Source organism: Malus domestica, chromosome 08, assembly GCF_042453785.1.
Source record: "Malus domestica chromosome 08, GDT2T_hap1".
Taxonomy (NCBI): Eukaryota; Viridiplantae; Streptophyta; class Magnoliopsida; order Rosales; family Rosaceae; genus Malus; species Malus domestica.
Window position 1 is genome coordinate 28,083,946 of NC_091668.1, and position 138,428 is coordinate 28,222,373.

Sequence of the window (138,428 nt, forward strand, 5' to 3'; positions counted from 1 at the left end):
GACCAAAATTAAATTAAAAAAAAAATCAAGCATTGATCCTAAGATGGTCAAGGACAGTAACTTTACCAAATAGCACATAAGATAAAGCCAAACTTCAAAACCACATAAATAGCATTGCTATACACCCATAAAAAGTAAATTTATCTGTGATCCATAATTCACTGCATAAGCATACAAACAAAAGAATCATAAAATGTAAACAAGTAAACATGCCAAATATACTGGAATTCGTAATTATGTTAAGAATTAAGAGTAATCAAATTTATTTTTTTGGTTAGCTAAGAGTAATCAAATATTATCACAACCTTCAACTGATTTTTTTTTGCTACATAACAAAAGTTGGTTTAATTAAGACCAGATGATCAAACATTATATTAATTATTAGCAGAAGTACTTTATTAAATTGAAAACATAGAAATTTGAAACTATGAGCCTCGTGTATTTTTCAAAACATTTTCTGCAAAAAATAGGACACCAATTTGTAGGAAAAGAATACAAGACACACAATTACAGACAAAGAAATTCACATGTTAAGTAGGTAAAATACGAGATCTGCAATTAACTGAAACAATTAGGATACACTTTAACCCTCTCAAACACATGCTTTACAGAATTTACTGCATGTGCCAAGATCTGTTCAACATCGAGAGCAAAGAATTACATAAAAGTAAAAATGGCCACCAAAAGATCATTTTGAAATATTAGACAGTCTACCTGAACAATTTGGGGATACCATTCACGGAGTTTACCAAGAGCAAAGTCGATCTCCCCATTCCTAATGAGCTTCATTAGCAAATAAAAGTGGTCAGCCAGGTGCAACTCTTATACTAAAAAAAACATATGGGCTCAGAGACTGAGTACATACAACAAAGGAAAAACAAACCAAATAAGAAAACCATATATTGAACTGATTCTGCAATGCTCCCCGAACTCCCGAGCAGACAGTTTCATAAGACATCACTACAAACATTTCTTTACTATCACATCAAAGCCTTTAGAATTATTTGATTAAATTAATTTTCTATCAAAAATGTCATCCAATCAAGAGACTCAAGGTAAAAGTAAAAAAAAAGGAAAGAAGCAACATGTGAGTGATTGGCATACTTTACACCCCTATAATAAGCAGATTGGCTATGAAAAACAAAAGCAGGTAAATACATCTTCAAAATGAATTGGGGAAAAAAAAGAAGATACGTTTAGGCTGATTTCAAGCGAACCCTAACGAACACATGAACATTTCACATGAAACCATTGTATACAGAAAAGTTGTTTTAACCATGTAATAATGCAACATCTTCAATTACTTAAACAGGAAAGCACTAAAAGCACCCAAAAAAGACCTATGGCATATCTCATCCATATCATCATTTTGTGTCAGTGTAATATATCAAAAAAAGAGAAATAAATCTTTTGCAACTCAGAGATATCATGAATGTTGCAGTCATAAGAAACTGCATCTAGCTTATAACACTCAGTCAGGTAAGCATCAATTCTTTGCTCATCAAGTCCAATGGAGTTGTATTAATTATTACACATCACCAAAATATAATACGTACACATTTTTTTTCTGGTTCCTTGTAACCTTTAAGTTTATCCAAACAACTGGGATTCCAAAACTTTCATGCAAATATTAAAGAACCTCAGGACTTCGTCCCAAACAAGAAAAGAAAGCAGAACCCTATAGCAGTCAATCATTTAACTTTAAAGTGATTGTAACTGAAATAAATCAATACCTGTCTAAGAGTCTTTCTCTCATTTAGTGCAAACAGAATGTCCTGCTCATCAAAACCATTTTCTTGAGCTATATGTACTGGAGGAACAGTACTTTTACTAGCCATGTCAAATGAATTGAGCGTATCTTCATATCCATAATGTAGTAAGTAGGAGCGAACAATTCTGGTCAATAAAGCATAAATAAATTAACAATTGACACATAAAATTTTAAGGAAACCAAATTTTTAAAAATAAATACACAGTAAAATCATGACAATATCGATTCCCAGGTAAACCTTCATACTCGTTACGTTGCTAGAATTATATGTAACTTACCAGATCATAAACCTAGCATCCATCAAGTTCAACTTAAAATAGTGAATTCATATTGATTAGCAGAATAGACATGCCTATGACACCAAGTATTCTTACTTGCAGCCCATGTAGAATGCAGGAAATGCAACTTAAGTATTAAAGAAACTTATTGACTCAAATTTCAAGTTACAACCTCAGTAAACACTACAAGGAGCTTGAACTGTTTTTCTACCAGATGTACCCCATCCAGCAAAGTTCAAGATCTCCGGGAAACCTATTGCTCCTTGATCCAGCACAAGCTAGAGTTGTTGGGCATTCCCGGCCCACCAACCCAGTGCTTTCTTGTCCACAACCAGCTAAAGCTAGAGTTCCATTAAAGAACGTTTTCATGGGGCTCCTCAGGGAATTTCAATATTAACTGGGGAGGCAGATCTGACTTTACAAATTGTCAAGGTTATCAATGCTACATTTTATCTCAGGGAATTTCAATATTAACTGGGGAGGCAGGTCTGACTTCTACAAATTGTCAAGGTTATCAATGCTACATTTTATCTTACCAACCCTCAGAACACAACCACCTAAAACAATCTGAATTGTCTAAATTCCAAATTTATTTAAAATCTGGTTGAAAATTCAGTATCAGGGACTCAGGACAAGGAGCAGAATGATGACCTAAAAGAAATATATAAAAAAGATTTGGGTTGTGTTAATCTAGCTACAACTATCACTGAACTGTGTCTAATCCCTCAGCTACAATAGTACAATTTTAAAAAAAAATCTAAATCTAAAACTAAATCAACAAATCATATATTACACGAGAGAACACAAAATTCAAATTTTAAAATCAATTACAGCGTCTATTTATCAGGTGACATCAGATCATTCCACCTTAAGGTATATCATATATGACTAAGACATAATAAATTAGATGCCTTCATTCGAGATATCAAGAAATAATGTGTACTTACTGATGACTAACATTAGTCGGCAAAGAAATTTTTTCAATTGACATTTGTTGTTTCATCCTCTCTTGCGCTTCAAATTCCTAAGTGGATGTTAAAATTAATTTCGATTAGACAACATGATATACAAAATATTGAGCAAGTTATACTACTTCAAAGTAATCGAATCTTCACAATTATTACCTGTACAATCCTTTATGAAATAGGACTTCAGGAAAAGAATTATATATAACAGAAATGAATGAGAGAAGCAACAAATCAGTGCAGAGTATAAATGTTACTCATTCAGGAACCCATAATCCAACATAAGTATTCTGTTATTTTTCCACTTAAGAAGCCCTTTTCCTTGGCCTATGCTTTCATTCATAATTTATTTTCCACTTAAGAATTACAATGAATCAACATCATTACGAGTCCCCTATCCACTACATGCAATCAATGAACCAAATGATCCCTCATATTTTATTTTTTTCGGAATGATCCCTCATACTTAAACCGTTAAAAAAATAATACAAAATGGTTTTTTATACCCTTTCTTCTCACATACTTGCCCCTTAACTTGATCAAACAACAAAGTTCTTAAAAATCTCAAAATAAAGGGCCAAAAGTTAAAGAAAAGAAAATGAATTCAATAGTCAAACATCAGTTGCCACAACCTTAAGGTCCTGTTATCTCGCATAACTGACTCTTATGAATCCTAAGCTCATGTTGTGGAATAAATATCATAGGACTATGTGGTTATGGATTGCAACTATTTCCTTCTGTGTCTTTGGACATGCTGGCAAACCAAAATCAACAGCGCAGTTTTTCTTATTCCAGTTGATTGATTTTTCCATGAACAAGAATCAAAAGTTGCTTGCTTTAGTTAATTGCAAGAAGGGACGCCAGTGGCATTTTTACTCATTCCATATATCTGAAGACAGTATGAAAATTCACTCCTAAGAGAAGGAAAGCAACACCGCCAAAGCTTCTAGGTTTAAAAATCCACATCTTGTGGGTTTGGTAACCTATGAGAAAGCAAAACCCAAAATTTATTCTTAAAAGTTATAAAGCACGCCATTGGGAAGCTATTCCCTGGGCTAGCGTATGATGGACAGCTAAAGAACACAAAAGGGTAAAAAGGCTTTTGCCTCTTTACTACGGTAAAAAGGTTTATGCCTATTTGCTATAAGACAAACTGGACCTTACAAAAAAAAAATGATTATCATTTATCTAAATCAGAATTTACGGTTGAATTTTTTTATAGAGGTACGACAACCGATGGATAACTGATTTAGTGAAGACCAAAGACACAAGGCATATTAAATGAATCATATTTCTTTGAAATAAAAGATAAGCAATGAAAAGTATATCTTGCCTTAAGATCAAACGCAAATGGTTGCTGCCCAAAGTTAACGTGTACCCTGCAGATTAAAATTAAGCACACATCTGATAGCATGAAAACATGAATCTGAACCATCTGAAGCTGCTGCGTACATGCACAAGCAGTTGGCCAATTACAAAAGATGAACATCTAGTAGAGCTAAAATAATAGAAAAAGATACCACATACTCCTCATTTTGGCTGTGTACAGCAATGGTAGGAAATAAGGGGCCCTTGATATCCTTGGGCACTGTTCCCACCACAGCACCATTTTTACTGGAACCAACATGAACGAAACAAGATCACATTAAACACCACTCTAGTCTCAAGAGAAGAAACACCAAACGAAGTAGACAAGTCTTACGTGAAAAAGAATTCCTGTGAATCATAATTGATACCACCTCCAACTATATCCCCAGAGGTGTAGGTTGGGCCAAACGCTTCTCCTTTTCCATGTCCCCGATAAAGTAGTCCATCATCGCCATGATAGCCACAACTATTTGCCTCCCATCTGCTTCATGAAGGAAATAATTAACACAAATATCATGACTAGAATAACAGAAGTTACAGAACTTGCCAATTAAAATCGCAGTTTTCAAATCTCACAAACAGTGGAAAACACAATGCAACATGCAGAAAACAAAATGTTTTCCTCCTTTGGTTTTTCCTTCATTTCCTCCCTTGGGTCCTCCCCAGAAAAAATAAAAATATGGCAGTGGAGAAACAAACTCCCCAATTCATATCTCAACTTTTTACGGTGAGGGTTTGTATCGTTTTCCTCCAATTGATCACAAAGTACACTATTATTATCCAATTAGGAACACACAGTTCACACAATCAAAGGTCAAAAACAAATGTGCAACATAAAACTCATCAACGATCACTTATCTGCTAATAAACCCTATGTACATTGACCTTCTACTAGCTCACCTAATTAAACATAATCAGCAAAACCGAAATTAAACTTCTCTCCCATAACATCATAAGAAGATCTCTAGCTTGCAAAGTCCCAGTTGAAGATTAACACAAAATACCACTTTAAATTCCTATTTCGGTTCTTTCTGAACCTATCAGGTTTCCGAAACACCAAGAAATCCACCAACTTGAATCCACAACTAAAACCTCCAAAAAAAAAAAACCACTAATAACTGTGACAGTTAACTTTCAATCATTTTCTCAGAAACCAAACAGACCCAATCAACCAAGAACCCTCACCCGGGCTGCCTCCGCATCTTGAAGCTCTCAGAAGTAAATCCAATGGCAATATGGCCCTTGGTCCCAGCATCCTTGACATAAATCTCGAAGTAGTAGACGAGCCGCTTGACCGGAGCCGGCTTGTTAGCCTGAACTACGCCGACGTCGTGGCCGTGAAGATTGACGTTGGGGTACTTGGCGGAGAGCTTGTCAGGGGACACGACGAGGAAGCCGCCGGAGCTGTTGATGGTGTTGAGCTCCGTGGGGGCGTCCTCGTCCTCGTCCATGTCGGTCAGCCCCCGAGCAGAGGCGAGCCGCGATTGCTCGAGGAACCAAAAGCCGAGATCTCGGTCGCCGTGGTGGTGGTTGGTACTGTTATTGGAGTTGGCGGTGCTCATTGTTTGAATCTGAAACCCTACAATTCAACTACCATTTGGTGGAAAATCAGAGTGGAAGGAAGAAAGCTAAACCCTTTTCGTCGATTTGGGGGACTCAAGGAGGGAGGAGAGCAAGAGAATTGGGAATGATCTGTTACTGCCCGTAGAAGGAAAGAATCGAGAATCTTAATTTTTTTGGGTAAATTGCCAAAATGGTACATGAGATTTGCATAACTCAGTTTGGTACTTGAGATTCCAAATCGACACAAGGAGGGAGGGAGGAGAGCAAGAGAATTGGGAATGATCTGTTACTGCCCGTAGAAGGAAAGAATCAAGAATCTTTATGTTTTGGGTAAATTGTCAAAATGGTAACGTAGATTTGCATAACTCAGTTTGGTATCCGAGATTCCAAATCGATAAAAGTGATCTATGAGATTGTCCACACTTGGCCGGAAGTTTGAACAATTTTCAAAGTTTCGTAACTCAATCGTTTTTTAACCAAATTCGACACATAATATATCAAAATAAATATAGGAAAGTGTAGAATAAGATTATAACTATTTCAAAGTCCAATGGTTGCCGGAGATGGCCGGAAAATAGCCTCAAAGTTGACTGGTCCGAGTGAAAACTTGAAAACTCGCCGAAAACTAGGTAAACTTTAAACGTTCATAACTTCTTCAATACTCAACGAAATCAAGTGATTCAAAAACGAAAATTATATTTCTTGACGAGACAAAGAGAATGGTACCTTTTTAAATGGCTAACTCGCTGTGGTTTGACCGGAAAATGGCTTGAAAGTGGCTAACTCGAGACCAAGATAGCAACTTTCGAACCATTTTTTGGCCAAACCACGGTGAGTTAGCCATAAAAAAGATATCATTCTCTTCGTATCATCAAGAAATATGATTTTCATTTTTGAATCACTTGATTTCGTTGCGTATTGAAGAAGTTATGAACGTTTAAAGTTTACCCAGTTTCCGGTGAGTTTTCAAGTTTTCACGACCAGTCAACTTTGAGGCTATTTTCCAGCAATCTCCGGCAACCACTGGGCTTCGAAATATGTAAAATCTTATTCTACACTTTCCTATCTTCATTTTGATATATTATGGGTCGAATTTGGTTAAGAAACGATTGAGTTACAAAACTTTGAAAATTGTCCAAACTTCCGGCCAAGAGTTTCGGGACACTTAACAGAGTTTTTAATGAAATGACCAAAATGATGGATGGTGGACAATCTCAGGGACCACTTTTATCGATTTGGAATCTCAGGGACCAAACTGATGAGTTATGCAAATCTCATAGACCATTTTAGCGATTTACCCTTATTTTTTTATTTTTAACAAACAATAAGTTTAACCTCACAAAAGACTAATATTAATACAATTCAAATTCGTTTTTTATCAGAATTGAACCTAAGAACTCTCACTTACAAGTGAAAAAGAATATCAGTAGACCATAGTACTAATTGATTTCTTCTTTTTTATTCATTTTTGTTCGTTTTTTTTTTCTTTCAAATTTTAATTTTTCCCTTTTTTCAATAAACTAGAGTCCTACAAACTCATTATTCTAAACAATTCCCTCAACAGGCTAGGTGGGTGGCCAATGGTCTGATTGATCTCTAGGCGTCTAAGTGTTAGGCGCATAGGTCAAGACTCTCAAATACATAATTATTATTTTGCATTTTTTTAATAAATTATAATTATTTACTTGTTTATCGTGTTTTCAATATGTTCTAATATTTTATAATGTATATGTCATTTTATTTTGAAAGTATGTTTCCAATAGTAATTAGGTAATTTTTCAAGTATAAGTTAATATTTATTTATATGTTATATAATAACTTTAATTATAATTAAAAAACTGCCTAGGCCTTGCTAGACGCCTGAGTGTTTACGCCAGTGCCCGCCATCCGACTAGAGCTAGACGTTTAGAGAACATAAACTTACGTTTTTTTATCCATAAACAATTAATGAACTTTCTTCAATCATAAGGACATGAAGTGGTGTCAATATCATAATGAATTTGAAGTTTGGACACAATGAAAGTATCGTAATTAAATTGAAGTATGGTGTCACTAGCAATTGTTTCTTCACAACCGAAAATAACGAAAAAATTGTTGATGGTTTTAGGATGAAATACTTGTCACTGTCACCAATCTTCAACTTAATTATGACATAGCCACATCCAAACTTCAGTTCATGTACGATAATGTCACCACTCCATTACTTATCTTCAAATTATAACAAAAATTTAAAAGAAATTCCGGTTACAAATGGGACAGTCGAACCTAAAAAGGACTATTAAGTGTTTTTCATTAAAAATTTGCTGTGTGAAGCTCATTCCATTACTTTTTTTTTCATGACAAGCATGTAATCTCATTTCCCTAAAACTTCTTAGGATGAAATGGATCAAATTATATATTACATGCATGAAATAATCTACGTCTACACAATCTTCAAAATAAGTTGAGTTTACAAAAACGTTTTTAGTTTCAGTCGTTTAAAAACATTTCTAAACAAACTCCATTGTCATACTACCTTTTTTTATACTGCACGAAAACTTTACATTAGCAGGAATCATCATATCACAAAACTCAAAATACATATCGAGAACACTAAATTCTCTAATCCACCAGGCGCTAGCTAGCAACTTTTTGTTCGTTTTGTGATCTCTGATAGGAGCTCGTGAGGGAATTGTTAAATAACGAGGGAAAAATTGATTTAGCCTTTAAGGCAGCGTGACTTACTGTCAACAAACCAAGCAGTACCAATTCGAATAGAAGATACAACCTGTTGATGCACAAAATCAGCGAAGACTTTGGTACAACAGAAAGTGTCAGGTTTTGTGACCTTCGCTTGGTTGCTTCGGTCACTAGTGAGGATAAGTACGTAAATGAATAGAGACAGAGAAGTAAACACAGGATGTACGTGGTTCACCCAGATTGGCTACGTCTACGGAGTAGAGGAGTTCTTATTAGTAGTGAAGGGCTTACACAAGTACAAAGGATCAAGCTCTCAATTTAGTGAGTTCTTGTGAATGATTTAACACAAATGGCATTAGGCAATATTGTGGGGGAATGACCCCTATTTATAGAAAAACTTGTAGCTTTGTCACATTGACATGTGTCATGTTATGATCGGTTCTTGATGTCGACACGTGCTGCGCTCTGATTGGCTTCTAATCTTGACATGTGTCGAGTAGTGATTGGCCTCCTGGTCGGAGGGGAACTCTTCTGGGTCCTTGACAGTATAGCGTTGGCCGGTGCGCGGTAGTTTCGGGATTGGTCAAGTATGGTACAAACAGTGCTCCCCTAAGTTCCCGAGTGAGGGAAACTCCTCGGTTGGGGACTTGCAAGATCCAATCCCTTGAGTAATCACGAAACTTCTAAGTACCGAAGTGTGGTCTGATCTTCATCTGCCCTTCTCTGGAAGTACCTTTCCTCCATCCGGGAATGGTGTATTTAGCTGATGTTGACGCACAAGGTAATGTATCAATTTCACTTGAAGCTTAGTTGTAGTTTCGGGCTTAGTCAAGTGTGATACAAACCCTATAGTAGGAGTCCCCCAAGTCGCCGAGCTAGGAGATCTGCCGAAAGAGGTGACAGACAAGGTAAGCAGTCAAACTACAAGTAAGCAACCCAGGATCAGAGGTTTGACTTCGGCTTCCGGTTGATTGTTCTCCTTCTCCTTGTCTCTCATTCAACTGCCAGGATAAGGAGAAGCAAATGGATAAGAGATGATATGAGATACTTTTGCTTTTGAAGAAGTAACTTTCCACAGGCTTATTCTTGAACTGTGCTGGAGGGTTTTCTGGTGCCCTTCAGAGTATAAGGCCGACTCAAAAATTTGAGGGTCAAAACAAGTCCATCAAATCTAGAGTACGTTCGACCTTGATGATATGGGATACTTTTGCTGTTGACGGAATAATGAATGTGGTATGGAAAGGTGTCGTGCTGTAGTGATCTGTTTCAGCTCACCGTTGAACCTTTTGCTTCAATCTTTTGCATGGCAGAAGTGGTGTGCAACCTTTGCATTTAAATGGTCCTTCAGAACATTCCTTCATAGTGACTCATTCACGCTTGGCAGCTTCAGTGTAAAGAGCCAATATCTGATCAACTGTCATGAGGTATTTGCCGGTGGAATTCGTGACCTTGACAGCAGTTGAGGATGAGTACTCGAGAGCAATGCTAAGTAAGCAACCAGGCAAAGGCTCCAGGCAGTCAGTTCCAAATTGGAGGTTTGATTTCAGGTTCCGACTGACTGCTCTCTTTCTCCTTGTCCTGCAGGTGTGGACAAGGACAAAGACAAAGATAGGGAGAAAGCATGATATGGGATACTCTTGCTTTCGACCCTGATGATATGAGATACTCTTGTTCTTGGTGTGGCTTATTTGCTGAGGTATTATCGGGGGGAAATAAAGCTGAGTATTTCGAGAGGTTATGTTGAGGGTGCCTTTTCGAATGCGAGAAAAGGTTGAGCATTTTTGCAGTTTTGCCTGTCCGTTGAGGAGGGAGGTCAATGTATATAGGGATTTCCCAATAACAAGTAGTAATGCTATTCCTTTACCCTTCTTGGTCACAGCAATGTAGTGGGAGTTGCCAGCTTCACGTGTTTTAATTTTGTCAGAGCACTTTGAAAAAGTGGTATGTGGTATCTGGAAAGCTGATATTACGTGTGAAGATTACAGACAAGCTTTATCTAAGGAAATCTGGCTCTCGAAGTTCTGAGAGTTGTGCCTCTTCGGTTTTCGAACAAGCAATCCCGTCGAGGATCTGACTCTCGAGATTCGGAAAGCGGTGCTACTCCGGTTTTTGAGAAAGTAATTATGTTGGGAGTCTTTTCTCGAATGTGAGTAAAGGTTGGACGTTCTTGCCAACCTGTCTTGCCGCAAAACACGGAGGTCGACACACATAGGGACTTTCCAGTTGTCAAGCAGTGGTGTTGTTCCTTTACCCTTATGGGTAATAGTAGGGTAGCTGGAACTTCGAAATTCTCATGCCTAAACTTTGTCAGAGATCTTTGACAAAGTTATATGTGGTACCCGAGGAGTTGATGGTGCATATGGAGAGCGGTGATTGAACAGTAAGATTCACGTGCTTTTTACTTCACCAGAAATCTTCGACAGATTGCCCGTAATTTCCGCAAAGCTGATTGTGCATGTGACAGGTGCTGACGAGGCTGAAAAAGCAGGTGCTTCTTCGATTTCTGAGATCGGCCCTCGTGGTCTCTGAGCAGCCCAGCTTTTGAGAAAGCAAACGCCTCTTCGATTTCTGAGATCGGCCCTCGTGGTCTCTGAGCAGCCCAGCTTTTGAGAAAGCAAACGCCTCTTCGATTTCTGAAGCTCCGTCGAGTGCAGATTTTTATAGAGGCTGGCATTAAGTTCCACAGCACACCTGAATCTCTACCAGTAGAAGCTCATTTCTTGCACTTCTAAGATCTTGATTTGTCTGACCTTTTCCTTCTTCAACACATTTGAAAATGTCTGGACCCTCCGACCGTCGTTTTGACCTGAACCTTGGAGAAGAGACAGCCACGCCTTCTCCAGACAACATATGGCGCCCATCCTTCATATCCCCTACTGGTCCTCTTACCGTTGGGGATTCTGTGATGAAGAATGATATGACCGCTGCAGTGGTGGCCAGGAACCTTCTCACTCCCAAAGATAACAGACTACTTTCCAAACGGTCTGATGAGTTGGCTGTTAAGGACTCTCTGGCTCTTAGTGTTCAGTGTGCAGGTTCTGTGTCTAATATGGCCCAACGCCTATTTGCTAGAACCCGCCAAGTTGAATCATTGGCTGCTGAAGTGATGAGTCTCAAACAGGAGATTAGAGGGCTCAAGCATGAGAATAAGCAGTTGCACCGGCTCGCCCATGACTATGCTACAAACATGAAGAGGAAGCTTGACCAGATGAAGGAATCTGATGGTAAGGTTTTACTTGATCATCAGCGGTTTGTGGGTTTGTTCCAAAGGCATTTATTGCCTTCGTCCTCTGGGGCTGTACCTGGTAATGAAGCTTCAAATGATGAACCTCCAATGCCTCCTCCTTTTGGGGTTTTGTCAAGTACTGAGGCTCCGGATAACCACCCTCCGGTGCTTTCTCTTTCTGGGGCTCTACCGACTGCTGAGACTTCCCCTAAGCAACCTTTGTGAAGGCTCCCTTTTGTTTGTTTATTTTGACTCATGTATATGTACATATTTGTGGCTTATCGAAAATATTAATAAATAAGCTTTGCTTCATTTCAATATATTGTGTTAAATACACCAAAGCCTTCTTCATAAAGTTCTTTGAATTTTTGCTTTTGTTGAAACCTGTATTGTTGAAGCTTTGTGAGTGAAGCATGTAGTTTGAGGTAGTGTTCCCTTAATTTCCCGAGTGAGGAAAACTTCTCGGTTGGAGACTTGAAAAATCCAAGTCACTGAGTGGTTGTGAGACTGCCGAGTATTAAGGTGCAGTAGCATATGGTGGGAGTCCCCCAAGTCTTCAGGCGAAGAGAGTTGCCGAATGAGGTGTCTCGCTTGTTACTAATTTGTCAAAGTAACGAATCCTTGTTTCGATGTCACACATTCGCATATGCCTTGTCTAAAAATATTTCCAACTTTTGTGTGTTTGATGCTGCATGCTATTGACTAGACAAGATCAAGTGCAATTAGTAGCTTTTCTCTCTTTTTCATCTTTTCTTTGGTGGAATTGCTTTTCGTTTCCACTAATCAGCCTGAGTGGATGCAAGATAACACCATTCTCTATAGCTCAGATCGCAAAGTCGTCTTCATGAAAGTTGTTCCTTATCTTGTGAACTACAACATCTCCAAATTTGAGATCCATCGGAGTAGTACAACTCCAGAAATTCAGGTATGATGAGTAACTGTTCATCAATTTTCTGTTAACCCGTCAGACTTGTTGTGAGCTTCTAAACTCCATTTTTTCTTGTTCATCTCAACATACTTTCTTCATCGAAGTTGTTCCTTAACTTGTGAACTACAACATATCCAAATTTGAGGTCCCTAGGAGCAGTATAACTCCAGAAATCCAGGTATGATGAGTGACTGGTTATTATTTTTCTGTCAACCCGTCAGATTTGTTGTGAGCTTCGAAACTCCATTTTCTATTGTTCAGATCAGCATGCTTTCTTCATTGAAGTTGTGCCTCATCGTCTCTTTCATAACATATCAAAAATTCAGAATGAACTAATGGTTAAATATTTCCAGATCTTCGAAACATCATAGCAGCTTCGAAATCTGCAAGAATCCGACTGTCATGTTTGGAGCTTCAACACTTTAATTTCCGTCGCTCAAACAGAAATGGTTCCTTCTTGAAAGTTGTTCATATGCTCAAAAACTATAGGGTGTCCAAAATTCAGCTCCATTGGAGAAGAGCAGAGGTTGCAGAAATTTGATAGATGAAAGGAGGCGGAAGAGGGAGAGAGAGAAAAAGTCTCTTGGGTTGGATTTCTATTTTGGGGCAGATTCCAAGTTTTGTAGCACCTTCATTATTGATGAATTGCTTGTACTTTTGTCCATTATGAAACTTGGGACTTTGGCTTGTTGTTGGATCTATTATAATATGTTTGGGAACATATATAAGTGAATAAATAAGAAGGAAAATTTTGGGCCCTTGTGGATGTAAAACAAAAAATGTTTATGTTTACCCAAGTGTTTTTGTACAAGTTCAAGGGCATCTTGGGTTTTGTGAACAAAATTTGTTTATTTGGAGCAAGGTTTTGTGTTGAAGCTTTGTAGGTGAAGCTTTGGAGGTGAAGCTTTGATGGTGAAGCTTTGTAGATGAAGCTTTCTGGGTGAAGCTATGTAGGTGAAGCTTTCTAGGTGAAGCTTTTTTAGGTGAAGCTTTGTAGGTGAAGCTTTTTTAAGTGAAGCTTTTCGGGTGAAGTTTTTTGGGTGAAGCTTTGTGGGTGAAGCTTTTTAGGTGAAGCTTTGTGGGTGAAGCTTTTTGGAGGTGAAGTTTTTTTTTGGGTGAAGCTTTTTTAGGTGAAGCTTTTTGGGTGAAGCTTTGATGGTGAAGCTTTGTAGATAAAGCTTTGTAGATGAAGCTTTCGAGGTGAAGCTTTGATGGTGAAGCTTTGTAGGTGAAAGTATGTAGAGGGAGCTTTCTAGGTGAAGTTTTTTTAGGTGAAGCTGTGTAGGTGAAGCTTTTTTAAGTGAAGCTTTTCGGGTGAAGTTTTTTGGGTGAAGCTTTGTGGGTGAAGCTTTTTAGGTGAAGCTTTGTGGGTGAAGCTTTTTTAGGTGAAGCTGTTTGGGTGAAGCTTTTTGGAGGTGAAGTTTTTTTTTTTTTTTTTTTTTTTGGGTGAAGCTTTTTTAGGTGAAGCTTTTTGGGTGAAACTTTTTGGATGAAGCTTTTTGGGTGAAGCTGTTTTTTTTTTTTTTTTTTTTTTTTTTTTGGCGCTTGACACGGTCTTCATTTGCTTGTTTTGTAGTGACTGTGGAAGACGAATTGCTTTCTGATTGAGAAGGGTTCCGGCATCGCTTTGCACCATCTTCATGTGGGTAATATAGGAACTTCCTTATGTTTTGATCATGCATGTAGTGATAGAATTTGTTTCTTCTTATTGTAGATGTCAGAGCCTGGAAGTTCTAGTGATGAGGGCTCTTCTAGCTTTAGCTCTAAGTCTGAGTCTGCAATGTCGGAGTCTTCAGGGTCTTTGTTAGAGTCCTGTACTAGAGAAACATTGGATGATCTTCCCAACCGTCAAACTTTAGCTATTGCTAGTTCTTCCTCCATGGCGTTGGGTGAGGGGGTTTCTCCTGATATGTCTTTGCCTCGGCGGAGGCATGGTTATAAGCCTGCGCCATCACCTCAGAGTAAGTCTTCCAAGTATTGGCATTGATCATGTATTTAAAGAAACAATCACGTAGGCCTGCCGTGAAGGCTTTGAGGGCAGTCTTGTCGTCTGCCTCGGCACACCGGGAGTATTCATGGCTGAAGCGGCCAGCATACATACGTAATGACTCGTCTGGCCTCTGGCGGATAGTGTACAGGTCATCTGCAGAGTGCAAGCGATCGGTTTGGAAAATGTGTTGGGAAACAAATAGTTTCCTCAATTCCTCAAATGAGTCTACCGTCTCAGGTGTAAGACGACAATACCAATTTAGAGCTCCGCCAGAGAAGGTGGAGGGGAAGAGAAGACATCGCTCTTCGTCGGTGTGCATCCGGTATGCCATGGTGGACTCAAAGAGGTTAAGGTGCTCAATCGGGTCCTCTTTTCCAGTATAAAGTTGCAAGCCAAGCTTCTGCTTTGTCTTTGCTTGAAGGGGGGTGTTGAGGATCCTCCTTGTAAGAGGGCCAGGCTTGGGTTGGTTCCAGTCAGGTATTTCAGCCTGACGTTCAGCCTTCAACTTGTTTACTTCCTCAAGAAGTTGTAGGACAAGGGGGTCCTGAGCGGAGTTATGTGCCACTGGAGCTTTCTTTCGTAAATCTCCATCTCCTCTTGGAATTAGGAAGGTTTGATCAAGGGCATGTGATTTTTCCCTGGACTCGCTGTACTGGCTTCCAGGGTATGTCTGTCGGAACACCTCTGAGTCCCCTGTACCCTCATGTCTCTCTAGGACTTGTTGCACCTTCCCCAAGTTGGTGGCCGGCTCGGGCCGTGGCAGGGGACCGAGTCTCTCAGAAATCCTTGGGTCATTGATCTTTGAGCTTATATGGATGGAATTCTCTCGACGTTGCTTCAGGAAATCCCGACAATCGCGAAAGACGGCTTTCGATCCTTCTGCCCCTTCAGCAAAGAGGTGTCTCCCTCCGCTTCTCATGGTTCGGGTCGAAGCAACTGGGTTAAGAGAAGCCTCATGTTGATTATCAAATCGAGGGGTAATTTGTTCCCTATCAGGGATATCTATGTCGAATGCATGTGACCCTCCATGTTGGAGGGCACCCAGTTGATGGTTGACTTCCACGGGGGCAACAAGCTCGCGTGTCTGAGCTTGCCTAGCTTCGTGAAGTGTCTCGAAGAGTTTCTCATATTGCTCCTGGAGGACCTCATTCCTCATTGCTATCTTGTTGTTCTGAGCTTCCAACTCATCGACTTTAGCTTGAAGAAGAACTCGTTTTCCTTCCTTCTTTCGTTGTTTCGCACTATGTGCAAGGGGGGTGTCATTCTGTGTGCTGTGGCTTCCTTCGCTTCCCATGCTGGAGAGGGATGCCTGATCAAAAGAAAGTGTACGAATGATAGAAACCAGCTTGACACAGCTGAAGAGAGTAGGAATAAGTGTCGTTTCCCACAGACGGCGCCAAATGTTGATGCACAAAATCAGCGAAGACTTTGGTACAACAGAAAGTGTCAGGTTTTGTGACCTTCGCTTGGTTGCTTCGGTCACTAGTGAGGATAAGTACGTAAATGAATAGAGACAGAGAAGTAAACACAGGATGTACGTGGTTCACCCAGATTGGCTACGTCCACGGAGTAGAGGAGTTCTTATTAGTAGTGAAGGGCTTACACAAGTACAAAGGATCAAGCTCTCAATTTAGTGAGTTCTTGTGAATGATTTAACACAAATGGCATTAGGCAATATTGTGGGGGAATGACCCCTATTTATAGAAAAACTTGTAGCTTTGTCACATTGACATGTGTCATGTTATGATTGGTTCTTGATGTCGACACGTGCTGCGCTCTGATTGGCTTCTAATCTTGACACGTGTCGAGTAGTGATTGGCCTCCTGGTCGGAGGGGAACTCTTCTGGGTCCTTGACAGTATAGCGTTGGCCGGTGCTCGGTAGTTTCGGGATTGGTCAAGTATGGTACAAACACAACCAACATCGATTGAATTGATTTATTCAAGTGATAGCAAGAAGTCTTCCAATATATAAAAAAAGAGGACCCAAGCCAATATATAAGCTCCCGTTTTGCGAGGATCAGAAGAGAAAAGTCTATCGTACGCAATCTTACTCTTTACAAAGAGACTGATTTCACAACTCCAACTCGTAACTTTTTTATCACAAAGGAGCAACAAAATATTTTGTCACATGTATTAACAAAGAACTTAATACGAAACTATTCTATATGGTGCACAATAATATTTTGTACCTCAAGTGATGTGTTTGAATTTTATGGAATTTCGATGCAACTCCTATGATATATATATCTTTTTCAACAGGGCCTGCAAAGTGTAACACGTGTAATTTGTTTAAATGTACATCCTCGGAGAAAGCAAAAAAATCCAACAGTTCAAAATTGCTTTATATTATTTCCGGGAAATTTTATAAATTTGAGGTGAATAAGATTATTATTATTTATTTATTTCTAAAAGAATAATATAATAAAAAGATTCTAATTAGAAATCACTATAAAGTAGCTTTAGTAGTTGGAAATGAATTCCTGGTCTAATTTTGGGTTCAATTCCTACCGTTGGTGAATCGTACTACGGTGGCTAGGAAAGGCTTAACTGCCTCTGTAGTCTTTCCAACCCCTAGAATGGTGGACTGTCGTGGCGAAACTACTAACTATTCTCATTTTCTAAATGAATTTATAAAAAATAAAAAGAAGAAGAAGAAGATTTTAATTAGGTTTTAAAAGGGTAAACTTGTCATGTGAGTAGGAAATAACAGCATCCAATGCAAATAACAGCAGCAAGAGCAGAACCAGGGTTTTAGGCTGTTTGGCGGCTCTATTCAATCTTGTCTTAGGGTTTTAGCTTCAACTCCTCACTCTGGTTTCTCCCTCCCCAATTGATACAAAATTAGGGTTTCCAATTCTGCAAATATCATAGCAGATCTTGATTACGATGAAGGTGAAAGTAATATCTCGATCCGCAGATGAATTCACTAAAGAACGAAGCCAAGACCTCCAGGTGAGTTTTTTCCCCCACTCTCTCTCTACTCAGTGTTCTTCGTCGCTCTTTCTCTCCCTAAATTCTGAGGCTAGGGTTTCTGGTTGGATTTCCACAGAGGGTATTCCGTAACTTCGACCCCAGCATCCGAACCCAAGAGAAAGCCGTCGAGTATGTCCGGGCACAAAACGCTGCAAAATTAGATAAGGTGTGATTTGGGATTGATTTCAATTTGGTTTTGATTTTGATTTTTGGACTTTGAATGCCTTGAATAATTGTGCATCTAAATTTGTTTGAATGTTGTTTGTATTTTATGTGGGTAATTTAGATATTCGCGAGGCCGTTTGTTGGAGCAATGGAGGGACATATAGATTCCATTTCCTGCATGGCAAAGAATCCAAACCACTTGATAGGAATATTTTCTGGTTCAATGGATGGAGGTGCTTTGTTTCCTCTAAAATTTTCGAATTCCTTTTGTCTCTAATTTATTTCATGTTAATCTTATACTCCTGCAAAGTCTTAGGAAAAACAGGTATCACCATATAATTTTGATATTTATGGATTTACTTACCTTATTCTTTATATTAATTTTGGTATTTGCAAAATATAATATGGTACTAAGCTTTTAGAGTTTAAATATGTTTGAATTTCTTGACCCATAATAGTATTCACGTGCATTTTTTGGCAGAAATTCGGCTTTGGGATCTAGCTTCCAGGTGAGTTATGATTTTTTCATGTGAAGTATTATATGGATTGATTGAGACTTGGACCAGATGTCCCTGCTTTTGAATCATTATAGATATATTCCCTTCAGTTGAAAGATCCCTCAAATAAGCTTACTTGAAGGGAAGACCTAAAAAGGATTGCTCAAGTAAACTTATTTGAGGGATCCCTTGGCGGAAGGAGACTGTAGATATATATATATATATATATATAGATCATTTTGTCATTTCCATACATAAATACTTGGAATTTACTGTATTTGCTATAATTATTGAACCCAACATAGGCGAACAGTTTGTCGGTTTCCTGGTCATAAAGGTGCTGTCCAAGGTTTAACAGTATCTACAGATGGGCGTGTTCTTGTGTCTTGTGGAACTGATAGCACGTAAGGCATAACCTCCTTTGTTTATTCCCTTGTTCCCTCTACAAACTTAAGTTCTTGTACTGTTAATGAAGATTTGTCCATGATGAAGTCACTATCTTCCCTTTTCAGTGTTAGGCTTTGGAGTGTACCTGTTTCTAATCTCCTGGAGGAAGATGCCTCATCCGATAAGTCTGCTCAGGTATTTGCCTTCCTAATACTGTCACATGTCTTTTGAATGAATGTGTAGTCCACATTATACCTACCTAACTGTTATAAATGATTTGCAGCCACGGGAAACTTATGTTTGGAAGAATGCGTTCCGGTAAATTTCTAACTGAATTTTTAGAGATGACACTTTCTAGTTGATCTTACAAATTGATTGATATGTCCTATGATTGTCAAAGTTCCTAAGATTTAGGTTTACTTTCTCATTTGAAGGTCTGTTGATCACCAGTGGAATTCTGATCGGTTTGCTACGGGGGGAGCTGGAGTAGATATATGGAACCACAACAGGTTTTGATCTGGCGTAGTTATTCTTTTATTAACTAAAGAAAATGATAATTTTTTTATCCCTCATAAGTGGACAATTCTTTTTTATTGTTTATTGTTCTTATGTATAGGTCTGCACCAGAGCAGAGTTACCAATGGGGCACAGACACAGTTGTATCTGTTCGATTTAATCCTGGGGAGCCCGATATCTTGGCAACATCTGCAAGGTATGTATTGATGCTTGTAATTAAGATATGTATAATAATACTAGTAATAAAAACTTGTACGGTAAACAGATTAGATACCATGTGCCTACTCATTCTGGTGTTTGGTTTTGGATACGTTGCTTTCTAATTTTAGTATTCCGTTACATGTGGTTTTGGATACCTTGCTTTCTAATTTTAGTATTCCGTTACATGTGTTTTATTTAATAAGAATGGAACTAATAAAATACTCTTGGAAAACAAATGCTTTCGTGTAAAAGAAGGTTAAGCTGTAATGATTGTCTGTTGCAACATAATTTTTTGTTTTTTTATTTGTTCACACTGCAACGTTTTTATTTCATCTTTCCATATTTGTTTGCTTCTTTTCTAACAAGTTATATAATATCGTATTTTCGGAGAGAAAAGTAATATGTGATTTCTGTTGCAGTGACCGCAGCATAGCACTATATGACTTGCGCATGGGAAAACCAACATCAAAGTTTATAATGAGGGTATTGATACCAAATCATCGATGTTCAGTTCATCCCTTCAATTGTTTACAGTTTTGGTTTTAAAGTTTTGAGAGCTAAGAAAATAGCAATATTTGTTGGTCTCTTAATGGTATTTCTAACTTGCATTTTATTTTGACAGACAAGAACCAATTCCATTTGTTGGAACCCAATGGAGCCAATCAACTTCACTGCTGTAAGGATGTAAATTCAGAATTTTTTATTTGCTATCTCTGTAGTACACAAGGGATTTGCTCCAGATTATCTTTGTGCATCCTTTTCATTGTTTTAGGATGTTTAATCATCACATATGAGCCTGAGAGTTGAATTCTGGAATAAAACTTTAGCTCTACCAATGCAACTTGGTAATATGATTTGGAGCAAATTCCTCATTGTAAAAAAATCTTGTGATCATTTGTTTGCAAAAAATATTTTACTTTTGATTGGTACCCTTATTAGTAGTTTTGGAGAACAAGCCCATTAGCACACCAATGCTCAAATATTTGGGCTTTCTTCTTCCTCGTGTAGCATTTTCTTATTCTATTCCGTGGCGGGGCTAATCTGATTCCTCAATTATAGGCAAACGAAGACTCCAACTGCTATAGCTTTGATTGTAGAAAGTTTGGTGAAGCTACGTGTGTTCACATGGATCATGTTTCTGCTGTGTAAGTTTAAAATTTTGCAATTGGAATATTTGGATTTTTTCCCCACACCTCAAATCCATTTTTCCTATAGTATATTTTAGTATGGAAATTTTGTATACCAAACTTCCATTTTTTTCCCCTCAGGATGGATATTGATTATTCTCCAACTGGTCGAGAATTTGTCACTGGGTCTTATGATAGAACTGTGAGTTCCCTTTTACATACAATTAAATTCCATTTCATCAATGTTTGTGTAAATATGGCCTTAGTCCTTTTTAAAAAAAAATCCTTTGCAGATCATGATTTTCCCGTATAATGCTGGTCACAAACGGGAGATTTATCATACGAAGAGAATGCAAAGGTTTGGCTTTCATGCATTCCTTCTCTTATTTGATTGCTCATATTTATTGAACCTATGCTGTTAGCTTTCATATGTCAATCACGTCACTATAGCTTGTTGAGTCACTAACTTCGATATTCTGACTCTTGTTTCCCTCGTCCTGCTTTTTATGTAGGGTGTTTTGTGTCAAGTACAGCTGCGATGGTAGTTATGTTATTTCTGGGAGTGATGATACTAATCTTAGGCTTTGGAAGTCTAAAGCATCAGAACAATTGGGAGTTGTAAGAAATCTCTTTTTTACCTCGTCCTTTTGTTGCCTTCGGGTTACAGCATGACTTTCACCTTGGGACTTGGGAGTTATTCTTCCATTACCTATTTCTGATATTCACTCATTACATCCTTGTATATTACTTTTTTAGGATGGTTTTTTATTTCGTTGGGTAATTATTTTTGTTTTCGAAAAGAAAGAATGCATAAATTGGTTTGACTACAGAATTTTGTTCTTCCATGCACGCTATCACCAATATAGGCTTGAAACTCACAGATATAAACTTATAATTATTGTCATCTGCAGCTTCTTCCAAGGGAACAGAAAAAGCACGAGTATCATGAGGCGGTCAAAAACCGCTACAAGCACCTTCCTGAAATCAAGCGTATTGTGAGGTACAAAAGGATGAGGCCTGCTGTTATTTGTTTGTTTCAGCGAACATGGAATTATAATCATTATTTCTTGTTAAAATAATGAATTGTATTTTGACATGTAAAATGGCCAACCATTTTTAGTCTGTATTTCTCACCTATCTGTTGTTGTGAATGGTGATTGTGCAGGCATAGGCACCTACCGAAACCAATATACAAGGCAGGTAAGCAAATTCGTGAACAAAATGAATCTCAGAGAAAGAAGCAAGAGAAGAGGAAGGCGCACAGTGCCCCAGGAAGCATAGTTGAAGAGCCATTACGGAAAAGAAAAATCATCAAAGTCGAGTGAACAGTACGTGCAGGTTAATGTTGGCAATCCGCTTCTGCATATTCATGTTACGCGAGGCTGTGAGCTCTATACCGGTGCCTTCACAGAGCGATTTCCCAATCAGCAATCCTCACCATGGACGTGGTGCGGTGTCTATAGAGGCTTTACCGGACTTTAGTTTATAGAGGTTGGTTCTAGTAACTCTTTAAGTCAATGTAGTCCAATTCAAATTCAAAGAGGAATTTTTGGTTCGTGGCCCTTTGAAATCTTCCGTGTTTCGGAATATTTTGTATCAACAGTTATATTTTGAACTGAAATGAAATGGAGTCATATAGTTTGGTTAGTTGAAGAATTGGTGATGGCCCTGGGCTGGCAGAAGTTGTTGACTAATTACCAATTACCAGAGCAAGTGTATCTTGCTTTTTTATCTCCATGAGTTCTCATTTACGGATCCTCGGTGCAAAAAATCAACTAAATCTGTTTAATCATGTATGAGACTATTTTCAATCTTTATTGAAAAATAAAGACTACATCGGTTCTGGAAACGATTTTTTATTTTTATTTTTACTTTTTATCTATAAAAAATAATGATTTAGGTTATATAATTGAGGAAATTGTAGCAGTAGGCCTTTAACATTAATTCAATTGGAGTAATGGTCTCTCAACTTTATTTTCATGACCATTGGTCCCTCAATTCGTCAAAATGTGCAGCTATGGTCCTTTTCCTTAACACCATCAATAAATTCGTTAAATTCAGTCATGTGCGTGGCACATGAGACTAACTGTAGGGGCAATTAAGGAAACATATTATTTCCAAGTTGAAGTCGATACCCATCCCCAATTGAAACTTCCTCCATGCCCAATTCTCAAATTCCCAACATCAGTAATCAGCTTTTAATGAAGGAAACCAACCACAGAAACTCAGTTTCGAAGCAGTTATGGACGATGTGGTGTGGAAGAGCTTTACTGCACTAGTATAGAGGAGAAGGGATAAGGGATAAGGCTTTACTGCACTGGTATAGAGGAGAAGGCAATTCACTGAACCCGAGAGCAACATGAATAATTTGGAAGCAGCATGCATGGAGGAAAAGCATGGATGTGTTATGTGTTACAGTAATACCAAGAAGACAAAGATGAGCAGGAAGTATGAGGAGGATTGTAATTCCATCATTGGCAATCTCATGACATCCGACAACTTCATCATCCTCTGCTAAACTAACCTTGAAATTGAACCTTAAAACACCCAAATTTCCGATTGCAAACCCAAGTACACTGAGTATTATCAGTTTTGGAGGGATTGAACACTCAAACAACTCAAATAACCCTTCTCGCAAAACCCTATCCAACCCCGCTTTGTTGTGTTCGATCGACTCCAACCCAAGGAAAATAATAGGTTTCCTTAATTGCCCATACAGTCAATATCATGTGCCCCGCACGTGACTGATTTTAACAGAACCATTGACGGTGTTAACTGACACACTCCGATCTAAATCAAGGCATGCTGGCCGTCATGTGAAGGTAACGTAGCTATGTGCGCAGTGCGGAAGTGATAAGGATATAAAAATGTGAGTAAATAAAAACCAAGCTAACTAATTTACACTAGACGAATAAATAGGTGCGAGTGATGAGATTTAAGTGTAAACACACATAATCAGAGCATATGTAGCCTAAGTACAGTCCAACAGGACAGATACTAATTATACAATACCAGAAGAATGGTCCTACATTGGTTACAGTCTGTCAGAATCGCCCAGCCTCCTCCCAAGCCACCAACAAGCACGCCTACCTAAAACCTGGAATGGCGTAAAACAGAAAGTGTGAGTGGGCAAAAATAAAGCTTTTAAAAAAAAACACTTCTATTTCCAAAAGTAATAACCCCTTGCCTGACTGCGCTCGTCCTCAAGAAACATCTCACCTATATGTGAAATAATTATTTTAATGTTATTTTAAGCACATAACCAAACTATGTAATAACTTCTCATACGTTGCTCATTGGGGTATTTGAATATATCATCGTGGCCTACTTGACACCATGAACATTCCCATATTTTTAGAAAAAATTTCTATGTTCCCACGCGCCGCCTACGCGCAGGCACTTGCTTGGCACATTGATGAATTCCCTAACGGCGTTAAGGAATATTTCGTTAAATAACAGCATATTCCGTTTAATTTATCTGACGCTGTTAGCATATTTCGTCAAAGTTGATAGAATATTCTCCTTCTCCTTCCTTGGTTTGCCAAAGTTCGGTTCTAGTCACCACTGCACTCGTCGGAAACTGGAAAACTGAAAAAACTTCAATATCTCTTCCATTTCAACACCAAAATTCATGCAATTTGTACCAAAATGAAGCTCTCAACAAGGAGAACATGATCTTACCACTTTGGAGTCCTAAATTCAACGGAAATTGGTTGGAAAAATTTCGTGAAAACCGGCTAAGTCTGCAACTTGATGAACTCGAGTGTCCCGACGTCCAAAACCTTCCAAAATTCCTCTAACAACTTCATAAAGTCGTTTTAAAACTCTCTTGTACCTTAAAACCCCTCAAAACACTCGCGATCAAGCTCAAGCAACAGGACACCTTGTCGGAGCTCACAGGTTCTCGAGTTCCCGAAGTCCTCATGTCAAACTAATGGTATGGTTAGACCCCTAAGCTTGCAAGGAACTCGAAGGTAACTTCCACTAGCTCGATTTGCAACGGTTTAAAGAGATTTGGGATGGTTTCAGGTGTACGGAAAGATAGAGGTTCGAGAATGAGAGAGAGAAAACGAGAAAGGTTGCACGTGTGAGTGTGTGTGTGTGGTGATTCGGATTGGGCACACACCTAAAATCCCTAAGTTCTAATTGGGCTATCCAAACTTGGTCCTAACAACCCTACAATTTCGATTGAATCCCAAAACTTAGGAAATAAAATAATTGGTCCATTCTTTTAGCCTTAGTCCATTTGTACATTCACAACCCAACGCTTAAGGGTAAAATCGATATTTCCACGTTGTCGAGGACAAAATATATTATAATTCTGGACGGGTTGTCACATTAACGAAAAGGACCACAGCTACACATTTTGACAAGTTGAGGGACCAATGGTCATAGAAATAAAATTGAGGGACCATTGCTCCAATTGAATTAAAGTTAAGGAATTATTGCTACAATTTCCTCTATATAATTACAAAAAATTATAAGTATATATAATTACAATGTGGAGTTACCTACCCCAAAGAGCCGTTACACTAAAGAATGAGAAATCGAGTTAGCGACATAATAAGCTTTTTATTATGTATTGCAGTAATTAGCTTTTAATGACGGAAACCAATCACATAAACTTAGTTTCGAAGCAGTTATGGACGATGTGGTGTGGAAGAGCTTTATTGCACTAGTATAGAGAAGGGAGAAGGCTTTATTGCACTGGTATAGAGGATAACACATGGAGAAGAAGGCAGTTCATTGAACTCGAGAGCAACATGAATAATTTGGAAGCCACTGCCAATAAGGAAAAGGCATGGAGGAAAAGCATGGATGTGTTACAGTAGTACCAAGAAGACAAGATGAGTACGAATGTAATTCCATCGTTGGCAATCTCAAGACATCCCACAACTTCATCATCCTCTGCTAAACTAACCTTGAAATCGAACCTTAAAAAACCCAAATTTCCAATTGCAAACCCAAGTGCACTGAGTATTATCAGTTTTGGAGGGATTGAACACTCAAACAACTCATATAACCCTTATCGCAAAACCCTATCCAACCCCCATTTGTTGCGTTTGATCGACTCCAACCCAAGGGAAATAATATGTTTCCTTGATTGCCCCTACAGTCAGTATCATGTGCCCCTCATGTGACTGATTTTAACAGAACTATTGACGGTGTTAATGAAAAGGACTATAGCTACATATTTTGACGAGTTGAGGGACCAATAGTCATGGAAATAAAATTGAGGGACCATTCCTCTAATTGTATTAAAGTTGAAAACCTTTGCTACAATTTCCTCTATATAATTACAAAAAAATTATAAGTATATATAATTACAATGTGGAGTTATCTACCCCAAAGAGCCGTTTCACTAGGTATCGTTTGATATGCAGATGGGACGGGACAGGACGAGAAGGAACGGAGATGGAGCAAAGATGCCCTCGGATGGAAACAAGGAGGAAGAAGAAGGAGAGAGATGTTATAATTTTGTGTTCCACAGACGTGGAACGAGTCGTTCTAGGGGGTGAGGTGGAATGAAAATTCACCCAAAACTCGTTCCATGAAACAACGCGTTCCATCTGTTTTAGACGCACCAAACGTGAGACGGAACGCTTCGTTCCACTCCGTTCCTTCTTGTCTCACGTACCAAACGGTATCCTAAAAAATGAGAAATCAGATTAGCCACATAATAAGCTTTTTTTTTAAATAAAAAAATTAGTAATTTTGACACGACAGTTCATACTTTCAAAAACAAAAACAACTCAAGAGTCCATCAAGTCACATCGTCAAGGGCCCACCTGAAACCACACCCACTCACATCTTCATCAAGTCAGAGCTGGCATCTCCAGCTCCCGTGATTGCAGCCAGCCGACGCCCCTCCCACGCGCTCTCCTTTATTATCTTCTCTCTCTCTTCCCCAATAAATAAACCACACCTCCCACGCACACTCTCTCATGTTACGTCATTTTTCAGTTCGCCGGCGAAACGTACCCGTCTTCCCGGTCGACTGAAAAATCTCTCATCCTCGCCTCTCGCAATCAGATCTCGACTCCCCTCTGCCCCCCGATCTCTAGAACCCTGAGTCTCCCCTACTCCTCAATGCACGGCTACAGCCGGCTCGGCAATTCCCGACCCGTCTGCTCCCCGCCGTCCTCCCCCCGCTGCCGCCACGGCCGAAACAAGAACGCGGGCGCCGGCCTAGGGCCCAAGCAGAGCATTGTGGAGAAGGTTGTGGTGTTGCTCATCTCAGTCGTTTTTAAGCGCCGAGGCGTGCTTTTGTTCGCTCCATTGTTGTACATTTCGGGGATGCTGTTGTATATGGGCTCGGTGAACTTCGATGTAGTTAGCTTGAAGAATGCGGTTGTTGTGGTCAGTAAGCGGTCGCCGCCGGGCTCGGTGTATAGGAGCCCTCAGGTTTTTCACAGGCTTTGGCCTTATATGCAGGCTGAGGGCAATCACACTCACAATTTGGTGAGTGAATTCTTGCAAACTTCTTCCGATTCGATTGGGTGGAGGATTCAAAATGCACCATTTTGTTTTGTTTATGTAAATTCTTGACGAACTGAGCATTTGCTAATCTATGTGCATGCTTGTGTTAAGTTTGATATGCATTGCTGTCCACTATCTATTGTTATGTATTAGGGTCTACTGATTTGGGTAATTTTATCTGACTGTGAGTTACTAATTTTGAAAAAGAACGCAATGTTGTTTGATCGGCAGATGGAAAAGAACCATGTGCTCATCAATCGAATCACTTCTGGTATAGAAATTTACTGTCTTTATATGAAATTGTTGTGATAGGTAGCTCCTCAGGGAAACCTCTTATTGGGGCTCAATTAGATAGTTACTTATGCACTTCTGCGAATTTGATGGTTATAGCCAATGTGAACAATTTGAATTGACTGTATGCTGATATGAAAACTATGCAGTTGATGACGGTGTGGAATTCAAAAGTGCGGCAAGTTTGGAAGCCCTGTATTACCAACGATACTCCAGAAGAAGGTTTGGGTTTTTCATATGAAGATCACAATGAAACTGAGAATGATGTATATGAAATATCGAATGGATACATTTATCGTACTGGCTACCCAGAATTTTCAAATCGTGTAGAGATGATGCTTCAGAATTAATATGGATTGCAAATGCCAGTAAAGAGTCTATCACCACACGTACTTGGTAAATGGTGGAAGGGTGCACAAACAGGGTTTGTTCGAAAATGAAAACACCCTGCCACCTGGTCTTGTGTTCGCACAACTATACACAAATGTTTCCCAAAAAATTATACTTCAGCTACACCTTTTTAACATCATGTTTATGCTGTGTGGCAAAATACTTATAAAAAAGTGTTTGAAACAGAATATGGTATGTTTTCAGCAAGTCAATGTGGCAGGAATTTTAAATCTAAATTTCAGTTATCCTGATTTTTGGAAGATAGAATGAATAATTATGTGGTTGTTAAAAACTAAATGAATAACTAACTGTTGTTTTTTTAATATTTGGACGGGTTACAGGACTACCAGAGTCGAATGGTTTATTTATAATTGAAGCAAATGGTGGATTGAACCAGCAACGTTTATCGGTAGGTGTGATTACACATTACTTGAATTCATTTTCTTGATTGGTATGGCTTTGTTGATTTGTATCAATCTTTCTTGATTTGGGTGGCTGCCATGGTTAGGGTTTGTGATCTATGTGTTGTAGTTGGATTCTTTTTTCATTAGTTTTCCTTTTTTTAGGGAGTTTTAACGAAAAGCCCACGGTACTGTTTACTTTAACGAAAAACCACATTTTTACATTAAAAAGTCAAACCCGCTACTATTCATTTTACCATTTTTTTTGTCCTTATCATTAAAACTCAAAGTTTTCAAGCCCTTTTCATTAGTTTTCCATTTTTTAAGGTTGGGTTGCTTTGAATATATTTTGTCATTCTTTTTGTGGTTTTGATCGTTGCATAAAGATATCAATCACCTTAGAGTAATTGACAGGCAAAGACCAATAAGTAGAGTTCACCTCAAAATTTAATTTTTTACAAAGTGAAAGCTATACTCCAAGATATGGCCGAAGCGTGTTGTTTGGGCAACACCAAGGAATTTTGTCTAGTTTTCCTTGGTATGAATGTTTTGGCTTTTTGACTAGGCTTGACACACACCCACGTGTTTGCAGTTGTGGGGTTGTAGACTGCTGATTCTATATATACAGTTGAAAACGAAATGAAGGATCGGACATTGTTCTTGTGCATTGCTGTCACGTAGGAGAAACAAACTGTAGAGATATATTATTGTGTGAAATTCTGTTTTTCTTTTAACATGATATGTTGTTGGACTGTCATTTGTAACAACTTGATTATCAACTTATCAACTTGTCATGCAATATTGCTTTTTATATTGTTAGACACACGCAACACATGCATATATATTGGGCTGTGTTCTCTTGCTAGATGTATGGTATGTTATCTTGTTAAACTTTGAAATCGGACATTTGAACAAGAATCTCCATGATCAATAGTCTAGATGTCAGTCTGCCAACATAACATGCTGCACTGTCCACCAAACCTGTATTTTCCTTCATATATATATGTATTTCAACTCACTTATTTGTATGATATTCCTGCGAGACCAAAACCATCCGTGTTATTGTAATTTACAGAGTGCAGTTGTCATTTTGTTCCATCAAATTACATTTGGACTTGGACAAAAAGATTGTGCATGAATTTCATGAATAGTTGACAATAGTAACTTGTGTCAAAAACATGTCTTGTGCATCCGATTTTTCCTTTTCTTTTTCTTTGACAGTTTTCTTCATGACTTCATTATAGATTTGTGATGCAGTTGCTGTGGCTGGACTATTGAATGCAACGCTTCTGATTCCAATTTTTCATCTAAATAGTGTCTGGAAAGACTCAAGGTGATTACTTAAGTTATTGTACCATTAAGATTATGATCTTCATCATGCTCAGCTTCATTACCACTTACATGAGATTTTTATTTTATTCGTCGTTCTAAATAGTTTAGCATGATTCGTTCAGAAAATGTATAACTAGGTTAACTTAGTTTCTGAATCAGCCATGACAAGTTGACAACTGCTAAAACGCCTTATCTGAACTATTTGGTTCAATATGAATTACCAAACTTTGGCTGATGCATATTTTGAATAAAAAATATAACTTAGCAAATGGGAATTCTTCGTTTGAAGTCGGTGTAGGCCGCAAGTAAGGGAGTTATTTACTATAATTCTCTGTTTTTCCTTCTCCATTTTCTTAAATGAATTAAGTTTAAAATTGGATCATAGTAATTCTGTATCGGTCTTTTTGTCCTTACCAAGTTCATGTTAAAAATTATTAGTTACTTATGGCTTGGGTTGTAGCAAACTTCATATAGAGGGAGAGCTCAAATGTGACCCTCCCCTCCCCCTTCATTAGACCTTGGTCTTCTTTCAGCCAAAAAGATAACACCATATAATGGCTTATAATGGATTTAGTTGACAAAAAAGGGTTTGCATGTGTATTGGATACAGCATACAATTTGACCTGGCAACCTTTTGATTGGAGCATGGTTGTCTCGCAGGTCCTAAGCTTTGAAATCTGACCACTGAGAATATATGTAAAGCATGGCAGTAAAAGTTTAAATTATTGAAAACTTGTCATGTTTTGATGTTTCAAGGTATTGACCATTTTATTTCCTACTTGTTGCAGTCACTTTGGGAACATATTTGATGAAGATTACTTCATCCATGCTCTCAGAAATCAAGTGAATGTGGTTAGGGAGCTCCCAGGGGATATGCTGGAGCGATTTGACAATAATATAAGCAACATTGTGAATCTGAGAGTGAAAGGTTGGTCAAGTTCAGCTTATTATCTTCAAAAGGTCCTCCCAAAGTTGGAGCAAATGGGGTATGTGCCTTACCTGTATTGTTGTTTCTAGTTGGTTTTTCTCTTCTTTCTATCTTTCTATATCTATATTATGATGTGTTTTACTCTTTAATTCTTTACTTTTGAGTCATGGCCTTGTGTTACATTGTATGTGACAGCTATATATAGTTTCTCTCAACCCATGTTGCAGGGCCGTGCGCATTGCACCCTTTTCCAACAGATTGGCTTATGCAGTTCCTTCAAAGGTCCAAAGGCTTAGATGCTTTGCCAATTTTGAAGCACTGAGGTTTTCAAGTTCTATAAGAATGCTTGCAGATAAAATGGTTGAACGGATGGTTAAAAGTAGCTCCCACAGCGGGGGGAAATACGTTTCAGTGCATCTTCGGTTTGAAGAGGTGTGTAATTTTTGTTATCCCTTTAAATGAATCATTTCTGATTTCTTCTGTGACTGTAATTTCTTTTAAATGAACAATTTATAAATTTTGTTTTTATCTCTTTGTCAAAGGACATGGTAGCGTTTTCGTGCTGTGAATATGATGGCGGGGAGGAAGAGAAACGCGAAATGGATATTGCTCGAGAAAGAAGTTGGAGAGGAAAATTCAGGAGAAGGGGTAGAGTAATTAGGCCAGGTGCAAATCGTGTGGATGGGAAGTGCCCTTTAACTCCGTTAGAGGTATAATGCTATTCTTTCTATCCATTTCAATTTAAGCTCTGAAATCTTGTCCTACCCGGTTATATATAAAGGTTCTGCTACTTGGGCTTTTGAAAAATATTTTAAAACTTCACATTCTGCACTCCAGACTTTATATATTTATTATATATTTAGAAAGAAATACATTTGTAAGGAGTCCACAATGAGATTTTTGAAGTGCCAATAACAGTTCCCTAATTAAATTTCTTTGAAAAAAAAAACTCTTGCTCAATGTTGTAATATCTATTGCTGATATTTTCTACTTCTGCTACTACATTTAACTACTGTGAACTATAACAACAAAAGAAAACACACTGGACTCTTATTTTTTGCGTATAAATGAAAATCTGATTGTTCTGAAAGATTTTGGAAGTTAAGAGGGCTTGGAGATTAGTTTAGATAGATTGCGTCTCTTTTGCTGGACGGTGGTTTTTGGTTTTGGTGGAGGTGGTGGGAAGAGGACTTTGGCAGAGAGGCATGGGGACTGTTTTTTTCCCTGAAGGTTTTCTATTCTGTTTAAATAAACAAAATGTTAATGCCACATCATCAGTATTGTTTTGACTAATACATTTTGATTGATTTTTATTTTGGATGAACATGGTCAAATTTTGTCCGATAGCTGGTCTGGCCATGGCTGGACCAAGTACAGAACAGACAGCTAAAGTTCATCATAATAAGCATTAGTATTTGAATTGTTTCTCAACCTTGGTGAGTAATGAAGTATTTGGTGCTGTAGGTAGGAATGATGCTCAGGGGTATGGGGTTTGACAATGCCACCTCAGTATACATTGCAGCAGGAAACATTTATAACGCGGAGAAGTACATGTCTCCTCTTAAACAGATGTTTCCACGCTTGGAAATGAAAGACACATTGGCAACTGCAGAAGAACTTGCTCCTTTTAAGGTATCGTTTGGGAGCAATTACATCTCCAACTAAGTACGCGTCAGCTTCAAACTAATGCAATTTTTATTATGCCATTTCTGCAGTAGGGTCCATTCACCTAAATTTGCTCCTTTTGATATAATAATAGACTTAGCGTCAAGTTAATTTTTTCAATGCTAAATTTTTCTGATGTAGGGCCATTTATCTAGGTTGGCGGCTCTTGATTACACGGTTTGCCTCCACAGTGAAGTATTTGTTACCACTCAGGGAGGAAATTTTCCCCACTTCTTGATGGGTCACAGGCGGTATCTCTATGGAGGACATTCAAAGACAATCAAGCCTGATAAAAGAAAGTTAGCACTCTTATTTGATGATCCTAATATCAGGTAACTTGTGCTTGAAGTGTTAGTTTGATCATCTGTTCAGTTTCACACTTTCAAATAATAGGGATTCATCCACGTAACCTAAAACATGTGCAGTGGTACCTAATTAAAAGAAAAAGACCACATTATTTAACACTCTGCTGAGTATAGGTTACCTAAGGACGCATCTTTGCTTTCTATGTCTTTCTACATTTTAAGTTGTGCATGTTGCAGAAGTTAAATCTCCATTGAAATGCAAAAACAATCTTAATAGTTGCACCATTTAAACATTTTGTTTCTCTTTTTGTCTTTCTACACTTTGGTATTACCATGCATTACACCTTCCAAGCCCAAAACTAAAAACTAAAAACTGAAAACGAAATTGTTATCAAACGACCCCTTTTCTGTTTGACCTGTGTTAACTCCAAGCACCTCGGTGTTCTCTGTAATGGGTTTGGTATGGTTGTCGTAAACATGATATATCAAGATGTACCTAGCAAATAAAAAGGGGCACGATGGATGTTTAAAGCATATGACAACAAATTTAACTATCAAACAAAAATGGGGTAACCAATGATATTTATAGACAAACAACATGAATATAATTTGCTTTGCTTCCACCTAGTGGTCCTTTATTTGCACTAAAAAGCATTGTAGAAAAACAACTTAAGCATTCTTATTCATTCGTATTTCTTATATTGCAGATGGGAAGATTTCGAACGGCAGATGCAAGACATGCTTCGCCACAGTGACCAGAAGGGTTTTGAATTGAAAAAACCCAGTGCGTCACTGTATACATTTCCCATGCCAGATTGTATGTGTAAAGAAGCAGAAGCCACAAATATAAGCGGTAACTTAATTAACACAACTGATTTGAATACATAAAATTATTTGTTAGGGTTACGATTTTTGTGTTCACCTGTAATTTTTTTGTATCATTAAAAATAACGTCGTTCAGTTAAGTTGAGAAATTGTTCTTTCAGTTGAGTGGAGGGGGAATGTATCCTAAGGTCTTGATTCTTTCGGTCGATTAACTCTGCCCAATCAGCAGTGTGTTACTCAATTCATTGTATATGTACAATAACAGATCAAGGGAAAATTCTTTGCATCAATCAAATCTTCTCCTTTATTGATATGCTTTGATTCGTTGTACTGAGGTACTGTCTGCATCTGGTGCCGCTATTTTTCGTTCAGAACTTCATATGCTTTCTTTTCATACACCCCAACATCAGCGTCTACATTTGCATGTTCTGCATTTTTCTACATTCGAAATCTGCGTAGCTTCGGCATTCGGAATTTGCATCTGCATCTGGATTTGTCGACGTTCGGAATCTGCATTGCTTCTACACCTTTGGCATCGGCAATCTACATCTAACTTCGGCATTTGCTTATGCCTAAGTATGTAATCCATCTATCTGTTTGCCTAACACAATCTGTATCTACATCTGCTTGTCAATTTTCTTGTTGGCAAACTCTTGTTTTTTACCATGAGTTGAAATTTATATTTTTATTTAGGAAGTTAATTTTGGATTTGATTCGATTTTATATTATTTTTATGTTTTTATTTTTTCTAAATATAGCTTGTAATTTAGTATGAGATACAGGTAAGACAGCATAGTCTTTTGGTATGTAATTGTTGTGACAATTCTTTTCGCTAAAAAAAAAAATTCATTTTTTGTAGTTGGTTTGTTCTTTTATTTGTTTTTTTTTAAATTTAGTTATTCACACTTTGGTTTTTACCAATTTTAATACCACATGACGTGACACATGAAATATTTGATAAGAATGCTACTGAAGCCCCATTTTGGTAAACCACCAGAGGTTTTGCTAGCGTTTTCCATACAATAAACATTGAACGAGATAAAATCAAAATTTAGTTAAAATCTATATGATTCCACCTACTTGCCATATCATGCGTTACCATATAGGCATATACGGTTTAAAATGTGATAAGATTAACATTATTTTTCTTGCTATATATCCACAGATACTTTGACCTAATTTATATCCTTTCCCAATTACCCAATATTCAACTTGATACCTTTTCCATCCTCCTTTTGACAAAACAGAAAACTTTTATTTCTTTTGAGGATGCTTTTGAAAATATAATTACTGTGGGAGGGAATAGCATAACATATGAGGATGGAAATGGAGATGGATAAGCAACCAGCCGAAATATGACTAACAAAATTCCCCTTTAATTTGTTCCCAAATTTTAATATTATGGTATAAATTAAGATAAGACTATTGGCTAATAGGCATATAAGCCCCTGGATTAAGGCACCAGGATAAGGAAACCTCAGCCCACATGAATTGAAATTTTAGGTGGCAGGGGCAATTATGAAATTGTCCTAATGGAGTGTGTTTTTGTTTTATGGAGAAAAAATTTCATATAACGAATTTATTTTTGCGGTATTTCTATCTTATAAATTAAGTGAATTAAAGTGATAAGTGAGATACGAATAATTAGAGTATTCTATCTTGATAGGAAAATCTTTTTCCGTTTTTAAATAACCCACAAATTATTAATTAGAAGTTTTTATATAGTAAAATGAGAATTAAACCGGTTAATCTGAACTAAACTAATGTACCACTCGAGTTGAAAAGCCCTAACTATAAATCGGAGAGCTTCAAATTAATATCACGTTTTAAAAAGAAGAAATGTAATTGGAGAAACAAGACACCCATATGGAAGAATATGAAGTGTTTGATTGATTTGAAATTCCGAATCACGCTTATATGAGTACCTATCAACCGTTAATAGCGTAATTCTATGTCTAAAAAGTTCTTAAAAGGGATAGATGGTGTGAATTGTGAATAGAAAAGAAGAGCCCACAAGGGGGAGGAATGTGACGTAAAAGTAGAGCTACCTACCAAAATGGAGCCATGAGAGATTTTTTAGTGTGGCTATCATACGAGATGGTACATTACATATTATTATATAAATGGAATGATATGTGTTTTAAAAAGTTAATAATTTATAACATAAAATTTCTCATCACTTTTATAAAAACACGTGATGTACCATCCGTATTACCATCCCAACTAAAAATTTCTACCGTATCAGTAACCACTAACCACTTTTCTCTTTCACCAACTCGGTCAAATCCTTCCCTCCCCACCTGATAAATCAAACCCTCCAACTTTCTCTCTCCTCTCTCTCTCCTCTCTCTCTCTCTCTCCCCTCTCATATCAGTAATCTTTCTGTCTTCTTCTTACATATAGATCTCGTTCTTTCTCCACTTCGTCCACCAAACCAAAACTCCCTGTCTCTGTTGCTTCTTCTCCCTTTCACCTCTTTCAAACAAAACACCACAAAATCTCTCTCCTTTCCTCTCTCTCTCTCTCTCTCTCTCTCTCTCTCTCTCTCTCTATATATATATATATATATTTATATACACATACATACAGAGTCACTGTTGTAGCTGCTGTTGTATTGTATCTGATTCAGAAGAAGAAATAGATGGGGAGAGCACCTTGTTGTGAGAAAGCTCACACCAACAAAGGGGCATGGTCGAAAGAGGAGGACCAGCGCCTCATCGACTACATCCGCCAACACGGCGAGGGTTGCTGGCGCTCCCTCCCTAAAGCCGCCGGTACGTAAACTCATCCATCTATCCAACTATTCATTTTCAATTCAATATTCCTCTATCTAAAAAGGGGCGACTTAAGCCAGCAAGCTTTCAGCTTTGTGAGGGTCGGGGGTGAGGAATGTTCATCGGATATAGCCTTATTTTTACTTTGCAAATAGGCCATATTTATGACTATGAACTCGGAACTTTTCGATCATAAAGAGGCAATCTTTCAATTGTGTCAGGGCTTTCTAAAAAGGATTACTAATCCTTAACTTTTCGAGGATTCCTTCCTCAATGGTTGTGAATGACTCTCAATCTTTTCGACCTTGGTTCCGTAAGAGCAAGTCAGAAAGATTGAGAAATAGAATCATCGTTCTCAATAGCCATGAGATGATCATCTTAGGTTGCTCCTTTTGTCGACGGATGCACCTATTACACTTGTCCTCGATATTCCTCTATCTATATCATATAATTAATTCAGTTTTTCTTCATGTATGATTTTGTAGGGTTGCTTAGGTGCGGCAAGAGTTGCAGATTGAGATGGATAAACTACCTCCGCCCCGACCTCAAGCGTGGGAATTTCACACAGGAAGAAGATGAACTCATCATCAAGCTTCATAGCTTGCTGGGAAACAAGTAAGCAACCAGATCACCCAGTTTTTTTTTCTGACAGAATAAATCATATTGATTTGAAATTGGACTGTGTTTCTGTAGATGGTCGTTGATTGCGGCGCGATTGCCGGGAAGAACCGATAACGAGATTAAAAACTACTGGAACACTCACGTCAAGCGAAATCTCATCAGTCGCGGCCTCGACCCTCAAACCCACCGCCCGCTTAACCAAGCAACAACCGCCACTTCCACTGCTCCCGCCTCTCGCTTGGGCTTGAGAAACCGTCCTCCGCCGTCTTCCGTGTTGTTTGATCATAAACCCGTCAACAACCACAGCAAAATTGAATTGTTGAAGCACCCCAAGATGGAGCAGGACTACTACAATTACAAAATAGAATCGGAGGCCAATTGCTCCACCGCTACCGGCAGCGGCACCACAACCGAAGAAGACCAACAACAACAACAGCAGAAATACAAGTGTGGTGATCTCAACTTGGATCTTTCAATTGGGTTAGAGCCGTTTCAGTCCAAGCCAACTCGGGCGTCGTCTGGGAACTCGGCCGAGTCAAGACTACAGCAGATCATAGTTCCTCCTAATAGTAATAATAATCATCTGTTTTTTTGAAAAGTGCAGTCGTCGGCGGTGGCTCAGGCGGTGTGTTTGTGCTGCCAGGTTGAATTTCAGAGCAGCGAAGCATGCAGAAATTGTCAGTGTAGTAGTAACAATGGCTTCTACAGATTTCACTGACCTGCTTTGAATTCATAGCGCCATTTTATTATTTATTTTCTTTTTCTTTTTTCTCTTCATCTTAGACACACATTTGGAAGAACAATTATCATTTGAAAATCCAGATTTACATATGTTTGAATTAGATTTCTCATGTTTTGGCTCTTTAAGAGCAACAGATGCAAATTTAACATTTACATCTTCATTTTTTTAGTGGGAAAGAATGTCTTATATGGAATAGGTATCGTGTTGTCTCTCATGTGTAAGTTTTTCTTGATGTGACATAATATTATTGTATTGAGACGTCATTTAACAGTGTATCTGTTTTATGTAAGTTGTTCTTATTACAGGAAGTTATATGTTTGAAATTTCATTTAGTTATCTCTTTTAACTAGCGAACCCCACTTCTGAAAATATGTAAAAAAAGAGATAATTTTTTTATTTTTATTGTAACACCAAAACATGTTTTCTACATGCCTTAAAATGTGTTTATTGAGCAGATGGCCTTTGCACCCTGGTGTTTGTTCGATCTCTGCCGATTACTCTCACCCCTAATAACTATCCATCTAATCCACCAAACGCTATAGTTCTACTAAAAAAAATTAATAATAAAAGTTGTTGAGAGATCATGCCAAGAATGACTCAAGTTTGGTCATTCAATAATTGTTATTTGTATATGCAAGATTGTCATACTACATCTACATGTGCATTTGACTCACACACCACATAGTGCGGAATAATTTCGGTTCAAGTAGTACTAATGTCTCTCTAGTAGGCTATAATTTTCAGTTAGACTTTCATAACATCAAATCATATATAGGGGCTATAAGTAACAATTAACAAAGATTCCTTCGACAGAAATAACATGGCTTAAAGAATTAATGTTCAGGTCAAAACTGATACTTGCTAAACTTAGCATACAACCTTCTCCTTTTTAGTCTTTCCAACACAAGCCTAAGGTGCCTAGAATGGTCTTGTTCACTCTTCGAATACACAAGTATATCATCAATAAAGACTATCATGAATTTGTCCAAATAAGGTTGGAAACCCTATTCATCAAATCCATAAGTGTGCAGAACCAAAAGGCATAATAAGAAATTCATAATGACCATTCCGTGTTCAAAAAAACAATCTTCAGAATATCCTCCACACGAATCTTGAATTGATGACATCCCGATCTCAAGTCAGTTTTAGAGAAAATTTGAGCTCCTCTCAACTAATCAAACAAATCATCAATCCTAGAAAGAGGGTATCGATTCTTGATTGTCACCTGGTTCAACTATCGTTAACCAATGCACAACCGCATGCCCTCATCCTTCTTCTTCACAAACAACATAGGAGCACCACATAGAGAAGTATTTGGCTGCACAAAACCCTTGTCAACTAACTCTTGCAATTGAACCTTCAATTCCCTCAATTCAGATAGTGTCATTCGATAAGTTGTGAGAAATATCGATCAGTTCCAAACTTCTAGGCAAGAGATCAATAATGAACTCAATGTCTCGATCTGGTGGCAATCCAGGCATGGCAATGCAATGCAATGCATACCATTTGGTGGAAAGTAAAGTTAGTTATACTACATTTATAATTATATATATACAAAAGGATCCAAAGTGTTATTCATAAGACACAAAGATTTAATAAACTCTTTGTTCATCAAAATGTTAAGAAAAAAAGTAAATAATAATAATTCAAATGAACACATAGGACGAGAAAACAGATAAGTGTTATGTAACATCAAATAATCCAAACTCAAAAGGATTATTCGATGTTACATAACATCTATCCGTTTAGAAATTGGGTCCCAGTCGTTAGGATTTCGTGGGAGGAGGAAGGAAAAGGGAACAAGATGTACATGTGATATGTTTAGAAGGTAGGTAACCGATCTCCTGTTAAATAATAGGAACCTTGCGGGAAAGAAATAAAATAAAATAACCAGTTTGGTAGTTAAGGGTTGGTAGTGGTGGGGTGAGTCAGATCACTAAAGAGAGAAGATGTTGTTGCAAATTTGCATGTGCACCAAGTTTTAATAATGATCACACTGAGAAAACAAAGACTGAGTCCACGGTCAAAATGATTTTTTTTCTTTTTTTAAAAGAGATAAAGTTGGTGGCTTGGTCATGGTTTTGGGCACTAAAAAGACTCACAGAGGTCTATATCATTTGATTCATCAACTATAGAAATCAAAGTAATACGTGTTGTGTGAAATATGAATCTAGAATTCGCTTCCAGTCATTGAATCACTTCGGGCCAAATCAAAATGATCAGTTAAGTGTCTCAACTACATTTTAATGTCACACATTGTGATACATAAAATAGTATATTTAATCAGCATCTATTGAGATAAAATTATTGTTCACACACCTTATTAATTTTTTGGCTACTGATCTTTTTCAATTTATTTGATCCGATAGTTGAAATTTGAGAGGTATGTGCGAGAAGTAAAAATAAGCGTGTATATCATTACTCTCAATTAATTGTCAAATTAGGTTATATCATAAAATGTGGTGTACATAATATAATTATCATTATTGTAAAATTAAATAAAAATTTTAATTTGATAATGAGTTTGGTGGGTGACGCTCAATAATTGAGAAATGATATCTCAACACAAAAAGAAACAAATTGAAAAAAATGATATTAGAACTTGGAAACCTAGCTAGATTGCATGAGGGGGTGGATCGTTAATTTGCAGTGAAATCCAACATTGCATCCCTCGTGCCCCGATTGACATTACAAACCTATAGAGAGAGAGAGATAGAGAGAGAGAGAGAGAGAGAGAGAGAGAGGTACACGAAACCATGCAACCACTCAAACCCTAATTTTCAATTTTTGTCTTAAGAGGTTCGTAGGTAACCTCGTCCATCAAACTTTCCTTTACGCAGCCAACATCGGCCTGCTTTGATTCAGTGCTCTCAAATTCTCAAATTTTCTTTTATTTATCCAATATTATATAAAATTTATAAGAGAATACAAGCAATTTTTTCATTTAGACTTTTTTTGTTTTACTTTCTCATCTTGAAATATCCTTTGATGATAAGATCGTTTACTTTCTACCGCATAGTACTACAGTATAGTGATATTCTTCTTTATTTGTAAATGAGAGGTCTTATGTTCGATTCTCGTCAAAGATAAATTTGAACCACATTATTATAATTAGTCAATTATGAGGCTTAGCCTATCCCCTATCCCACCCCATATACTATCATTTGTTCAGGAAAAAAAAAACCGTTTACTTTTAAATTACCTTTAAAGATCATCCATATGGAAATGACAAATTACCTTTAAAGTTGTTTAGTCACATGAGCAAAGCCACTAAGGAACTAGAATAGTCTGTGACCCATCATGCCTTTTTTTTCTTGCAATACTAACAGATGTTGTTGTTGCATATCAATCAAATACTTTTAAAATTCAAGTGTGTTCTTAATCCAAACTTTTTTTCGTTACAGGCTAGGCTTCATTTTTCTCTCCATCCCTCTTATGATGGCGCATTCTTCACTTCCCCTTCTAATTATACCAACTTTGCTTTAGCTTTAACTTATATTTTAAATGCTTACACTTTACCTCATATTTGAGTTTCTAGGTTTGTGTTTAGGCCCAAAATATTGGTTTGGGCCAAGTTTGGTATTCTCGGCCCAGAGGCCGTGCTTAGGAGTTGTTGGGGGTCATCCGTCTCATGGGCCGCATAGTCAAGGCTTGCCGTGTCCCATTGGGAATCTATGGGATGTGGGTAAGTCCTATTACGAGAAGGAGTTTCGACAAGATAAGGATGTTAAAGTTTGGGATTGAATGCGGCCTGATAAGGGGTTGAGTTCAAAGTCCTAGTGGGAGTAGGATTGGCCGAGATAAGGTTGGATCGGGGAAATGAGTTCTAATCTGAGAATGATTGGGATTCGATCGGAAGCAGGTTGGCTACTCTAAATAGAGGGAGGAGGACATCATAGAGGCCCACTTCAATTCAACACACAAACTGCCCTGTGCAAACCCTTGCGTTTGCGAAACCTCTCAACAACCTTGAGATTTTTATTTTCCTTTCCCGCCGACACATCTTCAATTTGGATAAACAACACTGTGAAGGCAACCGGTGATACCTTCAGTTTGGATAAACAATACTATCGCCGTAGAACCAGCCAACTGCGGAACACCTTTAGTTTGGATAAATAGCACTGCGTCGAGTCCGATTGGTAATCTATCCAAGTCTCGGTCGAGAAAAACTTTCGGGTTTTTATTGGCAGAGGTCATCTCATTAGCCTTTTCGACGAGGTGAGGTGTTACAGTTTACTAGGGCTCATCACATTGAATGCCGAGTTGTTTTATGATTGGATACTCACAAGTAAGCTTTAGAGTTCGGCATTCTGACGGTCGAACCACTTTCACAATCAAGACGAACATTTGTTTTGAGTACTTGTGCCCATATAGTCTGGTGTTGATTTGGCGTGCTTATACTTTAATGAATATAACCACTGTGACCGAATCAGGCGCAAACGATTTGTGAACTTCGTAGAACTAGTAGCCTTGTCTTCAAGCTCTAGAACTTGAAGGCCGAGACGTGTTCATTCCTCGGCCGCAGTCGCGAGATCAAGAAGTCAGCAGCACACTTAACGCAACATCAACACATTTTACTCCTCGGCCGACAAGTTGGCACGCCTGCATACAATCGAATGACGTAGTTAGTTTATTAATTACTCGGCTTGCGCACTACGTAGGCTTGGTAGTTTTTAGGGTCAACAGTTTGTACAATATTTTTAGTTCTCTCTATTGAATTTAGGGTCTTTCAAATTTTATGCAAATTACTTCAATCTCTCATGATTTGATTTTAAATTACCTATGTATGTGAAAAGCTTCCCGTATATGAAATCCTAACTCCGCCGTTGTTTAGTCATCTAATAGCTATTCAATAAATAGATTGAACCATGTTTTCTTTTAAACACCAAAAGTTTGACAATGTTAGTAGAGTTAATTTTCCTAGAGCTAGTCTTCAGAGGGTATTTAAAATGTAAATTCTAATTATTAGGCAAAATTGTAGAATGAGAATGAAAACCGAAAAGTTAAAATGAGAAGGACGCGATCATTCCTATTTATAAGTAATATATCAAAGAAAGAGCTGTATACCTACTCATTTCCAAGTGAGCTTTGAGCCTGACATGCACATCAATGACTATGAGAGAGAGAGAGAGAGAGAGAGAGAGAGAGAGAGTGCAAATGCATGGTTGGTAGAGGTTGGTACGAGAGGTGACGTTAGAAAGGCCAACTACCTTTGTTGCCTTTCGAAATCATCAAATCGTTGGAAACTTTTGAGGCCACTTGGTACTTTTGAGACCACATCAAGTTTTATTCTATTTTATTTGACCATTTTATTTGGTAAGTACGTGTCTGTTGTAGAAAGTCGGGGAAAAGCCACATTACGTGCACCTAAATCTGTTGGCATTTGGCTTCGATACATACGACAGTCTAATGTATGCCAACTCTCATCGGCACGACAAAATTAACAGGCATCTGGTGCCCATTCTGAATGGACACTTAATCATTTAACCATCTAACCATACGTTAAGATTGACGATAATTTGATAAAATAAAAGGTTTCAATACATATAGAGGATGTTGAAACCTAACATATCTAGGAGAAAAGTGAATGATTAAGCAAGACAACTACACATAAATATTTAGTTATTGGACTACACTCGTAGCCTTGCTCACCCTCCATATGACACGGGTGGAAAGAACCAAAATTTCAAAGTAAGGTCGTCAAACTATAAAGTAGTCTAAGGTCGTCAAACTATAAAGTAGTCTACTTCTTTTTCGCTGGATGTGAATAGAAATAATTAAACTCCCAATAGAGTTTGTGGCCAACGTAACAACCATTAAGTGAAGATAATGTATAAAGAGATATAGATGGGAGAGGAAACACATAATGTACGTGATTCACCATATTTTGCGCAACGTCTACGAGGATAAAGGAGTTCTCATTAATTGTGCTGAGTTTTCATAATACAAAAGTTTACGCATAATCGTGACTGAGTTCTAATAATGGATTAGAGAATCTGAGATCATAAGAAACCTAACTGTGAGAGAATGATCTCTCTTTATAGTGAGGAGAGTCATCTGTTTTCGTCCACGGTCGACAGGGAAATTGCCCTAAACAGTAACTAAATTTGAAATTGAGGCAAAAAAATAGTGCCAAAACTGGTTTTGACAAAAAAATAAAGCAAATGAAAAATGAGTACGTGTTAATTTCTTTTATAATAAATCCCAGTTTCCTTTTCTTTTCTTTTCACTAATACATCTATCAGCTGCGCCTGTATACAATTTATACATAAACCATAGCAATTTCACTTGGTTCTTCCATTTCTCCCACCTTTTCTGCTAACAGCTTCGCAGAGCCTGCATGGTAATGTGTCAAGGCTCAATGCTCGGGTTTTAACGTAATTCGCCATTACCCCGCATCTTCGCCAGGCATGGTACTCGGCATACGCAACTGGGTCACTGGCGAGGGACTTCACGTAAGATGCCAATTCCTCCAAGCTGCTAAATTTAGTGCCATCGATTATCGAATGGGGAGGAACAAAGTCCCAGACATTAGGGGCACCAAAATAGATTGGAACTGACCCAGAGTCTAGGGCATAAAATAGCTTCTCCGTCACATAACTCTCTGTCATTGTGTTTTCGATGGCAAGAACAAACTTATAGTGAGACATGGCACAATGTAAATGATCCCACCATTTTTGGGTGACACTAGTATCACTAGCACACTCGGGGTAGAAAGAAAGGGCCATGTCCAAGCCGCCGACGTTGTTCAAGCACTTGCCAAATGAATGGTGGGGTAGTAAGCTGAGAAGCTTGTGGGCAAGCTTATTTCTTTGAGGTAGGCAGCGCGATGATGACCAATAAACAAGTGTGTCCTTCAAATAAAATTCCATAGAAAATGTACATCATGCGACAGAGAGATGAACAGAAATAAGTATAAAGAACAGAGAGTCAAGTCCTTACTTTTTGTTTATAAGGAGACACGTGGTAATTTCGACCATTGTGAAAGAGTGCACCAGCATAGGTGGACTGCACATCATCTTCGGCGTGATAACTTATAAATACATCCTCAACACCAGATCGCTTCCTGCCAGCCTCAAGATCCATGTACACACGAAGTGGATCTCCAGTGCGTCTCTGTCAGAACCAATTTTTTTTTTAAGGAGAATGGAGTAGACCTTGAAAACGACATACCAAAACAATGTACATAGATAATGCGCAAGATAAGGCTGTAGCAAGATTACTGCCCAGGTTAGCTTTCTAACCCGGTACAATCATTTACAGAAGAAGGAATGCTATTGAATTAAATGAAGATGAACACAAATATAATGCCAGAAAAGGAAGAAAAAGAAGTCCAAAACCAAAGTAAGAAATGAAAAATGAACTAAAATAAAAAGGTCATTTATATTAAAGGCGTAAACCCTTATCAAAATTCCCCTTGAACATACCCGAAGGATCACTTTACCCCCTGCTTTTGAAATTTAATCACTTTCCCTCCCTGGACTTTCACTTTGTGTCTCACATTACTCCGGGTATGATGGAAAAGGGAATGAAATCCAGGTGAAAAGTGATATTGTTGCAAAAGCAAGGGCTAAAGTGATCGCTATGTGCACCTAATTCGCCTCACTGGGTTATGTCGACCCCACGTGACACTTTTAACTTCATAGCATGAGACTGCCACTTACAGCTAAATCACTTCACTGCTTTATGTCCCCACATGGCACTTCTATCCCTCAAATAACCCATCACTGAAGTTCTAATGCTTCATAAACAGTCTCAATACATCCATATATCAATCTAGATAAATCCCAAACCATTTGAATAGACATGTCTAACTTCCAATTGAGTGATATTTTATAAACACAAAATCCAGGACAAACGACGCAGTTTTCTTATTTATAAAAACATCAAAAGGTTTTTATAACACATCATATAAACCCATCACCTTGATGATATATGGATGTATTTCTATCTACCGCTCAAGTGATCAAACCCCACCGATCAAGTAAGTTTTGAAGATCCTCTTATTCAGCTCTACCAAATAACCCACAAGATTACATCACATCAAAGCCAACAATGACACACATCAAATGTTGATCCCAAATTAACTTTGCTTTCCTCAACAGTTTGCTTCATAAGATCAAAGCACAGTAACTACTAAAGGTCCAGTTATCTTTCAACCTCATTACATACATTCAGAGAAATGCTGAGCATAGTCATATCTCAATCGTGCAGGCTACATGTATGGGTATCCGCTTGCAAGTCCCCCATTAATAGGTAATCGAAATTGATTGTTTGCACATATGTCTTTAGCAGGAGTATAGTGGGATGAAAACATCGAATTGATGATAAAAAAATTCTTAGATAGCAAGCACTTGCTCCCAAGTAAAAGAAAGATCAGTAGGGCAACCCTTCAGCTTATAGAATATAGAATTTACAAAAGTTTCCAACCTACTGGACAATTTTGTATCCTTCCAATTTTACGAATACGACTTGTATTTCCTATCAGAAAAGATAAACAAAGTATACACTTCCAGTTTTGAAGAATGTATTTCATTTATCAATTTTTAGAGAACGTATTTATCATTTATATGATTTTACAATTGGGACATTAATTTTCCTAGGGTATGAACATCTTATGGTAAATCAGTAGTTTCCTACAGTGAAGATACAAAGAAAGGCAGTTGAACAAAAAAACTTCCTAGAACACCACTCATCTAGTCTGATCAAAGCATGATACACTAAGAATGCCCTGTCTAGTGCGGTAATCCTTTTTTCATATGAACAGGGTTGGGCCTGTAATTCCCTATACGAGTTACAAAATGCGGTATAAACACAAAAAACAGGATAAATTATCTAGTTCCACTATAGATTCACAAGCGCACTCTTCAATCCATCATTAAGGTTCTATTGTATGATGAATCCCTCGTCTTCTGGGAAAAAGTAAGAGGAGAAGCCTACTTATCCTAGTGTATTAAACAAGGAAAACATTGGTAAAGCGTTTGCAGAACTCAAACTCCTACTGCATTTACCAACAATAAAAAGAATCCCATTGCATAATCGCAAGACAATGGAGAGTGCCATTACAAACTGTTGCCTACAAGCACTCAAGGGAATTTACATAGCGCTACTGCAAGTATATCATGGAAGTGCAAAGTGCTAACGCAAGGCAGTAACCATAGTGGTCTAGCTCCTTTCCCTATCTTGTAGTAATAATTATATTGCTTCTTTCCAAGTAAAAGAAGCAAGTAGCTCTTAAATACAAGTTGTTTATTCACCCTGGAAAATTTCCATATAGGAGTTAATCATGTAAAAGCATGAACCACAAGAAACTGAATACGTATATAGCTCTTGACCTGCATCGATTATAGACCTTTGCTCCTCCCTCCCATAAGCCCAACACGGAAAAAATGGAAAAGGCCGAGTCTTCTTCCTACTATCTGTGGCGGATAAAAAGAGGAACAGCGTGTAGTCAAGCTACCACACCAGTTCGATCTCTACCCATTAGACAATTTAGGTATTTTCTTTTTCATTGCTGGTGTGTTTCTCAACAATTCCCCCCAAAATGTTTGGGAAAAAAAGTTCAAGGAAGCAACGTTCCAAAGGAGAAAAATTGGGGCATCATTTCGACCTCACGGAAAATTTCCTAGATCAGCCACTGTATACAATACTTCTGTTTAACATTCCATTTCCATATGCTCACTCTATAAATTAGTACTAAGGAAGAAATTCCTTCAAGATTTAACCACATTATATCAATAATCATGATCTGAATAATAACTAGCTAACCATGCACATGTAGAAACACACACACACATATATAACACGAAGAAATCGAAACCAATTACTGCCCAACATTAAGAAAACAAAATGGAGTACCTGAAGGGGAGGTGTAGTGGTCTCAAACAGCAAAGCATCAGGCTTGTCAGCAAGAACCGAAGATTTAGTCCACAAACAGCTCAACCCACACGGGCACGAATACAAATTATCCAAATTATCAGGAATCCAAGTCCACCCTTTCACCAACACGCTAACATGCTCCGGTTTCGCCTCCCCACATTCCGATTCGCCGCGAATTTGCTGCAGAGAAGAAGAGTTTTTCGGGAACAGCTGCTGGTTGTGCTTCTCTTTGAAACGGGGGCAACCCACCTGGGCATCCCACTTCCTGAACGCGCCGATCAAATGGGTAAACGGGTCGGGTGCGGAATTGGTGAGGGACGGAGTGGGATCGTTGGTGGGTTGGACTGAGGTCGATATGGGAGGGAATTCGAGGAAGCTGCAGAAGAAGAGGATGAAGAAGGCGCCGCTCATCATGAAGGCGATGGTGAAGGAGTTGAAGGGCTTTAACTGCATATTACCGGCGGTAATTTTAGCAGTTGCTCCTCTCTCCTCCTGTAAAGAGAGACACCAGAGTCAGTTTAAGTCAAAGGACACGTGTCTCACTCAACTAAACAAAGCACAGAGAGGGCCCTTAAGCTTTGGTTGCAGAAGATTCCAATTCTTTTCCAACAACATTCATGTTTAGCAGTGTATTCAATTAAGACTTTAAGATATTTTAATTGTTTTAATGAATGAAATTCAATTCACGGTAAGTGATTATATGAAATTTAAAGCATATTCAATTATGAATTTATTAAAATTATTAGAAATACGAGTATATTTAATTATGATTTAAAAAAATTATAATATTTCAAGTGTACCTAATTAAAAATTGATTTTAAAGAATTTGAAAAATTTGAGAAATTAGAGGGAATTTGAGAGATTTCGTAGTGTATTTTAAGTATTTATAAATCTCACATCTTCATGTGAAATTTCAACAGAATTGAATCAAAATTTTATATAAAATTTGTTTACATATCAATTAAACTCTATAAAAATCCATGAATGTATAAATTTATTAAAATTCCTCAAATTTCTAATTGAATAATCTCGATATTGTCAATGTTTTCATAAAAAAATCGTAAAAGATATGAAAATGGTAAGTGAATTCTAACTTCAACCATACCAGATAACTCTTAAAATAAAATCGATAGATATTGTCAATATTTATGATACATCAGTTAAATATAAAAAAAAACTCTTATATTTCCTCTAAGCCAACTATTGACAACTCCTAATGTTTTATTTTAAACTTTTATTATTTTTATAAAACACAACCGATGTAAAGTTTCAAAATATGCATTCATATCACCACAAATTTGTAATATCGATATTTTCGTTCATAATATTTTAACAAAAAGGAAAAAAAGAAAAAAAAGACTGTAAAACTGAAATCAAATAAACAAGAAAGACGATGGGGAGGATGATGGGCATGCGCGTAAGGCCGTTGTGGTGTTGGGCGCTTCTGATATTATTAGCAGCACTAGATTCGCCGGCAGCAGCAGCGGCGTCGTCGTGGGCGGTGGACGGGACGGTGTTGGAGCTCGACGATTCCAACTTCGATTCCGCCATCTCCGCCTTGGACTTGGTCTTGGTTGATTTCTACGCCCCCTGGTGCGGCCACTGCAAGCGTCTCTCTCCTCAGGTCTCCCTCTCTCCCCCTCTCTCTCTAAAATCATAATTTTCAACGATCCCATCTCCATCCATCCATGATCCATCCATGTTAATTTTGATGATGAATTCACACATGTTAATTAGGATTTATTTATTTATTTAGATTTTAACAAATTGAATTTATGTAGTTGGATGCAGCTGCCCCCTTGCTTGCTGGGTTGAAACACCCAGTAGCGATTGCAAAACTTAATGCTGACAAATTCACCTCTGTAGCTCGAAAATTCGAAATCGAGTATGATCCTGTTTCTTCAAATCCCTTTTATGTCCATTGCCAGTCAGAATTTTATTTAATTTTAATTTTTAATTTTGTTTTGATTATTGTTATAGTGCATATCCGACCCTCAAACTGTTTATGCACGGTGTTCCCATGGAATACAATGGACCCAGGAAAGCGGAATCGCTCGTTCGCTATCTGAAGAAGTTTGCAGCTCCTGATGTTTCCATACTTGAATCAGACTCTGCTATAAGTGAATTTGTCCAGGCTGCTGGCACTTACTTTCCTATATATATTGGTTTTGGGTTGAACGAGTCTTTGGTATCGAAGGTAGCAATAAAGTACAAAAAGAAGGCATGGTTTTCGGTTGCAAAGGATTTCTCCGAAGATGTAATGGTGTTGTATGATTTTGACAAGGTTCCTGCTTTGGCATCCCTTCATCCAACGTATGATGAGCGCAACATCTTCTATGGCCCCTTTGAAGGTTAGCTTTTTTTGGTTGATCAGTCCTTGTTCTCCACTAAGTATATTGAAATATGTATTTTGTACATCAATGTGACCTTTTTCCAAGTCATAATGATACATCACATTGCAAATTTACAAGCATTTCTTCAACTTGCATTGCTTATAGAATCCGTCTTTTTGTAAGGAAGAATACATTTAGACATGAAGTCATAGGTGTGGTTGAGTAAGCTTTGTGAGAGTGCTTTTCATGCCATTTCGTTAGCACCCTATTCTTGCCTTAGTCACTTTTATGCTTGAGACGTGGACAAAAACCCAAGGACGCACCTTCTTCAAGTGAAAGCTTCTACTTCAAAAAATGAAGAGGGAAGATGAGTGTAATAGTTCCCTCCCCCCCCAAAAACCACATACACACACAACCGTCCCAGACAAGATAATAGCGTTTTGCATCCTCACTTTAGTGTATTTACCTATTAGATTTTCGCCTGTTAGATTATGCGGAGACAATGGCTATCTGTTTATTAAGAGTTAGACACATGGTGAGTTTAGAAGTTGCCCTCAAATTTCATTCCAAAGTTAAACTTTCTCTAATGTGAGCATACCATTTATGCCATGGTGTTGAAGGAACCTTCATTAAATGTTTTGTAAAGCTCAAACATGACTCATCTATCTTTGGCCATCTTCTTTGTCTCTTACTTTTTATTTTTTTTGAATATGCAGAGGAGTTTTTGGAAGATTTTATAAGACAAAGTTTGTTCCCTTTGGCCATGCCCATAAACTATGAGACATTAAAGTCGTTGAGTGATGATGAAAGAAAAATTGTTTTGACAATCGTGGAAGATGAGGATGAAGAGAAGTCTAAGAAACTTATCAATATTTTAAAATCAGCGGCATCTGCAAATCGGGACTTTGTATTTGGTTATGTTGGGATCAAACAGTGGGAAGACTTTGCTGATACCTTTGGAGCCAACAAGAAGACGAAACTACCAAAAATGGTTGTCTGGGATCGAATGGAGGAGTACATTACAGTAAGTGATTAGTTAAGACATGTATATTCTTTAGATCTCCATGCTAAATTTTGGTGAATCTATGTTTCATATCTTTGAGTAAATATTTTGTGATCGTCGGTGCCGTATGATATTCATTATATATCTAAGTTTAGTTTTGATGAAAAATTGTGATTGCTAATGGGAAGTGCGTTTGCTTTTGGGAAGATTTTTGGGAGGGGTTAATTGTCTTCCGTCTTCATTTCCTTCCTTGTATACAGCCTCTTTGAACAACAATTCCACCATCCACACCTTAGCCTCCTTTTTATTGATGGGTTCCATTTCTCAGAACAACAATGCTACAATCCACCCACTGGCCACCGTTGATGTCCCCCCATAGTCGTACCCAGTGCACAAGGCTCCCGCTTTACGCAGGGTCTGGGAGAGGTGAATGTCCCCCCATAGTACATAGATTAATTATATAAAATGGAAATATAAATTAGTGGCAAAGAGAAAGTCGTTTTGGGTGAACATGTGTACGAATTCTCTCTCTCTCTGGATTTTCATGATTGGACAGGTGCTCTGTAGCTCTCTGGGTTGATGTTAACTTTGGTTTTTCTTTGGGTTTTTGGTTTCTTCTGATGTTCTTCTTGTTTCAGCACGTCTCATGTGTATTGATGTTATGTTTGCCGCTTCAAGATTTCCTTGTTTCAGCTATTTCACCTGTATTTTTGAGACTTTTGCTGCTTTAGATGGTATAAATTCAAAACATGTAATGTTCCTTGACGTTATTTTGTAAAATAGGTAAATGGGTCAGAAAGCATTGATGAGGAAGATCAGGCATCTCAAGTCTCACAGTTTATACAGGGATACAAGGAAGGAAGAATAATAAAGGAAAGAATTGGCGGTCCATCATTTGCGAGCTTTATGACTTCATTTATAGGGATTGGAACTGTGTACATAATGGTTTTTGTGGTTATAGTAATGATGCTTATTCGATCAATCAATAAAGAAGACGACGAATCCCCTGTGGCTCGTACTGGAGACCAGGTTGATCACGCTACAAGCTCAACCGTTGAGGCTGAAAGCAGAGAGCACAGATCTGGAGAAAAGGAAGATTAGAGTTGGCCTTTTGGACTTCTAACCAGATCTGATTGGGGTAGCTGCCAAAGAAAAACGAAGGAGTTTATTAAACGCAACTGTGCAGCGTGCCGGAAACAGTGTGGAGTATGAAACATCCATGATTTTGTAGAGACTAGAGGGCGATGAATTCCCGCGCACTGTTATGCGTACACCTTATAGAAATTCAGCTTTTGTGTTCACATTATCTTGGTTAGATTCTGTACGCTGTGTTGTTTTACTTTGAAGAGCACAAATTTGTGCCGAACCACGATAAACACTACTGCGTCTCTTTTTCGTTCTGTATCTGCTGATGCCATCAGTCATTGTCCAAGCAAAATTGAATTGATTTTGTTTGTACCACATATTTCACCAATCTTGAAACTACCAAGCATTGGTCAACTTCATATCTTCGGGGACTCACTGAAGGAGTCGTGCTGACGGGTTTGGGTCAGCTAGGGTAGGTTGTTCAAACCAGTTAACAGGGTTGAAATAATATCCGGAGAATAGGAATGTATACTACAACAATAAGTGGAAGTGGCGCTAACAGCAGCCCCTTTCACGACGCTGCCGTCTTGCCTTCTGACCACCGGTGCCAACTCCGTCGGACGGTTTTTGAGATTGCTTGTGGAGTTGGTTTACCAATCAAATTGACATTGGAATTTGGCACCATTAATCAGTCATTTGGTCTCTTTGCAAAGGTGTTAGTAGATTTTGATCTTGTGATTATTTCACCGTCTCAGATGTGGATTGAGTGGAATAGTGACGTTCTCACCACTGTCCCAATCAAGTCGCATCTGGGATGGCGGAGGAACCACAACCAAATGACCAATTTTGTTTCAAAACGAAAAGTTCTTTGTGGTAAAAGAAAAATTAAGAAATTTTTTTTTGGAAATGGGGGATTGGTATGATGCCAGCGACTGAATAGAGGTTTCGTCGTTAGCTACATACTGATTAGTATATCATTCGTCGCTACTATACTAGCGATTTAATTCGTATATAGTCACTACCTGGTTAGCGACGGTGCTTGTGGACTATTGGTAGGGAAGTATCAATCATATTCTTTTCTATTTTATTTATTTATTTTCCCTTTTTTTTCTTTTTTCATTGAATTTTTTTTTCTTCCTACATTACTTTATCTAGATTCAAAAATACCTTTAGATTTATATCCTTGTTTTCGAGTGTTTTGACATGGATTTATAAGAAATTTCACGAAATAAAAAAAAACCATAAAATTTCTTTATTATAGTGAAAGATGATGGTAACTTCAAGCAATCCAGAGTATATCAGAGCATATTTAAAGACAACAATTAAAATATGAAATGATCGTCATCTCCATAAAATTAGCTAGTTTATGACAATTGATGAAATGAAATCAACTGCTTGAAATTAGGTTTGGCAAACGGGTCGTGTCTGTCGTGTTTGTGTAACACATGTTATCTTAACGGGTCATGTCGTGTCACACCTGTTATCTTAACGGGTCCTTAAGAAAAATCTATTTTGTTGTTTTTCCAAAATAAGAGTCAATGCATCAATTTGATCCATAAGAGAAAGACCCATTGCACTAAGTTCGTTAGCTATGTCGCTATGATCTGCAGTACCTTGAACTATAGCTTCAGTTACCATTTGCATCATTTTCCCACTTTCAACATAAAATTCTTTCAGTCCACTGATAATTGCCTCAGTTCCATCACTTGAACTTCCTCTTTTCCTCTTTCTTTGGCTATTTTCAGATTGGGTGCTTTGTTAGCTTTGTTGGTTCATTGGATAAACAACATTTTCACCTCCAATATCACTTGCATCAACCTAATCATGACTTTGTTCCTCCATCATTTCAGCAAGGGTTTCGGCTACATTACCCGTAGCCCGATCCTTTCCAAATATATATGCAAATGTATCATACAGTGGAAAATGTTTGCTTCTCCATCCATCGGCTTCTTTATTTTTCTAAGATTATATCAACATAGCAAAACTAAAATTTAGCATGCGTAACAAATATAGCTGCAAGAATATAACTAATGTATAAATAAAATAGGATATGAACCTGCACATAAGTTTGCCATGTGTCATCACTGTTAATTTCAACACACTTTTTGACATCATTCCATGCAAATCCACTTGTGTTTATCATGTCAAGGACCAAACTATATGTTTTTTTTTCCATTTCTTCAACTTTGACTCAATATGTGGAGTTACCTTTATATTTGAATTAGGACATAAAACATCGACAACTTTCGCTATTTCAATCAAAGTACCTTGTTTGAAAGCACCTGTGTCACACCGTTGCTTCCGAGCAACAAAATCCTCTAGAACGGTAGTAATACTTCTTCCTCAAATGCTTCCCATTTACGCCTTCTTCCTTTTGGCTCTTGAGCAGCACTCAAATTATTGTCGTTATCTATACCTAAACAAAAAATATTTGAATGTACTAAAGTACAATACAAAGAATCAATTTGCATAATATCCAATTAATTTGCATACTATCCAATCAATAAATCGAATTACATTCAATGATGAGCAATCTAATCATTTTGCTAATATCCAACATATGGATGATAAAAAGGAAAACTAAAATAAAATGTTATCATTAACACATATAACTAGTTCGGTTGCTGGTTCCTAATTGCTCTCCACTCATTATACATTTCTTGAGCCATGGCATTCCTCTTTGCACTCCACTGGTCAGATGTTCCAACACTACCAACATATTCACCTTCTTCTGTGTTTTGTCCATCTTCTATTATTGGCAAATTCTCCATTGGATCTACAAACATCTCTTGCCTAATAAGATTGTGTAGTAGGCAACAAGCGGTAATTATTCGACCTTGTGTCCTTATCGGATAGAAAGATTGACTCCTTAGTATCCCCCACCTTCTTTTTAGCAAGCCAAAACAACGTTCAATTACATTCCTTGCCTTAGAATGCTTTATGTTAAAATATTCTTCCTTATTGGAAGGTGTTCGTCCCTCCCATTCAAATAAATGATAAGGTATTCCTCTATAGGGTGCAAGGAATCCTTCACCATTTGTATAACCACCATCTACAAGGTAATAATAACCTAATTAAAAAAGACCTTATTAGTATTTTGTAGTTCACAAACAAAACTAGACCTAATTTACAAAGTTGAGACTAACTAGTAGCCTTACCCGATGGTACCTTTAAACCATTAGGCCTAGTAATTGCATCATATAGCACTCTAGAGTCTGATGCGGAACCTTCCCACCCCGAAAACACATATATGAATTGCATATCTCCTGAACACACACCTAACACATTAGTTGCGACTAGACCCTTTCTTGTTCGGTATCTTGATTTGTCAATTTCAGGTACATGTACATCAATGTGTGTTCCATCTAATGCTCCCAAGCAATTCTAAACAAAAAATAAGCTTTTGTTAATTTATACAAAGGGAATCTTTAGTTAAAGCTTAGGGAAAACGAAAAAAATTATCAACATACCTTAAAACATCGCCACCTAGGATCTGTAGAATCAATAGGCACAGGCTGAAGGACTTTTAGTAGGATACCATGTAATCGTAAAATTCATTGCAATACACTATTGAAATACCTACTTATAGTCTCTCTCGACCTATAAAATCTACCACCAACACTACGATTCTTAGTATGATGTGCTAGTATTTGTAAAGTCATACACACCTGCTCCTCTACAGACACCAAACCATCCGTTTTTACCCTCTCATCTTGACGAAGTAAGTCACATAATATGCCAAGAGTCCTTCTATCCATTCTCAATTCGTTGACACATTCAATATCAGTATTCCCTATTATACCATTCAGATAACACAAACTAATATCTCGTCTAACAAATGAACGGTTAGTCAAAGTGCGTCGTTCAACATGACTTTGTTTGACCCTTAGCATCAGCAACACAAGAATCGTACAAATGAAAATTGTCTCTAAATGAGACATCTCTAACAATAAGATCAATAAAAGCTTCCATTGATCCATATCTATCCAAACAAAAAACAAAAGGAAAAAAAAATGAGGACATTATATATGTAATATTTACTGTAATTTAAAGGTGATGGAAATGAAGTGATTATGATATCAAATGAACTAGATCAAAAGAAAAGGTATACAAAGAATTATGAGACAACTAACTGCATCAACAATCCCAAAATAAGCAGCTAAGTCACAACTAACTGCATCATTACAGTTCATGAGCCCGAAATCAAATTATACCAATTTAATAGTTTGTTTGTGCTTGTAGCATATGAACCAATGTGTGTAATCACTGTGGTGTGATTATTTTTCTTCATTCTTATGCTGCGTGAAGTGATTCATTTGTTTTAATATTAGGCCTAGAAACTTAGCCATAGATTGCACTACTATACGTGCTTTCCAACTTCCCGCTCATACTTTCTAACTGTTAAGCTTTACTGGACCTTTAACTTTTGTTTGCTTGGATATCCAAGGTATTGAGATCAGTAAGCGTTTCCAAATGGAAATTTCGAGTTGCCAACTCAGTTGCGCTTAACGTTAAGTTCAACCGAGGAGAGAATGCTCCATTTGACGAGATTAAAGAGATCCAATCAGCTTACTAAAAATCCTCGAAAGCTAAAATTTTCTTTCATCAACAGCCGTATTTTTACATTGCCTAAACAATTTGGTTTTTCTATAATATCATAGAAGTCATATTCACAGAGATGCAACGTAGACTTTCACACATCCAAGGACTACATTCAATAGATTCATGTCGAAAATTGATGTATGGGTTTAGGAATTATACCTTCTTCTAGCCTCGAGGGTTTTGAGTCGTTTGTTACTTGTTTTCCCTTGGGTTCTGAGCACTGGCCACTTCCGTTTATGCTCCTCTTCTCTGCACCCACAGAATATTGAAGTTCAATATCAACCCCACACGGTACAAAACATTCATTGTAATATCATGGTTAGGCATTGCCGGGACATATGGAATTGCTTCCTGCCTATCTCCAATGCCATTCAAACAAGGTGGTCCGAGAAAGTTCCATGGTAAAGAAAGCCATCACCTTTAACTACTCATCTCCACTTCAAATTTTTGAACAGACGACATAAAAAAGGATTGATTCGAAGAGAACTTGGAAGAAAACCTCTCCTAATTTTCTTCAGTGACCACATTTATTCACAGGATTGATTGTTTAGGGTACAAGTTTAAGTTTTCTTTTCTTGATAGGGTTTGTCTTTAAGAGCGACAAAAGGTCCTCCGAGGAAGGTAAAAGGAAATCAAAAAATGCATAAACAAAACCAAACAGAGGATACGACTTTCAACATAACCACAAACCATTTAAAGAGTGCATAACAAAAATTTCTTCAACTCACATAATTTCTCATCCAAACAATTCACAAACATCCAACCCTATATGCAATTTAATAAAATAAAAAAGAGAAACTGGTAAAGATTCGTGAACCAAGAACATAAAAACGAAAAACCACACAGATTTATGCTAACATAATAGAGATGGAAGTATGTGTCCCTTCTGCAAAAGAAACTTGTCGATTTTATGGTCAAGCATGGTTTCTGAGTTCGGATTTGAAAGAAAAGTTGAAATATGAAAACCCCAAATTATAATCTCAATTTTACCTAAAAATCAAAACCCTAATTTGTTCAAGTGCAGAGGTCTATGATTGAAAATTTCTCAAACCCAAAACAACAAAATCAAATAAAGCTTAGTAATATCACGATCTGCAAAACAAATCGACGAAATAAATCGAAGATTTGAAGTTTACCAGACAACTCGGAGCAGATGAGGGAAGACGCAGAGATGAGGGTGAGGAGGACGACGATGAGGGAGCAGGGCAAGGAGGGAGCGATGTGCGACGAGCAGGACGTGCGACGCTGGGGTTCTTGGACGAGCGATGTGCAAGGAGGGATAAGGGCTTATGAGTCCAGCCAAAATTGGGGATCCTCGTTAAGAACTCATAGTGAGGTGTATAATTCGAGCGAGTCCGACTTAAGCTCATTAAACCCAATCCTTGTCCAAACCAAACATGGAACTAAAGTCTAATCTAATCCAGTCCCCTCTAATCCGATCAAACAAACGCCCCCTTAAAGGGTCCATTAGTATTGTTTTTGGTCAACAACCTTAAACAACTTAGTAATGTCCACGCCCCCATAAAGGGGCCATTAGTATTGTTTTTGGTCAACAACCTTAAACAACTTAGTAATGTCCGCCGTTCTCATAAACAACCTCGTTACTGTCGTCCTTCGTCTTAAATGCTCGCCCTCCATTCACTTTCTTAACACAGAGACAGAGAGAGAGATCACCCCTCCTAAGCAATGTCGACCGCAGCTTCCTCCACCTCCTTCACTTGCCACTCCCCGCTCATTCACCGCCCAAATGCTCCATCCCGAATCTCTGTCGCCGTCACGATTCCCAGGTGTCTGCTGCCGTTGTCGCATTTGAAAACTAAGAGGAGGAGTTCAACCACCACCCATTGCTCCGCCGACGCTGCGAAAGATAAAGATTCCACCCCCATTGAGCTCAGTAAGAACTGAACTGATTTTCTCTTTTCTGTTCTTTTATTTCTTTGATCATACCCCACTACAACTTCCATCTGTGCAGGATATGAGGCTTTTCCTACCGTCATGGACATCAATCAAATTCGTGATATTTTGCCTCACCGGTCAGTGCCTTTTTCTGCACCATTTCCTGCGAAATTTTGTTTCTTTTTCAAATAAAAAAGGGCGATCCTAAGCCAACAAGGCTCCGCATTGCGAGGGTCGGGGAACGGATGCAGTCTTACCCTTGAAAAGAGGCTGTTTCCACGATTCAAATCCGTGATCTTTGGGTCACAAAGGAGTAACCTTTCCGTTGCACCAAAGCTCGCCCTCGGTTTCTTTTCCAAATCATTTGAATTAGTTTGAGTCTACATTTTGTTTGATCGGGTTTTGGTGGTGGTTTAGGTTTCCGTTTCTGTTAGTGGATAGAGTGATTGAATACAATGCTGGAGTTTCAGCTGTTGCAATCAAGAATGTCACCATCAATGATAATTTCTTTCCTGGGCATTTCCCCGAGAGGCCGATTATGCCTGGTGTTCTCATGGTTGAGGTAATCCTTTTTTTCGTTATCAAACTAAACGATAGGCCGCTCTTTACATGCATTATCCTCAAACAATACAAATAATAAGGTACATTTGTGTGTGTTTGTGTATTATATAAGTCTATATTAGCAGAAACATGCTTTCATTAATAGAAGCAGCGTATGAAACAACATAGGGACATGATTTCCGCTAATCTATCTAGAGTACTGATCTACAGCTAACGAAAATAATAGCAAGATTAGTGATATGTTAAAAGTGTAAAATTAATAGTGAATGTTAGAAAACTCCCGTGCAAAAACACGCATGTCAAGTCGTTGTGCATGGTCCACTCTGCACAATTTTAAGCCTTTTCTTTTTCCTAAGTCAAGGACATGTCAATGCTCTTGAGATGGTGTCGCTGAGTGACAGTAAAATGAAAACATGGGAGTAGATTTCACTTTTTTTTTTTTTCTCGAGGTTTTTGTGTTGTGTGAGTGTATGTGTTTTAACATGTAGTTATTGTAAACGATAGAGGACATTTGTGTAAATACCATATTTACGTGACTTGTAGGATACAACTGAGCGGCTAACTTGTATTGGCATTCTGTATAATGTTTGGGGATTGCCCTGGTTGATCATCAACTGAAATGTTGACCAAGTTATCTTAATCCCAACTAGTTCATATAGGATTCCAGGATAGTTGCAGATTTTCTTAATCCGAACTAGTCAAGAACTCAAGATAGTTCTGAGTGGCTCAAATTGTAGTACTCGGAAAGATATGTCCCAGGGTTATATTCTTATTCGGGGAGTTGTCATTTTGTCCTTGGATGGGAAGATGACATTGAATATAGGGTGGCTGGGTGAAAACTCTTTACAGAATCTATTTCCCAGGCTTTCCGATATATCTAACGTTTCATTATAAGACTATTTCTAGTCTTGTGAACTCTGTTGAAATATCCTTGAGTTGGGATTTTGGCTTTTGAAAGAATTTGGAGCGTGTTTCTAAACTAGAGCACGTAGATTGGAGTCCTATAAATGAGAAGGAAGCTTGGTCAGAGCGATCGTTTGAAGGAAGAGTTTGGTAGTGCAATATTTGAGTGTGGCAGTTAGAAATCATCTGCACTGGACAGCATCTATTTGGCGGTTTTTAAGGATTGCAGGGAAGTGGTTATGGAAGATCTCAACGTTTCCATGAGTCTTTGCAATAGAATTGTCAATTGATTGTACTACTTTGACCTATATAATTTGATCCCCAAGAAACCTTGTTGTGAACTAGTTCTGTCCTATCAACTGGTCTGGTTTGTGATGCGTTATTAATGTTGTCTTGCATCCTCTCTTCTTGATAGAAGTTTCTGTGCTATCCAAGATTCTGGGGTTTTTCTTGCAAGTTTTTCTGTCTTTCTTTACTCTATAACCCAATTCATCCCACCTTTGGTCCTTGCAAGTTTATAGTTGTTTTTCTTTGGCTGATAGCTCATTGCAATATCAATTCATGTGATGTCCTTCGGAAGCTCATTGCAGTATCGATTCATGTGATAAAATCCTGTAATCTTAAAAACATGATAATGCATATTGCTGCAGTTGACTAAGTTTCCTGTTAACACTTGGCTGCTGTGTTTGATTATTAATGATATATGTCAATGCTTGTTGTATCTAGGCAATGGCACAGGTTGGTGGCTTGGTTATGCTACAACCTGAAGTGGGAGGTTCTCGTGACACTTTCTTTTTTGCCGGAATTGACAAAGTTCGATTCAGGAAACCAGTGATCGCCGGTGACACATTAGTGATGAGAATGACGCTTATTAAGTTGCAGAAACGCTTTGGAATTGCAAAGATGGAAGGCAAGGCCTACGTTGGAGGTGAAGTCGTATGTGAGGGAGAATTTCTGATGGCTACCGGTACCGGTGGTGACTGATCTCAATATTTTCGGTAATTTCATTGCTAAAATTGGTTTCATGTGTTCTTCACTTGACTCATACTATTTTTTCTTCTCGCTTTATTTTTTAGAATAATACTTGGCTATTCAAAGATGGGTAGGAACTCTTACTCAAAATTCTTAATATTTTAATCATAAAGCTTTGTGCTTATGAGAGGTCGCACTTGGTGCGATGGCAAGTGCCTTCGCCCATGAGCGGTAGGTCTCGGGTTCGAGACTTGGGAGCAGCCTCTCCATAAATGGGGGTAAGGCTAGCCGACATTCACCTCTCCCAGACCCTGCGTAAAGCGGGAGCCTTGTGCACTGGGTACGACCTTAAAGCTTTGTGCTTATGATCAGAACCGTTCATAATATGAATTACATTGTAAAGATCATCTCTGCAAAAAATAAATTAAAACTAAGGTCATTTAGTCAATCTATTGTAGCAAATACATAAACAGTTTGTAATGTTTTTACCAATACCGTTCATTTGTTTTTAAACAGTATGATAACTAAACAACCTTAGTTTTAATTGATTTTTTGAGGTGACCTTTATAGGGTGATTTATAATATGAACGGTTCTGATTATAAACACGAAGTTGTACAAATTGACAACGAACAATTTTGAGAAATTTTGAGTAGGAGTTCTTACTCATCTTTGAGTAGCCAAGTATTGTTCTATTTTTTATCCTCTCTTGCGTGTAAACGTTTTGGCAGTTCAAATTGTGTTTAAGAGATTTTTATGGTTAATTCGCGCCATGATTACGAAGACAAGATGTCGTTAACAAAAAAATTTTAGTTGTGACGGGAACACAAGTGGTATACCACGTGTTTTAATAAGAGTGGTGGGAAATTTTATTTTTTAAATTATTAACTTTTTAGCACACATATCCCATAATTTGTATAATGACAAGTGGTGTACCACTTGGTGTATCGGTCACACTGAAAAATATCTCCCGTTGTTAACGGCATTTAAGTAGCAATTAAATTGAAAAGGATAAAAAAAAATTGGGTAATTAGTTATATCTACATATTGAAAAGTAAATGCCAAATGGTTTACAAGCCAAGGGCACCAAGGGGCGTCTTTCCTTGCCCAGCTTCAAAGTAGAAAATGAGCATAGCCACCATAGCAAGCCTTGCATGCTTAATCTCAGCCAGTTTCAGTCTCTCCAACTTTTCGCTGTCTGGAACGTAAACCCCGTCCTGGATGGAGCCGGCGAAGCCCAAGGGGTCGAAGAACTTGCCACCCGGGTAGCCTTGCTCTCCGGTGGAGTTGGCGAAGTTCTCCGAGGTCTTGGACCAAGGTGTGGCCCACTCGACGGACTGGGACTCAGGGTTGTAGAAGTCCACCCATCTCTTGCTTTCCACCCATCCCATGAGCAAGAGCTGAGTGCCGAGCAGTGAGCCGAAGGAGAAGGGTGAGATAGCACTGGGGTCAGCTCCGGCTTCGAACCATGGGATACCACTCCAGGCCTGGCCAACAAAGATACCAACGACTGCCGCCATTGCCCACCGGCCGTGGATGAGCTCCGCCTCTCTGTACCACTTGAGGAACGCCGGGTCCTTGCCTAGTCCTAGTGGATCAAAACCGTAGTCACCTGGAAGCCTGCACGCGTATATCAGATCAGATTCATACATATATCTGTGACAAACTTAGAATTATAATGTGGTTGATAATATATGAAACTCACGAGCCATCGAGCCACTCGGGGTCGATGAAGTTGCCGCCGCCTTTAACCGCCGGGATCCAAGACTTCTTTGCCGCAGCAGCAACCACAATGAACCTCTTAGGAGTAGGAGAAGCACCGCCAACCTTGCTTCCAACGGTGGCAGCAGAGAGCAAGGCCTGACTTCTCTTGCCTCCACATAAGAAGGCCGCCGAGTTCAACCCGTTGAGCACTGCACCGGTGGTTGCCGCCATCTCTCTCTCTCTCACTAAGCAAAAACAGAGACTCAGAGAGTTTTTCTGGTGGCAATGAATGTTTGAGAGTTGCTTGGGAAGTGGTGTTTTATCACCATGAGTTTTAGAGAGAGAGAGAGAGAGAGAGAGAATGAGAGAGTGGAGAGGAGAGAGAATCTAGAGGGTGGCGTTGGGAGGAGCCAACTAGGACAAAGAAATCTGACTAGGTTGTGTTAGATAGATTTCGGACCAATGAGAACTAGCCCTCCATCCGCATGCATGCATTGCCTCCAACCACGTGGACTATCACTTTGTCTTCGTGCCACTCCCTCCACAGGCTAAGGTTACAAAATATCATTAAGGTCCTTGCAAAATGACGGAATTATATCATCCACGATAATGTGCTAAAGTATAACCAAATGGTCCAAAACGACAGCTACTTCTGATTTTTTATTATTTTTCTTTCTCGTTTTCTACCCCGCATTTTGTTGTTATTTTAGATTAAGCCCACATTTAAACTTTGTAGCGTATGCTTGTGATCAAATAAGACCAGAGACACTGCATGATGTCTCTATGTGCATCTATAGCTTATCTGGATGCCAATCCATAAACCACTAGTATTAGGAATAAGCAAAGGTTTTCTCCCTTAAACATCCGTGCCACGTGAGCACATGTGACTTGGCGAGAGTCATTCTCACCCATTAATTACTACCCAAGCAACATCCACAACAGATAATGTCCTTCAGTCGCTACCCATCTCTCGAGGTATTGTATCTCAAAATTTATCGTTGCGTGATATTCTGTACTAATTATGCAATGATTTATATTATTGGCACAAAACATTATTGCGGTAGTAAACTCGTATCATACAAGCTGTTTTATTTTGTCTCAATGTCATGAAAAAACCAATATTAAAAGGAGAAAAAAAAAACTGACATAATGAATTGTGCAACATGCATTTGGGACTTTGGCACTATAAATAAACAAATGTATGTACAGATTGCCTAATATGATCGACATAATAATAATAATATAAGAAAAATGGGTAATCCGTTCGTGAGAAGCGGGTTGAGCTTCTCCGCCATGTTTCCAACCCACATTCTTCCGCCGCTTAAACCCTTGCACGAAACAGTCCTCACTAGAATTCCGATTGGATTTCCGAAGCTCCGGCCGACGCTTCCGCCGCACTCCTCCTCCTCCTCCTCCCCCTCCTCCTCCTCCTCAAACTTTGATATCATTTCCACAAGCGGTATGTGGCTTGCCAATTTTCTCAGGAAACAAACAGAGTATTAATTACTAGTGTTATTTATTTAACTCCTTTGTGAATTGTGTGTGACAGAGTTGCGAGATGGTAGCTTTCTCTTCCGCTTTGGGGACGAGAGCGAGAAATCTGTTGCCACTGAAACAGAGATTGATGCTCGTAGTCATCTGGAGGATCCTGTGCAAGATTCAGAATTGAGCCAAACATTGTTGGGAAGCACAGGAAGTGGGGCTGGTGGCGGTGCAGGTGCCGAAGAGAATGTTATTGATGCGGTTTCAGTGACGAGCACCGACAATTCGACTCACGGTGGTGTAGGTGAAGAAGCCACAACCACAACCACAATCACAATCACAACCACAGCAGATGAAACCCAGGTCAGCAATATAACTCATGCTTATCCAGCAATTGGCGGCGCCACGGAGGCCGAGAATGGTGTTAATGTGGTTTCAGTGACGAGCACTGGCAGTGCGACTGCTGCTGGTGGTGGTGGTGAAGAAATCACAATTAGAACCACAACCACAACCACAGCAGATCAAACTCAAGTCAGCAATGAAATCCATGCTTTTGGAGCAAGTGGCTGTGACGGAGCCGCAAAGGCCGAGGAGAATGCTGTTGATGCGGTTTCAGTGACGAGCACCGAAGATGCAACTGGCGGCAGTGGTGGTGAACAAACCACAACCGCGAGCACAACCACAGCGGATGAGACTCAAGTCTCCTTCGTGGTTAGTAAAACTAATTAACTCTTGATTCTTGCATTGCCTCACTTGTTTAAGAACTTTTGAATTGGTCAGCTATTTCGCAATCCTAGTCGAAATATAGACTATTACACCCACACCACATATATATTTGTAGATAAATAGATACATGGATAGATGGATATGGAACACAATCATGATATTGATAAATCTAACGAGTGCAGCATTGTTTTGCCGAGAGCTGAGATCAATGTTAAAGTTTTCAGATGGTTATTTGAGGGGATCTTCCATGCTGTTTTTAAACCAACTGGGTATCTCAAGTGATTAAGGTCATGGAGCTAATTTCTAATTTGGATTTTGGATTCAGAAAGCTTTCAAAGTCCTACAATCTTTCATTTCATCTTTGTTACATAAATGAAACTTAATGAAATTTATTTTCCAAATTTTGTCTGCTTTGTTCCCTCTTTTATACTTCCAGTTCTTTTGGATGGCACCTGGTTTGTGCCTTTTTGCGAATTAGTCATTACCGTAAATGTGCACATTAGACTAGTAGATATATGGAAACTCAGCTGTGGGGGGAGCTGTATTTTGTTTTATAAGACCTCAATACAAGAGATGTCTGGATTAAATCTAAGCCTTCAATTTGCACATACATGCACACCTGCACACATGTTATACATGTTTTCTTAATTTATAGCCTGACTCAAGTTGGCAGCTGGATCATTTGGCACATGTTTGTTTTGTTTTTTTGGTCTGGCACATCACACAGTTCTTTCATGTTAAGGACCTCATGTGCTTTTGTTTTATCTTGTACATAGTTAGCTGAGAATGCCCCTTCCCCAAATTCAGAAGATGAATTCGCAGAGGGTGAAGCACAGAGAAGTGACGTTTCAGGAGTATCAACTTCTAAGATAGTGGAATTCCATACAGTTGAAGGTGCTTCTGATGGGTATGCTAATTTTTCTCTTGATATACCTCAAATAAATAATATCCATATATTTTTCTGCTTTTGAAGTTCATCTTCCTCTAAAATCTAACTTTCTGTATGAAAAATGCAAGGACAGTAGAAATCACCAGAGGAGTTAAAAAATGGTCCAGCTGTCTGTGTACAATAGGTGCAAGGAAAAGGATAGCATGAGTTTATTTGTTGTACCAAATCGGTTCTTGGTAATGTTGGTGGAGGGATTAGGTTTTGGGAAAAGCCTGGCTTGATGTTTTTGTTCATGCTTTGTTTCCTACACTATGTTGTTTGTCTATTGCTGAGGATTTTTGTCAATAAAGCACACTGGGACAGCTGACCCTTTCTTTCTTCAACAGGGAGGACGTACCTGCAGCTGTTCTTCAACTATCTTCCAGTGCTGCTTTATTACCACATCCCTCAAAGGTATCTTCTCAAGTTTTAAATGTAGTCTTAGTACACATACTTTATATAACTTTTCGATAGTTTAGAGTGGTACATTATAGTGAAAACTCTTATTTTCTTTTTTATTTTATAAGAAACTCAAAACGAGCTTTATGTTTGGTTTGTCTTGAATTCACTCTCATCTATTTATACGCTGCTAGACACACACACATATACATGCAAACCTGTGCGCATAACAAAGTACCTATTTGACCTTTGGCTTGCATTTAGTATAACTGTGAATAATTCAAGAATTAATAAATTCCAGGCATTGACAGGTGGGGAGGATGCTTACTTTGTTGCTGGCCAAAACTGGTTAGGTGTGGCTGATGGAGTGGGTCAGTGGTCGCTAGAAGGTATAAGTTAACCACCTCGAAGTTTAATTTTGCACTATAAATAGTGTTAGGAATATTGGATGGCCATACCTATATCTCAGTGTGTTAGACTACCAGATTCTTTTCTAAACACTACCACTAGTTAACCCACTTATTTCATCGCCGAAGCCAAATGGTTTTACTTATTTATCAAATATATCCGTTAAGTTATTCACTTCTGGTTACACAATATGAAACCTTTTTGTATGTGGGTGCATCCTTGTGTCTTTTTGTGTGCATGCTTTTGGTTCAGTGTTCCCACTATTTTTGAATAATTGATAGCCTGATAGCCATACTTACATCTCAATCTCCCTTTGTTAAATAGTCTTTTTTTCCGTGGTTTGACAAGCAGAGTTTTTTCTAAAATCTACTGCTAGTTGACCCACTTATTTCAAATGGAAGGCAAGGGCAAAAGTCAAAAGTTTCTTCTAATTTATTCAATATGCATGTTAAATTATCCATCTAACGGAAGACGTGGCACAAAACCGAGCACAATGGCGTTCTAGGATTCATACCGCCGACCCCACTTAGAGGGAAAAGGCTTTGTTGTTGTTGCCTGTTAAATTATCTACCTCTGTTTAGACAAAATTGAGGCTAAATTTGTTACACATTGCTCCTGATATGTTTAGGGGTTAATCCTGGACTATATGCTCGTGAACTCATGGAGAATTGTGAAAGGTTCATATCCGATTGCAAAGGTTTACCATTGACTGAACCAGAAGAAGTCCTTATTAGAGGCTTATCCAGTACAAAATCTCCTGGATCATCCACAGTGTTAGTTGCTTATTTTGATGGTCAGGTATGAACTTTTCCTTACCTAGGATTATTATTTCTGGGTCTTTCCTAAAGGAGGTACCCATGAGAGAGGAACGAAAGGGGAGAATTGGACAAATCCAAAATTAACCTGCTAATACCTTAAACAAGTGCTTGTTTACTTTTATACGGGCCCAAGTATAAAAGGTCATGGATAGATTCTATTTTGTGTTATATGTTAACATTCATGCAGTTCTCCTTTTGGTATAGATACTTTTTATTTATTCCGTGTTTCTCTACCTTTGTCATAGTATTTCCAGATGTTTATGATTATTTTCCAACTGTGGGCATGTCTATACATCCGCCGCCCTTCATGCTTACACAATCTATAAAAAGACACTCTACAACCCAACCCATTTTGACTTTTCAACAAGCTCAAACTAATTTAAGTACCATGCAAACACTAAAAATTTATGGTTGGGTTTTTTTCTTCCATGAGGGTGGTGTTACGAATTATCGATAGTTTTTTTCTTCCTCTTATAGCATTTTAAGTTGTTCTTTTTTAAATCATGGTTTGGTTATTGCATATGACAACCTTGAAATGTAATTTTTGTAAATTTTGATTTTGTAATGAAAATTGCTTTTGCAGGCTCTCCATGTGGCCAACATTGGAAACTCGGGATTTATTGTAATTAGAAATGGTGCTGTCTTTAAAAAATCATCACCAATGGTTCACGAGTTCAATTTTCCAGTACGGGTTGAAAGCGGTGATGATCCCTCAAAACTTTTAGAGGTACGGTTGCCATTACGTGCCCAACAAACTTTTCCAAATTGCTGACGGAAACAGTATATTTTAAATTTTTACTATACCAACTCTTCTTGCAACTTGACCGTCTTACATGATGAAAGAGATTACGCTAACAAGAATAATCTGTTCTCAGAAATACCGAATTGATTTGGATGTGGGCGATGTGGTTGTCACTGCAACAGATGGTCTCTTCAACAACTTGTATGAGCAAGAGATCACCTCAGTTGTATCCAAGTCACTGCAAACCGGGTTGGAACTACAGGTGCACATCTCAATGGTTTTCTTGTCTATGTTTCTTTTTCATAAGCTTCTTTGTAAAGGAAACCGAAAAAAGAAAAGAACTGTCATGCATTCACTTAAAGGTGCCATAGACATTGCAGAAAGGGCTTTTGGACAAAAGCATATGTGGCTTGATAATGGCGGTGCCACTTCTTTTCGTTCAATAACTTTTATTCTTATGATTACTGAATTTATTTTCAAAACAGAATATTCTTTAGAATACAAACCTATGACTCCATCTTGAGCTAGGAAAACATTATTTCTGGCAAAACAGATAGCTTTATTTGTTGTAGCGGTTTCTTATATCCAATTTCTTTCGGTTGTCTATGTGTGTGCATCTATTCAAAGGACATAGCAGAGGTCTTGGCCACTAGTGCACAAGAGTTGGGGCAATCTAAATCTACAAGGAGCCCATTTGCTGATGCAGCCAAGGCACATGGGTATGCCGGATATAGTGGCGGCAAGCTTGATGATGTGGTCGTTATCCTGTCATGTGTAGAAAAGAAACCCATCGGTACTTTACGGTAAGGACATATGTATATGTATATATGTGTGTGCACACGAGTACGTGCTTGTGTATTTATTAATCTGTGTTTTGTATCATTTGTTTCAATTGCGAAGTACCGAAAGGAAACTAACATCATGTGTATCTTCTATATAAAAAAAGTAGTGTGTCTAAAGCAATTGTGGTGTCAAAGTTCCGGTCCTTGATTATGTCAGTGAGTAGCTAATGTGGAAGCTTTGAAGTTCTCTTTTAAATGAAAACTCTTGGCTTGTGCACATGGATATAGAGTGGGAAATTGTTTCATGCATATAAAATTTAAGGAAAACTAATAAAAAGAGCTTGAAAACTTTTAGTTTTAATGATAAGGACAAAATAAAGGGTAAAGTGAATAGTACCAGGATTGATTCTTTAGTGTAAAAATGTGGTTTTTCATTAAAGTGAACAGTACTAGGAGCTTTTCGTTAAAGTTTCCTTTAATTTATGAAAGAAAATAATTTCCGCAGGTCATTTTTTTTACCAGTATTAGTACTGGGGTGCAAAAAATTGTTTTATGATGTAGATTTATGAGATTTTAAAATTTAGCATGATTTTGGAATTATTGTCATTTTTTGGAAACATGAAATTGATTTGCTCAAAATCTGCCCCTCTTCAGATATCAGGCTCAATAAGGTTGAGTAAATCTTATATGCCGGAAGGGGTGTGATATCCATACACCTCATTTTACTTCTCACACACCTTTTTAATTTTCGGCCGTCAGATCTGATGAATTGAAGAAGATCAATGGATATAAATTATCAAAGGGTGTGTGAGAAGTAAAATAGGATGTGTGGATAGCACATCCCATTCTGGAATTGTGTAAGCGTGCCACTACTAAAATGAATAGTATTGGATTGTAACAGTTATTTAGCTGGTCAGTTTAACGTGTTTGATAACTATTTCGATTTCAGTTCAAATATCAGTTTCTGATTTTTAGTTTAGATTTTATTATTTTGAAAATTGAAAATTCGCTTGGTCGACCCTCAGTTTTGAAAAAAGATGAAAACTAAAAATAAAAAAAATAAAAAAACTGAAAATTAAACTGAAACGAAATGATTATCAAACAACACACTAACTTTTAGTTTTTATAGGAAATTGTTATTAGCATTTCAAAAATCTCATTTTACATTCCAAACTTTCTATATTAGGAAAGAAAAATACACTTATGAGAAGTGTAGAATGAGATTTTTGGAGTGCCAATAACATTTCCCTTTTTATATTGCTTCTCTAACTTTTAGTTTTTTACTAGAAATAGTGTCCGCATGTTGATGCGGGATTAGAAATTGTATGAAAAAATGCCTCAAATGGATAAAAGATTGTTACAAAAGGTTAATGTTATTTGGACTAAAAGATGTTTAAGCTTTTTGAAAGAATTTTTACATGAAAAGGAGAAATTAGGTGAATCAAGCTCTTGGAACTCTTCAAACCACTTTACGAATAGCATGACCTAAGAAAAGTTAGTAAAAGAGTGTAAGAGTATTATATAAGGAATTATATTATTGGAACCACTTTATAGAAAGTTGTAGTCTTCTGCTATATTCACTTGTAGTTTCAATGAAGATACCAAAACCCGAAAAAGGTTATACATGGTTTGGAATTGTTTCAAAATGAAGGAAAATCTAACTGGCTTCTTTGGTTGTTACAACTATAAGATTGTAGTTTTATTAAACAATACTTATTGAGGAAGATGAAAAAGAAGGAAAAAAAAAATTGTTAAGTAAATTGGTTTGTGAAACATAGACAGATTTCTATCTTTAATGTAGTTGGAGGATTTAAAACCTACCATTCCACTTCTTTTCAATTGTGAAGCACACATGTATTCACTATCAAATGCTTATATACATGATCAAACCTATCAAAAAAACGTAGTTGGAAAATCATAAACTAAGAGGAATGACTTACATGCTTCTGTCTCGGTATTACATGCAATGAATGTATAGCTTAGATACCAGTCTTGCTCCTAGCTCGAGCTGTGTTTCCAAAGAAGGACAATTTAACATTATTTTGCAATAAATTGCAGAGAGTGCCTTGCACAGCTCTCCATGCTGCAGAAGAAAATAAAAACAGTGAACAAATGATGTACAATGATAAAATCAAAAGGTAATATCTAAAGAATCGATTTATCAGCAATTGTGACATTCATTATTCCTAAAAAGTTGTTGATTCACAAATAAATAAATGAAAGTAATCGGAAAAGAAAAGTTTACCGCAGGCTGACTGAATCAAAGCTCAAAATGACTAGGATATTTTTCCGGCGATGATTGCAGGTGATTGCTGCCTGTGACTTCTGTCATTTCCTTGAAAACAATGTCATGAACTTGAGCTTAAAATAAATGTTGATAAGAGAATGACTAACCTCTTTGCTAGAACTAAAGAATCAAGCAATAGCATCTATAACCCACTTTAAAATTTGTGGTTGACTTCAAAGAATGAACTACTTTATAAACAGATCAGATTCTTTATAAACACCTCTAGGTAACAACAGTAGGACATTCTTCACGAATTAACTCTCTCAAATAGGCTCAATTTTCAAATTAAATTTGGTCAGTCGTTCACCAAAAAAGCAAATCCACATTTTGATTAAAAAGTTGGGAAACTATCTCGTATTTGGTTCAGAAGACATCATTCCCAAATATTTATAGAAGTTGGGGAGTTTTGGACGCAATTCTCGTATCCTTGCCAAAGTAAAATGAGTTAAGAGGTGTTAACATTTCACATACTGGTAAAGCAGCACATGCAATATTGAATCTGCAAATCGAACAAAAAAGCATCAGCCTTCAAATCCTTTTCAGTTCAACAAATATTGCAGCAACAAAAATTCAAAAACAAATTCCAAAAAAAAAAAAACTTTATAAGGCAATTAACAGCTAAAACATACAAAAATATCAGAAAAATCACCAAACCCAATTTTCAATCACTTAATATTAGATCGAGAAAGACTGAAAGAGTATACCTTGTATATTGCTGAAAGAGTATACCTTGTATATTGCTTCTTTGGATTTAGCGTTGGCGGCACAAAAACAGTCCTTTCTTGGCGGTTCAAGCTGTTTGAAAATTTGACGAGTGTGATCATTGGGTTTTAGGAAGTTGTGTAGGATGATTTTATTTAGGAGCTCACAATCAAACACAATTCTGCTGAAGAATGCCATGCTTGGGAGAAATTTTTAGTGTGCTGGAAACATAGTTCATACACTAAGTGTCATAATATAATTAATTGAATTTTTCTTGAAGTTTTCAATCAATACTAGCATTACACTTGGTGTGCGGGGCCATATATCCGGCCAGTGGCGGATCCACCTTGGGACAAGGTGCGTCAGCTGACCCCCTACTCATAAATCCTTTATGAAAGAATTGGGTGTTGCCTTTTGAAAATTTGAAATGCCCTTGAAAGCTGCCTCTCGACGAGTTGCCTCTATAGACATTGAGCAGGGTAGCTGCTAGTCTTATGCCTTTGTATGTGTTGCTATGACATATGTCAATAGGCTCACTTGGCATAATTGGCCTCTGTTGGCATGCTTGCTCAAAATCTAAGACAAAAAATGTGCAAGTGAAATGATATCCACACATTTTATTTTTATGCGTATTTTTGTTGATTTAACGTTTTTTCTTTTAATCATTATTCAATCTAACCACAAGGAAATGGAGAGAAATGTGTGAATTCATAAATGTCAATAATGAATATGGTCAATCATCATTGAATTTAATACTAAAAAATGAATAATAATTTGATTTAGTATTCTAATCTCAACTTTCAATATCGAATTTAAACTATATACAGATTGCATTCATTGTAGTGGCGAAAAAAAAATTATCATTTTATATATTATGTAAAAATACAATCTCTACCAATTCCATTCTTCATAACAATTAACTATTTAACCTACTATTGATATCCTAATATAACAAAAATCTACCCGCAGATGATCAGGGAAAAGGATCGTTGCCGGATCCTTTTCTTGGGGATCCTAGGGATCCCGCAATCGTTACAGTTCATCGTATATCGTGCGATCAGTTTTCGTTAGGTATTATTTATATTTAATTTTAAATTTTAAATTTTAAAATGATTTTTGACCTAACGATCATAAAATCCCAAGAATCCCCAGCAAAAGGATCCGGCGAGGATCCTTTCCATATATATCATCGGTGGTACGTGGACAAGAAGAAAATCTTATTTAAGTAAGAGAAAAAAAATGGGGCGTACAAATAATTTCTACATAGAAAAAAGAGGCCTTTCCTACAATGGCATGAAACAGGAGCACGCGATGCGAAACACGTATAGAGCCCCTCCATCCCTCCATCCCTCCCCAACTCATAACCTACTTCTGTTGCTTGTTAGATTCTTGAGTTTTAACAGAAACACAAGAAAAAATGGGAGGTGCAGGGAGAGTTTGGATCAGTATTGTGGTGGTGGTGGTGGTGGCGGTGCTAGTGTGTGGACTCGGGGACTCTGCGTCGCCGTCGCAGCACGCGGCGCCGGCCCCGTCGGTGGACTGCATTAGCCTGATCTCGACCATGGCAGACTGCTTGCCGTTTGTGTCGAACGGGAGCACCGCCACGAAGCCAGCAGAGACTTGCTGCAATGGCCTCAAGACTGTGCTCGAAGCCGACGCTTCCTGTCTCTGTGTGGCCTTCAAGAGCAGTGCTCAACTCGGCGTCGTTTTGAACGTCACCAAGGCCACCTCCCTCCCCGCCGCTTGCCAAGTCTCCGCTCCTTCCGTCGCCGACTGTGGATGTCCGTCTTTCTTCTTTCTTGTCTAAATACTCTTTTTATGTATTTATTTTATTTTAGATTCTTTGGAAATTAAGATTTGATGAATTACAATTTTTTAACCCTTTGTTTTGTTATTTTTTTCAGTATCTGTCACTCCTGCCGGTGCCCCTGGTATGTTCTTAATATCATCTTAATGCTGCGATATTTGTGTTAATTCTTTTGCTTATTGTTTATTTATTTAATTTATTCTTTTGTTTATTGTTTATTTCTTTTGTTAATTATACTTAGGTTTGGACAGCACTCTAGAATATTGAATTTATATTATATTTATTAACCATTTTTTATTTATTTATTAACTTGTCTGATTGGTTTGAGGCATTCTTCTTCTGGACTTTGCCTGATCTACACGACAGGCTACTGTTTAGAATTAAACGCATGTTTTAATCTTGAATAATAATTTAAGAAATAAACTTGGCTTCTCAATTCACTTCGTTTTTTATTTACAGAATTTCATGCTTATAATCGGTACAATTTATATCATGAGGCACTTTGTAAAGACCATTTATGCAAAATAATCAATAAAATAATCATTTAATTGTATAAAAACAGAGAATGAGTTCGATAAAAAGATTACGAACTGTTTATCTATTTGGTATTTTTAGTTGACTAAAAGATCTTATTTTTAAATGATTTTTTTTCTTCATATAATGAACGGTTCCTACTATAAGCATGAAGTTTCGTGAATCGACCACAAAACATCTTGAGGAGGAGTACTCTCCTCCTTAATTTTAAGGAGTCAAGCCTCTTTCATAATTTAATGACAGAATCTTCGATTTAACGAAAGGAGGCAATTTCTGCTTACCCCAGCTAGCTATTTTTGCATTGCGCTCTTTATTTCTGTGCCTTTTGGTATGTGGGATGAGAATGTGGAAAATGAGATCATCTCGAAAGGAGATATCAAAGGATAAATATTAATTTAATGACTGATGTGGTAATGTTATATTTTTTCTTTTCTCAACCAATATATTTGTTTTGTTATAAATGATATTGGTATGACTCATTTTAAAAAGAAATCAATTAAAATAAATTTTCAAGATCTATAATTGGTATATTAATGAGATCTACACAATAAAATAATTAAAAATTATTTGACATCACATTTTCTTATATGTCAAATTTGACATATGAAAACTGTATGTCAATAGGATTGACATATTAGTTGGAGCTTGCATCTACCTTTAAATTTGATTACATTCCACTTAAGATTTGACATCTTTGAAAATGATACGAGGCTTGGAAATGGGAAATCATTTCCTTCCCATGTTATATCATTATTCAAATTAAACATTGAAAAATCAATATCCCATATTAAATCTTCATACTCAACTTTTTTCCAATTTTATCCCTAATAATAAATACAAATACAAATTTGTCTTCAATTTTCACATTTACTATTTTATCTTTACCATGCATGGTAATAAGAAAATGTTTGCCCATCCTCTTAAGAAAAGACATGGGAATTATATGAGGGCATAAATTTGTTTTGATTTCAACTTTTGGTGGACTTGTCCGTTTGAGATTAGTGATTTGTATGTTTATAGGTAGTGGCGCTGGGGCACAAGAGTCGTCTGCTGGAGGGAATGGGCAAACAACAGCTCCGGGAAGCTCAGGTTCTTTTATGCTCGCCAGTTCGGTTGGATCCCTGCTTGTTGGTCTTGTAATTGCATCATTCCCTTGTTTCTAATAGCTGAGTTTGGTGGTGACATTTTCTTTAGTTGAGAGGGATGATGATATAAGGAACTTATGATGTTTATTTTATCATTGGGTTAGTTCATTCTGAGGGGTGACTAAACTAGCTAGGTTTTAACGTTTGTTTTGGGGGTTACTCGAAACCTGTTTCGAGGGCTTTTGTTGGTTGGATGTGTATGTATTAATTGTTGAATAAAGCAGCAAGTCCCAAATCGGGCATGTTATAAGACAAATCACAACTTATATCAAATGATTCCACTTCTAATTGCATCGAGACCTTTACCATAAAAACCCCCACCTATTGATTGCACGAGTGATTTAAGTGGAAACAATATCGATGTTGTTAGTGGTGGACTGTGACCTGTCTCTCTGAACATGGCATCGGAGCCTGCATGTGAAAGAGTTTCACCAGTGTTCCTCCTCATGCTATATGAATCAATTTTCACCACATTAATTTCCAATTCAGCAGTGCAAATCTAGATTTGAAAGCGAGCCAAAGCTAGTGTACTTTATACGCTCACTTTCTCGTTATGCATTCATCTCTTCGTTTTTGTCCTTTATGCTAGGTTGAAAACCCTTCTATAAAACCCACAAAATTGGAGCAAGCTAAGCTCTATTGGTTTGAGGGATTAAAGAGGTTGAGAAGTGAGTTTATACTTTTTAACCATTCTTCAGATGATTCTTCTGACCAAAACACACAATCTGTTGCTCAACATTCTCCGACATTCTCTGAAACTTTAACATTAATCTCTATCCTGTTTCAGTATTTATGTACATTGGTGCTCCCTTCCCTTTCAATTTGAAGTTTGAACAAAACAGTTCTTCTGTTGTGACTGCAATTTGCGAAAAAGAGGGATTAGGAAGGGCGGAGTAGAGCATAAGGCCTAAGTCGCAGGGTATTTGCAAGATGCATGATGTAGCAGATGTTGAGAATCATTAGGGTGGTTCCACTTGACAATCAAGTCCCAAATTTGAATTTTGTGATGATGTATATATGATGTAGAAGCATTAGGTTGGGGGAGCTCCACAACCATGTCCCGATTTCAATCTTCTTAAGAACATGCCTGCGGTTCTCGTCAGTTTTTAGGAATTCAGCGTCCCATCATTCTGCTAGCAACGTCCCCGCCCAAAGCAGGGTGGGGAGAGCAAACAATTGGTCCTTGGCTTGAGTACAAGGATGATTCAGGAGTACAAACTGATTGTTTGATGTTTGTACAAGGGTAATGCAGTGGTATAGCTTACCAGCTCTTACCACCGCTGCCTATAGATAAGATGGGAGGTAAGCTGAGGTAGCTTGCTTCTCTTCTCCTAGGCTACTACACGTTATTCGCGAAGAAAAGGCTGCGAGCAGACTGAATACTGTAAAAAGTGATCCAGTCGCGATAATAAACTAAGTTCACTTATTTGAGAAGACGATAAAAACGAGGGAGAAGCTCGAGCTGAAACTCGAGGAAGAGGTTATTCGTAGTATCGACATGACCAAACCATAACAGCCACTACTATCAACATTGATATCATCGTTTTACTTAAAGATAAACTATTCGTTGTGAAAATTTCAAAAGCGGTGTAACTTACCAGCTCATACCATTGTTGTCTCAGTAATGCACCCTTATGCACATACAAAGTCTCTTGATTCTTTGACGTAAGGTTTACAATACATCCTTAACAACAAGTTTAGCAAGCTTATCGGCTACCTGATTCCCAGTTCGAGGTTGTGAAAGAAAAGAATACCATGGTCAAGTCGGCTATGCGCATTGCGCGACGACTTTAGAAAGCTAATAAGTCCACATCAAAGCATATTTTCCTTTCGGCCGAGCGGTACCTTTTTTTTATTATTAATAATACTACCATGGACTTTTTTTAATCTTTAACAGAAATAAGAGGGCAATTTATATGGTACAAGTACATTGTTATAATGACATTTTTCGTGTCAACGAGAGCAAATATATAAGGACACATGAGAGAACTAACACATGCCCTTGTATTATACTAACCTAGAACACCACCATGACAGTGTACTCGTGCTTAGAGGTGGATGCACATTGGGACCTAGGTGGTTCCAGGACCACCTGGAGTTCAAAAATATACATGTGAAGGTCTTCTAAAGACCCTCTGAATGTTTTGTATGATTCCATTTTTACTTACTAAGTACTTGATGTAATACATGCTAAACATATCTCAATAAGTTACGTGAACAATACTCGACAAATTATTTCGATATCACTCATTAAGCGTTCAACAAAATACCTAATTAATGAATAAACTGATTTTTTTTTTTTTTTACATGCTTCGTACTCTATTTCTATCTAAAAAACTTAGAACCACCCAAAATTCAAATCCTAAATATGCGAATGCTCGTGCTATACAAATCCTCCCCAAGACAAGAAATTAATAGTATTGCAAGGCAAGACGACAGTTTATGATTTAAAGCTGACCAAATTACACACTAATAAACAATATCACATCATATTATATATCATGCATATTTATAACACTACCTCGATGGTTGTTATGGAGAAAACGCGTTTTGTTTAGGAGTTACCGCTACTTAGCAATTTATTTTCTTCTTTCGCTGACCGTTTCTTCCTTAGACACGTTCCCTTAATCCATTTTTTAATGGTTGGATTATGATATAATTAAATATTATACAAAGATGGGATATGTTACTTTGTATATATTAGCCTTAACCCACATAACTCTTTTCCCATGCATTTCCAGAATCTTCACATAGCCATGAATACTTCTCTGCTAACTTCAAGCTACGAAAACCCTAGCACCAGTGCTGCAGCTGCTAACCCTAAACCTTTTTTAACTTGTCATGCACGCAAAGTCACTAAAATTACATGCAGAGCCACAAATAATTACGAGAGCGATAGTACTAATAGTACCAATTTCTACAAACTACTTAATTTGAGTCCGAATACTAACACGAGCAAAGACGAGATCAAGCGAGCTTACAGAAGCATGGCGCTTCGCTATCATCCAGATGTATGTCACGATCAACATTATTCCAATATTTCCACCGAACGATTTGTTCAACTGAACGAGGCTTACAAGACGCTATCGGATCCTCTGTTGCGCGACGAATATGATTACATGTTGGGTTTGAAAGATTATTGTAGGAGCAGCACCTTCAACATGGATAATTCTATTAGATATGATCGAGGTGCAGAAAATAGATGGCGCCAACAAATTCTTGAGTTGAACAGAAGGTCACAAAAGGAAGGATCATGGGCCAGCAGAATAAGGAGAGGTCGCGATATTTCAACTATGGACTAGTTATTCCATCTCCTACTCATTTCATTCATTCAATCACTTATTTCCTTTTTACTAAATTCTTGAACCAGTTCTGTACTGGCATAGTAGTGTTTTTTTTTTTTTCATTTCATTTGCTTAAATTGATTCTGGAAAATTATGGGGCCGATCTACTTCTTTACGATTTTTTTTCATATTCATATTAATACTAATATTCTTGAGATTTACAAGTCAATGTATTAATGTGTGAGCTGACCTTACATTACATTACAACAAATTAATTTACAACACAGTTTTGCCCTACACTTTTGTTTCATATGGCATAGAAGATGATATATACATTTCATCTATATATATATATATGAATGAAATTAAAATAGATTGTTCGAATCGTTGTAAAAGATTGTGCATTTGGCCTCACAAGTAGTCCGCATTTCTTATAAAAAATGGGAATCTATTTCCTTAACTCCTCACACACATCCCAACCCCTGGATACATATGGTAGACTAAGGAAGATCAGCTCGACAAGCACAAATACAACTACAAAGTCCACCTGGTGCAGATTTGGACTCGGTGCTACGACTTAGACCTAGTTTGGGAGTGAGGTGCTTAAAAAAAAAGCACCCATGAAAAAAAGCTGTGAGGGTTTTAGGTGTTTGGTAAACTGAAAAAAAATGGCTTATTTTGGAAGCTGCTGTGAGAATAAGCTGAAATCAAAGGAAAAAGCTGAAGCTGCTATTTGCAGCTTTGGAAAACTGGCTTTTTTTCAAAGCACACGGAGCTACAGTGCTTCTTTAATGAAAAGACCCACTATTAGACTGCTTTTTTTTCCAAAAGCACTTTTACAAAAAAGTTTACCAAACACTCTGCTGATTTATTTCACAGCCGCTTATTCTCACAGCACAACCGCTTATTCTCACAGCAGTTTTTTTTCAAAGCACAGCAATACCAAACCAGCCTTTAGGCCCATGACCACCAATTTCCAAGAGAACGACATCAAAAGTGCAGCACATTACCATGTTGTGATTTATGGGGTTTTAAGCGAAAGACTTGCGATGTATTTGCAGAGTGCTCAAAGGAAAACTTTAATATTGTTACATTGTTACTTTTAAATTCTTTACTGTAACCTGAAAGTGATTTTCCAAAAACCAAATGCCTACCTCAATTGAGTGAGAATAAAATGTCATTTGAAGACAACGGTCTATCACAATATTAAAGTTTACAAACTCAAATTTAGGGAATTTGGATGTTTAGAAGTGTTTATTTGGTTAGGATCGGTGCATAATATCAACCAAGATCTTTAGTCCGTTACATCTTTAGCTAATAAATTTTCAATCATATATCTAATCGCTTTTCACATAATCTATATTGTGAGCAGGTCCACTCATGAATTTTCATTTGCCAGAACAAAGATAAAATGAAGAAACAGTACAAATTGTGCTTCGATTGTCAAACCATGGTACATCATCACTTTCAATTCGTGACCAGGAAAATAAAAGGAAAAAATGAAAAAGAAAAAAAATAACATGTCAATATCAATAGGGCCATAGCTCACATGATCAAATGTGCACCCACATTTACGTCTTTTTATTTTTGGAAGACCTACCTCTTGGAGTAGTTACCCTAAACAGAAGCTGATGACGTATATTATTAAAATCGACCCATTTTCCTTCTATCTAGGGTAACCTTTGAATGGGATTCAACTGGTTAATAACTCTGCCTTCTTCACTTTTGAAATGCTCTCCACGACTCCAACTGGTGAAACGTGTCCCCTAACAGTTACCATCTTTGTTTCTAGGTCTATACTGAATGATGTAACCCCTGGTATATATACAGAATTCCAAAAGTATCAATCATCAACTTCTATGTCATTTAGTTTCCAAAATTTTGTCTATAAATTTAGTCTCTTTAGCATTACCCTTCTTGAAAATGTTAAATAATAAATTGCAAGGATAAACAAAAAAGAAACAAAAATTGTTTAGTGAAAAGTACGCTCAGTAAACCGACTTTAGGAGATTTTAGTGTAATTTCTCGAATTTAAAAAAGTTTTGAAAAAACATGATAAATTTTAAAGGGTGTCAACTGAAATGGACGAGGATCCTCTATGGATCCTTTTTGTGGGGATCTGGAGGATCAATCAATTTGTAACTGTTCATTGTACATCGTGCGATCAATTTTCGTTAGGTACTGTTTATATTTAATTTTAAATAAAAAAATTTAAATGATTTATAACCGCATGATGTACAATGAACGGACACGATTGAATAATCCATTGGATCCCCACAAATAGAATCCGGATGGGATCCTAAAAGAAAATTAAACACAATACAATTAAGGAGGACCACTACAAAAAAATTTTAAAAATTCAAAAAATAAGGTCTCATCGCCTATAATTTTGCCTGACAACATTCTGTCAGGCAATGTTCGTCGCACAAAACACGTCACTTAAACATTTGCATGACGAAAGCAGAGGGTGTTGACCGACTTGGCCCGATTCGTTGGGCAAAATTTCGTCGACCAAATGGTAAATTTTGATGGTGACCCTAAGAAAAAAAAGTCTACATATTATTAATGTGATATTCATTTAAGATTGATAAAATATTAAAACGTACCTTCCATTTTAGAGAGATGTTTCTTCAATTTACTAGCACATCCATGGCAATGAATAGAAACTCTCATAACAACCACCTGCATATATATGTAACCAACACCTTAAACTACATTATCCCATAATTGGTTTCTTATAAACTTGTTTGACTACTGATTTACTTTTTGTTTTCTTTTCTTTTTTGGGCAGAAAGGAAAGTAATTATGGTTGTCAATACAAGTCAAGATTTGTGAGAAACGGGTCACAAGACTCACAACAACTTACCAATGACGTTGATATAATTACTTCATAATTTGCATTTCACCGCGTAGGATTGGTGTAAGGGTATTATTTTACAAAATGCTTTGATTATATAATCATTGGAACCATTCGTTAGGTCATCTATATTAAGTGATGATGTAAATACCGTTAATATATAATATCCTTAATGTTAAGTGATGATGTGGACAAATATAGAAACTTATTTTCAATAACACGTCATTTTTGGAGTTTTAAATCCGCAACATGGACCCCTATTAGCAAAGACAAACACTAAACTTGTCTTTTTAATAGAGGTCGGTTTAGGGATCTAGAGTTCTATAGATGAAGTGACAGTGAAACTCGCTTCAATACTTGTTCAGGTCATCAATTAATGTTGTAGACCTAATCGATGTTCAAGTTGTCATACGTTAGGTAATTATTCAGAATGTTTTGAAAATGTAAGACTAATTTAGAATTACCCATTAAAGTTGAGTAGTTATCAGTACTTAACTCTATATTATACTATCTACAGATCATATAGTCATTGTCACCCAAAAAACAAAAGAAGGAAAATAAAGTTCTTGTGGAGGGCCTGGCTTTACAGTCTATGGCTGCTTGCTTTCAATTCAGTACTGGATCTGACTGTGGGCCTAATCTATTTCAACTGATTGATTGAAGTCTGGGATAAAGGTATTTGAGAATTATTGCGGAAGATTAGACTGTCTAAGACTCTACAGTTGGAAAAATATTAAAAATTGATGATGAAGTTTGCAAATAAATATGTCATTTTACCTGGAAGACATTGTCGGCGGATGACGACGGTGGTAGTAAATCTGGATCAGATGATGGTAGTTTTCGGGTCGACTTTGACATTGGCCGCTGATCATGGTGGTTAAGAATACTGCTGGTACTACCAGCGCTTCGTCTGCGACTGTGGTAGTGGGACGTCTCATGGCCATGAGCTGAAGGAGTAGTATCGAGGAGCCTGGAGTAGTAGTAGTGACCACCGCCACCGCCGCCACCATTATTAGTACTAGTTGATCTTCTCATCATCATGTAATTCACATGGCCAGCACTGTGATTGTGGCGGACAATGGTAGCTGCAGCTGGTCTTGTCGGCGGTGGCACGATAACTGAGCGAGCATCAGACATGCACACCGCAGTTGCTGCTTGAGACTGGCACATGAAGCCCCTCATCATCATCTTTTTCTTCATCTTCTCCTTAGTACTGCTGCTGCTTTTCATGTTCATGATATATAATTGGTTGCTAATTAGTAACGCAAACTAAAAGAGAGAGAGAGAGAGAGGGTGTGTGTCTGTGTGTATGATAACTAAGTTCTGTAAAAGGTATCGGTGAATAATAATATAGATGAGAGATGCGCGGAGGAAAGAGAAAAACTTACATAACACTACTATACCGTCATATATTAAATATAACGTTTGTTTCCAACAAAATATAAACATATACGAACAAAATTTACCTGCACTTTATTTTATTACCATAAAACTCTACCCAGCGGTAAACTGGGCATTCTTGGGAGGAAGGTGGGGATTAGGGATGAGAAAGGAGAAAGTACTGAAACATGCTGTCTTTATGGGAGGCTGTCTGCCCTCCTGTTTAGGTACCATTTTCATCCATTTTTATTTTGTGCGGTCACGATTAAGCCACGTTAACATTTTATATTAATTTTTTATCAAAATAATAAGATAAAAAATAATAAGAATATAAAATGTTGACGTGAGTTAACCATGATCGCACAAATAAAAAAGAATAGAAATGACATTCAAACAAAAGGACAGACAATCTGCCTCTGTCTTTATGACTTAGCTAACAGAGTTTGGCAGGCATTGCACTGCAAGTCTGCAACTGCCTCTGCCAGACAGTGTAATTTTATTTCTAGTACTAAATGTGGCCTACTAGGCACTGTGTTTTGAATGACTTCACCATCCTGTCATTTTCTCGTTTAATGTACTTCACAATTCACTGTTTATCTTAAGTTGTATATATATTTCGGGATTTTTTTAAGTGCTCCATATCCATAGTATAGTTTTCTGAATATTTTAACTATTAATTTTTTTTTTTAAATACAAAAATTAAAATTTAATGTTTATAACATCTGAAGTATCAGATACCCTAGAATACTCAAAAAAAATTGTCATATCCCTATAGAGCTAGATGACTATTTCCTACATCGATCCAATACCCACATATCACGTATCCTTGCTGTGTAAACGTACCACATCCTCACTAAATGCTACCTGCATCAAAACGAAAATGGGCCTAGATTGATGACTACATATGGAATGGAAAGGTAAGATAGTTACAGCCAACCCTAGGACAAACATTCTATGGTGCTCTAGCATACTATATTTAGGGATTGTTAACCGTTTTAAATATTTATTTTTGTATTTTTGAACAAAGTTCTAATGGTTAATTAAAAAATCCATGCACCACAGATAATCTCGACCGTAGTAGGTATCATTACCTTCTTTACTTCATAATACGTGCAAAATTTTAATGGTTAACAAGTGACTACTGCCATTTAGTACTATAGTTTAGTGATATTTCTCTTCACTTGTAAGTGAGAGGTCTTAGGTTTAATTTTCATCAAAGGCGAATTTGAACAAAATTATTGATAACCCATTGTGAGGCCTAAGCCCACCCCTCCTCTTTAGTGTAGATAATATTGTTTGTTAAAAAAAAAAAGTGACTACTGAAAGCATAAGCATAATCTCGACCTAGTAAATATTAATTTTTGTATTTTTTAACAAAGTTCTACTGAAAGCATAATATCAACCCCTGTGACAACTTAGTTTGCAAATTAAATATATTATATACGTGTGTTATCTGAGCAATCAAAATACTTACCTTCAATCTGGATAAAGAAATTTAAGATTTCTATAAGGGCATGTTTGTAATTATATTACAAAAAGATTTTCGAAAAACCGTTTTGTAAAATGAAGACGACAATTAGAGTTTAACATTTTTATGGGAAAATATGTATATATGGTAGTTTAATCTGAGAATAATTTTATGAGAGAGTAACATTAACAACGTGTCTAGTATCAAAATCTAAAATGGAAAAAATTAACGAAGTTTATGACGCTTAGCATCGTGAAGGGAAGAGGATGACGCATATGTGTCATGTACATTAAAATCTTTAGTAGTGGTTGGTTGCAATCGTTTTGTAATATAAATTTTAGCACAGATGCGCTTGTAGTGCGGATGGTGGTTGCAATGGCGGTGGTTCGGGGCAATGTGCAAAGATGACACGCAAAAAGGAGGGAAGGGGGTTGGTGGTGGTGATGGAAATGGTGGTTGGGATATAGTGGGTGTGAACACAAAACCTTTTCAACCTCATTAAATAAGGACATGTCTTCTCTGCCCTCCCAGTTCCCATACACTCTCATCCCCTCCTATTTGTGCGGTCACGGTTAAGCCACGTCAACATTTTATATTACTATTTTTTTTTTGTCTTATTATCCCTATAAAAAAATTAATATAAAATGTTGACGTGACTTAACTGTGACTGCACAAAATAGGAGGGGATGGGCAGGGCCAGCCCTGAGAATTTGGGGGCCCTAGGCGAGCCTTCGAAGTGGGGCCCTAAAATTCTCTGATCTCCATTTCTTTGTATATTGATGTGTATAAAAAATATTTCGCTAAATACATAAAAAGTTCTATTTTCACATCAAATATCATTAAAAATTAATATCAAAAGAAGATAAATATACAAACATTATTTAAACATTGAACGATTCACATTTTTAGACACAAATGTACTAAATGTTTGCAGTCAAGAGTTTAAGATTTAGAGTGAAGAACAATAAAACTTGATGATCAAGACAGTAAATAACAATAAAACTTGATTGATGAGTATAATAAATTCAACGCCAATTGTTTCTCTTGTGTTTTTATAAGAAGTTATTGAAAAGAAAATATAAAATTCAAAGTTTTGATTACCTTAAAGTACAATCTTTAAGACCATATGATAGTTAGTTTAAACATTCAATAGAAATTGAGAGAATGAGAAGTTGGTTTAAAAATTCGATAGAAATGGAGAGAATGAGAAGTTGGAAGAAAAAAAATTGCAAAGAGACTTAAGTTTTATAACTTTATATGCATTTGGACAGATGGATTGGCAGTAAATTTGAAAAATAAGAAAAATAAAGAAAAATCTAATGACTGAAAGGCAAATTCGTGATTTGAACTCAACACCCCAAAGAAGAATGAAGCCAACATTTCCACTGACTAACAAATGAATTATGATATTTCTTACTTTTTTTTTTTTGTATTTATATGTTAATTACATGATATAAAATTTTTTTTGGGACCCTTCCGAAGTGGGGGCCCTAGGCGGGCGCCTACTTGGGCTACCGTCAGGGCCGGCCTTGGGGATGAGAGTGTATGGGAATTGGGAGGGCAGAGAAGTCGGGTCCATTAAATAATGCAACCGTGACTGACGCATATAAGGACCTCTTGAAGAAGTCCGCAAACAACGAATGAGGTGGAGACATAAGTTAAGACGTGGATTGCGTTACAGGGAATCAGATGAATTTGGACTCGAGTCGAGCGCACTACAACTAATATGCTCAGCTTGAACCCTTTCCGAGCGTTCAAATCAAGTAACAGACTGGATAAAAAAAGGACATGCGTCGCTATGGTAAATTGAATCGCGCCAATATATATTGAATTTTTAAGAGTAAATTGTGGCTATGGTCCTTTAACTTTAACTCAATTGGAGCAATGGTCCCTTAACTAAAAATTCATTACCATTGGTCTCTCAACTTTAATTCAACTGAAGAAATGGTCCCTTAACTTTAACCCAATTGTAGCAATGGTCCTTCCAACATAACTCGTTTTGACAAAAAAATTGACGTAGTTGACGAAAATGACCATAATTACACACTTTGATGAGTTGAGGGACCCTAATTGTATAAATAGTCATTCCAACATAACTTATTTTGACAAAATTTTGATGAAATTGATGAAAATGACTATAACTACACATTTTGATAAGTTGAAGGACCAATGGTAATGGATTTTTAGTTGAGAGACCATTGCTCTAATTTGATTAAAGTAGAGGGACCATTGCTACAATTTACTCAATTTTTAATGTGCATTGGCTCATGCCAACATGATCTAAACTCAACATACATTGAATCCTTATGGTACATTGACTCACGTCAACATGACTTGATGACGTTTCAACACAAAGTCTTAAAAGACGAGTCTAGTTAGATGTCAACTCCATGCTACGTGTAGATTATACTTAACCTAAAAGTTTATCAACATTTTCCCTTAATCACTTAAGTTATAAGTGATTTCTACACCCTCATTAAACTACTTTATAGAGTTTTCGAGAGGAGGATGTCATTAGCACTTCAAATTTATAAAAACACGAGAAAATTCTCTTTTGAATTGAGACGAGTGCACGATAACATTTTTAGAGTGCGAACAAAACCAAATTTTAGTTTGTACTTGGGTTAAAATTATCCTAAAGAAATGTAAGCAGATTATTTCGTAACCTAAGATCATCTCCAACCGACCTGGCCAAAGGGCCATAGGCCAAAATATAGCCCATTTTGACACGAAAATTGTCTCTAACCGAGGGCTAGGCCAAAGGGCTTGTGGACCCCATCAGGCCATAATTCATCCACCAGCCCGATTGTAACAGTCTAAACCCATTCCAACGGTAACCTGACGTCAACATGATGCTAGCTAGCAACGGCTAGCTGACGTCAGGTTATCGTTGAAATTTGATTTTTTTTTTGACGAAATTTAAAATAAATAAAAAAGAATTATAATATTTTTTCCTATAAATACCTAAGCCATTTCTACCATTTATTATATCCTTTTCACCATTCCATACCATATTACTTCATTTTAATATGTCCGAAAACTTTATTTTAATATAATAATTTAATTCAATTAACCATATTAATTCCATTAATATAATAAATTATTGTGGGGGCTAAATAGTCCCCTTCGATTGGAGATGAATTTTTTGTAAATGGGCTATGTTTTGGCCTATGGCCCTCTCGGTTGGAAATGATATATAAATATGGTCTGACATTGTTCATTAAAAATAATTTCTTACTGGGCTATTAGGGCTAAATATGGTCTTTTGACCCCTTTTCAGTTAGGCCTTCTCCAACTGACTCGACCAAAGGGTTATAGGCCAAAAAATAGCTAGTTTTGACGCGAAAACCGTCTCCAACCGAGAGCTAAGCCAAAGGGCTTGTGGGCCCCACCAGGGCAGCGGGCTGGCCATAATCAGCCAGCTAGCCTGATTCCCCTAGCCCAAACACATGCTACCTGATGTCATGTTACTGTTGGATTTTTTTTAAGATGAAATTAAAAAAAAAATTCTAATTTTTTTCTTCTATAAATACCTAAGTCATTTCTACACGATTTCTCACATCCTTTTCACCATTCCATACTATCTTACCTCATTTTATTTCAATTCTACACCAATTTTTCACATCCTTTTCATTATATAAAGATAAAAATCCGGATGCTTATTTATTTAGCGACAAGTGACACTCAAAATATGTCTTAAAATCTTATTTTAATATGGTAATTTAATTCAATTAACCATATTAATTCAATTAAAATAATAAATTATTGAAATGGCTAAAAAATAGCCCCATTCGCTTGGAGATGAGTTTTATTGTCAAACGGACTATATTTTGGCCTATACCCCTTTGGCCCCTTGTTTGAAGATGGTACTCCAACCGAAGGGAGGGTCGAAAATAGCCCGAAAATCGTATCCAACCGAGGGCTAGGCCAAAGGGCTGTGGAATCTGAGAGGGCCTCACGGAATCAGAAAGGGCCAAAGGGCTAGAGGGCTGGCCACTTCTAGCCAGCCAGCCAGCCCTGGGCTAGCCAGAATTTTTTTAAATGTGTCGGATTTCCTGTCGGCTATAACCGACAGGATTTCTTAAGAAAAAATTCAAATGCAACGGCTAGTTGATTAGCCTTTGCATTTGAATTTTTTTTTTACAGTTTTATTATTATTTTTTATTTACAAAATTTTTCATATAACTTATATTTTTTCCTATAACTTTTATTTTACAAAATTTGTTTCATATTTTTTTTAAATTCCATTTTGTCCTATAACTTCTATTTCCCAAAATTTGTTTCATTTTATTTTAAATTCTTTTTTTTTCCTATAACTTCTATTTCACAAAATTTGTTTCACTTAGCCGTTGGATTTGAATTTAAGTTGTAGTTTTTAAATAATAAATTATGTTTGGTCTTATGGCCCTCGGTTGAAGACAGTTTTTTATGATAGGGCTAAAACGAGCTCTCTGGCTCTCGGTTGGAGACGAAGGAAAATATGGTCATGTACTGTTCATTAAAATATTAATATCTTGAAGGATCTTGGAGAGACAGAGGGCTAAAACGAGCTATTTGACCAGCCATCGGTTGGAGCAACGGTGGAGACATAAGCTAAAGAGCTGGACCGCGTTGCAGGGAATCAGATATGTTTCGTGGCGCACGCAAACAAAGAGACAAAACAAAGCAAAACAGAAGAGGGAGAAGAAACTGAGGGTTTCCAGTGACTTTTGCTTCACCTCACTATTAAGCTTGGGGTTGGAGGGAAGCACCCAGATTCCATTTCCCAGGTGATCCACCGCTCTCGATTCCCTTTCTCCTTTTTATTTATTTGATTTTTTTTTTAATTTTTCTTCCAATTTTGTTGATTGTGTGAAGTGAAACGATTGAATTTTGATTCCAATTGCATCAAATTTTTTACTTTAGTTGGTGTCCGAGAAAAATTGGGGCAAACAAAAAGGATTGGGAATTTGTGAATTTGTTTGCGAATTTCGGCCTGAAAATTTGATCTTGTGAACCATTTTTCGGCCTGAAAAATCTTAACAACCATTGATATTGTCAACGGAAATATATCTTACATACATTAAGCTGACCTGTATGCCGGAAATCGGCACTTTCGATAATTTGGTGTGTTGAATTCAACGTGGCAATTTAGTGTTTTAAGGTCAAATTTTCATTTATCTGCATTGCATTTTGTTACTTACGATTATTGGCATTCGATATTGATTCTCGATTTCTCATGCCAAAGTTTTTTTATTTGTTTGTTCAGCGTGCTTGTAGTTGTAGATATATAGGATTGGTAAAACTGTAATTGAAGAGGTTGAAGGAAGGTACTCTAATGGGGGGTATATTGAGCTTGAACCATTCCAAGGCTAGGGTCGGTGAACCGTCTCAAGATTTACGTAGTGCATCTTGCAAGAGACCAAGGTTGTCCCCAAGCTTTTATGACGAAAACCCGAGATTGATTCCCTGTCTTCCTGACGAGATATCTATTCAGATTCTTGCTAGAATTCCTAGGATCCACTATATGAAGCTCAAGTCTGTTTCGAGGACCTGGAAAGCCACCGTTACAAGTGCTGAACTCTTCTCTTTGAGAAAAGAGCTAGGAACAAAGGAGGAATGGCTCTACATGTTAACAAAGGTCCAAAATGATAAGCTCATATGGTATGCACTTGATCCTATGGCCGGAAGATGGCAAAGGTTGCCACCTATGCCTAATGTTACTCTGGAAGATGAATCTAGGAAAGGTTTAACTGGCCAGAGAATGTGGAATATGGCAGGCTCCAGTATCAGAATTGCGGATGCCGTCATGGGTTGGCTTGGGAGGAAGGATTCACTGGATCGAATGCCTTTTTGTGGTTGCTCTATTGGGGCTATTGATGGCTGCCTCTATGTGCTAGGGGGATTTTCCAAGGCTTCGGCCCTGAGATGCACATGGCGGTACAATCCAGTTAAAAATACTTGGAGTGAATCAAGTCCAATGTCAATTGGTAGAGCTTATTGTAAGACCGGCATCTTAAACAATAAGCTTTATGTTGTTGGAGGTGTTACAAGGGGTCATGGTGGATTGACCCCTCTTCAATCAGCTGAAGTATTTGATCCAAAAACAGGTGTGTGGTCTCAAGTACCAAGCATGCCTTTTATGAAAGCTCAGGTGTTACCAACTGCATTTTTGGCTGATCTGCTGAAGCCTATTGCTACTGGAATGACTTCATACAGGGGAAGGTTGTTTGTTCCCCAGAGTTTGTACTGCTGGCCATTTTTTGTTGATGTTGGAGGAGAGGTTTATGATCCAGAGGCAAATTCATGGGTTGAAATGCCAATTGGTATGGGTGAGGGTTGGCCTGCGAGGCAGGCAGGGACGAAAATGAGTGTCACAGTTGATGGTGAATTGTATGCACTGGATCCTTCTAGTTCTCTTGACAGTGCAAAGATCAAGGTATACGATTACCAAGCTGATGCCTGGAAGGTTGTTGCAGAAGATGTTCCAATTCATGACTTCACTGAATCAGAGTCTCCCTATTTGCTTGCTGGATTGCTGGGGAAGCTTCATGTAATCACAAAGGATGCAAATCACAAAATTGCTGTTCTGCAGGCTTCGGTGCAGGACCATTTTGCGTCAAGCTCAGTAGCTTCATCCTCATCACACAATGACCCCCATGAAGATGTTGAACGACCAGCAGAATCAGAACGAGATCTCTGGAAAGTAATTGCCACAAGAAGTGCACGGGCTGCTGACCTGGTTAGTTGTCTAGTCCTTGATGTTTGATGTTTTGGATTCCCTTAAGATTTTGAATATGGCTCAAGACTTGAAAAATGTTTCGGTTGATGTAATCACTGTAAGCTATCTTACTCTTTTGTTCTGTCGAAGTTTGAAACTAGTATCAGTGCATTGTGATAGCTCTTTACTGATGTAATCATTCTATATTTGACCGTTGTGTTCAAAATTATAAAGGTTCAGGGTATAGTGTATATAAGACCTGCTGTCTCAAGCTATTTTCTTTCCCGTTCAATGAATTTGTTTTGACTTAATTTCCCCAGACCTGCAGTTAGTTCAATTATCTCTAGGCTGCATTAAAAACACATTTTTAGCATTTTCTTTATCTTGATAGCGGTGCATCGGATTGTTGATGCATTTCTACTGACGTAGATTGTAAAGTTATTTAAGAAATACTTTATTTTGAGGTGCAGACCTTCATCCCCTGGCATATATCGTGAGTTGAAGCGATGTGGCCAGTAATTAAAATGGTGAGTGACATAAATATGTCAGCAAATCTTCGTAACATTTTCTTAGAGAAACAATATTTGTGGTTTTAGTTGTTCATATCAGTCGGTTTCTTTTGTACGAAAGTAGGTAATGAATATTTTTGTCAAAGTTTTGCTTAACCATGTGCCTCGTTCCTTTGAGATTGATTGCTCTACTTCTGTGACAAGACTGTTTAATTCAAGGGTAACTGTAGCCAAGCAACTTAATATTTAGAAAAGCCCACACACACTCTCAAAGACATATGTAACTTTAACATTAGATAGAAAATACGATAAATCACATTCTCATGCAACTTTTTGCCCGTGCCACGAATCATTATTGGTTTAGTAATTATTCCCTCTTATAAAATGAACCCTCTAAGTTGTAACGTCGAACATCTAGTGGGCCTAGCCATCCCAATGGCGCCGTGCATACTTATTGTGAATAGATGAAGTGAGAAATAGGGTGTTCCTAATTCCTATAGAAATAGGGTTTTAAGCCTATCTGCGGCCTCTAGGATACACTCTCTGTGGCCAAAAGCACTAATTCTCAGGAACCCTTCACCCGACGGACCAAATCCAGATCCCGGAACTGTAATTATGTGTGTTTCCTCAAGAATGTCTTTGCATACATCCCAAGAAATTGAACCTGGAAAGTGCACCCAAATGTAGGGAGCATTTGCACCGCCGTATACTTGTAAACCAACAGAAGCCAGTGCTTCACCCAGTATATTTGCATTCTCCATGTAGTAGTCAACCAGAGAATTCACAGCCTGAAACCGCAAAATGTGAATTTGCAGACATGTACCTTGTTTGGAAGTTATTTATTTATTTTGTATATATAAAGGTTTACCTTGAAGCCCTGCGAGGAAAGACAGGCGAGTCCACCAGCTTGAGCAACATTGGACGCCCCATTGAAGCAAGTGCAGACAATGCGATTAAAGTCATGTATAACAGGAAATCCATTTGAGTATAAGAGCTCGTCAGGCACAACTGTCCAGCCTAGACGGACACCGGTGAAGCCAGCAAACTTGGAGAATGATGATATTTCGATTGCAACCTGTCTAGAACCAGGGATTTCAAAAATGGAACGAGGGCAGCGATCATCTTGTACATAAGACGAATACGCAGAGTCGAAGATGATAATGGATCCATTGTCCCTGGCAAACTTGACAAGAAGCTCCAATTGCTTCCTGGTTGCTGCATGACCAGTGGGGTTGTTTGGAGAGCAGAAGAAGATAACATCTGCTCTGGGAGTGGTTGCCAAGTCGGGAAAGAAGTTATTTTCGGGTCCACAGTTCATGTACTCAATGCTCCCGTACCTCCCGCCATCGCCCTTAAGATCTCCAGCCTGACCTATTATCACACTCGAGTCGATGTAAGCCTGCCAGTGCCATGTATCGGATCAGGTACCATTCGTTCATTCTTCCTTCGGAATAATTCAACTACGCATTCGTTGATTGTCAACAAGATTAACATAACAACTTACCGGAAAGGATGGATCCTGCACGGCTATGGTCACTTTGGAGCCCAGCAGCAACTGTAACACACAAACAATTCAATGATTCATAAATTTGTATTACTGCAATGCCCTTTGCTTCTAGCGTTGAACGGAATATGGTAACGAGCTTTCATCCACCGAACTTAAATGGTGATCGAGTACCTGAAGCCGAGTAATGTCACACTGCGCTCCATCGGATACGAAAACTTCTGTGTCTTTTATCTGCAGATCTTTATAGAAGGCTTTTACAATTGCCTTCCGCAATGCCTATATGTAGACATATACACAATTTAGGTAATTAGCAAGCGTGTGTGCAAACGTATATGTATAGAGTGAGACAAAAAGGAGCAACGTTTTCTCGTTAGACTTATATTTGACTCTAGTAAAAACTAAAGTAACCAATATTTGAGATTCACAATCTGAAAAGAGAACAACGGTCGGCGCCCGGGGCCGGAAAGCAAAAGAAAAAATGGTGAATGCAAGCAAGCAGTTTAGGGTATTAGTATGGTACCTTGTGGCCTTGCTCAGGTCCATACCCTGTATAGCCATCAGCGGTGGAAAGGGCATTTGCATACTGCAAAAACACCAAAAACCCCTAAAATATTAGGACATTGAAAATAAAGTCCACCCAAATCTTTTCTTTTCTTTTCTTATTGCTCCTCCTCTTCTGTAATCTGTATGATTCAGTGGAAATTACTAACATTAGCCATGGTCGACGTGATGATTTCGGGCACTGGTTCCGTTGTGTCGCCGATTCCGAGGCTTATCAACTTTGCATTCGGGTACTTCTCTATGTGTTCAAGTTCCAGCCTTGAAATCTAAATTTATACATACATATACATGTGTGTATATATTGTTAGCATGAAATTCTGACCGATGCAGTGTTTAAATATCGGTATCGGTAGAAATACCATACGCAAATTTGTAGAAATATCGAAGAATATATTGATACTGATATCTGGTTATCTTTGATAAAAATGATAGAAATTTGCTAAAAAACGTGAACATTTAGAATGAAATTGTAGGGAATCTCATATGATAGTTTGTTGATACTTGACCGATATGTCGAAAATATATACGAAATATGTTGATTTTAGCTGAAATTTAAGAGTATCCGATATCTTATAAAGTTTAGACTTCACCCCTTTTTCATATATTTGTCTAATTTTTTGTTTTTATATTTCTAAGAAAATATCGACCGTGTCGAAAGAATTTAAACCACTAAACTAGTGTATTTAGTAACTAATCCAATTGCCAAAATTAACAAGACTGAATGAAATAACATGAAACCACCTCAGGAAACAAATAGCCATTCCGCAGCTTCTCCATGTTTGCATTGCGAGGTACCTTCGTACGACAACCTGATTTTACAGCAGTTCATATTCGTGATCAGTTTCTGAAACTTCGGTCTGACAGTTGAGATAGATGTAAAGATTGAACAATCATAGTATGATACAAGGTGTGTGTGGAACAGATAATCGCGTAGTGTATAAATCGTAAAGTTCATACCAAATCGCTCCTTTTCGATCTTGAAACTGCGTAATAACAAAAAAAATGACAAACAAAAGAAAGGTTAAGTATTTGTGAATGCAGAAAAGTGAGTGATAGATAAAAGCTCAAAGAGCAATGCACCTGCAGGCCTGAATTCTCATCACAGGCTGCAATGTCATGGCAGCGGACATTGATGTCAAACTCGTAGGAAACTTGTACATTTTGGATTTGGATTACTGATTGCTCCAGTCAAACTTATAGTGAAATATGTGTTTACCAGAAACATAGTCTATCTAAAATTTTGACATATATTTATATGGCAAAGGAGGTGACTAGAGCAGGAAAGCCTGCAGCAGTCTGCAGTCCTCATAAGCAATGACATGTGAGATCCATTGGTTCACACCACATTTCAACATCATCCATTATTTGTACGTACTCCTTCACACCCATACATATATGTGTGTGTGACTATGTATTATAACAGAAGATAGGATGTATTATAACAGAAGATAGGATTAAGAACGAGGATATCCGAGGTAAAGTAGGAGTGGTCGCAATTGAAGATAAGATGAGAGAAAATCAGTTCAAGTGGTTTGGACACGTGAACTGAAGACCTACAGATGTTGCGGTTAGAAGATAGGGTTACGAGACAGAGACTCAGGACAAAAAAGAGTAGAGGAAGATTCAGAAAGACTTTAAAAAAAAATATGGAGTACTTGGAGTTAAGGGAAGAAATGGGGCAAAACTGAATTGCAGTGACGTTCTAGGATGTATACAGCCGATCCCACTTTGTGTAATAAGGTTGGTTGTTGTTGTTGTACATATTATAACATAACAATAAAAAATCTATTTTCCACACCACCAACCACCAAAATTCCTGTTATTCCACAACTTTCTGCAGTGACCATATGGAAATTGACCTGTATAATGCATGGAAAGTGCATTTGAGGTTCTTTCCTTGATATTTACGTTGATCAGTAGTCTTTTTATTTAAGAGAAGATGAAGATGAAGAAATTTGAAAACTCTCAGTGCCAGTCAAAGCGTACGTACATGTTTTCTTCTTTACTATACATACATACGTACGCACTGTCGTATACATGTTTGTTCGGGTTGATCAGAAATCACTAAGACGAACTTTTACATACATACATACATACATACATACATAGGTGTGCGTGCATGTGTAGGGACGGATGGAAATAAGGACCAAGGAGACCACCCGAAGTCTGGAAAATATACATATGAAGGTCTTATGATGACCTTCAAATGTTTGATATGAATTCCTTTTGTGCCTATTATATGTTTAATGTAAAGCATACTAAGCATAACAATACTCGACAAATTCTCTCTTTATCACTCATCAGATTATCTGCATATGCCGATATCTATTGACAAGTGCGCAACATGGTTTGACTGAATAAACTGAATTTTTTTTGCGCTCTTCACGTTCTGTTCCTATATAAAAAACTTGTATTTAATACTGGAACTCCTAAAGTTTAAATCCTGAAACCGTCATTACACGCATGTATATATGTATATATATGTATAATCGACATGTATGAACATATGGTGAATTTCTCGTGGCGGTCTTCGTTCGTCGTTCCGTAACTGTACCAGTTAATGCCATTCAAATTTAAGTGAAAGTCGCACAAGAAACATACACAGTTTTTCCGAGAAATTGTGAAGCAAGTAATAGCCAGGTGCATACGATATGCGACAGATCTCAAATATTGACCGGAATAATTCGCACTCACTTGACTCTTGAGAGTGCTCTGCATCAAGACATATTATCGCTTGAAGTGAAACCCATCTACTTCAATTTTTGTTTTTAACAGAGTGATAACATAAATGGGTTAAATAGTTAAGGCTTGTTTGAAAACGTTCTTGAAAAAAAAATAAAAATTGGGTTTTAAAAGTACTTGAAATGCTTCATGTAAGGATCATTAGTTATTTGATATGCTTCTTGTCGGAAACACTTAAAGTGCTTTTCTAAGATTCACTTATATTTTAAAAATACTTCCAAACAAGCCATTAGTTGTTAAGAAGGAAATGAATTGTAGGGATCAAACCCTTATCAATGTGCATCAATATGATTGATTTCCGCTAATACGATAAACGCCATCTACAATCCATCTACTACAATTGACTAGTCTAATTTTTTTTTTCCACAAAATTATAATAAATTAGTACGTACATCAATCCATCATATGAACTGCTGCAACTGCATGCGGAATAGGAGGAAATTAAGGGCTGGTTTGGTATTGCTGTGCTTTGAAAAAAAGCTGCTGTGAGAATAAGCGGCTGTGCTGTGAGAATAAGCGGCTGTGAAATAAATCAGCAGAGTGTTTGGTAAACTTTTTTGTAAAAGTGCTTTTGAAAAAAAAAGCAGTCTGATAGTGGATCTTTTCATTAAAGGAGCACTGCAGTTCTATGTGCTTTGAAAAAAAAGCCAGTTTTCCAAAGCTACAAATTGCAGCTTCAGCTTTTTCCTTTGATTTCAGCTTATTCTCACAGCAGCTTCCAAAATAAGCCCTTTTTTTTAAGTTTACTAAACACCAAAAACACTTCCAGCTTTTTTTCATAGGAGTTTTTTTTTAAATCACCTCAACCCCAAACTGGGGCTAAATGCATTGAAAATGACTTGGTCTCTCGTCTCGGGTATGAAATGGAAGGAAGGATTCGAAAAAGTAATGAGATTTTCCAACTAACCAAACAACTAAAATTAATGAAATCAAATAGGCATGGGACAGGGACGGAGCAAGATCATATTTTAGTGGGAGCGATCTTAACCTCTAGTTATACGTGAAATTTTTTTGTTTTTTTAAGATAATAAAATATCTTCTATAATTTCATTGCTTTGTTTTGTTCTCAAATTTCAATAAGTCAACTTGTTGCCATTTTTCTCATAATGATCGCTTATTATTATACATAATTATTTGAAAAACCGATTAGTTCAAGGAGAATGAATAATATGGCAAATATTTTATCTACCCCTTTTGTAAGCATATCATAATTTTTAACTTTCCACAAAATTTCATTGCGCGTAGCTGATCTCAGTAGGCCTTAGCTGCCTATGTTCTGGCATGGGGACAAAAATATATCATTTCTACTCTTTTAAACAAGGACAAGGATTGTCTGCCCTCCTACTTCCGGTGTCTTCACATGCCCTCTTGTTTGTGTGGTCACGGTTAAATCACGTCAACATTTTATATTACTATTTATTTTTGTCTTATTATCTTTATAAAAAAACAATATAAAATATTAACATGACTTAACTGTGATCATACAAAATAGGAGGGCACAAAAAATAGGATGGCAGACAATCCTTCTCCTTTAAACAAAGCAGCATCAACTACAAAAAGAATTATTCAATTAAAGTTTCATTATTTTAATTTAATATAATCCTTCCACATTAATAGGTAAACTTAGAGAGCAAGCCAATAAATTTGATCTCCAATCCATTTTCTGGTTGAAGGTTCTCTTTGGCCTCGTTTATTATTGAGGATCGGGTTGGAATTGGATAATTTAATATTTTAATGGTATGTTGAAGGAAAAAAACCGAAACATTGTGGTCAACTTAGAGAAAAGACAAAGATTAAAATAAGTTATAAATTTCAATCTTCTTAAGACTGGGGGATTAAAAAGAAGTTTAGAGTAAGCTTCACAATTTTTTACACGATTCATTAATTTGACACGAAAATAATGGGTTTTAGGTTAACCTGTTAACAAGTCGAGTTGTTATCGGATAACCCGTTAACGTTTCGTGTCGTTATCGGGTCACATGCTAAGAATCTGATAACATTTCGTGTCGTTATCGAGTTACCTATTAAGAATCCGATAAGATATCGTTTGCCAGATTTAGACGTTAGACATTGCATTGCATTGCACGACCCATTAACTCGACACGAAACAATGTAACTTGTTAACGATTTGGATCGTTATTAGACCACCTGTTAAGGACTCGTTAACGGGTTTAACACGACACGACCCGTTAAGATAACGGGTAAGACAAGAATACCACAAACACGACCCATTTATTGGGCCTAGTTTAGAGAGCTATCCAATCCTACATACCAATTGGGTTTTCTCGGCCCGGATAAGTAGTTCGGACCAGTCTACTTTGTCTCATTATTTTGTGGCCCTTGGTTCCCACTTCTTTTTCCGTTTGAAGTGAAAGTGGGCAAAGACTATCCGGCCCAAGCCCAACAGACTAAAGTCCAGCTCGGCCCGTAGACTTGGGCTTATGTTGATCAAGAGAGGAAAACTAGTGACGGGATGTCTTTCTTTGCATGATTCTTCCCGCACTTATTATTTAGCAAGGGTATTACAGGTAGGGATGGGTTGAAAAAACTGAAAACTGAAAAAAATCGAACCGAACATCGAATCGAAATAAAAAAATCAAACCGAACCGAAACAAAATGTTTTGGTTTGGTTTTGGTTCAGTTTGGTTTCAAACCAAATCGAATCGAATTAAACATAACTACTTTTATTTATTTATTTATGTTGAATATCTATTTTTGACCAAACCGAATTGAATTAAACATAATTATTTTTATTTATTTATTTATGTTGAATATTTATTTTCTAAGCCCAATTTCGAATCAATCACTATATAATTCAAAGCGTAGTAAGGAGAAAACATGTGTTATCATTTTTGTATTGGATCATCAAGTGAAATGATTGAATAAGCAGGGGCAAATTTCTTTAAGGTCACCTTGAAAACTGAATAAGCAGTAAAAGTATACAAGAGCTTATCGAACATTTTTCCTTCATATTATAGTCACATCCATAAGTGTAATGAATTATGAACTTCTCCACTCAATCGATTTATTTTCACCTTCCCCTCACTGGGAAGTTTTGAAAATTAAAGTGAGGCTTTCCGTGAGATTCTTGAGTGTAGAACCCCATTTGACAGTGTTTTGGGCCTCACTACTATACTTTTCACTTTTTTTTTTTGGTTTTCAGCTTAAATATTCTACTAAATATATATTTGTTGCTCAACAAATCATAAAACTGCTTCCAAATTCCTTAAAAAGTTTAACTTAATACTTAGGAAGAATATTTTGCGAAAAAAAAAATTTCTATTTATGTCAAAAAACATATGTGTTAGGCTGGCTCAACGCAGCAAAACGAGCCAAACTTAGCTCACGAAGAACGAGATGAACCATGACACACAAAACAAGGCGGGCTCAGCTCACAAAAAAAGGGGCGTGGTGAGGCAATTCCTTCTGGTAGTGCATGTGGGTAAATCACAATATAATATTTATAAATGGTGCGGACATAGGTTACGCAGAACGAGGTGAACCATGTCTTGCAAAACAAGACGGGCTCAGCTCACAAAAAACGGGACGGACTTTTGGCATGCAAAACGAGGTGATAAAGTCACGTGTGTGTTAAAAGAATATTTTGCAAAATTAAAAAAAATCATTTCTATAAAAAAACAGGGGTGTTACATACAAATACGTATACACTACGAGCATTAAAAAAAAAAACAACCTCCATAACATCTGTGAGTGCTTAAGACATACGCCGTGCGTAAGATCTACGACGGTCTTTATATATAAATACTCTCCTTTTTCCTCTTTTCGACGAAAGTTTCAAGGCTCGGTTTCTTCTCACACATTCCGCTCAGTTTCTTCTCCTCTCTCCTCCTTCAGCTGACGGTATCTCTCTCTCTCTCTCTCTCTCTAGGGTTAGGGTTTTACAGTTGTACTTCTCTGATGAATGCTCGCTAATTTCTTTATTTACAATAATAATTAATATTTTTTTTAATTTTGAAATTTGGAAAAGCGATTTTCATTTTACAGCTTTGAGTGCGAGTTCAATGTCGAATTTCATGGCTGCTTCCAATCCGAATACGAATCCGAACAAGTCATTTGAGGTGAATTCGATTAACTTGCAGTTATTCTGCAGTTGTTCTTCGATTTTGCTTTTTGTTTTGATTTTTTTTTGGATTTTCTTCGTTAATTTAGTTTTATTTTTCTTTTAATTTGTAATATTTTAGGTCACCCCTCCACCGAACGACTCGATATCAAGCCTAAGCTTCAGTCCCAAGAGCAACATTCTGGTCGCCACCTCCTGGGATAACCAGGTATGTATGTATGTGGCCTTACATTCTGTTTGGTTGCTGAGAAAGTTTTTTTCTTTAGGATTGGATTGGATTTCTGTCATCAAACTGCACCATGCTTATGCTTATTGCTTATGTAGATACACTGTTGGGCACTGGATTGAATTTTACAATTTCTTTTCTTATCTTTGCAACCAAACAAACAGTTTATTGGTAGGATTAACTATTAAGTAATGACTGCTGGTATGCCGGTGTTTAGGTGCGATGCTGGGAGATACACCAGAGTGGACAAAATCTTGCTAGTGTGCCCAAGGCATCCATATCCCATGACCAACCGGTATCGTCTCTCTCTTTCTCTCCATATTACATGAAACTAGTTCGGTAGTCAACTTATTTTGTTTTGCGAGTTTGAATTCCAACATCTTGTGGAATTATGGATATGTACACAACAATGTGTCAACTATAGTTTTTAATTATAACTAGGGTATGAATTAGAAATACCTGTTGAGGTTATAAATGCTAGATGGCCTGCCTTTACTTGTGGAATTTGAACTTGTAACTTTTGTCTGCTTCCACTGGCAGAGTTAGGGGAGTTTACATCTGGCCATGGCCCTCTGATATGATTCTTAACTTCTACTCTGCATAGTGACTTAGGGTTATTCTGGTTGAATACAAAACAAACAAAAGTTTTGCTTTTTGTTTCCGGATGTATTACTCAGGAATTGAGATAAGAGTAGTTTTATGTGATACTAAATATAAAAAACAGGGAGATATATATTGGTCACAAATTTTTTTTAAGGTTACAATTGGACTCAAAATTTTGTTTAGGTAAAAACAGTGCAATCTCTTTGTAGAAGGTCAAATTATGGAATTGTAATTATGGGACATCTGAGACATGTCTCTGCAATGAAGATATCAAGGTCAATTGCTTTTACAATTGTTATATGTTGTTGATTTTAAGCAAGTAATTTTTGTACTGTTATTATACGATCTGATTCAAAAAGATAAAGTCCTTAGAGTAAGGATCACCACTATTTCAAAGATTTATCGATAAATACATATGTTTGTACATGCACAAGCATGTGCATTTAATTCGAGACCACATGAGATCAATGTATGTCAACTAAGGAAATTTTGTGATATAATGTGGAGTGATGTATGTCTATCTATATAGGTTTTGTGCTCAACCTGGAAGGATGATGGATCGACAGTGTTCTCCGGAGGGTGCGACAAACAAGTTAAGATGTGGCCTTTGGCTGGTAACCAACCAGTGACCGTTGCCATGCATGAAGCACCCATAAAAGAGATTGCATGGATCCCGGAGATGAACTACTTAGTCACAGGAAGCTGGGACAAGACTTTGAAGTAATTTAAACATACCCGTTGAATTTGTACACCAGAAATTTTAGTGGGGTTCTTGTTAAAATTAATTTCTTAAAGAAGTTTTTTTCTTCTTCTTTTAATGTATGACCTTTGCTACCAATATTCAGGTATTGGGATCTGAGGCAGCAAACTCCAATCCATACCCAACCTCTACCTGAGCGCTGCTACACTCTATCAGTGAGATACCCTCTAATGGTTGTTGGCACTGCAGACAGAAATCTGATTGTTTTTAACTTGCAAAACCCACAGGTATCTTTTTATATGTAAGGGTTATCAGATAGCATTTCTTTTATCAATTTGATGCAACAAGAATAAAGGTCGTACCCAGTGCACAAGGCTCCCGCTTTACGCAGGGTCTGGGAGAGGTGAATGTTGGCTAGCCTTACCCCCATTTATGGAGAGGCTGCTCCCAAGTCTCGAACCCGAGACCTACCGCTCATGGGCGAAGGCACTTGCCATCGCAACAAGAATACATTGACAAATTAAAGCAGCTTAGTTCTTCAGTAACTTTGTTTACTCCTAGACTCCTAGTTTCCAAAATTAACATTTGTCTAGGCTTTTAATTATTTTTTGCAGTACCCTGAGGATAAGCTTCTTGTTCTTTTTTAAGTTTTCAAGTCCAGTCAATGGATTTGGGATTTGTTATCTAAAACATTCTAATATTTGACTGGGTCACCTTCATTGACATGCTATTTTTTGCTACTGATTTCAATTATTTCCAATCACCAACAGACAGAATTCAAGAGAATTGTTTCACCCCTAAAGTATCAAACAAGGTGTGTTGCTGCATTTCCTGATCAGCAAGGATTCTTGGTAAGTATTTGATCTTCCCTTCAAAATTGTTCTTTACTTATTTTTTTGTCCTTCTAGTTTTCTGTTTAGTTTCTCTCTGAAAGTATAGTTATTCTCTTAGTTATCTAGGGGAGGCAGAAACCATGAAAAATATGAGCGCTGACAAGTTAATTTAAAAAATTTTGGCTTCGATTATAGTGCTATAATTTTTCAGTATGAGATGGGTGTTTTTGTGCTTCCACTAAAGCACAGGGTGTAATTTATTTGCTCAAATGCATTATAGCCTTTTTGAAAATTTGATGTTGATATCATTGGTCATAAGACTCATAACTGATATACCACTTTGCCATCAGTTCTACCGTTTGCCATTGTACTTTCTGTTTTGACTATCATGATTATTGAACATGACATAGGATCAGTCATACTCTCTTTTTATTCTTTTGATTCATAACCTATTTATCTTGTCTGAATAATTATTGAATTATATTAATTATGATTCTGACATTATGCTCCGACCAGGTTGGTTCTATTGAAGGGAGGGTTGGTGTACATCATCTGGATGATGGACTACAAAGTAAAAACTTTACCTTCAAGTGCCATAGAGAGGGCAATGAGATATACTCAGTCAACTCTCTGAACTTCCATCCAGTAAGATTCCTTTATCTTTTTCCTTTGTTTGTAATTATGTCTGGACAGTGTCTTGACGGTCCAACGTATTTATTTTAGGTTGTTTATATTCTTGTTTTAAAATTTAAGATAAGAAACAGGAAAGGACATTAAGAGGAGAGATGATGGGGTGAAGGAGGGAGAAATACATTAGAGTTTGAAACTCAAAAGTCAAAACACTTTGAAGGGAAATGTTTGTGTTTTTCGCTACATGCATTCTTCTTCACCTCTGTAATGTCTCATCTTGCTCTTTCCTTTTTCCTGTTTCTTTTCACTCTTTTCAATTCTGAAATATAAAAAGCAAAATGTTTCTAAATAATCCTTGAATTACTATTTTCTTTTGTTTTGAAGTTTTCTTTTATATCACGTACTGTATTAAATTGGTTGTTGGATTGTCATAGTGTATGAGAATCTGTAAAGTTATATTGCTATGTTTACTGGATTATTTTGTCTGAATGGCGGCTTTGGTCAAGTTAAATCTTACCTTCATGTTCGAATTTGTCTTCTTTTAGGAATGAGTTTACTTCAGAATCAATATTTGGAATGCCTATTTATTTGACAGTTTCCATCCAACTAGTTTATACAACGTTCACAGCATGTTCATTATGGTTATTGTTAGGTTGTTGGGTGAGATGTTGGATAAATTATGAGACTTCATTTTTGGTTTTCTATTATTTGTCAAACATTAGAGCTTATTTTGTGTTCCTCGATCAGGTCCATCACACATTTGCTACCGCTGGTTCTGACGGTTCTTTCAATTTTTGGGATAAGGATAGCAAACAGAGACTAAAGGTTTCTTCCACATCTATTTTCTACTGCTTTTGTTTTTGTATTATGCTTAAACTATGAGCATCTTGACTGTTGGGTTCTGATCAGTTCAAGTTACCGCTAATCTGGTGATATATTTGGTTGCTGATAATTTGTTTTGTATGCGTACAAGTGTCTAATAGAGGGTTTTCTGATTTTTTTCAGGCAATGGCAAGGTGCAGTCAACCTATTCCTTGCAGTGCTTTCAACAGTGATGGTTCCATATTTGCATACGCAGTAAGTCTCTTTCTTTGTGATTTTGCAACTAATACGAGGGTTTTGTGTCTGAGGTTTGTCGTTCAAACTTTCATGGGACTGACTCATGGTGTACAACTTGTTTAGGAAAAGGAAAATACTATCCTTACTTTTATGGTTTTCCTCTTTTAAATCTGGGGAAATGAATGGAGTCTGGAAGTTGTATACATCCATAGAAGTTGTGTTCTTCAACTGGTATAAAGTGGTAGAAGTATGTTGTATCCACTGCAACTTCAGGCAATACCGTTGTGTATGCATTTTTATTGTACTTCTTGCAATGATGACAACCTTTATGCAATTTCGATTATACCTCCAATGAACCTTTCGCTCTGTAGACTTGCTTGTCTTTCACTATTGTTTCTGTCGAGATTATACTGCTGGTTTATGGTTCTAATCTTTGAGAACCAATTTGACTCGAAAACTGGTTGCGCAAATTCCATATAGTTTACTCATAATTTTTAAATATTTTAATGAAGATCCTTTCCGACGTATGTTTCTAGGTTTGCTATGATTGGAGCAAGGGCGCTGAAAATCATAATCCTGCTACTGCAAAGAACTACATTTACCTCCATGTGCCCCAGGTATGTTTCTGACCGTACGTTTCCAGTAATTTTGTTGATGAAGGCCTGGAAATACCAAAACTGCATTGTTACCCTTTTCGTGGCTGCAGGAAGCTGAGGTTAAAGGCAAGCCAAGAATCAACGCTGGAAAACGGTGAAGCTGTCATGTCGGGTATGAGCTATTTTGTGCATACGACGTTTTTTAGTTCGCAAACGTGTGATCAAGGCGGCATTCTGTATGTCTAGTTTAGATGGGAAGATTGTTGTCTAGTTTAGATAGGAAGATTGTTGTTCTGGTGCTATTTTGAGTTGCCATCTCCGAAGAGGCGGCTAGTTTGTTCTTCGCTAGCTACTAGGTTGTCGACAGGATCTCGTTCTTGTTCCGTTGTGCTGAGAATTCAGAACATATAAGTTTCAATGAGCTTGAGGTTTCTTGTTATTCTGATGCGATCTTACATGTTCTACATCAGGCATTTACTCGACGTCGTTCCTAAAACTTAACTGCTTCAATTGCTAGTGGTTACGGTTAAATATTAAGAGTCATTTTTCTCTTAAAAGCATGGAAATAAAACTAAAATTAGTTTCTTTCTTAAATACAACGATATGTATTTAGGTAGAAGATAAATTGATATCAAACTCGTCATTAAAGCAAAATACTTTAATTGATTTTAGAAATACTTTAATTGTTCATACTATTTAGAGAAAACCAAACCCAGACTCAGACAACGGAGTACGGTTCATGTGATGGCCCCAAATTAATTAACGTCATCCACCGGTGATTGTCTTTTCCGGTCGGTTCGGTTTATTTTTGGAAGAAAATCAAACCAATTGAGTTGGATTGGCTTTGATTCGGTTTTATACATCAAGAGAATACCAAAATTGAAATAAAATAACAAGAGAATACCAAAATTTCAATCAAAAGAGACGTAAATGAACATTATGATTCATTGTTCAAATGAAAACCGACAACAACCTTCAATTATTGTCATCCCTAAATGTGTACCTTGCTTATATATATTACCAATCGGGATGTGTGATATGTCATGAGAAAATTTGGGTTAGAAATCAGGTTGGGTTTGGGTTGACATTGGATGGCAAAAACTCAACCCAAATCTAACCTAATAAATGAACAGGTTGAGTGGAGTAGGGTCTAAGCGAGTTTTTACTTCATATTAACTTGCTTGATTGGGTTTGAAATTGAGTTGGGTATAGGTTGATTCGAGTTGACTGAACTCAAGTTGCATCACTAGATGAACATCGCATAAACAATTTCTATTCTATCACAATATAATATCTATAAATGTACTGTTATCCATACATCTACTTTTACTTTTCATATATTTGCCTTAATTTTCGGCTGTCAGATCAAAGAAATTGAAAAAGATGAATGACAAAAAATTAACAAGGGTATGTGAGACGTAAAAATGAGTGAGTGAATAACACTATCTTATCTATAATTCTCGCGTCGATCTTTCTACTTGAGCAACATAAATTTATAGAGTAATACTACAGAGACTAAATTTGTAGACTAAATTTGCAAACAAAATGATATGTCAGTGTCACCAATAAAAATTGAACACGTTTATCAACGTTTAAGTAATAATTTAATCATCAATTTCCATATCATTTTATTTACAAAATTTTATCTATAAATTAGTTTTACTACCATTACTCATATTTATAATATATATTCCAATTTCCCAACCATTTTTGTACTCCCTGGTCGTGTTTACTCAAGGTGAAGAATAATGGTGTGCGTGCAGTCGACTGTCATCAAGTCAATAAGGGCATATGGTGGGGCCGGGAGACAAATCGTGGTTGAAGAACAATTTTCACCCAAAAAATAATATACAGTAATTGGAAATGAAGAAAAAATAAATATAAAGAAAAGAAGAAAGGAAATTTCCAACGTGTGAATTGTCACAGTGAAGAAAATTTTCAGTAACACGACTCAATATATTAAGTGCTATATTATGAGTAGTTAATTTTTTTTTTTAAATATTCAACCACTTATATTATAACACAAAATATTAAACTTGTTCTCGACACGCTGAATAATCTTTCATTCTAATAATTAGTGTATTTCTATTTTAATTTAACTCATCGTATCTCGAATTTTTTTTAATACATTGATATTTTTACACTAAGAGGATAAGGAGTTCGGCTAAACCTCACAATAGATAATCTAATTTGATATCAAATTGTCATCGATGAAATTCAAACCTAATACCTCTTACTTCCAACCGGATCTCGAATTTAAACCTATCACTTTCCCACGTGTAGAATATTGCTAGTTTTCAAGGACTAGAAATTTGAAGAAAAAATAAATACAAAGAAAAGAAGAAAAAGGAAATTCCAACGTGGTGGGCTGCGACTTTGACTGAGAGCCCTCCTCCCGCAGCTCCTCAACTCTTCCCCCAAACCTTTTACCATTTTTTTCCTTCTTCTCCAAAACTACTGAGGCTCTGAGATTTCACTCTCTCTCTCTCTAAGCTCTCTCTCTAAGAAGTGAGAAGCATGCTTTGCCATACGCAATCTGCAATTTAATCAACAGCCAAAGCAGAGGCAAAGGCCACCGAATTTTCTGGAATCCGGTCAACGCAGAGATGCTCCAGATTTTGATCGGTCAACGCCAGCTGCTTCCCCAATTGTTAGAATTGGAATTAGGGATTCGTGTATGAGCTGAGCTCAGCTCCAATGGACCCAACACTGATGACGTCCTCCGCCTCTGCTTCTGCATTTTGGCTGATTCTGCTGTTTGGCTTCTTTCACCTCCAGAAGCTTGCTGCCAACGTCGAAGGTACGTCTGTGTCTGTGAATTTGGGCGTGTTTGGTTGCGGGAATTGGAATGAACTAATGAATGAATGAATAATTGGTTGGACAGGTGACGCATTGAATGCTTTGAAGAGCAATCTAGCTGATCCAAACAATGTTCTGCAGAGTTGGGATCCGACTCTCGTCAATCCCTGTACCTGGTTTCACGTCACTTGTAATAGCGAAAATAGCGTTACTCGAGTGTAAGCGAACCCAACAAACACCTCCGTTTCGATTCAATTATGTTGAATTCAATTCAGTTCAATTCACTTGTAATAGCAAAAATAGCGTTGCACGAAATTTCTAACATTTTTGCTCCACCCAGTGATCTGGGCAATGCCAATCTCTCTGGTCAACTGGTGGCACAGCTTGGTGTGCTTTCCAAGTTGCAGTACTTGTAAGTGTGTTTTTCGCTCTGCTTTTTTTTCGTGTCTCTTATCCAACTGTTCCATCAGTATGTATTCGAATTGAAATTGGTATAGATACACTGATGAATGAATTCACCTACTGCATTTGACATATCGAAACCCTCTTTCTTGACAGGGAACTTTACAGTAATAACATAACCGGAACCATTCCCCCAGAGCTTGGGGGTTTGTCAAACTTGGTGAGCTTGGATCTTTACTTGAACAATTTACATGGTAACATTCCAGAGACGCTTGGCAGCCTTGCAAAACTACGTTTCCTGTATGAACCCCTATCCTTTGTCTTTCTTTTTTATTCGATATGCTAATCTACTGTTTTTAATTGCTCCGTTGGAGTGACTTTCTTCCTTAAAGTCCATGATAGGATTTCGGTTGAACCCAAAATATTACTTAGGTTGACTATGATCTCTGAATATTAACGTCAAGGCATATAGGCTATAGCTTGAGTTTTAACAATTTTGAAGAAGGAACACAACAATATAAACAAGTGATAGAACAATAAACGTCAACAAAATATAGGAAAACACGTAACTGGAACCTTGAAGGCAAATATTCCTTATGCCCGATGCATATAATTTATAGTATGATCCCTGATTTCAAGATTCACAAGAAGGGAGACTAGTTCACTTGGTGATCGGAATTTGGAACTCTAATGCAAAGAGGCATTAAGCTATAATCACCAGGTTAAAAATACTAAAGATCTAACAGGAGCTCCTATATTTGTAGCTTCCCGTTTCTGTTATACCACATATCTTTCTTTTATTTCTCCTCTTTTATAGATCCCCTATCCTAAAAGGGGGGAAAAATAGGAAAGGAAGAAAAATTTAAGTTTCCATAGCTTTTACCGTGACAATTGTGAAATCCCAGGTTGCATGGTATATAATAGCTCGAGCCTTGAAAAGGCCCTTTCATTTATCTTTTAAGTATTTTCGAGTGCCGTGCTTCTGAATACTCTATATAGTTAAGACTGCCTCGAAAAAGATTAATTGTGCTAGTAATCATGTTCATGAGGTTTTAGTATGAAGTGAGACTATGAAGTTTCTATTTATTATGATTAACACTATTCTAGTCTATGTACATATCAAATTACAACAACAACAAAGCCTTATTCTACTAAGTGGGGTTGTGGCTGTATGAAACCTAGAACGTCATTGGGCTTGGTTTGGCGCCAAGTCTTCTGTGGGCTCCAAGTACTCCATGTCTTTTCTTAAAGTGTCTTTCCAAGTCTTCCCAAGTCTTCATCTCTACTCCTTTTGCTTTGAGTCTCTATCTTGTAATCACATTTTTTTAACCGGAGCATCTGTAGGTGTTCGATTGACATGTCCAAACCACCTTAACCGATTTTCTCTTGATCTTTTCTTCAATTGTAAGCACTCCTATTTTACCTCGGATATGCTCATTCTTAATCCTATCCAACTCGTGTGCCCACACATCCAGCGAAGCATTCTCATCTCCGATACTTTCATTTTTGCACGTGTTGATGCTTGACCACCTAACATTCTGTGCCATAAAGCATTGTTGACCTTATTGCCGTCCTTTTAACATTCTCCTTGAGCTTTAGTGGCATACGACGGTCGCACACTATACTTGATGCACTCTTCCCCTTCATCCACTCAACTTGTAGTCTATGGTTGAGATCTCCATCCAATTCTCTGATCTTTTGCAAGATAAATCTAAGATAATGAAAGCGTTCACTCTTTGATACTTCCTGATCTCCAACCCTTACTCGTATCCCATTTGGACCCCCTTTCCCACTACAATTGCACACCATGTACTTTGTCGAAGACCTTTAGATTCTAACACTTTCCACCAAAGGTTAAGCTTAGCATTTACTCTCTCATGAGTTTCATCTATAACACTATATCATCTATGAAAAGCATACATCAAGGAATATCATCTTGAATATGTCCCGTGAGCTCATCCATTACCAATGCAAAATGGTAAGGACTTAAAGTTGAGCCTTACTGTAACCCTATGGATATGGGAAAGCTTTCAGTTTGTCCTTCATGAGTTCTTACTGCAATCCTTGCACCATCATACATATCCTTTATTGCTTGGATATATGCTACTCACTCATTTCTTCTCTGGAATCCTCCAAAGAATTTCTCTTGGGACTCTATCATACAGTTTTTCCGAATCTATAAAGACCATGTGCAAATCCTTTTGTATATCTCTATATTGTCCCATCGATCTTCGTAAGAGATAGATTGCCTCCATAGTCGAGCACCCTGGCATGAACCCGAATTGTCTGAGACCCGTGTCTCTTGCTTCAGTCTATGCTCAATTACTCTCCCATAAGCTTCATTGTATGACCCATTAACTTAATACTCGTATAACTCATGCAATTTTATATGTCGCCCTTATTCTTGCTGATGGGCACCAAAGTGCTTTTTCGCCACTCATTTCGCATCTTCCTCGTTTTCAAAATCTTATCGAAAAGGTTTGTGTATATATATATCTGATTGCACTCATATATAGTGCAAATGGAAGTATAACATTAAGATTTAATAGGAGAGTATTATTGTTTTCTTTTTAATTTTCGAGCCACCCTTGTAACATCTTCTTAGGGTTACCCTAAGTAAACTATTTTGCTCTCTTTTTTGCTTCCCTGAAACTTCATGTGGAATTTTAGGGAGATTTATTTAGATGAATACTGAGTCTACGTTACAAAGAGCAGATCTTGAATTTCCAGAAATTTTGAGAATTATTCGTTTGTATTTCTAGCAGTAACAGTTATGAGATCCATATTATGTAAGGTGCTGAGCTAGAATGTGTGTGTTCAGGAAAGGTTTTGACTTTTTCGAGGAGTGAGTCCTAAACAGTGAAGGGCCTCAACACGCGGATGTTAATATCGACAACAATGAAATTTATAGTAAGAGGAAAATCCGTCGACTCTTATTTGCAGAAATATATTTTAGGGGAAATAGAAAGGAATTCTGTAACCAGAGTGGGTGAACTCTCATATCTTGTAGGATGTCTAGAAAGTTTCCTAGCTCATTGTTCGCTTGTCTATTCTGTCCATATGTACTTTATGCACACTTAGAACTCACATACTCTTCTGTTGTTTATATGGCGACTAGAACAGTGGTAAAAGAAAATGAATTATCACAAAACTACGTTCACATTTTATTAATTGCGTCCCTTATTGTTTGAATAATTATGTATTGAAAATATAATCTGTTATTGCGATTATTTGTGATTTAACACTTTCTGTTCCATGAAACAGGCGTCTCAACAACAACACCTTGGCGGGGAATATTCCCATGACTTTGACTAAAATCGAATCATTGCAAGTCCTGTGAGTTTCATATACTTTCATCTCAATAAGAAGGGTGTAGAGAGAAAAGTTACTAATTTATCTGCCATCAAAGATAACATGTAGTTTTCTCTTTTCCCATGGAATGCAGGGATCTTTCAAATAACAATCTGACAGGGGATATTCCTGTCAATGGATCTTTTTCACTTTTTACTCCCATCAGGTTTGTTGAAGCAACTTTATTCTCTTTCTTTACCTTTTCCCTGCAGTGGCCGTCCCAGCTGATGATCTAAATGAGGTACTGACTGCTATTCTTCATTTTGCAGTTTTAACAATAATCCTCTTCTGAAACCACTTCCAGCCTCTCCACCTCCTCCCCTTTCTCCCCCACCAAGTTCTCCAGGTTTTTACAACTTATAGTGTTCTGTTCTTGTTATATTAACTCAAATTTATTTTGAGAGCTGGCTCTATTTTGTTTCACATACACTTGTGATATTGATAGTTAATTTTTTGGGTGTTTTTCTGTTAATTTTTTTAATAATATAACATTATTGTTGGAATCACTGCTGTAAAGATTCTAAGAAGATGCTAGTTAGGAAAGGAAGCGGTTGAGGATCTGAGAGGATACTCCTAATTTTGTATTGTACTATTTCATAGAGAGAGAGAGAGAGGGAGGGAGAGAGAGAGAGAGCATCTGACTCTAAGGATTTTTCATTTAAATCTGGTTCATGTTACGCAAATAACCCTTCCATTTTACCTCTGGTGAATCATATTAGGCACCACTGCTACTGGGGCTATTGCTGGAGGGGTTGCTGCTGGTGCCGCTTTGCTGTTTGCTGCACCTGCAATTGCACTTGCTTATTGGCGACGAAGAAAACCACAGGATCATTTCTTTGATGTACCTGGTTAGTGAACTATTAAGAGTAATATAGCTTGATCGTGTTGTAGTATGGGATGTAGGTTTCACTCATCTACTGTATTTGCAGCTGAGGAGGATCCAGAAGTTCATTTAGGACAGCTCAAAAGGTTTTCTTTGCGTGAGCTACAAGTTGCAACGGATACCTTTAGCAACAAAAATATTCTTGGTAGAGGTGGATTTGGTAAGGTTTATAAAGGACGTTTAACTGATGGAACTCTGGTTGCTGTAAAAAGACTTAAAGAGGAGAGAACCCAAGGCGGGGAGCTACAGTTCCAAACAGAAGTTGAAATGATTAGCATGGCTGTCCACCGCAATCTGCTTCGTCTACGTGGTTTTTGCATGACACCAACAGAAAGGCTGCTCGTATATCCTTATATGGCTAATGGAAGTGTGGCATCATGTTTAAGAGGTACTCTTCTAAATTATTTGCTGCGTTGATGAAATATTTGTTTCACGACATTAAAAATTATTTGGATTACATTAATAAAATTTTATACACCTGACCAACTTGGTTTGGAGTATCAACACAGATATTTTTTTAATGATCTTTTTTTCTTCAATTTTAAGTTACCTCGTTTATGTTGATTTTATTTCTGTTTAATTTGAAAGGGATAACAAGATGACCTTTTTTTGGGTAGGATGGGTGGTATAATATGTGTAAAATGAAACCACCTGTTGCTGGTAATTTAAAATTCTAATTCATAATTATGTCGATAAATTATTCTAGATCGTCCAGAAGAACAAGCTGCACTTGATTGGCCAAAAAGACAATGCATTGCATTGGGTTCTGCAAGAGGCCTTGCTTATTTACATGATCACTGTGATCCAAAAATTATTCACCGTGATGTGAAAGCTGCAAACATATTGTTGGATGAGGAATTTGAAGCAGTTGTTGGAGACTTTGGATTGGCTAAACTCATGGACTACAAGGATACACATGTTACAACAGCTGTACGTGGCACAATTGGTCATATAGCACCAGAGTACCTTTCAACTGGAAAGTCTTCCGAGAAAACTGATGTTTTTGGATACGGAGTCATGCTTCTTGAACTCATCACTGGGCAGAGGGCTTTTGATCTTGCTCGGCTTGCGAATGATGATGATGTCATGTTACTTGATTGGGTATGTATTTATGTCTTTCTGTCTGTTTATGTAGCTAATTTGTTGTTAATTTGTTGTTATATGCAAGGTTATTTCCCAACAATATTTGCATTAGGTCCACTTCTGATTAAATTTTATCATTCTATATTCCATAATATCTTTCATATTTTATCAAAAAGACATAATGTTGTTGAAATTCAGCAATATTCTTGCTTCACTTTATTTTGTGTCCCTAAGTCCAAATCTTGGAAATTATCAAAGTTTCAAACCTCAAAGTTATAAAGAAATGTTATATAATATACTGTTAATTAGGTGTATCTCCCGTTACCAGTGTTGCTATTTATTTTAGCCGAAAATAATGGGTCTCCACACTTATTGATTTTATTTCAGATCGCTAATCTCTTATGACATTCTTAATCATTCTGCATGGAACATTTCTGTAATCATTTTAGTTTGTTCTTTGTAAGGATACTTTAAAAACCTGTTACTCTTTATGCGGCTGGCAAGTTCCTTTTTTATTACTGTAAAAATCACTTGTCTTTTTTGGTCGAAATGTAGAAAACAGTTAGAATCATGGATCGAAGAAACAAAATTATAATTAGCGTTAGAAAATAAGTTTGGTTTAATTACCTTTTATTAGTTAGAGTAATGATTAAGCTGCGAAGATTTATTTATCTTTATTTATAGCAGCCTAAGGTTTAAATTGTTAAGAGATTAATTTATTACATTATCTTAGTAATTATTGTTACTATTGTTGTTGCTTCTTTTGCCGATATATTGGCCTTACTGTGATTTCTTGAAGAATTTGGCATGTGTTTTGTGTCGATCTATCTTGGCCTCCTCGCTTCTTTCTTTTCTCTCTATTTTCATTTGTCTTATCTTTGCATCATATCAATATTTGAATGATGATACATTATTGTAAGCAGTTTGATTTTCTGGAGAGAACTGCGGCCCTTCAAATTTTGAACATTACAACACATTTTTACTCTCCTAGGTGCCCTCACCTTTTGTTTCAAATCGTAGAACTAGCTGACATTTTCCTTTTTGTTTTAACGAAAAACATTAGGTCAAAGGACTACTGAAAGATCGGAGGTTGGAAACACTTGTTGATGCTGATCTAAATGGAAATTATGTTGAGGATCAAGTGGAGCAGCTGATCCAAGTAGCTCTACTGTGCACACAAGGCACCCCAGGGGATCGGCCCAAGATGTCAGAGGTTGTCCGAATGCTTGAAGGCGATGGTTTGGCCGAAAGATGGGAGGAGTGGCAGAAAGAGGAGGTGTTCCGCCAAGATTACAACCCTATTCATCATCCAAATACTAATTGGATCATAGACTCAACTTCTCATATTCCTCCGGATGAGTTGTCCGGTCCCAGATGATATGGTCCTTGGTTCCGTCCCCGGATGCACGTAAGAAGCCTTCCGAGGACGTGAGAAGGTCCATTTTGTATTTCAATGATACCACATTTGTGTACATGTTTCGTCTTTGTTTTCGATTTTATTTTTGTCTCATGTAATTTTTAGATCACAAAACGGAGCTGGTGCTGTTGTAATTTTTATAGGGTCAACTGGCATTACGAAGTTGTATGGTGCTACCAGGAATTAGCAAGGGCCATAAAAGCACACCCCCATTCCTTATAATTTAAGTACCTATCCATCCAGAAATTAGTCAATATTGTCAAGTAAATAACATCACGAAATAATTGTCTATTTATTCTATATACTTAATGTTTCAAGGGGAAGGTTACTTTTAAAATTATCTCTGTATGATTACGGCTTCGTTTGGTATTGATTTTTTTCCGTCAGAAACTGCTTTATTTTAAAGTTAAAGTTAAGCTTTAAATAAGTGTTTGGTAAAAACAAAATATCTTGCTTATTTTAAAAACAATGGTCTTCAGACAACAATTTTTAAAAACAACTTGTAAGTTGTTTTTAAAAGCTACTTATATATATATATATATATATATATATATATATATATATATATATATATATATATAAAAACCTTTTATGAACACCCCCAGTCATTACCACCGCCATTGTTGCCACCATCACTACCACAATCATCACCAACCCCACCACCATATCCACCGCCATCGTTGTTGCCAGCGCGACCGCCACTACCATAACCGACACCACTGCCATTGCAATCATAACCGTCACCACTGCCTCTACCATTGCCCATACCACTATTGTGATATTTTCACCCGAACCAACACACCCCAATACTGTCACCACCATCATACTGTCACCATTGCCGCTACCATCACCGCCCCTACCCTCGCTATCGCTATCGCTTTCGCCGCCCACCACCCCTTTACCATATCCATTTTTGTGATCACGGCTCACATTCACATTACCAGGCAATTCATGCACGATATCACAATCGAGATTCAACAACTGTACTTGTGATACACTTAACCCTAAAATTATAGAGCACAAAGCAAATAAAAAGTCTAGAAGTTGATATGATGCACGCTGATTCTCTGAGTAGTTAGAGCAAGCAGTAGGAAAATTTTGGGTGCCAAGTCAATAAGCATGTCTTATCCAACACCGCGGGTCCCTTACACAATCTTTTTTATTTTTAATTATTTTTTTCAAATAGAAAAAAATTAGACGAGATTAACTATTCAGCAATAGTCATGTGGAGACACCTACCTTCAGGGTGAGGATCACTTTACAAATTTATTGATAAAGATGAAAGTAAATGAAAAAGATACAAGCGAAGAAACTATGCCAAAATCTCTATGTAAAGATAGAACGATCAACGAAAATGATAATAATGACAAATCCCCGACGTATACTTATTTTGGGAAGGAAGACACTAACGATAGCACGCTAGCTACTACTTGCATTGGTCCCCCTATCGTACTCTGCAGACAACAGCCTGTACCCGCTACTTAAATAGATTCTAATTCTCTCTCTTTAAACCTCTATTCATCATTCATGTTTGATATTTCACGCCTAAGCGTTCTCTCTTATGCCTTTACTTTGAAGCTACATATAATTGCAAATTATTGTCTTCTTTAAAATTTTTACACTTCATGTTTGCATATCTTACGTATGTATTCATGGGAATTCGTATTGAATTATGTTTGTTTGTATCATATTTCATCAACCATAAAACTAGCATCGGTCAACTTTATACTTTCAGAGTCTCACTTGAAGAATTTGTGATGAGGCACCCATGCCGAAGCACAAGAGCTTCTCTCCAACAAGGAGACCAATCATAACGCGACACGTGTCAACTCTAGAATAAACTAGGTGACCGAAGCAACCTCACACCTTGACACTTTGCATTGTTCCAAAGTCAACTTGATTTTTTACATCAACAAATTATATATGTACATATGCGAGATTCCGTGCATGTTGATTTTATAGGAGTTCTGTTTATAGTAGTTGCGAGAGACGTTGACTGTAAAAGAGTATTTGCCAGTTCTTGTTCTATGAACGAGGGTATAACTAGTTCACAATGGAATCATAAGCCAACATCGTTAGAAATCTCAAAGAACTCTAATTTCTTAAATTAGTGAGTAGTTGTTTTCATACTCTAATTGGTATAATTTTTGACAGTTAAGTGCATCAAGTTTAGTGCAGTGACGCAAAGAATCGGAAGTGTCAAAACTGTTACTCAAAACTCGTTACTTCACTTCCATTTAGTGCATATGTTTTAGTTCGAAGTACTTTTTGGGGTTGACACACTCGAATGCAGCAAAGCTACAACAACAATCAAGTCTTAACTCACTAAGTGGGGTTGGTGTATAGATTTTAGATCGTCACTATGCTTAATTTTGTATCAAATTTTCCATTAGTTTCAAGTACTCCATATATTTTCTTAAAATCTCTTTCCAAGTCTTTCTAGGTCTTCGTCCACTCCTTTTGTCCTGGCCCCGTCTCACAGAGTCGCATTTTTTAATCGAAACATTTGTACGTCTTTAATTTACGTGTCTAAATCATCTTAACCAATTTTCTATCATTTAATCTTCAAAATATACTCATCTAGCTGGCATTGATAAGAATTGGAAAAAAAAAAAAACTGGATATATAGTCCAAGATATGGAAACTGACCTTCCAACCATTTAAAAAGCTTCAAATATCCAAAACCAATGATTCTTCCATTTCGGCCTTCGAGTGAATGGAAAGCAAAGGAAAAGGCCATCATGTATGATGAATAATATGCCTGCCGCCATTTTTGTCTCAAACCTAATTATATCCTCCTTCAAAAATTGGCTTCCAATTTACTCTTTAATTATCAGTAGCTTGTGATCATTTGACACCATATAATAATAGCAGAACTGCTTATAAACAGAGAGATTTTTCAATGTACCATGATATAAGTGGTTGAATTTTTTTTATTAAGTATCCAAACACTTGTATTATAACATTTTGTGCACTGAATCCTGTTTCAGGCACACTAATAGCAACATTTTTAAACAATTTCACCTTTTTTATTTTTCAACACTGAAATGAAATGACAACGAGGATCCTATAAACGGATCCTCATTTTGAATATGTCAAAGTTTAACCTAGACAACAATAAAGAAGAAAATTAATAAACGAAATACGTATGGTCATATGAATATCCTACGAAAGCTTATCTATCGACAACTATATTTTGTTCTGGATAAACATAGAGTCATTATATTTGGAATTATGAGTACTGTTTTTTTCAAACTTTTATATATTGTGTTGATTGATTGATTGCTGCTTTATGAGTTTGATCGTATCAAAATACATACACCCTTATTGTTTTAGTAATACGCATGTCCAAATATAGAGAAACTGAGCCTAAGGATCAAATGATCCGAGTCTTTGAAATTTGATCCAATGGTTACAAACATAGGGCCTCTCTAAAGTTATAATAATTGTAGCCGTTGGATCAAATTTCAATAGTCCGGATCATTTGATCCTTAGGCTCAGTTTTTATTAAATTCGAAGAGGATATGTACTCATTCAACGACACCAAATCGTATAAAGTTAAAGGAAAACTAATGAAAAGGGCTTGAAAACTTTGAGTTTTAATGATAAGGACAAAATAAAGGGTAAAGTGAATAGTACCAGGATTGACTTTTTAGTGTAAAAATGTGATTTTTCGTTAAAATGAACAGTACCGGGTGCTTTTCGTTAAAGTTCCCTAAAGTTAATTATCATCTTCTTCATCTATCTATACTATTCTATTAAGAGAAGAGGGCTTGTCAACTTTTTGCCCCCTTTTTTCCAATTTTGCCCTCACTTTTGAATACACAATGTTGACACGAGAAGAGCAAAATAGTAATTTTGTATCTTTTGACAAAATGACAATCATATCCCTGTTTTTCCTATTTTGTCCTCATTTTTGACACACAATATATATATATATATATAATTTGCATTAATCTTCTGGCGAGGGGCTGGAAAACGTGATTCGAACGGCGAGCGACGAAGACTTGCGGTCAATAGTCTAAATAAGGCGCTTTTTGAACATCGTCTCTAGGGGGTTACAAACAGCTTTTAAGTTTATTGGGTGCTTAAGTAATTTTTTTAATTTCTCTTTTTAATTTCTTTTGCAGCTAGGGTTTTCCCAATGACTTTATATTCGACTGTTAGGGCTGTATTCAGTCTACTTTCATCGTATTATCAATTTAAACGAGAACTTCTCTGAATTTTCATAATTCTATATTAAAGGAGAATCGTTCGTGAATCCTTAACAAACTACTTTTGTTTGTGTCATCGTACTATTATCCTCGGCATGTATTGCAGACTGTCCAAACGAACCAACAAAGTTGGATGTAAGAAAAAGAACAGATAAGATTTCATCCAAACGAGAATATCCTTTTTATTTGTTTGGTCGAAAGCCTAGTGACAATCTAATCACGGCTAATTGACACTGACGTGCATGTTATGTTCGTATATGATCTTCTTAACTGCATGCATATGCCACTTTCTTCATATAATTAAAGTTTTTTAGTACTCATTACTTGGAAAGTAAAGTAGGCTTCAGCTTGCAATCTGATCAACTGCTCTACCGTGTTTGTTCCGTAACATAATATCTAGAGCCTTTTTTTTTTTTTTTTTCAATTGGAATATAATAACTAGAGCCTAGAGATTTATCAATAGTGGTATATATGCATCTTAGTAAGTTGATACGGTGCTAATAATCGTTTCTTATACAATTCAAATCTTAAAAAAAATTTATTTAAAGATCATCTCCGTAAAAGTTGATCAAAATAAAAAATTGATTGTTGTCATAACCAATTTACCATGTATGGAAAATATTGTGTTGATTCATCATATGATCATAGTAAGATAACCAGTTGCTTTTGATTTGAATGAATTATTCTAAAGATGGTTTTTACTGATAGTTAAAAAAAAAGAGCAATTCAGATCATGAAATACATTTTGAAGTGGGTCTAGACTAGTGAACGTCATATTATCTTGATTTGAATGAATTATTCTAAAGATGGTTTTTACTGATAGTTAAAAAAAAAGAGCAATTCAGATCATGAAATACATTTTGAAGTGGGTCTAGACTAGTGAACGTCATATTATCTTACAAACAGAGCAGACACATAATAAATTCTTTTACAAAGATATTCTCATCATTGGAAGAAACTAACTATATATATTTTAAAGGGTTAAGTACGAATAACTACCCAATTTAAGTCATAAATTTGCTTAATTAAACTGCGTCGATTTGAAAATTCAAAGATCCATATACAACTTGAGAGTAAAACCCGTTTTAATAATTGTCCACATCATTGCCACTTAGTACTATGGTCTATTGATATTCCTCTTCATTTGTAAGTGAGAAGTCTTTAGGTTTGATTCTCGCCAAAGGCGAATTTGTACCACATTATTGCTAGCCCATTGTGAGGATAAGCTCACCCCTCTCCCTTAGTGTAGATAATATTGTTTGTTAAAAAAAATAAAAAATGATTGTCCACATCGTCACTTAACACTAGTGAGCCTAACAAATGTCTATTTTTTAAGACGTTAGATAGTTCTTTACAACGTTTTAAAAGGAGTCAACTTGGGGAATTAGAGCTCCAAAGACGACGATTAGTGGAGATCAACTCTAGTGTTTGTCCACCTTGTCATTTAATGCTAGAAATATCATCACTTACTGTTAGTAATTAAAGTCATCACCTAACGCCCTGACCTAACAAATATCTAGTTTTTAAAATATTAAGTAATTATTTGAAATGTTAATTAACTTTATACGATAATTAATTAACATGAAGAAGAAGATAATTAACTTTTAACATGAAGAAGATTTTCTAAAGGTTTTTAACTTTATACGATAATTTTTTAAGTGGTTGGAAGATTTTCTGGCTGTCGATAATTATTTGATCATTGGTTTTTTAAGTGGTTGGAAGATTACGACCAATTTGAAATCACACCTAAAGATTAGGTACGTATCCAGACTTAATCCTATTTTAAAAGTACAAAAAATAAAGATCTCACTTATAAGGGTGTGCTTAAAACTTCAACTTCATAGTGTAAATCAAGCAGTGTTTGAAATATCCTTGATATGTTAAATATTTCGAAGGAAATATCCAAAAATTCAGGGAACGATCTGGAAAAAAGGGGTGAAGTCTAAACTTCATCCCATATCCACCTTATTTTCAGAAATTAGTCAATTTTCTAGATATTTTCAATATTTTCAGGAAATATCTAGTGTTTGCAGACAATTTGCAAAAAGTTTGCAGGAAATATCTATGAGCCTATGCATTCTTTATTTTTTTAATTTATTTCTTTATGGTATTAGTTTACTTCAATAAAATTTGTGCTGCTTTCATGACTAAAATTTCAATTAGGTTTTTTATATTAGCACCCCACATTAAAATTTAATATTAAATAACTTATTTACTCCACTATGTAATGATAATTTTGACCTTATTAGGTTTTAAAAAAATTCTAAATACACCCCAAATCACCTTTAGCGTATTATTTCTCTTTTTCAACTATCAAAACCCTTCTCACCCTCCATTGTTGAACGAAACTCTAACCAATGAAACTACAGACATGTTGATTGAGAAAAATTATTTTTGATTAATGGAACACGAAATCGATATACCTTCCACATGTATTGAGAGAAGGTAATTTTGAAGGTCTAATGGAATCATTTGGTGCCAATCCCCATCAAATTTGTTGGTTCTTTTATATTATTTGTATTAGAAAGATGGAGTCCTAGTTCTTTTCGACAAAAAAAAAACAGAAAGAAAGATGGAGACCTAGTTCTTCAATAAATGAATGACAACATATGTCTAGGAAAACCCACCTTATCATCCCCAAGAGAAAAGTTTAGCGATTAAGAAAGGCAACATTTTCTGTGGCCACCCTTGAGAAAAGGGGTAGCAACTATAGGAATCTATTTCAATTGAATGTTAGACAGCCACACGCATGAAATTGAGTTGCATCTGTTCATATAGTATTAAATATCAATGGCTCTCAGATGATTTGAAATCATTTAGCAAACGAAACGTTTAAATGTTTAGATTCAGTCCATGAAAATTAAAAATGAGTGTTATAAGATTTGAGAAATGTGGGGTGTATGTAAAAAATATAAGATGTATATTGAGAATGTAGGGTGTGGGTGTATTATAGAGGAGTATGTGGGGTGTATTAAGATAATTTTTATGTGAAAAAGCAAATGTGGGGTGTATTAAGTATGTGAGGTTTATTCAACAATTTATGGGGTGTTAATATAATAAGCCTTTTAATTAAGTTATGTATAATTTATTCTTTCTAGTAAAATGCTTTATTTTATTACTTGTCATTATAAGGAAGTTTTCTTCTCACATATCACATACTTATTGTTTACACAGTATATAATCATTAATTCTTGATTCATATGTGTGTTGTGGCTTAATATGACATTCCCTAAAAAATGATTTTAAATTTCCTTGTTTTTGAGCAAATTTCCATCATTTACATCGAAGCTAATCGATATCAATATCGACATACAATATATCCATTGATATTTCCACAAATTTGCATATCGATATTTTCACCGATACCGATATTTTAAACACTGAAATCAAGTTAAAGTTTTAATCATTGAAATCACATCAATTCATAAATCATGTAGTTTAAATTGTTTTCTTTATGCACATGGAATTAATTTTTGCATAAAAAGAAAAAGAAGTTGCACTGCAGCTATATACTTGTTAATATCCATCTGGATCCGTGGCTGGCATCAAAATATTTAGCCTCATGCCACAAGACGAAGTTCAAAGTCACGAGGTTTTGTACCGAATGTCCAGATACATGCACATCTAACTGAAGCAAAAAGCATTTGGAACTTATACAATTACACATATAGTTAATACTCAGTTATTCAATCTGTAATGTACGTGTAAATTAATACAACGTGAACAAAGCTTTATTTTATCAAATGGGGCCAATTTATGAATCCTAAAACGTCATTACACTCGATTTTGTACCAAATTCTCCGTTATCTCCAAATATTGTATATATTTTCTTAGAGTACGCGTAAAGCGTAAACTAATCAAATAAATTTGACACAAACCAAATTGCCTGCCTCACTCGATAATACTTGGTTGTTTCTTTTAGGAATTATAAGTAGTAAGTAGATTCCACGCGTCGATGGATAATGCAAATGTGGGGAAGCCTACAATGGTTGATTATATAATTGCCGCTCGATGATTGCAACTTATAATATTCTTTTACAAAAAAATAGGTCCAATATTATAGTGCACTGCACTTTTTAGCTTGTAGCATGGAGCCATATTGGAGGAGAAAATGATTTGAGACCAACTGTTTCTCACCAATGAGAATTGTGCTGAATAATTTACGAATGGGACATCGAAAAATTAACAAAGTTAAATATGAATTACAGTGAGTTGTTTCATTTTTAATTACATTGAAGCCAACCGAAATTTTAATAAGAAGGATCAAGAACGTATATTGGACATTCATGTCAAACATAATCAAGAATCCACACACGTCAACAAAACATTACGATTTCACAATTAAAAACTCATTAAAGATACGATACATTTCTTAATCACAGAGGACCCACGTCCACCCAACATGAAAAATAACACCCACAAAGATTATACCACGCAACCTATGAAACTACCTACAGGTACCTCGAGGTACCCTTTGAGGATCTTCCAATCACTGGCAAAGAAGCATTGCTGAGTTGCCTCTAAAAAACTTAGAGCTTCCTCATCAAAGTATTTTCTCATCCACACAAATTACAAGAAACACAAAATTCACCACCTCATTCTTGGACGACAGATGCCTCTCAAAGTTTTTCACAGCTGCCCTATTATGCATGTGATAATTAAGAAGCGGGTTGAGAGGTACCATATCAGTGTAATTAATAGTGGGTGATTGGCGGGTCTCTTTACTCTAAAGAGAGAATGTGTTGATAGTGGGCTGTTAGCGAGTCTCTCTAAACCCTAAACCCTTGATCTCTTCAGACTCACTAGACAAATTCTCTCTTTTACATCATAGGATTTTTCGTTGCTCACATATATATGTTTCTAGAAGGAAATGTTGTTGATGACCAATTAGCCAATTTAGAGCTACTCTCCTCTACAATCAACCTTTTGTGGGTTCTGAGCTTACAAGTCTGTCTCACCTTTTCTACGTGTGGTTTTATAATTTATTTGTTTATATTTGGTGTTTTGCAAGTTCGTACATATTCGTTAGGCTTTGTGATATAGCAATAAGTTTACACTACATATGGAGAATAAATTAATATTGAACTCGTCATTCATAAGATCACTTACAAATAAAGAAAAATATCATCACTACACCGTAATCCTAACATTCTTAAAAAGAACCTAAAACGTCCTATTCGATGGATGAAAAGATTGAGAGGCAGCACATGTGATTTGTAGGGCTGTATCAAGTGCATGACTTACCTTCCTAGGGTTGGCTTGGGTTAGTATAAAGCCGAAATATGATGAACAGGAGAATCTCTCTCACCGGCCGGTTCACGTGAGTGTATGTTACCGAGTATGCCAAAACCGACCCCATTGGCCAATTCTCAATCTCAAACAACGAGCTCAAATTAACCTGCAGCACTATTTCATACAACGTACGTAAGCATCAACCATATGTCCTATTATCCTCCTACTAGTCCTATCCTATGACTCTCTCTCTCTCTCTCTCTCTCTCTCTCTCTCATATTCACATGCATGCATGGCATATATGTTATACAGTACACACTCCCAAAATGGAGAAGCAGAAGACCCAATCCCGAACAGATAGAAAAGGGGAAATACTTCACGGACTCGTATAAACCCGTCCTACCAAGTCCCACGTAATAAGTACTAGCCTAGCTAGCACCAAAACATGGCACTAGATTCTCTCAAATGGCAAATTGTGCTTCCTGCCACTGCCAGCATGTCATGCACCATTCCATTTAATGGAAGCTGCTATTAGTCCTCCCAATTGCCCTTCACGGGCTGCTAAAAAACAACGTGGTTTTATTTACTTGTACGTTCCTTTTCTTCCCATTGCTTACCTACTTTCTAAATTCTAATTATTGAAAATAACCCACCATATATTCTTTTTATTATATCATTATATATAACTACGTATATATATATATACACGTGTGTGTGTGTGTAACAACCTGCTAGTACCAACCCATAAGCCCATGAGGCATTGAAGGCATAGGAGGCATAAAAGCCGTAGGCATGGAGGAAATGCATTGAGGCAACAATAACAACCCTTTTGCTTCTTTGGGAACTTGTTTAAAGAAGCCACCCCATCCCTCCTATCACAATTACAAACAATGGCTTCCTCTATCATTTGGTTCTCTGCTTTCCCCTGCTCCTTTTTGTTTCAATACTTGTTATTCTTTTCGCCAAATTTTAAGGGCGTTTTAGGCCAATCGTCGCCGGTTTTCGCTTGCGATGTCGCTAGCAACGCAACCCTATCGAGCTTCGCCTTCTGCGATACGTCCTTGGGGGTCGATGCGAGAGTGGCGGACTTGGTGAAGCGGCTGACATTGCCGGAGAAAATCGGGTTTTTGGTGAACAGTGCAGGGAGTGTGAGCAGGCTTGGAATTCCCAAATACGAGTGGTGGTCAGAAGCATTACACGGCGTCTCATACGTCGGCCCCGGCACCAAGTTTTCGAGCCTCGTTCCCGGAGCTACCAGCTTTCCTCAGGTCATCCTCACTGCCGCTTCTTTCAATACTTCTCTCTTTGAAGCCATTGGCAGGGTAAGCACGCAACTGACACTACTTAATAATTAACTTTATCTCCTTCACCTTCATTCTGCCAAATTATATTCGTGCCATGCAAAACATTACTAATTATTTGCATCATTTTTTGTTTGCTTTGAATATAATTTTCATTCAAATTTGATGGACACGGTTATTGGTGGATAAAAAATAACTAATTAGCAATTTTCCGGCACCTGATCAAAGTTCAATCGATTAATCATGGATTTTGTTTTACGTCTTGAATCTTTCACTGCCCCTTGTGTCACTGTCACCCTCACCATCATCAATAATCATTACTAATTAGATTAGTGTATTATTAGTTTGTCTCTTGTTATGGTTGAGTCGATGCATCTAAACTAAATGTCAAATTGCTTAAACCCACTAATAGAAATATGTATATAATGTTGTACACATATTTTGTATCCGAAAAATGCTTTTACAGCTATTGAACAGAGAAGCATCCGTCAGTCGTTTTCCTTTTAGATAAGGAAATAGGAGAAAAATTCTTAGTGCTGGGCCTGCCCGATAACAGCATCCGTAGGTATCTTTCACAAACATAAGTACTCCATCTTTGTTTCGTTTCACCCAATTAGATACCGGTCGCACTTGGCGTAAGAGGTGTCCTAGTCAAGTAGTCAAATATCGCACCGAAATTTTTTTGTTGAAGAAGAATCTGCGATTGGATCGTAGTTGTTAGAGATTAGTTCCAAATTGAACAAAAATTGAGGAGGTTAGTTTAATAAATATCATCTGCTTTTACTGCTTCATGAACATGGGAGATTTGACCTTGATTTTTGGAGTTAGTCCTTGGAAAATAGTAGTAGTTGGTGAGAAAGTTTGATTTTTGGGGTCACAGGTTCCCCAAGTAAGTACACTTTTTAGGTGATTCCAGCTTGCAGAAGAAGAAAACGTACAACAAGGGGGGGTGAATGGATGATACTGATACTGGTCGACTGCCTGTGAACATGGATTACTTAATGCATATATAACTTCACATCTTTTAAAGGGAAAGCGTTCCCCCAAAAATAATAAAACAAAATTAAAAATATATATCATGTTTTGGACAGTAAACGTGCGGACAAATGATGAACATAATTTAATGAAAAACAAGCTCAATCATTAAGAATATATATATTATATATATATACGCATTTTTTTGTTACAATATAAATATACACATACTTTTTTGTATACTAATTACTTTGTAAAATACATAATGATAAAGTAGATTATTCGGATGCATAGATCCAAATTTGGGCAAAGTATGTGTGTGTGTGCATATATATATATATATCTTATAATATATTGAAATAATGGCTCACTGACCATTTTGTTTGAACGTGCCACACTTTTTTACTTTTTTACACAAGGAATTGTCTTGTTGCATATGGTTCCATCATACAGATGTTTTTCTAATATCCATGAGTTTGGTCGGTGCATGAAATGATCAACTCATTTACTGGTATTGTAAAAATTGAGGAATAGCATCCATGGGATCGAGTTCTATGAAGGTAACCATAAACCAGAAGGCTAACCCTAAGCTCTAAAGTGAAAATTCTGTACTTAAAACCCTTCAACCCTTCTTAGTAAGGATCTCATTCAACTATCGCAAAAATAGGGCGATACCATCGTAGAGATTATATATTTACTGTATATTGACCATCGTATTACAGGAAAAAAAAGGTAAAAGGTGAAATGTATAAGAGGTCTTACATAGTACATACATTATTCCTACAGTGATCATATACCTATTCTGTTTTTACTATCGTAAAAGAGATCCCTGCTAAGAAGATGATATACGTATATATATGTACATGGTAAGTCACTTGAACTTCAATGCATAGAATGATAAACTTGATATATGCTAATATGATTAATTTTGTATTCGTGCAATTACAATGGCATGCCTAAACAGCTGTTTTCTGCACGGTCAGGTGGTTTCGACGGAGGCCAGAGCAATGTACAATGTGGGATTGGCAGGACTGACATTTTGGTCACCAAATATTAACATATTTCGAGACCCCAGATGGGGAAGAGGCCAGGAGACTCCGGGTGAAGATCCGTTGCTCTCGAGTAAATACGGATCCGGATATGTTCGAGGCCTTCAACAAACCGACGATGGTGACAAGAATAAGCTTAAGGTTGCTGCATGCTGCAAACATTATACAGCCTACGATGTAGACAATTGGAAAGGGGTTGACAGATACCATTTTAATGCAGTGGTAAAGAAACAGAATTTTCTCGACTTTTTTGAGTGTCGATTCTAATGTACTTGATTTAATTTGCACAAAGTTTTCGTCTCACTAATTTATCTTGTGTTGCTTGTGATTGTTAGGTAACGAAACAAGATCTGGACGACACATTTCAACCGCCATTCAAAAGTTGTGTTATCGATGGCAATGTTGCAAGTGTCATGTGTTCTTACAACCAGGTTAACGGGATACCAACCTGTGCAGACCCCGACCTTCTTGCTGGAGTTATCCGAGGCGAATGGAAACTAAATGGGTACATATTCTTTCGGTTGTATAATTGTTAATGTTACTGTGGATGGTTGAGAATATATAGGCGTTGAAGTTACATAAGTAACATTGGATTGGATTGGATATTGGTGCAGATACATTGTTACGGATTGTGATTCAATAGATGTGTACTACAAGCAGCAACACTACACCAAAACACCAGAGGAAGCTGCAGCTAAGGCTATATTGGCAGGGTTGGATCTCAACTGCGGATCTTTCCTCGGACAATACACGCCAGGTGCAGTCCAAGCAGGACTTGTGACGGAGGCCGACATTGACAGGGCCATCTCCAACAATTTTGCTACTTTGATGCGTCTAGGCTTCTTTGATGGTGATCCCAGCGACAAACCCTATGGAAAGCTTGGTCCAAAAGATGTGTGTACCTCAGAGAACCAGGAGCTAGCCCGTGAAACCGCCAGGCAAGGGATAGTACTGCTAAAAAACAGTCCGGGATCACTGCCTCTGTCTCCCACGGCCATCAAATCCTTGGCGGTCATTGGTCCCAATGCCAATGTCCAAAAGACAATGATCGGAAACTACGAAGGTACCAATACGTACGCAACACATGATAAATTAAACTAATTTTCTTGTTTGTATCAAACGAAACTACAACTCCATTGCCTTTAAGTTATTGTTCTGAATTACAATTTTTCAGGTACGCCGTGCAAGTATACAACTATTCTGCAAGGCCTAAGTGCCTCAGTTGCAACGAGTTATGTTGCCGGCTGCGCCAATGTGGCTTGTGGTACTGCACAGGTAGATGATGCTACCAAGATAGCAGCCTCAGCAGATGCAACTATACTTGTCGTGGGTGCAGATCAATCGATTGAGAGAGAAAGTCTTGACAGGATTGACCTGCTTCTTCCGGGACAGCAAACACTCCTCGTAACAGAAGTTGCAAAGGCAGCAAAAGGCCCAGTAATCCTTGTCATAATGTCTGGAGGAGGGTTCGACATTACATTTGCCAAAAACGATACTAAAATTACAAGCATACTTTGGGTTGGTTACCCCGGCGAGGCTGGTGGAGCTGCGGTAGCTGATGTAGTTTTTGGTCAATATAATCCAAGTAAGCTAGCTATATATAGTCCTTATTTTCTTAATTTTTCAAAATTTTCACTGCACACATATATAGTTATATAATTATACATCCTAATCGTAACTAGCTGAATGACATATATGTTATTAATTGTTGCAGGCGGGAGACTACCTATGACATGGTATCCACAATCTTATGTAGACAAGGTTCCAATGACAAACATGAACATGAGACCGGATCCTTCGAACGGTTACCCTGGCCGGACTTACAGATTTTACACTGGTGAAACCGTTTACTCCTTTGGAGATGGACTAGGCTACTCCACCTTCAATCACAAACTAGTTCGAGCGCCTAAGCTGGTATCGATTCCCTTAGAAGAGGGTCATGTATGTCACTCATCAAGCTGCAAGTCACTTGACGTTGTGGAAGAAAGATGCGAAAACCTAGCTTTTGATATACATTTGGGGGTGAAGAACATGGGAAGTATGAGTGGAAGTCATACGGTGATGCTGTTTTCGAGTCCTCCGGCAGTGCACAAGTCGCCGCAGAAGCACTTGCTGGGTTTTGAGAAGGTGTTCGTGAGTGCTCAGAGAGTAGCATTGGTTAAGTTCAACGTGGATGTTTGCAAGCACCTGAGCGTGGTCGATGAGCTTGGAAACAGAAAGGTAGCTTTGGGAGAGCATGTGCTTCATGTGGGAAGCTTGAAACACTCTTTCAGCGTTAGGATTTGATACAAGTTTTCAACTCCTCTCTGCTGCTGTAATTCTTTTCAGTGTCTTCTCAATCATTTTCCGTGAGGAGAGATAGAGATAGCGGAATGGAAAATTTTGAGCAATGAATAAGTTGGGAGAGTTGTCAAAACTCTCTCAAATCTTGTTCAAAATCAAAGAATTACTAATTTGAAAAATGAAATCAAGTATTGGGTTTGTCTTTAATTTTTTTTCTTTGCCTTGCAATATTTCTTTGGATAAGAACAAATTCACATAAAAAATTAGAGTTCAACTTCAATGCTACGTATTATTAAATACAGAGCAGTTGATATATTAAACCCCAACCAATGTGACAAGGCCTGTCACTTAATGTTGGGCTTGCTACTCAATTAGAATCTTGCTTTTGATATTTTAATTTAGATTGTGGTTTGGTTGGTGTGTGGGGATAAGGGGGATCTAACAAGATCATCACACATCACTTAATTAGGCTTAGGTCAAATAACCAATAGTTTTAGGCCTCTTTTGGTATGAGGATTGAATTGGGAATGAGACTTCTCTAACTTAAAACATATGTTGAGTGGAGAAATCAAAACATTATGTCTAACTGGATGGTAGAATATGGAACTATTTTAATGAGATACATATTAAATTTAAGTTGTGAAGAGTCATTCATTTATTCCATCCTTACAATTAGATTTTTGGGCTAATTACATTTTACACTCTTAATGAATTTCTACTTTGTTAAATTTTCTGGATCAGGGATTAGTTGCATGTTATAAGTACTTGAACTTGTGTACGTAGTGTCTGTATATGTGACTAAATCTAGAATACTTGCCTCTAAGATTTGAGTATGAAGATTGGTGGTGGCATATGAAACCCTAGTTTATTTAGTTTCGATTTTGTTCTTGTTGCCTTGTTAATTTTCAAAATTCATTTGCTAACTTTTCCATGTTCGTCACTCGACTATGTTGATGATTCTTACCGTCTATTGTCATGTTATTAATTTCTTCCGTTTTTTTTTAATCTTTGTGTCTTTAATCGATTAGTATTAAGTTGTAATCATGATGTAGAATAAAATTGGTGTTTTAGATGAGGAAAATTAAAAGAATGAAGCAACTTTTAATCAAGAAAAGTGATTGGAGAATTGGTAATTTATGGGTTAAAAAGTTATTCGCTGCTAGCATATTCGGAAGTAAATGTTTTGGACTTTTCAGGTTGTTCAGATTAACGTACATTTTCTTTGGCTTGTCAGTTTTGGGACCATTATATATGGATTCGAAGAAAACGACGAGATCTACAAGTCTTGTGTTAGACAACAAGCCTAGTCAGAATTTGCCTGAATTTCAGTTTTTACTAGCCTAAAACGAGATTTTAATATTTTAACGTCTTTTTTGATATTTTGTTATTTGTTGTTTTTTTCTATCTGGCGCTAGGGTTTGTTAAGATTATTAAACAACTTTTAGAGTTGTATTTTGTTCATCTTATCATATTATTAATCAAAATTCGAAAGTTTTTCTCGATTCTATGGTGTTCGAAAAATCTATTCAAAGATAACTATTCGTACTCTCTTTTATCTATATCTTCCGTAACGTCACATCAATCCCCGGAGTAACAACCTGTACTTACATAAACTATAATATAATGTGATTCATGCAGTTACAAGCTATTCAATTTAAATTTTAGTTAGCCTATTTACGGTGTCCTAAAGTGACACAAGATTACCCAAGGAAATATAAAACTTAGATCTACCATATGTCAATATACTTACTACTAATGAGATGTCTCTCTATCTCATGAATGCATGCTAACATATAATAAACCTGATTTTGTGGTCATTTCTGATTAATCAAAGGTGTTAGTTGGGAACAGAAAATGACAAGGAAACATCCAACCTATTGAACAACCTAGGTAAGGTTAAGTTGCTAATCATGATTAGCATAGAAAACAAGCTGGTGAATGAAATGATCAAGTTGTCTTATGTCGAAAGTCAACAGATCCGTACCAACCAATGAACTTGTTTTTTTGATAAAGAAAAGAAGAAATAATACTAATTCTAATAATGTGACACATGTTTGCTTAAAGAACTTAGTGATCGTTTGATAACCATTCTATTTTCATTTTTTACTTTTTTTGAAAACTTAGTATTGAAATATTGTTTGGTAACTATTTTTATTTTTCAATAAAAAAAAAAACCTAAAACCAAAATGTGAAAAATTAGTGCCAAATTTTAAAAACTCGGTGCCAAAGTTGTTGTTACTAAATAAGATTTTAGTTTTCAAAAAAAAAAATGAAAAGACCCCTAGTAATACTCATTCTAATATGAGATCATTTAGTCATGTAAATGTATCAATTGAATCAACGTTATTTGTACCAAGTAGCTATTAATAATGAGCAGTTGATTTATCTGATACATTTGGATGACTAAACAATCTCGATTTAGAAAGATTTTTTGTAAGGATGATCTTTAAATGAAAATTAAAAAGTTGAGCAGCTTCCAATTATAAATTTTCTAAGATGAAGTTACATTATTTTCAAGTGGGAAAATGAACCCATACCCCCAAGGGAAAATTCAAGTATTATCCATACATAAACATTAAAAGAGAAATTTATACATGTCCTTGTATTACTAGCACGTGAAGTTATTATAGAGGTGTACCCAAGCAATACAAATTATTTTTACACAACACTAGTACACTGTTAATATGGCGCCTAATACTAATAAAATAAAAATGCGTAAATTTTTATCAACATAACCTTATTTTACTAACACATGAAGTGACGTGACGATTCATTCGTGTCATTTAAGTTTTCGTTAATAATAGGCCATGACAATGTAAGCACAACCGCACAAGGCACACAGTGTCACACGTGCACTAAATGCTGCACACTTTCCAATGAAACCAACGTAGTTGGGATCGAATCGGCATAAGGAACTGAACTATTATGGGAAGTGCTGGCCAATAGGATGACGACGCGTGTGAATGTTGTTAGATTCGACGAATTGCAGTTGAGGACGTGTGTGTGCCGTCTGCAGCAAACTGGCAGTGAAGCCACCAGGAAACGCTCAATTAAATCTCATTCGTTTAACCAAATCGAGGGACAATTTTGTCAAAATACATTTACAGCGTGGAACCTATGGACGATTGTTGTGATTAGAATTACTTACTGTAGTATTTATAGACTAGACGAAAAAAATCTCTCCAACTTTAGGAACAGCGACATGGTTTTGCACAAATCAATTGGCGAAAAGCCACACGCTACTGGGTTGTGGGGGCGAGGGCAATGTTGACTTTTCAGGAGCCGTCGTTTTCAAGGAAAAGTGTATGGACACGCTCCCGACAGTTGTGACCCTAAAGGCTATTTCTGGTATTTCACCAAGTAAATAAAATTACAAAATAAATTAAAATATGGGAAGTGAAGAAAAATAATATAATAATGCCGACATGATTTGAAAATACCTAATTGCAATTGGCACTCTGGTTGTTTCGTATTTTATTTTTTTAGTTGGAAGAAAAATTGGGATGCATCTTCTCCCGCAGCTGCCCAGATGCGCCATTTCTCTCCGAATTTCCTTTGAATTTCCCCCCAAGGTAATTACATCTGCCTCCTACTGCTGAATTGCTCATGTATTTCTTCATCTCTCTGCGTTTCTTTCTATTATTTTTTTTGTTTTATTTTAGATAGTTGGGTTTTGGTTTTGAGTAATTGGTGGATGATCATATAGTTACCATCTATTTTTTTTATTTGATGGTTTGGGAGGTTGTGGAGTTAATTTGTGTGTGTTTGACTTACTGGGTATTTTTCTAAATGAATTTTTGTTGTTGATCTTGTAATTTTTGTTATGGATTTGCTAGTTTGTACATCTAGTTTTGTGAAGGAAGGAGAGTAATAAATCTGAATTAGGTAAGATATTTGGATGTTGAAATTATGTTATGGATATTGACTTAAGATATTGCATGGAAGTGATCTCAAACAAGTAACAACTAGAGCCAGGAATTCAATTTAAAGAATTCAACTCGATCGGAATAGAGTCTGGAAAGTTTGAATGAAATGTACTAAAAGAAATATATTCCATCTGGAATTGATACTCGCTAGACATAGTATTTGGAGCTAACGGAGGAGCTAACGGATGACTTGGCCCAAAACCAAGTGCAGTATCGTTCTAGGATTCATACAACCGACCTCACTTAGTGGGATAAGGCTTTGTTGTTGTTATCGTTGTTTGTTGCTGTTGCTGGAATTGGTACTAGCTAACACGAGAAATTGGAGAAATACCAACCATTAATATGATACCAAATAAGTATCAGTTAAGAGTTATTAGAATTGAATTGAAGTCAATGTTTAGTTGTTCCAAAGGATGAATTAGTAGTACAGATAAATTGAATAGAACTTGTATCCGTATGAAAATTTAATTTGTTTGAGGTTGCGTAACCACTGAGTATGGGGATTGTGTCTCGGGAGTGACAACGAGTAGATAATGAGAAGATGCTCTGATTTTGTAGAAATCCTATGGTTGCCAGGGAACTCTAGAAAAACCTTGATCTGCTACTTGTTTAGTTTAAACTTTGGTGTTTTGGGTTTAAGATTATTGACATTGAGTTATTTTTCTGTTCTTTTTTGAAGGTTGCTGTCTTTCCTTAGGCAAATCAAAACAAACCCGATACAGTTGTCAGGACTTGGAAGTGCTTTGTTCTTGTCAAACTCTGTTGCATCATGGCGAAAAATTTAACAACAGTTAACTCATTTATGCTTTATAAGTACTGGGTTATAAATGTCAAATTTATGTTATTGAGTTGTGCGATCTCCTGTTGCTGCTGCACCTTTGGATCATGGGTTCATGGTTACAAGTTGTGAGTTTATATCGGGAATTTAGTTTCTTATTTTTTGGAAAATTTATTTGTATTGGCATTTTAGATTGGATGTTTCCAAAATTTTTATACTTAGTTTGCTGGTTTGCAGACAACTTTTGTCGTTCAAATTCTTTCCAAGCTCAATGCATTTTCCAATTTCGAGTTTCTCCAAATTTTTCATTCTTTTTGCTAATACATGGAAAACTAGATACTGTTTGTCAGACTCTGCACTTGAGTTAGATTCAGACTCTCTTACTTCTACTTATTATCCTGTCACATATTATCGGTATGTGTCATATTGGCTTTTCTGAAAACTTTGTTTCTTCCTCTTGAATTGACGTTGACCATAACCTAGAATATTTTCCTTTGTTTTTTGTTTCTTTTAGAACTAAATTCCTGCAGTGGATTTGCATGACATTGGTTTATCTTTCCAGTTTATATAATTTCCATCAGTTGGGTTTATTCATTAATTCAGTTGTGTTTTCTGTTTCCTCTTACTTCAGGGTTAATGAAGCTAAATGATTTTACAGCAGGGAGCACAACAAGCTCCAACGATCTCTGCACGCCAATATTAACTATTCTTATAAAGGGGTTCTATCCAAGAAACGTAGTCAGATTTTTTCGAAGTAAGATTTTATTGATTGGGGTGCTGGGGGTTGCACATTAGCTTCTACTTCGTTTATTTCCATTGTGTCGACTTTGTAATTTTACGTGGTAAAGAGTGATCTGTTACTTGTGTCTCTTAGCGCACAGTTTTGAGAAAATGGATTTGAACGAGAAGAGTATACTATTTTCTCATGATGGTCAGTTCACAAAAAATGACCACTTTGGTGATACTGCTCTATGCTTGAATAGCCCTGGCTCCGGTGGAAGCAACACACCCAGGTATAGGTGTAGACAAAACAATTTTAGGGTCAACTGTTCCAGTGCTCCCGATGACGGCTGTAAGTTGGTACTTGGATTGGGCCCGACACCAAGTGCATACTGCGATGATTATTACAATTTTGGACCCACAAAGAATAGAGGATCAACCACTGCATTATCTCAGGGATTTGCTTTTGACGGTGATTCAATCCTTCAACTCGGTCTTTCTGGTGGGACTCTTGAAGCTTCAACTGTGCTTGATTTTTCAATTTCGGGAGAGACTGATGTTAATATTACTCGTGTATCTTCTGAAGATAATCAACTCCCAATTCCACTTGTTGATGAGGGTTCTACTTCTTCCAGGAAATCAGGTGGTTATATGCCATCACTTCTTTTTGCTCCTAGGAGTGACAGTGTCAATCTTTCTCTGCACAGTAAAGAACTTTTAAACCTCGGGGACAAATGCCAGCTAACTGAGCTAAGGCATGAACCTTCTGTTACAACAGATTACTCAACAGAATCAATATCTGAGCAGACAACTACAGGGGCATCTTCAGACAACCGAATTAGCAGTCTAAAAAAATGCAAATTTTTTGGCTGTAGAAAGGGAGCACGAGGGGCATCAGGTCTTTGTATTGGTCATGGGGGCGGACAGAGATGCCAAAAACCTGGGTGCAAGAAGGGTGCTGAGAGCCGAACGGCGTACTGCAAGGCACATGGTGGAGGGAAGAGGTGTCAACACTTGGGGTGCACTAAAAGTGCTGAGGGGAAAACAGAGTACTGCATAGCTCATGGTGGTGGCAAAAGATGTAGTTATCCAGGTGGATGTACCAAGGCTGCACGAGGAAAATCAGGACTTTGTATCAGACATGGGGGAGGGAAAAGGTGTAAGGTGGATGGCTGCACTCGTAGTGCTGAAGGACAGGCTGGTTTGTGCATCTCGCATGGAGGTGGTCGCCGTTGCCAGCACGAGGCGTGTGCAAAGGGGGCACAAGGGAGCACTATGTACTGCAAGGCACATGGTGGTGGAAAGCGTTGCATATTTCAAGGGTGCACCAAGGGTGCCGAAGGAAGCACACCACTCTGCAAGGGACATGGTGGGGGGAAGCGCTGTCTCTTTGATGGTGGTGGGATTTGCCCTAAGAGCGTACATGGAGGCACTAATTTCTGTGTTGCTCACGGTGGCGGAAAGAGGTGTTCTGTGCCAGGCTGCACAAGAAGTGCCCGTGGCCGCACTGATTGTTGTGTTAGGCATGGTGGAGGTAAGCGTTGTAAGTTTGATAACTGTGGAAAAAGTGCCCAAGGGAGCACAGACTTCTGCAAGGCCCATGGTGGGGGAAAGCGATGCACTTGGGGAGAGGGTAAATGTGAAAAATTCGCCAGGGGCAAGAGTGGTTTATGTGCTGCTCATAGCAGTATGGTTCAGGACCGGGGGATAGATAAGGCAGGTCTCATTGGACCAGGACTTTTCCATGGGCTTGTATCTGCGGCTTCAACTGCAGGGAGCAGCTTTGACAACAATCATTCTTCTTCAGGAACCAGTGCCATTTCTGACAGCATGGATTCACTGGAAAAGCCCGAAAAAACACATCTCATACCCTCGCAGGTATTGGTTCCTCTATCGATGAAGTCTTCATCATCCTATTCACAGTTCTCGAGTTCTGAGAAGCCTGAGGAGGGGAGAGACGGGTATGGCGTCGGTGTTGGCAGTTGTAGTGGGATAAAGAGCTTGGAGTTCAAAATCCCGGAAGGGAGAGTCCACGGAGGACCTCTCATGTCGCTATTTGGTGGAGATCTGAAAAATGCTATCGATGGCGTTTGAGTGGTAATTTTGTGTCTTAATGTCTAGATTTATTGGGATATTTTGGTGGAATTGTATGTAGTTTTGCCGCCTGTTCAAAGACTTGTATATAATTTGTGTGTTTTACTGTAATGCTATGGATATTTGTTTTGGTTTGTTGTTATTCTGATGAGTGTTTAGATTAGTGTGCTGCATGCTTTAAACCTGTAGGTTTAAAACTCAGCTCAGTTTCTTTTCTTTCTTTATCCCTAGCTGGCATACAATATCTGAAAGTCTCATTTGGGGTCGAAGATTGAATTGGATTAAATTGAAGGAAAGAAATAGATGCAATTTGATGTTGAAGGAAAGAAGTTGATGCAACTTTCAATTTTGTATGGATTAGTTGCAAGGGAAGCTTTTGCGTTCCAATTTTGCCTGTTTTGTGGGGATTGAGAAGGAGGAGTTTTCTGTTTATGACTAATTCATCTTTTAATTTCAACTTCACAAAATTTGAAAGTTGAAATTAATATCTTCATCTAGTTGTACGTCAATCTAGTGAGTTATCTAATCCAATCCATTTCTAGACACCGAACGAAAAATGTTGAAACCAAATTCGTGCACAACTGTTGGTATACGAACAATTGCTGGAATCCTATGAACATTAGAGAATAGGGGGATATTTTGGGTGGTGTGATTGGATCCCGGGAATGATTGCCTAGATATCTCCACGTCGAAGAGGAAGAATCAAATCACGTGTAGTGCCATGTATGAGCATGTAGAGATGCGTTGAATATGACATGTGTTATCTTGAGATATGAGATTTGTGTTGGATTAGATATTTGATCTCCCTTTTGAGCCCTAGTGCGACGTATTTATAATGTTAAATGAGAGTCCTTACAACGATGGAAATCCGTAACTCCATGCACTTCCCTGCAACTCCTTGCATTCTTCCTGCAAGTAGCACAATTGAATTCCACAATACTCTTATGGACAGAAATTTCTGATCAAAATTATTATTACCACAGCAACAAACCGATCTGTGTATTTCCAGAATTGCGAATGACAAAATATTTATAGCTCAAATGTTGGTCACGATGAAAAAAGTTAACAGTACGCAATATCCAGACAAGCCTGGATGTTG

The 138,428-nt window shown here is 37.2% G+C and overlaps 16 protein-coding genes across 24 annotated transcripts in view; 11 read left to right on the top strand and 5 right to left on the bottom strand.

Moving 5' to 3' along the window:
• LOC103441825 (ran-binding protein M homolog) overlaps positions 1–6,308 on the bottom strand; it is a 7,783-nt gene extending 1,475 nt beyond the window's left edge. The window contains exons 1-7 of the mRNA XM_008380536.4: positions 5,568–6,308; positions 4,717–4,863; positions 4,542–4,628; positions 4,348–4,393; positions 2,997–3,073; positions 1,734–1,896; positions 715–783 (exon numbers count right to left, since the gene is read on the bottom strand). Coding sequence (XP_008378758.3) covers positions 715–783; positions 1,734–1,896; positions 2,997–3,073; positions 4,348–4,393; positions 4,542–4,628; positions 4,717–4,863; positions 5,568–5,944 — 966 coding nt within the window. The 5' untranslated portion in view covers positions 5,945–6,308. The remainder of the gene's footprint in view (positions 1–714; positions 784–1,733; positions 1,897–2,996; positions 3,074–4,347; positions 4,394–4,541; positions 4,629–4,716; positions 4,864–5,567) is intronic.
• Positions 6,309–17,431: 11,123 nt separating this feature from the next.
• Positions 17,432–22,282, top strand: LOC103421353 (uncharacterized). The gene is made up of 17 exons (XM_008359378.4): positions 17,432–17,721; positions 17,819–17,908; positions 18,029–18,140; positions 18,389–18,416; positions 18,710–18,808; positions 18,917–18,986; positions 19,075–19,109; positions 19,226–19,300; positions 19,408–19,503; positions 19,928–19,991; positions 20,131–20,184; positions 20,568–20,653; positions 20,777–20,837; positions 20,929–20,993; positions 21,148–21,253; positions 21,547–21,635; positions 21,801–22,282. The coding sequence occupies exons 1-17, from the start codon at positions 17,656–17,658 to the stop codon at positions 21,958–21,960; spliced, it is 1,356 nt and encodes a 451-aa protein (XP_008357600.1). The 5' UTR covers positions 17,432–17,655; the 3' UTR covers positions 21,961–22,282.
• A 4,191-nt stretch (positions 22,283–26,473) lies between these two features.
• LOC103441829 (O-fucosyltransferase 9) lies at positions 26,474–33,563 on the top strand. Of its 2 annotated transcripts, none has more exons than XM_017333972.3 (10): positions 26,474–27,097; positions 27,556–27,628; positions 28,138–28,205; positions 29,442–29,530; positions 30,318–30,515; positions 30,685–30,889; positions 31,000–31,167; positions 31,922–32,089; positions 32,264–32,454; positions 33,135–33,563. In XM_017333972.3, the coding sequence occupies exons 1-10, from the start codon at positions 26,726–26,728 to the stop codon at positions 33,313–33,315; spliced, it is 1,713 nt and encodes a 570-aa protein (XP_017189461.3). In that variant the 5' UTR covers positions 26,474–26,725; the 3' UTR covers positions 33,316–33,563. The 2 variants fall into 2 exon arrangements, 1 of the variants encoding a protein (XP_017189461.3); XR_011583496.1 differs by having other exon boundaries at positions 26,500–27,097; positions 31,922–32,122.
• Positions 33,564–35,587: 2,024 nt separating this feature from the next.
• Positions 35,588–37,712, top strand: LOC103441830 (transcription repressor MYB6-like). The gene is made up of 3 exons (XM_008380540.4): positions 35,588–36,026; positions 36,512–36,641; positions 36,720–37,712. The coding sequence occupies exons 1-3, from the start codon at positions 35,894–35,896 to the stop codon at positions 37,240–37,242; spliced, it is 786 nt and encodes a 261-aa protein (XP_008378762.2). The 5' UTR covers positions 35,588–35,893; the 3' UTR covers positions 37,243–37,712.
• A 5,833-nt stretch (positions 37,713–43,545) lies between these two features.
• Positions 43,546–47,882, bottom strand: LOC103441831 (alpha-(1,4)-fucosyltransferase). The gene is made up of 3 exons (XM_008380542.4): positions 47,248–47,882; positions 44,332–44,505; positions 43,546–44,243 (listed from the first exon to the last, which is right to left on the bottom strand). The coding sequence occupies exons 1-3, from the start codon at positions 47,719–47,721 to the stop codon at positions 43,674–43,676; spliced, it is 1,218 nt and encodes a 405-aa protein (XP_008378764.2). The 5' UTR covers positions 47,722–47,882; the 3' UTR covers positions 43,546–43,673.
• Positions 47,883–48,382: 500 nt separating this feature from the next.
• LOC114827041 (protein disulfide isomerase-like 5-2) lies at positions 48,383–52,008 on the top strand. Its single transcript, XM_029108528.2, has 5 exons — positions 48,383–48,892; positions 49,050–49,153; positions 49,249–49,619; positions 50,318–50,625; positions 51,388–52,008. The coding sequence occupies exons 1-5, from the start codon at positions 48,662–48,664 to the stop codon at positions 51,703–51,705; spliced, it is 1,332 nt and encodes a 443-aa protein (XP_028964361.2). The 5' UTR covers positions 48,383–48,661; the 3' UTR covers positions 51,706–52,008.
• Positions 52,009–57,858: 5,850 nt separating this feature from the next.
• On the top strand, positions 57,859–60,811 carry LOC103406967 (uncharacterized). The gene is made up of 4 exons (XM_008345933.4): positions 57,859–58,186; positions 58,265–58,325; positions 58,606–58,750; positions 60,379–60,811. The coding sequence occupies exons 1-4, from the start codon at positions 57,979–57,981 to the stop codon at positions 60,634–60,636; spliced, it is 672 nt and encodes a 223-aa protein (XP_008344155.3). The 5' UTR covers positions 57,859–57,978; the 3' UTR covers positions 60,637–60,811.
• Positions 60,812–61,644: 833 nt separating this feature from the next.
• Positions 61,645–62,795, bottom strand: LOC103453723 (chlorophyll a-b binding protein CP24 10A, chloroplastic). The gene is made up of 2 exons (XM_008393289.4): positions 62,328–62,795; positions 61,645–62,242 (listed from the first exon to the last, which is right to left on the bottom strand). Exons 1-2 carry the CDS (start codon positions 62,555–62,557, stop codon positions 61,693–61,695), a joined length of 780 nt encoding a protein of 259 aa, XP_008391511.1. The 5' UTR covers positions 62,558–62,795; the 3' UTR covers positions 61,645–61,692.
• A 691-nt stretch (positions 62,796–63,486) lies between these two features.
• On the top strand, positions 63,487–75,075 carry LOC103453714 (probable protein phosphatase 2C 71). Of its 2 annotated transcripts, XM_029107309.2 has the most exons (11): positions 63,487–63,785; positions 63,876–64,519; positions 65,311–65,441; positions 65,810–65,876; positions 66,163–66,250; positions 66,898–67,067; positions 67,671–67,814; positions 67,963–68,091; positions 68,457–68,632; positions 73,505–73,531; positions 74,962–75,075. In XM_029107309.2, exons 1-11 carry the CDS (start codon positions 63,578–63,580, stop codon positions 74,963–74,965), a joined length of 1,788 nt encoding a protein of 595 aa, XP_028963142.2. In that variant the 5' UTR covers positions 63,487–63,577; the 3' UTR covers positions 74,966–75,075. The 2 variants fall into 2 exon arrangements, with proteins under 2 accessions (XP_028963142.2, XP_008391500.3); XM_008393278.4 differs by lacking the exons at positions 73,505–73,531; positions 74,962–75,075 and adding an exon at positions 70,670–70,860.
• Positions 75,076–79,782: 4,707 nt separating this feature from the next.
• On the bottom strand, positions 79,783–82,775 carry LOC103453706 (protein SODIUM POTASSIUM ROOT DEFECTIVE 2-like). 3 transcript variants are annotated; one of them, XM_070826560.1, is made up of 4 exons: positions 82,694–82,775; positions 82,005–82,446; positions 80,977–81,052; positions 79,783–80,185 (listed from the first exon to the last, which is right to left on the bottom strand). In XM_070826560.1, exons 2-4 carry the CDS (start codon positions 82,425–82,427, stop codon positions 80,064–80,066), a joined length of 621 nt encoding a protein of 206 aa, XP_070682661.1. In that variant the 5' UTR covers positions 82,428–82,446; positions 82,694–82,775; the 3' UTR covers positions 79,783–80,063. The 3 variants fall into 3 exon arrangements, with proteins under 3 accessions (XP_070682661.1, XP_070682660.1, XP_008391491.1); XM_070826559.1 differs by lacking the exon at positions 82,694–82,775 and adding an exon at positions 82,616–82,647; XM_008393269.3 differs by lacking the exon at positions 82,694–82,775 and having other exon boundaries at positions 82,005–82,613.
• Positions 82,776–88,691: 5,916 nt separating this feature from the next.
• LOC103453699 (F-box/kelch-repeat protein At1g22040-like) lies at positions 88,692–92,887 on the top strand. 2 transcript variants are annotated; one of them, XM_070826561.1, is made up of 4 exons: positions 88,705–88,844; positions 89,324–90,796; positions 91,246–91,302; positions 92,147–92,887. In XM_070826561.1, exons 2-3 carry the CDS (start codon positions 89,393–89,395, stop codon positions 91,270–91,272), a joined length of 1,431 nt encoding a protein of 476 aa, XP_070682662.1. In that variant the 5' UTR covers positions 88,705–88,844; positions 89,324–89,392; the 3' UTR covers positions 91,273–91,302; positions 92,147–92,887. The 2 variants fall into 2 exon arrangements, with proteins under 2 accessions (XP_008391485.2, XP_070682662.1); XM_008393263.4 differs by lacking the exons at positions 91,246–91,302; positions 92,147–92,887 and having other exon boundaries at positions 88,692–88,844; positions 89,324–91,086.
• LOC103453693 (aminotransferase ALD1, chloroplastic) lies at positions 91,553–94,715 on the bottom strand. Its single transcript, XM_008393257.4, has 9 exons — positions 94,433–94,715; positions 94,310–94,335; positions 94,094–94,161; positions 93,502–93,618; positions 93,312–93,374; positions 92,963–93,067; positions 92,789–92,839; positions 92,153–92,683; positions 91,553–92,072 (listed from the first exon to the last, which is right to left on the bottom strand). The coding sequence occupies exons 1-9, from the start codon at positions 94,510–94,512 to the stop codon at positions 91,779–91,781; spliced, it is 1,335 nt and encodes a 444-aa protein (XP_008391479.1). The 5' UTR covers positions 94,513–94,715; the 3' UTR covers positions 91,553–91,778.
• Positions 94,716–99,778: 5,063 nt separating this feature from the next.
• LOC103453678 (protein RAE1) lies at positions 99,779–105,261 on the top strand. 2 transcript variants are annotated; one of them, XM_008393250.4, is made up of 12 exons: positions 99,779–99,955; positions 100,100–100,173; positions 100,297–100,383; positions 100,619–100,696; positions 101,534–101,724; positions 101,850–101,991; positions 102,475–102,555; positions 103,054–103,182; positions 103,915–103,992; positions 104,173–104,244; positions 104,763–104,843; positions 104,933–105,261. In XM_008393250.4, the coding sequence occupies exons 2-12, from the start codon at positions 100,117–100,119 to the stop codon at positions 104,978–104,980; spliced, it is 1,044 nt and encodes a 347-aa protein (XP_008391472.1). In that variant the 5' UTR covers positions 99,779–99,955; positions 100,100–100,116; the 3' UTR covers positions 104,981–105,261. The 2 variants fall into 2 exon arrangements, with proteins under 2 accessions (XP_008391472.1, XP_008391466.1); XM_008393244.4 differs by having other exon boundaries at positions 99,780–99,955; positions 100,083–100,173.
• A 1,905-nt stretch (positions 105,262–107,166) lies between these two features.
• Positions 107,167–115,094, top strand: LOC103453670 (BRASSINOSTEROID INSENSITIVE 1-associated receptor kinase 1). The gene is made up of 11 exons (XM_008393235.4): positions 107,167–107,622; positions 107,707–107,839; positions 107,962–108,033; positions 108,180–108,323; positions 111,288–111,359; positions 111,469–111,540; positions 111,644–111,720; positions 112,094–112,222; positions 112,304–112,645; positions 112,964–113,358; positions 114,404–115,094. Exons 1-11 carry the CDS (start codon positions 107,520–107,522, stop codon positions 114,716–114,718), a joined length of 1,854 nt encoding a protein of 617 aa, XP_008391457.3. The 5' UTR covers positions 107,167–107,519; the 3' UTR covers positions 114,719–115,094.
• A 9,178-nt stretch (positions 115,095–124,272) lies between these two features.
• LOC103406966 (beta-xylosidase/alpha-L-arabinofuranosidase 1-like) lies at positions 124,273–130,018 on the top strand. Its single transcript, XM_008345932.4, has 6 exons — positions 124,273–125,525; positions 127,463–127,750; positions 127,864–128,033; positions 128,143–128,591; positions 128,703–129,113; positions 129,243–130,018. Exons 1-6 carry the CDS (start codon positions 125,094–125,096, stop codon positions 129,812–129,814), a joined length of 2,322 nt encoding a protein of 773 aa, XP_008344154.3. The 5' UTR covers positions 124,273–125,093; the 3' UTR covers positions 129,815–130,018.
• A 3,183-nt stretch (positions 130,019–133,201) lies between these two features.
• Positions 133,202–137,471, top strand: LOC103406965 (uncharacterized). 3 transcript variants are annotated; one of them, XM_008393215.4, is made up of 3 exons: positions 133,202–133,383; positions 134,417–134,643; positions 135,147–137,471. In XM_008393215.4, exon 3 carries the CDS (start codon positions 135,407–135,409, stop codon positions 137,327–137,329), a length of 1,923 nt encoding a protein of 640 aa, XP_008391437.1. In that variant the 5' UTR covers positions 133,202–133,383; positions 134,417–134,643; positions 135,147–135,406; the 3' UTR covers positions 137,330–137,471. The 3 variants fall into 3 exon arrangements, with proteins under 3 accessions (XP_008391437.1, XP_008391448.1, XP_008391445.1); XM_008393223.4 differs by having other exon boundaries at positions 133,234–133,383; positions 134,417–134,527; XM_008393226.4 differs by lacking the exon at positions 134,417–134,643 and having other exon boundaries at positions 133,223–133,383.
• The last annotated feature ends 957 nt before the right edge of the window (positions 137,472–138,428 follow it).

Excerpts from the sequence above, each read along its gene's own strand:
- LOC103421353 (XM_008359378.4), top strand. The coding sequence starts at position 17,656 with ATGAAGGTGAAAGTAATATCTCGATCCGCAGATGAATTCACTAAAGAA. Across the intron at positions 18,809-18,916 it reads TCTTGTGGAACTGATAGCAC|TGTTAGGCTTTGGAGTGTAC; the intron begins GTAAGGCATAAC and ends TTCCCTTTTCAG. Across the intron at positions 21,254-21,546 it reads CATCAGAACAATTGGGAGTT|CTTCTTCCAAGGGAACAGAA; the intron begins GTAAGAAATCTC and ends TGTCATCTGCAG.
- LOC103441829 (XM_017333972.3), top strand. The coding sequence starts at position 26,726 with ATGCACGGCTACAGCCGGCTCGGCAATTCCCGACCCGTCTGCTCCCCG. Across the intron at positions 29,531-30,317 it reads AGTGTCTGGAAAGACTCAAG|TCACTTTGGGAACATATTTG; the intron begins GTGATTACTTAA and ends TACTTGTTGCAG. Across the intron at positions 32,090-32,263 it reads AAGAACTTGCTCCTTTTAAG|GGCCATTTATCTAGGTTGGC; the intron begins GTATCGTTTGGG and ends TTTCTGATGTAG.
- LOC103441830 (XM_008380540.4), top strand. The coding sequence starts at position 35,894 with ATGGGGAGAGCACCTTGTTGTGAGAAAGCTCACACCAACAAAGGGGCA. Across the intron at positions 36,027-36,511 it reads CTCCCTCCCTAAAGCCGCCG|GGTTGCTTAGGTGCGGCAAG; the intron begins GTACGTAAACTC and ends ATGATTTTGTAG. Across the intron at positions 36,642-36,719 it reads CATAGCTTGCTGGGAAACAA|ATGGTCGTTGATTGCGGCGC; the intron begins GTAAGCAACCAG and ends GTGTTTCTGTAG.
- LOC103441831 (XM_008380542.4), bottom strand. The coding sequence starts at position 47,721 with ATGCAGTTAAAGCCCTTCAACTCCTTCACCATCGCCTTCATGATGAGC. Across the intron at positions 44,506-47,247 it reads CCACTACACCTCCCCTTCAG|AGACGCACTGGAGATCCACT; the intron begins GTACTCCATTTT and ends TGGTTCTGACAG. Across the intron at positions 44,244-44,331 it reads TGTCTCCTTATAAACAAAAA|GACACACTTGTTTATTGGTC; the intron begins GTAAGGACTTGA and ends TTTTATTTGAAG.
- LOC114827041 (XM_029108528.2), top strand. The coding sequence starts at position 48,662 with ATGGGGAGGATGATGGGCATGCGCGTAAGGCCGTTGTGGTGTTGGGCG. Across the intron at positions 49,620-50,317 it reads CTTCTATGGCCCCTTTGAAG|AGGAGTTTTTGGAAGATTTT; the intron begins GTTAGCTTTTTT and ends TTGAATATGCAG. Across the intron at positions 50,626-51,387 it reads GAATGGAGGAGTACATTACA|GTAAATGGGTCAGAAAGCAT; the intron begins GTAAGTGATTAG and ends TTTGTAAAATAG.
- LOC103406967 (XM_008345933.4), top strand. The coding sequence starts at position 57,979 with ATGTCGACCGCAGCTTCCTCCACCTCCTTCACTTGCCACTCCCCGCTC. Across the intron at positions 58,187-58,264 it reads TTCCACCCCCATTGAGCTCA|GATATGAGGCTTTTCCTACC; the intron begins GTAAGAACTGAA and ends CCATCTGTGCAG. Across the intron at positions 58,326-58,605 it reads CGTGATATTTTGCCTCACCG|GTTTCCGTTTCTGTTAGTGG; the intron begins GTCAGTGCCTTT and ends GTGGTGGTTTAG.
- LOC103453723 (XM_008393289.4), bottom strand. The coding sequence starts at position 62,557 with ATGGCGGCAACCACCGGTGCAGTGCTCAACGGGTTGAACTCGGCGGCC. Across the intron at positions 62,243-62,327 it reads CCCGAGTGGCTCGATGGCTC|GCTTCCAGGTGACTACGGTT; the intron begins GTGAGTTTCATA and ends ATACGCGTGCAG.
- LOC103453714 (XM_008393278.4), top strand. The coding sequence starts at position 63,578 with ATGGGTAATCCGTTCGTGAGAAGCGGGTTGAGCTTCTCCGCCATGTTT. Across the intron at positions 63,786-63,875 it reads TGATATCATTTCCACAAGCG|AGTTGCGAGATGGTAGCTTT; the intron begins GTATGTGGCTTG and ends TGTGTGTGACAG. Across the intron at positions 65,877-66,162 it reads TATTACCACATCCCTCAAAG|GCATTGACAGGTGGGGAGGA; the intron begins GTATCTTCTCAA and ends AATAAATTCCAG.
- LOC103453706 (XM_008393269.3), bottom strand. The coding sequence starts at position 82,463 with ATGAACATGAAAAGCAGCAGCAGTACTAAGGAGAAGATGAAGAAAAAG. Across the intron at positions 81,053-82,004 it reads CCGCCGACAATGTCTTCCAG|GTGGTTGTTATGAGAGTTTC; the intron begins GTAAAATGACAT and ends ATATATATGCAG. Across the intron at positions 80,186-80,976 it reads ACATCTCTCTAAAATGGAAG|GGGTTACATCATTCAGTATA; the intron begins GTACGTTTTAAT and ends TATATATACCAG.
- LOC103453699 (XM_008393263.4), top strand. The coding sequence starts at position 89,393 with ATGGGGGGTATATTGAGCTTGAACCATTCCAAGGCTAGGGTCGGTGAA.
- LOC103453693 (XM_008393257.4), bottom strand. The coding sequence starts at position 94,512 with ATGTACAAGTTTCCTACGAGTTTGACATCAATGTCCGCTGCCATGACA. Across the intron at positions 93,375-93,501 it reads TCACGTCGACCATGGCTAAT|TATGCAAATGCCCTTTCCAC; the intron begins GTTAGTAATTTC and ends GTGTTTTTGCAG. Across the intron at positions 92,684-92,788 it reads TGCAGGATCCATCCTTTCCG|GCTTACATCGACTCGAGTGT; the intron begins GTAAGTTGTTAT and ends TGGCACTGGCAG.
- LOC103453678 (XM_008393250.4), top strand. The coding sequence starts at position 100,117 with ATGTCGAATTTCATGGCTGCTTCCAATCCGAATACGAATCCGAACAAG. Across the intron at positions 100,174-100,296 it reads ATCCGAACAAGTCATTTGAG|GTCACCCCTCCACCGAACGA; the intron begins GTGAATTCGATT and ends GTAATATTTTAG. Across the intron at positions 101,725-101,849 it reads AGCTGGGACAAGACTTTGAA|GTATTGGGATCTGAGGCAGC; the intron begins GTAATTTAAACA and ends ACCAATATTCAG.
- LOC103453670 (XM_008393235.4), top strand. The coding sequence starts at position 107,520 with ATGGACCCAACACTGATGACGTCCTCCGCCTCTGCTTCTGCATTTTGG. Across the intron at positions 108,324-111,287 it reads CTTGCAAAACTACGTTTCCT|GCGTCTCAACAACAACACCT; the intron begins GTATGAACCCCT and ends TCCATGAAACAG. Across the intron at positions 111,721-112,093 it reads TCCCCCACCAAGTTCTCCAG|GCACCACTGCTACTGGGGCT; the intron begins GTTTTTACAACT and ends GAATCATATTAG.
- LOC103406966 (XM_008345932.4), top strand. The coding sequence starts at position 125,094 with ATGGCTTCCTCTATCATTTGGTTCTCTGCTTTCCCCTGCTCCTTTTTG. Across the intron at positions 128,034-128,142 it reads GGCGAATGGAAACTAAATGG|ATACATTGTTACGGATTGTG; the intron begins GTACATATTCTT and ends ATATTGGTGCAG. Across the intron at positions 129,114-129,242 it reads TTTTGGTCAATATAATCCAA|GCGGGAGACTACCTATGACA; the intron begins GTAAGCTAGCTA and ends TAATTGTTGCAG.
- LOC103406965 (XM_008393215.4), top strand. The coding sequence starts at position 135,407 with ATGGATTTGAACGAGAAGAGTATACTATTTTCTCATGATGGTCAGTTC.